At 36.0% G+C, this 121,896-nt stretch overlaps 9 protein-coding genes, 2 long non-coding RNA genes, 1 other non-coding gene and 7 pseudogenes across 35 annotated transcripts; 7 read left to right on the top strand and 12 right to left on the bottom strand.

The window, feature by feature from the left end:
- The first annotated feature begins 844 nt into the window (after positions 1-844).
- Positions 845-4,798, top strand: LOC104766596 (uncharacterized). Of its 2 annotated transcripts, XR_015590748.1 has the most exons (6): positions 845-1,110; positions 1,227-1,316; positions 1,412-1,484; positions 1,644-1,717; positions 4,027-4,094; positions 4,502-4,798. It is a non-coding gene; the product is annotated as an uncharacterized LOC104766596 (long non-coding RNA). The 2 variants fall into 2 exon arrangements; XR_015590749.1 differs by lacking the exon at positions 1,227-1,316.
- Positions 4,799-10,265: 5,467 nt separating this feature from the next.
- Positions 10,266-11,700, top strand: LOC147920656 (RNA polymerase II C-terminal domain phosphatase-like 5 pseudogene; annotated as a pseudogene). Its single transcript, XR_015591654.1, has 2 exons — positions 10,266-10,354; positions 10,792-11,700. The product of XR_015591654.1 is annotated as an RNA polymerase II C-terminal domain phosphatase-like 5 pseudogene (transcript).
- A 2,143-nt stretch (positions 11,701-13,843) lies between these two features.
- Positions 13,844-15,455, bottom strand: LOC147920655 (F-box protein At2g14500 pseudogene; annotated as a pseudogene). Its single transcript, XR_015591792.1, has one exon. The product of XR_015591792.1 is annotated as an F-box protein At2g14500 pseudogene (transcript).
- A 1,523-nt stretch (positions 15,456-16,978) lies between these two features.
- Positions 16,979-18,413, top strand: LOC147920654 (RNA polymerase II C-terminal domain phosphatase-like 5 pseudogene; annotated as a pseudogene).
- A 2,143-nt stretch (positions 18,414-20,556) lies between these two features.
- LOC104767920 (F-box protein At2g14500 pseudogene) lies at positions 20,557-22,161 on the bottom strand (annotated as a pseudogene). Its single transcript, XR_015590581.1, has one exon. The product of XR_015590581.1 is annotated as an F-box protein At2g14500 pseudogene (transcript).
- A 1,530-nt stretch (positions 22,162-23,691) lies between these two features.
- Positions 23,692-25,126, top strand: LOC104766595 (RNA polymerase II C-terminal domain phosphatase-like 5 pseudogene; annotated as a pseudogene).
- A 2,371-nt stretch (positions 25,127-27,497) lies between these two features.
- Positions 27,498-29,109, bottom strand: LOC147920653 (F-box protein At2g14500 pseudogene; annotated as a pseudogene). The gene has a single exon (XR_015591778.1). The product of XR_015591778.1 is annotated as an F-box protein At2g14500 pseudogene (transcript).
- Positions 29,110-29,707: 598 nt separating this feature from the next.
- On the bottom strand, positions 29,708-30,373 carry LOC147920652 (secreted RxLR effector protein 161 pseudogene; annotated as a pseudogene).
- Positions 30,374-35,912: 5,539 nt separating this feature from the next.
- LOC104766594 (uroporphyrinogen-III synthase, chloroplastic-like) lies at positions 35,913-38,994 on the bottom strand. 15 transcript variants are annotated; one of them, XR_015591241.1, is made up of 9 exons: positions 38,674-38,993; positions 38,468-38,590; positions 38,249-38,315; positions 37,815-37,928; positions 37,314-37,409; positions 36,744-36,839; positions 36,537-36,622; positions 36,290-36,424; positions 35,913-36,189 (listed from the first exon to the last, which is right to left on the bottom strand). XR_015591241.1 is itself a non-coding variant. In XM_087502334.1 (9 exons), the coding sequence occupies exons 1-9, from the start codon at positions 38,893-38,895 to the stop codon at positions 36,129-36,131; spliced, it is 921 nt and encodes a 306-aa protein (XP_087358460.1). In that variant the 5' UTR covers positions 38,896-38,993; the 3' UTR covers positions 35,913-36,128. The 15 variants fall into 15 exon arrangements, 13 of the variants coding, with proteins under 13 accessions (XP_087358460.1, XP_087358459.1, XP_010488806.1 ...); XR_015591242.1 differs by having other exon boundaries at positions 37,815-37,933; positions 38,503-38,590; positions 38,674-38,992; XM_087502334.1 differs by having other exon boundaries at positions 36,537-36,583; positions 36,784-36,839.
- A 3,713-nt stretch (positions 38,995-42,707) lies between these two features.
- Positions 42,708-45,631, bottom strand: LOC104767918 (uncharacterized). The gene is made up of 5 exons (XM_010491881.2): positions 44,369-45,631; positions 44,072-44,260; positions 43,620-43,890; positions 42,773-43,508; positions 42,708-42,711 (listed from the first exon to the last, which is right to left on the bottom strand). Exons 1-5 carry the CDS (start codon positions 45,629-45,631, stop codon positions 42,708-42,710), a joined length of 2,463 nt encoding a protein of 820 aa, XP_010490183.2.
- Positions 45,632-47,166: 1,535 nt separating this feature from the next.
- Positions 47,167-49,825, bottom strand: LOC104766593 (pollen receptor-like kinase 2). Its single transcript, XM_010490502.2, has 3 exons — positions 48,951-49,825; positions 48,207-48,848; positions 47,167-48,124 (listed from the first exon to the last, which is right to left on the bottom strand). Exons 1-3 carry the CDS (start codon positions 49,579-49,581, stop codon positions 47,454-47,456), a joined length of 1,944 nt encoding a protein of 647 aa, XP_010488804.2. The 5' UTR covers positions 49,582-49,825; the 3' UTR covers positions 47,167-47,453.
- Positions 49,826-51,356: 1,531 nt separating this feature from the next.
- Positions 51,357-54,457, top strand: LOC104767917 (U-box domain-containing protein 35-like). Its single transcript, XM_010491880.2, has 7 exons — positions 51,357-51,525; positions 51,873-51,949; positions 52,147-52,265; positions 52,366-52,617; positions 52,700-52,976; positions 53,061-53,162; positions 53,255-54,457. The coding sequence occupies exons 1-7, from the start codon at positions 51,357-51,359 to the stop codon at positions 54,449-54,451; spliced, it is 2,193 nt and encodes a 730-aa protein (XP_010490182.1). The 3' UTR covers positions 54,452-54,457.
- Positions 54,458-55,465: 1,008 nt separating this feature from the next.
- LOC104766591 (DExH-box ATP-dependent RNA helicase DExH10) lies at positions 55,466-62,155 on the bottom strand. 3 transcript variants are annotated; one of them, XM_087500568.1, is made up of 17 exons: positions 61,877-62,155; positions 60,769-61,771; positions 60,208-60,522; positions 59,998-60,102; positions 59,836-59,904; positions 59,432-59,599; positions 59,273-59,344; positions 59,082-59,198; positions 58,377-58,586; positions 58,124-58,282; positions 57,808-57,897; positions 57,579-57,671; positions 57,085-57,238; positions 56,817-56,965; positions 56,621-56,716; positions 55,845-55,937; positions 55,466-55,748 (listed from the first exon to the last, which is right to left on the bottom strand). In XM_087500568.1, the coding sequence occupies exons 2-17, from the start codon at positions 61,750-61,752 to the stop codon at positions 55,638-55,640; spliced, it is 2,985 nt and encodes a 994-aa protein (XP_087356694.1). In that variant the 5' UTR covers positions 61,753-61,771; positions 61,877-62,155; the 3' UTR covers positions 55,466-55,637. The 3 variants fall into 3 exon arrangements, with proteins under 3 accessions (XP_087356694.1, XP_087356695.1, XP_087356693.1); XM_087500569.1 differs by having other exon boundaries at positions 61,881-62,123; XM_087500567.1 differs by lacking the exon at positions 61,877-62,155 and having other exon boundaries at positions 60,769-61,870.
- A 132-nt stretch (positions 62,156-62,287) lies between these two features.
- Positions 62,288-63,714, top strand: LOC104766589 (uncharacterized). Of its 3 annotated transcripts, none has more exons than XR_015590532.1 (4): positions 62,288-62,480; positions 63,115-63,176; positions 63,274-63,307; positions 63,397-63,714. It is a non-coding gene; the product is annotated as an uncharacterized LOC104766589 (long non-coding RNA). The 3 variants fall into 3 exon arrangements; XR_764072.2 differs by having other exon boundaries at positions 62,309-62,480; positions 63,069-63,176; XR_015590533.1 differs by having other exon boundaries at positions 62,309-62,492.
- Positions 63,715-65,190: 1,476 nt separating this feature from the next.
- On the bottom strand, positions 65,191-66,903 carry LOC104766588 (uncharacterized). The gene is made up of 3 exons (XM_010490500.3): positions 66,334-66,903; positions 66,058-66,211; positions 65,191-65,667 (listed from the first exon to the last, which is right to left on the bottom strand). Exons 1-3 carry the CDS (start codon positions 66,445-66,447, stop codon positions 65,360-65,362), a joined length of 576 nt encoding a protein of 191 aa, XP_010488802.1. The 5' UTR covers positions 66,448-66,903; the 3' UTR covers positions 65,191-65,359.
- Positions 66,904-80,255: 13,352 nt separating this feature from the next.
- Positions 80,256-80,362, bottom strand: LOC147920651 (small nucleolar RNA R71). The gene has a single exon (XR_015591812.1). It is a non-coding gene; the product is annotated as a small nucleolar RNA R71 (small nucleolar RNA).
- A 17,280-nt stretch (positions 80,363-97,642) lies between these two features.
- Positions 97,643-98,020, top strand: SCRL16 (SCR-like 16). The gene is made up of 2 exons (XM_019241277.1): positions 97,643-97,709; positions 97,824-98,020. Exons 1-2 carry the CDS (start codon positions 97,643-97,645, stop codon positions 98,018-98,020), a joined length of 264 nt encoding a protein of 87 aa, XP_019096822.1.
- A 1,400-nt stretch (positions 98,021-99,420) lies between these two features.
- On the bottom strand, positions 99,421-100,635 carry LOC104766587 (phospholipase A2-alpha-like). The gene is made up of 4 exons (XM_010490499.3): positions 100,267-100,635; positions 100,096-100,138; positions 99,882-100,007; positions 99,421-99,770 (listed from the first exon to the last, which is right to left on the bottom strand). The coding sequence occupies exons 1-4, from the start codon at positions 100,534-100,536 to the stop codon at positions 99,595-99,597; spliced, it is 615 nt and encodes a 204-aa protein (XP_010488801.2). The 5' UTR covers positions 100,537-100,635; the 3' UTR covers positions 99,421-99,594.
- A 3,531-nt stretch (positions 100,636-104,166) lies between these two features.
- Positions 104,167-106,170, bottom strand: LOC104766586 (xyloglucan endotransglucosylase/hydrolase protein 4-like). The gene is made up of 4 exons (XM_010490498.3): positions 105,831-106,170; positions 105,442-105,542; positions 105,162-105,355; positions 104,167-104,740 (listed from the first exon to the last, which is right to left on the bottom strand). The coding sequence occupies exons 1-4, from the start codon at positions 106,024-106,026 to the stop codon at positions 104,341-104,343; spliced, it is 891 nt and encodes a 296-aa protein (XP_010488800.1). The 5' UTR covers positions 106,027-106,170; the 3' UTR covers positions 104,167-104,340.
- Positions 106,171-121,896: the final 15,726 nt, after the last annotated feature.

Genomic DNA, 121,896 nt, shown 5'->3' with positions numbered 1-121,896 from the left:
TCTATTTTGTGGCCAAAGAGAAGTGACGAAAATTGGAGTTCAACTCACCTCGGGAAGGCAAACTTGAAGAGTTGAATCTTCATTCAACTATCTATCTTTATTGTTCTTTTAAGTTTTAAGAATAATACTTGGCTTTATTACCAAGTTTTCTTAACCTATATAAACTCACTAGGACCCGATCTGCGCTATAGCACGGGAGAATATTTTAATGTTATTAAAACGAAATTCAATTTAGAAGATGTTATAGTATCTGTATATTATATTGTCTATGTTTTTCGTATTTGCCACTATTTTTTTAAGAAATAATAAATTTAAACAAAACTTTCTTTGTGAGCCTTTCAGATTTTGTATACCATTTGTTTAAAAGGATGGTATACAATTAAAAGGAACAAAGATGGTAATAAACAGAAACATGGGATAAGATATAAATAGAATGAAATTACATTTTACTTAACACGTGGTTGTGGAAATACGATTATTGAAATATTATTTCTCATGTTTGTCTTTATGTAAACGAAGTTGTACATAATAGTAATATGTATTTATTTTTTACGCATCGTATACATATGAAATGTATTCGCCAATGTTCTCACCATAGTTTGTACAATTACTTTTACGTTATGTCTTTTAAATGTGGTTCTGTAGAATGTATTCAAATTTCTGAGTAATTGAATTGGGCTGTATTTTAAATTGGTCCACCTACAATATTGGGTATGTGTTTAACTTTTTTAAAATTTCTGATTTGGGTTTCGATGGCCTTCTATTAAAGTTTTCTCTTACAGCTGTCTTATTATTTCGAAAGTTAAAGGTTTGTTAAACTTTTATTGTACCCAATTTCTCATATTCCATCGTTTCATCTCCATTTTCGATTCGATCCCTCTTTTCATTTCCATCTTGTCATGATGTTTACAGAGAACAGGGTAAATCCAAATTCAGTACTTCTTCAATTCACCAAATCTTGAAGAGGAAACTATAAAATCGAAAAAGGAGAGAAGCTCCGATTAGTCGAATCAATTGGGTTTTATCTATGGAGATGAGAGTGATATCAATCGGATGATCCTGTTTTGACCCATGATTTTAGCTAGCCGATTCATCAACTCAATTGAATTGGTATGTTGCTAATTGATTCTTTATATTTTCTAGATTTTACATGTCTATACTCTTTCTGTACGGTCCTATATCTCCAAATCAGTTTTCGTAAGCATAATTGCTAATTTTTAAAATAGGATATATCATTACCAACCGAAGAAGTACATGTGAAAGCCTATACATACAAATCGAAGCATATATATATATATGAAGACATCATAATATCCGTAAGATAAGTAGTTTAAACATCACAAACATGTTAGATTGTTGTATTGGGGAAAATATATCCTTACTGCTTAATTTCTTTTGCCATTAACTACAGGAGAAGAAATGAGATGTACTTTCCTGTAGCCCAGGTTATTACAATAGAGTAGAAGGACATGAAGCCATTAACAGTAAGCTTTATTTCTAAAGTTTTTATTCTTTGGTTTTAGATTCCGAACTTTCTGAACTGTGAACTCTTCATTACTATAGAAGTTTATAGTTAATGTGCAAACTGGGAAAAAATTGCAATATACTGACCAGTTATATTTTTCTTTTTGATTCAATATGAGGACATGGTTTAACGTTTTTTGGCGGACGAGTTATTGATAAGAGAGGATAAGGTTTAGCAGAGGAAAAATTGAAGGTATGTCCTAATCTGTCTGTTTATTAATAATTCTTTTCATATACTTGTTGTTCCTTTAATTGCTTGAAAATGATAGATTAGTATGTGTGTTTTTAAAATTATAACTAAATCAATAAGAACTTATTCTTTGTCATTTTTTTGAAACTTGAAAATGATCACAAAACATAGGAATAGGGAAAGTAATTGAAACGAACAAAAAATTAAAAGCAACATAAAAAAACAAATACTTCATTCTTCTAGTAATCATGCTTCCTTGTATGATGGATATACAACTCCATCATAAGTCCTCAGATCTTCGTCACTTATTGGTCCTTTAAGAAAACGGAACAGAAGTTTTAGGGATAAATTACCAGTAAACTTACTTGAAATATAAGTTGTTCTTCGACTGTTGAATGATCTCTTTCTTCGTTCGAAGCATTTTCCTTTAGGGTTCCAAGTAAAAAACTGAGGTATCTCCTCAAAAGTCAGTTGTCTTGCAACTTCACAATTAAGGTTAAGATCGAACCAAGCCTTAAGTACTGGATCTCTAATATTTTTTTCCGTTCCCATCTTTGTGATGTTTTTAATGGAAAAGGTTTTTTTGCTATAGGCGACGTTTTTGCTCTTTGTGGCTAAGTATGAAGTAGGCAACTTATATAGGAGGTGAATTTTAGGGTTTTTTGGTTGTAAATATATCTTAATTGATCTCATTTACGCTCAGTTCTACATCTTCGTACAGAATATTCTATAATATCACGCTCTGGCATTTCTTTAACAAAATCACCCGGTATGAGAGCAGCTATTTCTGAAACTGTTGGGTTAGCGTAATTCCTACCATCTAAACCAACACGATCACTAACTATCCTCATATGAAATGTGTCCTCTGTATTATTAGCAAACCTATCTCTAGCTGCCCTGAAATGTGCTACATAAGGATTAACTTCGTCCAACGTTTTAATTAGTGGCTCTATTATATCCTTTCTCAAGTTTTTCTTCCCTACTGTTGTATCTCTGTTCTATGATCTGCTGCAAAACCAGAATGGTGAAAAGTAACCGCATTATTTTAAAGTGATGAACATAACTTTCTCTTTTAGTTTTGTTTTAGTCCATACCTGAGAATTGTTTCTCTATTTGATACTTCGTTTTCTGTATCTACGATGTATAGCTGTGAGAAATTTGCATAATCATTCTCTTTCGGCTTCATACTTCCAATAAGATGGTAATTAGCTCCTTGTAGCTGGAACATATTTGGTCCCTTTCCTTGATGTATAGCTCTATCTACTTTTCCTCCTAGAGACATCATTGAGAAACCATTTCATAACCTCTACTATTGTTTTGAAAATGTCTGCTCATACTGTCTGTACCAGTAAACAACTTTTTAATAAAATGCGGAGGTTCTTTGAAAAGTGGTAGTTTTACGGTTCCTTGTAGACAACATAGAGAGAATTTAGGATTATTGGTGTTTCTCCTCTTGTTAAGCCTCTCATCATACCACAACAATGCACCACAGTACTGACACGTATGATCTAGGTCACCATGATCTAAATACTCTGAAAGTTTAAAATATATGAATAGATAAGCTTAAGAAATAAAAATCATAGTCATTTAGTCACATAATTTCGATAGTACCTATTGTGTTGGATTATTTTTGTAGTAGTTCTGCCTTTTCTTGTATCAAGTGTGGTTTCCGTAATTATTTCATGTCCATCAGTTACGTTAAATCCTTCATCATCAGATAAATTTAGCTCCACTGGGATATCTTCATCGCTGCTAGTAAAATAATATGACTGCTCCTCTTCATAAATAGTCTCTTCTGTGATTTCAAATATAGATGATCATTAATTAGACAACATATAATGAGGGACATTCTTGTTAATCAAGTTAAAAGTATACCGTCTGATGAGGGACATGATTTAATGATGTATGAGCTGATATTGTAGGAGACCGATTATATATATGTCGAGAATAATCATCTTTATCTGTAGAAGTTGCAACCACTCAAATAAAGAACATTTGAAAATACATTTAATTTAGGTAGATGATTTAAACTGGAAGACTCACAATTGACTTTCCAAACTGTGGTTTCTTAACAGTTGCATGAATCAGGGTACCCTATTTAACAAAGTGAAAGATATTTAACTTCAAAACACTAACCATAGATAACAGTACATTTGAATTGTAAATTATAATAAAGAGTTAGGTAAGCTTACTGAAATATCCGATAGAACCATTTTAATGGTCTCTCCGGAGTAGACAGTGTTATGCTTCCAAGAATGAATGATTTTCACTTGAATTCTCTATCCTGTTCTGAATGGCTTAATGGACTGCAGATCTGTGATAGACACGGGAGCGGCAGCCATTGGAGAAGGTTTGATAGCTTACTCTGAAAGTAAAGAAGGTATGGTGATTTTCGATTCGATAAGTATCATCGTATTTATAGGAATCTCCATTAGGTATCATTTGATAGTATATTCGTGGAATGTGGGATAAAAAATCTTAGTAGTTAATTAGGTAATATATTTTTAACAATGATGATAAATTTTCTTGGTGCACTTAAGGATTCAAAATTAATAGGTAATATAGATTAGGAATGAAAAAGGTAACTCAAAATACGGTTTGGTAAGATTTTGGAATAGTCCTAGAAGATTGATATCTGTCTAATTAATTTTATTTGAATATCGTAATCAATGTATTAGAAGATTGATATCAATCAATTGAATACCAAAGTTTCTCTCTTTAATGATATCTTAGATAATCTTAGATAATCTAATGTGAACTTATCGAAAATCATTCTCTATTTTGCAGGCTTTTTTCCGGAGGCCCAAAATAGCCCATCGGTACGTGAGGGAAGGTTTAAATAGAAGTTCCTCAATAATTCCTATCCGGATATCCAATTCTGAATTTTTGGGTAATTTTTAATTTTAAACCCGATCCAATATGTTTAAAAGTCACCTTTAACTTTAATGATATGTCTTAAGACAAAATTGGACAGGGGTATTTTCGGGCTATGAGAAAGTTGTACTTCTCTTTTACTAATATAGGGATGTAAGAGTAAAGAAATAATAAAATCTAACTTTTTATAAAACTTTTTATTTTCTTTGAGAGTGATTCTCTTCTGTTCTTTGTGAACAAAACCGATTGCTTGGTGTGATTCCAACAATCAAAACCGACTATTTGGTGTGATTCCAATAGTCAAAACCCGATCTCCTTGGTGCGAGGCTGAGAGATCCGATCTTTTTGGTGCGAGATTGAAATATCAAACCGGTATATCAAGAGTCTTTCCGCAACTCTTTTGCGACTATTCATTCCACCATCCTTATTCTTGAGGCTTCATTGTCTTTAGAGTCAAGGTGTCTCTATCAACCAGCTCAAAGGTGTTGAATCCTTGGGAGAATCATATCAAGAACTATGAGAGTGTTTACTTAAAGTGTCGAATCATATCAAGAATCATATCAAGAACTGTCGAATCCTTATGCAGTTGTAATACTTAAAGTGTCAGTCCAGTTTGGATGTTGCTAACAATTGAGATGCAATCAAGAAATCACAAGTCAATCCAATCCAAAGAGAGTGTTTTTATCTAACAATCCTAGGATGATCAGAATGCAAAACGAAAATGAGCTACAGGACTAGAAACGAGAATGTAAGACAAGTAGCAAAAATGAATGAAAACAGAAAACGGGTTTAAGCATAGCAAGAAGCGAAACTGTCTCAGGAATGTAATAAAAATTAGAAAGATAGAAGTCCTAAAGATGGGGTAATCGATGTCGGTGGAGTATCCTAGTCTACAGAGTGTTTAACATGCCACAAGCAAACTATCCCTAGACAATGAACATCACGACTTAGCTAATCCAATCTCTTTACAGAAGCTACTCATACTCAAACACTTCCAAAACCTAGCTCTCGCTAGAGAAACATTGTTAAGAAGGCATGATGAACCAGTTCATTCACATCAACAAACATCTTAGACAACTAATCTCTTAGGCCAGGAACGTAAGTCTCTGGCACTAGTTGGTCAGACATTTCATCGAACACCTTTTGGGTGTGGAAATGTCTAAGCCCTAGTTCCAATTGATCAGAGAGAAATACAAATCAAAGCTTAAACACCCTACATCCTAAGATCCTCCACCTAGTCTATCTCATCCCCAAGAACTCTAACACTACTCAGATCCAAAAATCATCATCAAGGTTACAAACTTGGAGAAGATTGAATCAAGCATCATGAGATAGATAAAAATGAGGTGAACAACTTTGTAGAAGAAATCAAATGCAAAAACTCAATAAAATCAAAGCTATCTCGATTACAAGATCCTAGAACGTTTTAGATGGCTAGGTAAACCTTAGAAAAAAAACGAGATAAAAGAGGTCTTCAGCCAAGACTTAACAAAATGTATTTATAGTAAAATCATGTAAATCCCTAAAACTTAAAACGACAATGTGAAGAGTCGGTTTGAGAATCTCCTGAAGCGTGTAAGACGGAATGTCTTCCTGAAAAGTGCGAACGAGTCGGTGTGCGTCCAGTGGCTCGACTCAGATGGCTCGAGTGAGGTCGAGTGATGCATGGTGAAGCTTGGCTTGAGCGAGGTCGACTGGGTGAAGTGGAGGGGTGTTGGCTCGAACCAGAGTGGTGTTGGCTCTATCCAGAGTGGTTTTGGCTCGAGCTGGGTGTATACGCATCCACTAAAACAATGATAACTCTTGAACCACACCTCGGATTGGCTTGAAATAAATGGCGTTGGAAAGATGACTCAATTCCCTACAACTTTGATGAAGACAGTGGAACGGCTCGAACGGGGTGGCTCGAGAGAGGGGCTCGATCGGGGTTGTGAGATTGGCTCGAGAGACGGTTCCGGGAGTGTTGTGCAGCGGATGGGTCGAGTGATGCCTTCCCGACGTCTCCTAAATACCTGAAATACTCTGAAATGCACAATATATGCAAGGATGATGCAAAAACTACCTAGACATGCAAAGTATATAGAAAGGACTAGAAAATGATGCAAGACAGTAAGTTATCCTAGCTAAATGCATGATAAATATATGCTGGTGAGAAATAAAATATATATATATCAGTAATAAACCCAGTTTCTACAGATTTGATCGTCGAGAGGACGCAAAGCTTTCATATGAGGATTTCATTACAGTCAAAACAGAGTCACATTAAGAGTGGAAACAACATATTCATAGTAACATCACGACGACATTTTCATAGAGATGAGAAACTCTTGAGTATCATTTTAATAAGTAACTATTTTTTTTGTGATCTTCCATTCTTCCCTCAAATCTATATAATAATAACAATCTGAATAAATGCCAACAACAGTTGCGATTTTTCGTCGTACCTTTTCGTAAAATATGTATATATATTTTTTTGACTGAAAATTTCAACGGTTGCATCTCTCTAAAAAGTTGCGTCTGTTAAATGTAGAGTTGTGTCTCTTACAAACAGTTGTGTCTATTCAAATGTTCACATCTTTATAAATTTATATATATATGACTTCTCATCATTGTATTCAATTTTTCTTTATTTTATATTTTTGACAGAAATTTTTTACTATTGTGTCTCTCTAAAAAGTTGCATCTATTGAATATAGAGTTGTGTCTTTTACAAACATTTGTGTCTATTCAAATGTTCATATATTTAGAAATCTATATATAAATAACTTTTCATCATTGTATTCAAATTTTCTTTATATTTGTATTAGTTAAAAGAGAATTTTATATTTTTGACAGAAATTTTTTACAGTTGCGTCTCTCTCAAAAGTTGTGTCAGTTGAATATAGAATTGTGTCTTTTACAAAAAGTTGTATCTATTCAAATGTTCACATTTTTAAAAATTTATATATAAATAACTTCTCATCATTGTATTCAAATATTTTTTATATTTGTATTAGTTAAAAAAGAATTTGTTAGAAATGATGTTTCATCACTGTGAAAAATTTATTGCAGTTTGATATATTTCGTTAATCTTTGTAATATTTAATTATATTCAGTCTCTAGGTATACATCATCATAAATTATTAATTTTAATATATTAAAAATATATACTTTAGTCGTTTAATTGAACCATTACAATATTGGTATAATTAATATTTAAGATCACATTACTTGGATAAACTAATCATAAATTATTATTTATTAGTTTTAAATAACTAAAATATATTTAAATGAATTGTTGCAACTTTTTAATTACACCACGACAAATTTTGTTTATTTAATGAACCATTAAAACTTTTGATTTATCTTATGAAACGTTGCAATTTGTCTCTTTAACCATATATTCATCAAGGGTTATCATACTACTGGTATGAATCCAAACCGTATTGTGATGCTGCATCATACACCTAAATATTATTGTTATAAATTTTAACTAGTATTGTTCCCCTCTAATATTTATTATATTATTTATTTATGTGTGACTCGGGATAATTAACCAGCATCTTAGGAGGAGAAAAATAAGTAGTAAGTACAGTCAATATTAGATTAACTATATATACATATATATATATAATATATTATAATTGCCAAAATGTTTAATGACTATAGGTTATTTTATATAGAAATATGTTTCATCTATAAAATGATAGTTGTTTGTATTATATATTCATTTACAATACTGCTTTTATGAAAATAGATATATATTTTTTTATATGAATATATAACTGAGTTTTGATTCAAGTAAATAAAATATGTGATAATTTTCTGTTTAGTTATATTAAAATTTGAGAGGGTGGGTAATTTTCTTACTGATTGACTGAATAGTAATATTAATATTCATTTTTTATGAAGTAAAAATTGATTTTGGAAATAAAAATATGTTTGAGTAATGCTAAAAAAGATAAAAATAATAATTAATTTAATTGAATTTAAAAAAAGCATTATGTAATATTAAGAATGGTCCTCAATTAATATTTTTAATATTTGTAATTTATTATATGATTATTTAAGAAATTTATAGTGTCTTATACAATATATTCATAATTTTATCATTTAAAACAAAACAAAAAGAAAGAAATTTAAAATATAATAATTTACACATCATATTTGACAACAAGAGAACAAGTTGTAATAGTTTATAAAATATACAAAAATATGACTGTAAGGTTAAGAAGAGAAGACACGACTGTAGATTGTATTTATTCATTTTTTCAGAAATTTAAAAATATTTACGAAGTTACAACGAAAAGAGATAGATAAAATGTTACATTGAAAAATGCGAACGAAAGGTTACAAATAAAAGCGAATGAAATAACACGACTGCAATGTAATCTCATGGCAGTTAATCGTAAAAATTTGTTTAATTTGATGTGTGTACTATGTAGCATTGATAATTATTTATTTAATCATATGTGAAGATAAGATTATTTTTTTAAGTATATTTTTCAAAGAAAAATACGTAGGTTAACTCCTAGGGTGAACCTTCTTGTTCACTTCTTCCTTTTCAACTAATCAGAATCTTCTATACATTATTTTACTTAAAAAAACAAATCAAAATTAAATTAAAAAGCAAAACAAATTAAGGAAACAAATTCTGTATAATTTTTTTTAAGAAAAGTTAGATATTGGTTTGGTTTATATTTTACAATTAGAATGAAATGATGTATCGGTTTGGGTTTACAAATAAGGTGATTAGGGTTTAGATTTTACAATTAAAATGAAATTATATATCGGTTTGGGTTTACAAATGAAGTGGTTAGAGTTTAGATTTTACAATTAAAACGAAATTATATGTCAGTTTGGGGTTACAAATGAAGTGGTTAGGGTTTAGATTTTATAATTAAAACGAAATTATATGTCGGTTTGGGTTTACAAATGAGATGAATAGGGTTTAGATTTTACAATTAGAACGAAATTCTATGTCGGTTTGAGTTTACAAATGAGATGGTTAGGGTTTAAAATTTACAATTAGAATGAAATTATATGTCGGTTTGGGTTTACAAATGAGATGATTAGGGTTTAGAGTTTACAATTAGAATGAAATTATATATCGGTTTGGGCTTATAAATAAGCGGTTTAAGTTTTTAATTTTATAATAATATATACAAATTTTGTTTGTTTATTTTATAAGAAGGTGAATGAATAGGTTCTTAAATGTATTATGACATGTCAGATTATCATTGACTAAAATAAGGAGAAGTGAATAAAGGAGTTTACCTGAAGAGTAAACCCAAGAATTGTTATTTTTCAAATAAAATTTAAAAAAAATTATGTTTCTGAAATTTTTATTAAATAGTTTAAGAATGTCAATAGCTTAATAAATAAATTTAACTAAAGAATTTTTGTAATAAATATTTTACTAAAATGAGTTCTTCTGGCGGGAGCTCCATACCTAGTTATAATAATTTAATGACTTTATTTGTTAGAGATCAACATTTTGAGTAAAAAAACCTGTAACTATATCTATATCAAATTATAGTAAACGGATTAAAAACTCCATAATATTAAATTATTTAACAATATTATTATTATTATTTATTTATTTGTGTTATTTAACATTATTGATTTAAAATTATTTTAAGAATATTATTGTTTTTCTTTTAAAAGAATAATTATTAAAATAAACAAATTATACATGTGCTATGCACGGGGGCTAAATACTAGTATACATTATAAAACAGCTTCTCTCTTTAGAGCTTAACTTTCTCTTCTCCCTCGCAGTGGCAGGTAATAATTTCTCGAAACCCTAACCCTTTGATTTTTATTTCGCCTCTTTTTTTTCGGGAATTTGGTTGGCAAAGCAATTTTGAAAGCATGATTTTTGTGTTGAGCCTTGTAATCTGGGCTCTAGTTTTTGGTTTGATCGACTCTCAGGACCTTTAAAAACTCGAATCAGGATCTCTACTCTCTGAGCCATGTTTGATCGACCTTTTGAAACACGCAGCGATTTTTGAGTGTTTGCTTGATCGTCGTTTGGTTTTTGGATGCTAGGTGAAACTGTCAGCTTTGATCGTATATGTTGAATTATGGCACTTTAGGGATGTACCGAGTTCACATTATAGAGCTTCATCCTCTATTTTGGCCTTACCTTACATCTTCTTGTTTTATCTGCCAAAATTCAATAACTGCTACAATGCTAATAGTGTTTGTTTATTATGTTCTAGATGCCCAGAAAGCAAAAGACGTCCTCCTCTTGCTTGGATAAATCTGTCAAGGGATTACCAAATCTGAGCCTGGCCCTCGATGATGAGAAGAAGAAGGGGAATAAGAAGAAGAAGAAGGAGGAGATCAAAAAGCTTCACCTAGTCCTTGATTTGGACCACACCCTTATCCACTCAACTCTTGTCTCACAACTTTCTAAAAAGGAGAAGTATCTACTCGAACCAGCTGATTCAAGGCTTGATCTTTGGAGATTCAACAAAGGCCATTCCAATGAATACATCATTAAACTTCGACCTTTTGTTCCTGGCTTTCTTTTGGAGGCAAACAAGCTTTTCACAATGCATGTTTACACTATGGGTTTATCCACTTACGCCCCAGACCGTGTTGAACTTGATTGATCCGGATAAAGTTTACTTTGGAGATCGAGTCATTACCAGTAAAAAAAGTCCTAAAGAGAAGACACTCGATCTTGTTGTGGCTGATAAGCAAAGAGTCGTAATTGTGGATGATACAATTGATGTTTGGCCTCATGGCAAGAGCAGCTTGTTGCAGATCACCAAGTACGTATATTTCAGAGACGGTGATGATAATACAAAGTCCAAGTCTTACGCAGAAAAGAAGATAGACGAGAGCTCAGACAACGGATCATTGGCGAATGTTCTGAAGTTTCTCCAAGATGTTCACAAAAGATTCGAAAATGAGTTAGATTCACAAGACTTGAGGCCGTTGTTACATGATCCTTGCAGACAAGACTGCTTCTGACTTAATCTATGTATACAGTCCACAACTTTACATTCTTAGAGGTATTTGTGATTTGTGAAGAATGATTCCTTTAGTTTATTGATTCTCATAATTTAGATGATTAAGGCTTCAGCAAAGGAAGATATGAAAGTTTTATTTTTTTGGATCAACTCCATGGTCATTATATTCTCCCTAATATATTATGTAAAGATGATAATCACTAGCAGAGATGGTGTTTGATTTAATACTGAGTTATTCATAGTTTTTTTATTTTAAAAAAAAAAGTTTAATGCCCATAACTGCATCTCTGTGATGGTGTTTCATCTACTGCAATGATGATTCTGACACGCTTGAACCAAAGATTATTTTGTATGGTCCAAATTTTGTTATAGATATGCTTGTGATTTTGATTGCTAATATGTTAAAATGGAAAATGCGTCTGCCATGTTAAATGTTCAATGAAAATTGAAAAAGAATTCTGAAGTGTTAGTCATTTTTTCGTAGTCTTTTGGATTTGGTTGCTATTACAGTAAGATTAAAAGATGTCTTATCATTAAGATTGGGACTGAGTCAGTGCCAATGAAAATCTTTATCACCTAAATTATTGTATTGACACTTAATCCTTTGATATATGCCACTTGTTAGCTAAAAATGACACTGGAAGAAAACGTTTTCGTACATTCTTGTATGGAAGTAAATATGGCAAAGTTAAATAGTGGAAGATATGTTAAAGAGGTTCTGCCGGTAAGGGTTGCGGCATCAAGTCGAATATAGTGATGATGTTACAGAGAAGATGGTGTTAGACATGTTAAAGAGGGGTCTAGATTTCTATCTAACAACACAGGTGCACGACGGCCACTGGCCAAGAGATTATTGTGGCCTATGTTTCTTCTCCCAGGACTGGTTAGTTCTTTAGTTTCGTTCACTAAGCTTTCTTTTGCAAAATTTGCTGAAAACTTGACGAAAACGAACTCTGATTATAGATTGCACGCTCCATAACTTGGCTCATCTTTTTACTTGGATCTGCTAATTCTGTGTCTGTAAAGAAAGGTACTTGGAGTTTTTAAATGGTCTGGACATAACCCATTTCCTCCTGAGATATGGCTTCTTCCGTATTTCCTGCCAATCCATCCAGGTGCTCATAAATATATGCTGAATTACAATTTCATCTGCTCTCAACTTTCTCAGATACTGTTTAAGGTCATTATTTTCTCAGTCTTCCTTTGTTGGTCGACTGACTACTTATACAAAGGAAGTGCCTCTCATAATCAATTCTTGGTTCAATGACTATTCAATAATATGCAGAATGACAACCCAAAGGTGTTGCCACCATGTATGTATCTGTTTTGTATTCTTTATGCTTGTATAGGTTCCACTATATTATTGGGCTTCAGATTTAGTTATATTGGTAAGGAGCTTCATAAGGCAATATCTCAGACTTTATGAAATGGAATACCATCAATGATGGACAACTCAAGTAAAGTAAATCTCAGAATTTTTTTTGTAATTGTAATCTAGTTTGTAAACTTCTCTACTTTCACGCTTGTTCAAAACACACTTATTAAATGTTTTAACTGCGTGTGCATTTAAAATGATGGATATGGTTTTCTTTGTAGTTTATAATGAGATCCTGTTTAGCTGAACTAACTTTACTCAGTATGATTCCTTACACATATTGGTTAGATGCTAGGGGCTAACTACTTTTAGGCTGACAGTTACATTTTTATCGAAGGAGGCTCATACTACCCACACCCACTTGTGCATCACTTCATAAGATTGTTGTGTCTGTTCTAATGCGATGGCCTGGTGCAAATTTGAGAGAAAAGGCTTTAAAAACCACAAAAGAACATATTCCTTATGAAGATGAGAATACTAGCTTGATACGTCTGTATTGGACCTATGAATAAGATATGCAAAACAAACTTCCACAACATTATCTGTACCATTTTCTCTTGACCATTATTCTCTTTCAAAAAGTTAAGTTTGGGTATATGTTCGACTTCGCATTTTCGTTCTGTTTTTGAATCTTCTACTTTAGTAATATTTGTTTGTTCTGTATTAACAGTTATTAAATATGCTATGCTTTCAAGTTGCACCTACCAAGTATTAGTACCCATGAATTTGGCTGGTAAGATGAAGATGTGGGTACTGCATATTTGTATATATGATTATGTTAGGTAGATTAGGGACCAAGATGGCTGCCGAACCAGTACGAATAATATGTTTTACTACATTAACTTATAGGAGGTTGGGAGTTACCCTAGCATGTATTTGATAGAATATAATTTGAATCATAAGAAGGAAACAAAGAACTTTGATGAAGCTGTCTAACCTAACATCTTGAGAGCATCTGCATTGCTATGTACTCTGCCATGTTTTGTTCTCTCTAGGCAGAATTCAGAGCAAGAAACAATATCTAATACTAAGACTTGAAGGAAAATTCTATGTATTAATTGGCAAGATAACCAAAAAGCTGGGCCTGAAAATTCTACTTATAAATTGGTTAAAAAAGCATGTTCTTAACTTACTTTATGATGAGAAGGAGAACGCATTCCTCTTTTTAAACGTTCTTTTAGATAGAGAAAATCCATCGAGCATCCTTGAGACTCATGTTGGAGGGACCAGGGAAGGGCTCGAGGGTCTTGGTTGAAAGATTGAACACACAGATGTCCACCTCATTAGGGGGAAGGACATGGGCGACTTTCTTCCAGTTGTTCTTGGAAAGGATAAGGTTATGATGAGTGAAATAGATGGAGTTTTGTTTGATACCAAGGGTATTGTTAGCAGGCATAGTGATACCCAAGTCGAGAAGCAGGGCCTCATCACCAAGAGAATCTACGCCAAGAAGATCGGGCATGTGGTCGTCTGGGTCAGCATTAGGATCCATCTTGTAGATGCGGAAGGCCCTTTCGCTACTTTCAGAGATTGTGCTTGTGACCAACAAAACCTCTCCTGTTGTAGTAACAGCGATGCTAAAATAACAATTATATCCAAGACGAGCAAACGTTGGGGATGGGTAAGTGTCACTCCTTGTGAGTTCTTCGAAACCTTGCTGCCTAGAAAAATCTATGACTCGAACGAAACGATGCATCGTTAAAATGTATAGACGGTAACCGCGAAGAAGCAGACGTAGTAGGCCAGTTAACATCTTGGGGATACCATAGGTAATCCGAATGAGATCGTAATGAGCATTCCCTTTCTTGTAAAATCCTAAAAAACAAGCAGGGGCGTCAAAGAACCACACTAAAGCCAACTCTTGCGTCTTCTCGTCTACCCACATACGTCCCCTAATTTCATCATCATATAATGAGTATAATGAGTAAACAGAGCCACTAGTTAATTCCCATTCAAACTCCCTATCTCTATCTTCCTTACGCTTCGAAGCAGAGTCGTTTGATAGGAGCGACTCTAATGGAGGAAGATCAATCCTATTCCCAGTACTAAACACATCTATAATATATAATCTGGATCGAGAATCTAGCATCAGGAACCATTTACCGCAGCTTGCCAGTAATTGACTCCCTAAAGTACAGTTTCTCCCAGCTGCTCTCCTGTAAACCATAACTTCTTCGTATGGGTTGTGCAACACGCAATCAGTACCGTCGTCAGGAAAAAACATTAGCCATGGAGATCCGCTTTCCCGGGGAACTGTTTGTTTCGAAACATAATACCAGTTGGAACAAACCATCTTCGCTCGATGGAAATCCACAAAACTCAAAAGTTCAAACAGAGATATGATGATATCGAGGGGGAGATTCGACCAGGATACGAGTTAGAACAGCTCTTCATGGTGTTGATAAGAGAGATTGGTTCCAGGTTTTTCAGGAAGAACTCTCTCTAAAACTCTTGTTGATGCTCTTCTTCAGACAAGACTCATGAGTTTTCTGGCTGCTTGGATCCACCAGAAAACGTAGCTTTTGGGATATCAGACGAGTTAGAACAGCTCTTCTTATTATACCTTAATGATGTGGTCCTTAGTGACAGAGAAGATGTTTTACCCCTTACTAAATTATTTATGAAAAGGTCCATAAAAATAATTTTAAAGACAAAACCTCTCAACTAAATTATTAATAAAAAAATGCCCCTCAAAATCCGTTAATAAGAAAAAAACACTCCTAGTGTTGTAAATTAGAGAAATCGAAGGAGGTTTTTTCTTGTCTTATTATTAATGATTCAATGGAACATTACATATATATAGTGAAGGGCAAAGCCCAAGTACATTAGGATGTCTAAACCGACCTAGACTAAAAGAGGTGGCCGATGGGCCTTAATGTCTTGGACGTACATGGGCCGAGTACGGGCCGTGTATAGGCCGTGTATGGGCCGGTTATGGAATATCCACTCCAATGTTTTTACAACACTCCCCCTTGGATGACATAACCGTGTCTGATGCTAGGAAGGATCTCTGTAATGCACTTGGGGGTGCTGCCTCATTAAAACCTTACCAGAAAAACCCATTGGGACAAAACCATGGTGAAGGAAAAAGAGTACAAATAAGGTGATTAGGGTTTAGATTTTACAATTAAAATGAAATTATATATCGGTTTGGGTTTACAAATGAAGTGGTTAGAGTTTAGATTTTACAATTAAAACGAAATTATATGTCAGTTTGGGGTTACAAATGAAGTGGTTAGGGTTTAGATTTTATAATTAAAACGAAATTATATGTCGGTTTGGGTTTACAAATGAGATGAATAGGGTTTAGATTTTACAATTAGAACGAAATTCTATGTCGGTTTGAGTTTACAAATGAGATGGTTAGGGTTTAAAATTTACAATTAGAATGAAATTATATGTCGGTTTGGGTTTACAAATGAGATGATTAGGGTTTAGAGTTTACAATTAGAATGAAATTATATATCGGTTTGGGCTTATAAATAAGCGGTTTAAGTTTTTAATTTTATAATAATATATACAAATTTTGTTTGTTTATTTTATAAGAAGGTGAATGAATAGGTTCTTAAATGTATTATGACATGTCAGATTATCATTGACTAAAATAAGGAGAAGTGAATAAAGGAGTTTACCTGAAGAGTAAACCCAAGAATTGTTATTTTTCAAATAAAATTTAAAAAAAATTATGTTTCTGAAATTTTTATTAAATAGTTTAAGAATGTCAATAGCTTAATAAATAAATTTAACTAAAGAATTTTTGTAATAAATATTTTACTAAAATGAGTTCTTCTGGCGGGAGCTCCATACCTAGTTATAATAATTTAATGACTTTATTTGTTAGAGATCAACATTTTGAGTAAAAAAACCTGTAACTATATCTATATCAAATTATAGTAAACGGATTAAAAACTCCATAATATTAAATTATTTAATAATATTATTATTATTATTTATTTATTTGTGTTATTTAACATTATTGATTTAAAATTATTTTAAGAATATTATTGTTTTTCTTTTAAAAGAATAATTATTAAAATAAACAAATTATACATGTGCTATGCACGGGGGCTAAATACTAGTATACATTATAAAACAGCTTCTCTCTTTAGAGCTTAACTTTCTCTTCTCCCTCGCAGTGGCAGGTAATAATTTCTCGAAACCCTAACCCTTTGATTTTTATTTCGCCTCTTTTTTTTCGGGAATTTGGTTGGCAAAGCAATTTTGAAAGCATGATTTTTGTGTTGAGCCTTGTAATCTGGGCTCTAGTTTTTGGTTTGATCGACTCTCAGGACCTTTAAAAACTCGAATCAGGATCTCTACTCTCTGAGCCATGTTTGATCGACCTTTTGAAACACGCAGCGATTTTTGAGTGTTTGCTTGATCGTCGTTTGGTTTTTGGATGCTAGGTGAAACTGTCAGCTTTGATCGTATATGTTGAATTATGGCACTTTAGGGATGTACCGAGTTCACATTATAGAGCTTCATCCTCTATTTTGGCCTTACCTTACATCTTCTTGTTTTATCTGCCAAAATTCAATAACTGCTACAATGCTAATAGTGTTTGTTTATTATGTTCTAGATGCCCAGAAAGCAAAAGACGTCCTCCTCTTGCTTGGATAAATCTGTCAAGGGATTACCAAATCTGAGCCTGGCCCTCGATGATGAGAAGAAGAAGGGGAATAAGAAGAAGAAGAAGGAGGAGATCAAAAAGCTTCACCTAGTCCTTGATTTGGACCACACCCTTATCCACTCAACTCTTGTCTCACAACTTTCTAAAAAGGAGAAGTATCTACTCGAACCAGCTGATTCAAGGCTTGATCTTTGGAGATTCAACAAAGGCCATTCCAATGAATACATCATTAAACTTCGACCTTTTGTTCCTGGCTTTCTTTTGGAGGCAAACAAGCTTTTCACAATGCATGTTTACACTATGGGTTTATCCACTTACGCCCCAGACCGTGTTGAACTTGATTGATCCGGATAAAGTTTACTTTGGAGATCGAGTCATTACCAGTAAAAAAAGTCCTAAAGAGAAGACACTCGATCTTGTTGTGGCTGATAAGCAAAGAGTCGTAATTGTGGATGATACAATTGATGTTTGGCCTCATGGCAAGAGCAGCTTGTTGCAGATCACCAAGTACGTATATTTCAGAGACGGTGATGATAATACAAAGTCCAAGTCTTACGCAGAAAAGAAGATAGACGAGAGCTCAGACAACGGATCATTGGCGAATGTTCTGAAGTTTCTCCAAGATGTTCACAAAAGATTCGAAAATGAGTTAGATTCACAAGACTTGAGGCCGTTGTTACATGATCCTTGCAGACAAGACTGCTTCTGACTTAATCTATGTATACAGTCCACAACTTTACATTCTTAGAGGTATTTGTGATTTGTGAAGAATGATTCCTTTAGTTTATTGATTCTCATAATTTAGATGATTAAGGCTTCAGCAAAGGAAGATATGAAAGTTTTATTTTTTTGGATCAACTCCATGGTCATTATATTCTCCCTAATATATTATGTAAAGATGATAATCACTAGCAGAGATGGTGTTTGATTTAATACTGAGTTATTCATAGTTTTTTTATTTTAAAAAAAAAAGTTTAATGCCCATAACTGCATCTCTGTGATGGTGTTTCATCTACTGCAATGATGATTCTGACACGCTTGAACCAAAGATTATTTTGTATGGTCCAAATTTTGTTATAGATATGCTTGTGATTTTGATTGCTAATATGTTAAAATGGAAAATGCGTCTGCCATGTTAAATGTTCAATGAAAATTGAAAAAGAATTCTGAAGTGTTAGTCATTTTTTCGTAGTCTTTTGGATTTGGTTGCTATTACAGTAAGATTAAAAGATGTCTTATCATTAAGATTGGGACTGAGTCAGTGCCAATGAAAATCTTTATCACCTAAATTATTGTATTGACACTTAATCCTTTGATATATGCCACTTGTTAGCTAAAAATGACACTGGAAGAAAACGTTTTCGTACATTCTTGTATGGAAGTAAATATGGCAAAGTTAAATAGTGGAAGATATGTTAAAGAGGTTCTGCCGGTAAGGGTTGCGGCATCAAGTCGAATATAGTGATGATGTTACAGAGAAGATGGTGTTAGACATGTTAAAGAGGGGTCTAGATTTCTATCTAACAACACAGGTGCACGACGGCCACTGGCCAAGAGATTATTGTGGCCTATGTTTCTTCTCCCAGGACTGGTTAGTTCTTTAGTTTCGTTCACTAAGCTTTCTTTTGCAAAATTTGCTGAAAACTTGACGAAAACGAACTCTGATTATAGATTGCACGCTCCATAACTTGGCTCATCTTTTTACTTGGATCTGCTAATTCTGTGTCTGTAAAGAAAGGTACTTGGAGTTTTTAAATGGTCTGGACATAACCCATTTCCTCCTGAGATATGGCTTCTTCCGTATTTCCTGCCAATCCATCCAGGTGCTCATAAATATATGCTGAATTACAATTTCATCTGCTCTCAACTTTCTCAGATACTGTTTAAGGTCATTATTTTCTCAGTCTTCCTTTGTTGGTCGACTGACTACTTATACAAAGGAAGTGCCTCTCATAATCAATTCTTGGTTCAATGACTATTCAATAATATGCAGAATGACAACCCAAAGGTGTTGCCACCATGTATGTATCTGTTTTGTATTCTTTATGCTTGTATAGGTTCCACTATATTATTGGGCTTCAGATTTAGTTATATTGGTAAGGAGCTTCATAAGGCAATATCTCAGACTTTATGAAATGGAATACCATCAATGATGGACAACTCAAGTAAAGTAAATCTCAGAATTTTTTTTGTAATTGTAATCTAGTTTGTAAACTTCTCTACTTTCACGCTTGTTCAAAACACACTTATTAAATGTTTTAACTGCGTGTGCATTTAAAATGATGGATATGGTTTTCTTTGTAGTTTATAATGAGATCCTGTTTAGCTGAACTAACTTTACTCAGTATGATTCCTTACACATATTGGTTAGATGCTAGGGGCTAACTACTTTTAGGCTGACAGTTACATTTTTATCGAAGGAGGCTCATACTACCCACACCCACTTGTGCATCACTTCATAAGATTGTTGTGTCTGTTCTAATGCGATGGCCTGGTGCAAATTTGAGAGAAAAGGCTTTAAAAACCACAAAAGAACATATTCCTTATGAAGATGAGAATACTAGCTTGATACGTCTGTATTGGACCTATGAATAAGATATGCAAAACAAACTTCCACAACATTATCTGTACCATTTTCTCTTGACCATTATTCTCTTTCAAAAAGTTAAGTTTGGGTATATGTTCGACTTCGCATTTTCGTTCTGTTTTTGAATCTTCTACTTTAGTAATATTTGTTTGTTCTGTATTAACAGTTATTAAATATGCTATGCTTTCAAGTTGCACCTACCAAGTATTAGTACCCATGAATTTGGCTGGTAAGATGAAGATGTGGGTACTGCATATTTGTATATATGATTATGTTAGGTAGATTAGGGACCAAGATGGCTGCCGAACCAGTACGAATAATATGTTTTACTACATTAACTTATAGGAGGTTGGGAGTTACCCTAGCATGTATTTGATAGAATATAATTTGAATCATAAGAAGGAAACAAAGAACTTTGATGAAGCTGTCTAACCTAACATCTTGAGAGCATCTGCATTGCTATGTACTCTGCCATGTTTTGTTCTCTCTAGGCAGAATTCAGAGCAAGAAACAATATCTAATACTAAGACTTGAAGGAAAATTCTATGTATTAATTGGCAAGATAACCAAAAAGCTGGGCCTGAAAATTCTACTTATAAATTGGTTAAAAAAGCATGTTCTTAACTTACTTTATGATGAGAAGGAGAACGCATTCCTCTTTTTAAACGTTCTTTTAGATAGAGAAAATCCATCGAGCATCCTTGAGACTCATGTTGGAGGGACCAGGGAAGGGCTCGAGGGTCTTGGTTGAAAGATTGAACACACAGATGTCCACCTCATTAGGGGGAAGGACATGGGCGACTTTCTTCCAGTTGTTCTTGGAAAGGATAAGGTTATGATGAGTGAAATAGATGGAGTTTTGTTTGATACCAAGGGTATTGTTAGCAGGCATAGTGATACCCAAGTCGAGAAGCAGGGCCTCATCACCAAGAGAATCTACGCCAAGAAGATCGGGCATGTGGTCGTCTGGGTCAGCATTAGGATCCATCTTGTAGATGCGGAAGGCCCTTTCGCTACTTTCAGAGATTGTGCTTGTGACCAACAAAACCTCTCCTGTTGTAGTAACAGCGATGCTAAAATAACAATTATATCCAAGACGAGCAAACGTTGGGGATGGGTAAGTGTCACTCCTTGTGAGTTCTTCGAAACCTTGCTGCCTAGAAAAATCTATGACTCGAACGAAACGATGCATCGTTAAAATGTATAGACGGTAACCGCGAAGAAGCAGACGTAGTAGGCCAGTTAACATCTTGGGGATACCATAGGTAATCCGAATGAGATCGTAATGAGCATTCCCTTTCTTGTAAAATCCTAAAAAACAAGCAGGGGCGTCAAAGAACCACACTAAAGCCAACTCTTGCGTCTTCTCGTCTACCCACATACGTCCCCTAATTTCATCATCATATAATGAGTATAATGAGTAAACAGAGCCACTAGTTAATTCCCATTCAAACTCCCTATCTCTATCTTCCTTACGCTTCGAAGCAGAGTCGTTTGATAGGAGCGACTCTAATGGAGGAAGATCAATCCTATTCCCAGTACTAAACACATCTATAATATATAATCTGGATCGAGAATCTAGCATCAGGAACCATTTACCGCAGCTTGCCAGTAATTGACTCCCTAAAGTACAGTTTCTCCCAGCTGCTCTCCTGTAAACCATAACTTCTTCGTATGGGTTGTGCAACACGCAATCAGTACCGTCGTCAGGAAAAAACATTAGCCATGGAGATCCGCTTTCCCGGGGAACTGTTTGTTTCGAAACATAATACCAGTTGGAACAAACCATCTTCGCTCGATGGAAATCCACAAAACTCAAAAGTTCAAACAGAGATATGATGATATCGAGGGGGAGATTCGACCAGGATACGAGTTAGAACAGCTCTTCATGGTGTTGATAAGAGAGATTGGTTCCAGGTTTTTCAGGAAGAACTCTCTCTAAAACTCTTGTTGATGCTCTTCTTCAGACAAGACTCATGAGTTTTCTGGCTGCTTGGATCCACCAGAAAACGTAGCTTTTGGGATATCAGACGAGTTAGAACAGCTCTTCTTATTATACCTTAATGATGTGGTCCTTAGTGACAGAGAAGATGTTTTACCCCTTACTAAATTATTTATGAAAAGGTCCATAAAAATAATTTTAAAGACAAAACCTCTCAACTAAATTATTAATAAAAAAATGCCCCTCAAAATCCGTTAATAAGAAAAAAACACTCCTAGTGTTGTAAATTAGAGAAATCGAAGGAGGTTTTTTCTTGTCTTATTATTAATGATTCAATGGAACATTACATATATATAGTGAAGGGCAAAGCCCAAGTACATTAGGATGTCTAAACCGACCTAGACTAAAAGAGGTGGCCGATGGGCCTTAATGTCTTGGACGTACATGGGCCGAGTACGGGCCGTGTATAGGCCGTGTATGGGCCGGTTATGGAATATCCACTCCAATGTTTTTACAACACTCCCCCTTGGATGACATAACCGTGTCTGATGCTAGGAAGGATCTCTGTAATGCACTTGGGGGTGCTGCCTCATTAAAACCTTACCAGAAAAACCCATTGGGACAAAACCATGGTGAAGGAAAAAGAGTACAAATAAGGTGATTAGGGTTTAGATTTTACAATTAAAATGAAATTATATATCGGTTTGGGTTTACAAATGAAGTGGTTAGAGTTTAGATTTTACAATTAAAACGAAATTATATGTCAGTTTGGGGTTACAAATGAAGTGGTTAGGGTTTAGATTTTATAATTAAAACGAAATTATATGTCGGTTTGGGTTTACAAATGAGATGAATAGGGTTTAGATTTTACAATTAGAACGAAATTCTATGTCGGTTTGAGTTTACAAATGAGATGGTTAGGGTTTAAAATTTACAATTAGAATGAAATTATATGTCGGTTTGGGTTTACAAATGAGATGATTAGGGTTTAGAGTTTACAATTAGAATGAAATTATATATCGGTTTGGGCTTATAAATAAGCGGTTTAAGTTTTTAATTTTATAATAATATATACAAATTTTGTTTGTTTATTTTATAAGAAGGTGAATGAATAGGTTCTTAAATGTATTATGACATGTCAGATTATCATTGACTAAAATAAGGAGAAGTGAATAAAGGAGTTTACCTGAAGAGTAAACCCAAGAATTGTTATTTTTCAAATAAAATTTAAAAAAAATTATGTTTCTGAAATTTTTATTAAATAGTTTAAGAATGTCAATAGCTTAATAAATAAATTTAACTAAAGAATTTTTGTAATAAATATTTTACTAAAATGAGTTCTTCTGGCGGGAGCTCCATACCTAGTTATAATAATTTAATGACTTTATTTGTTAGAGATCAACATTTTGAGTAAAAAAACCTGTAACTATATCTATATCAAATTATAGTAAACGGATTAAAAACTCCATAATATTAAATTATTTAATAATATTATTATTATTATTTATTTATTTGTGTTATTTAACATTATTGATTTAAAATTATTTTAAGAATATTATTGTTTTTCTTTTAAAAGAATAATTATTAAAATAAACAAATTATACATGTGCTATGCACGGGGGCTAAATACTAGTATACATTATAAAACAGCTTCTCTCTTTAGAGCTTAACTTTCTCTTCTCCCTCGCAGTGGCAGGTAATAATTTCTCGAAACCCTAACCCTTTGATTTTTATTTCGCCTCTTTTTTTTCGGGAATTTGGTTGGCAAAGCAATTTTGAAAGCATGATTTTTGTGTTGAGCCTTGTAATCTGGGCTCTAGTTTTTGGTTTGATCGACTCTCAGGACCTTTAAAAACTCGAATCAGGATCTCTACTCTCTGAGCCATGTTTGATCGACCTTTTGAAACACGCAGCGATTTTTGAGTGTTTGCTTGATCGTCGTTTGGTTTTTGGATGCTAGGTGAAACTGTCAGCTTTGATCGTATATGTTGAATTATGGCACTTTAGGGATGTACCGAGTTCACATTATAGAGCTTCATCCTCTATTTTGGCCTTACCTTACATCTTCTTGTTTTATCTGCCAAAATTCAATAACTGCTACAATGCTAATAGTGTTTGTTTATTATGTTCTAGATGCCCAGAAAGCAAAAGACGTCCTCCTCTTGCTTGGATAAATCTGTCAAGGGATTACCAAATCTGAGCCTGGCCCTCGATGATGAGAAGAAGAAGGGGAATAAGAAGAAGAAGAAGGAGGAGATCAAAAAGCTTCACCTAGTCCTTGATTTGGACCACACCCTTATCCACTCAACTCTTGTCTCACAACTTTCTAAAAAGGAGAAGTATCTACTCGAACCAGCTGATTCAAGGCTTGATCTTTGGAGATTCAACAAAGGCCATTCCAATGAATACATCATTAAACTTCGACCTTTTGTTCCTGGCTTTCTTTTGGAGGCAAACAAGCTTTTCACAATGCATGTTTACACTATGGGTTTATCCACTTACGCCCCAGACCGTGTTGAACTTGATTGATCCGGATAAAGTTTACTTTGGAGATCGAGTCATTACCAGTAAAAAAAGTCCTAAAGAGAAGACACTCGATCTTGTTGTGGCTGATAAGCAAAGAGTCGTAATTGTGGATGATACAATTGATGTTTGGCCTCATGGCAAGAGCAGCTTGTTGCAGATCACCAAGTACGTATATTTCAGAGACGGTGATGATAATACAAAGTCCAAGTCTTACGCAGAAAAGAAGATAGACGAGAGCTCAGACAACGGATCATTGGCGAATGTTCTGAAGTTTCTCCAAGATGTTCACAAAAGATTCGAAAATGAGTTAGATTCACAAGACTTGAGGCCGTTGTTACATGATCCTTGCAGACAAGACTGCTTCTGACTTAATCTATGTATACAGTCCACAACTTTACATTCTTAGAGGTATTTGTGATTTGTGAAGAATGATTCCTTTAGTTTATTGATTCTCATAATTTAGATGATTAAGGCTTCAGCAAAGGAAGATATGAAAGTTTTATTTTTTTGGATCAACTCCATGGTCATTATATTCTCCCTAATATATTATGTAAAGATGATAATCACTAGCAGAGATGGTGTTTGATTTAATACTGAGTTATTCATAGTTTTTTTATTTTAAAAAAAAAAGTTTAATGCCCATAACTGCATCTCTGTGATGGTGTTTCATCTACTGCAATGATGATTCTGACACGCTTGAACCAAAGATTATTTTGTATGGTCCAAATTTTGTTATAGATATGCTTGTGATTTTGATTGCTAATATGTTAAAATGGAAAATGCGTCTGCCATGTTAAATGTTCAATGAAAATTGAAAAAGAATTCTGAAGTGTTAGTCATTTTTTCGTAGTCTTTTGGATTTGGTTGCTATTACAGTAAGATTAAAAGATGTCTTATCATTAAGATTGGGACTGAGTCAGTGCCAATGAAAATCTTTATCACCTAAATTATTGTATTGACACTTAATCCTTTGATATATGCCACTTGTTAGCTAAAAATGACACTGGAAGAAAACGTTTTCGTACATTCTTGTATGGAAGTAAATATGGCAAAGTTAAATAGTGGAAGATATGTTAAAGAGGTTCTGCCGGTAAGGGTTGCGGCATCAAGTCGAATATAGTGATGATGTTACAGAGAAGATGGTGTTAGACATGTTAAAGAGGGGTCTAGATTTCTATCTAACAACACAGGTGCACGACGGCCACTGGCCAAGAGATTATTGTGGCCTATGTTTCTTCTCCCAGGACTGGTTAGTTCTTTAGTTTCGTTCACTAAGCTTTCTTTTGCAAAATTTGCTGAAAACTTGACGAAAACGAACTCTGATTATAGATTGCACGCTCCATAACTTGGCTCATCTTTTTACTTGGATCTGCTAATTCTGTGTCTGTAAAGAAAGGTACTTGGAGTTTTTAAATGGTCTGGACATAACCCATTTCCTCCTGAGATATGGCTTCTTCCGTATTTCCTGCCAATCCATCCAGGTGCTCATAAATATATGCTGAATTACAATTTCATCTGCTCTCAACTTTCTCAGATACTGTTTAAGGTCATTATTTTCTCAGTCTTCCTTTGTTGGTCGACTGACTACTTATACAAAGGAAGTGCCTCTCATAATCAATTCTTGGTTCAATGACTATTCAATAATATGCAGAATGACAACCCAAAGGTGTTGCCACCATGTATGTATCTGTTTTGTATTCTTTATGCTTGTATAGGTTCCACTATATTATTGGGCTTCAGATTTAGTTATATTGGTAAGGAGCTTCATAAGGCAATATCTCAGACTTTATGAAATGGAATACCATCAATGATGGACAACTCAAGTAAAGTAAATCTCAGAATTTTTTTTGTAATTGTAATCTAGTTTGTAAACTTCTCTACTTTCACGCTTGTTCAAAACACACTTATTAAATGTTTTAACTGCGTGTGCATTTAAAATGATGGATATGGTTTTCTTTTGCTACAGCTTGTTTTGTAGATTTAGTGCACAGTGAAACATCAGAATAAGATATTTTTTCATGCTCTAGGAAGGATGTGGTCTCATTTTCGGATGTTCTACTTGCCAATGTTTCCATAACTTCTCCTGTTTTATCGCTGAGAAAGGAGCTTTTCACTGTACCATATCATGAAATCAACTGGAATCCTTTAAACGAAGTTACTTGCTTTCTGTGAAGACCTGAGCATTTGTAGTTTATAATGAGATCCTGTTTAGCTGAACTAACTTTACTCAGTATGATTCCTTACACATATTGGTGAGATGCTAGGGGCTAACTACTTTTAGGCTGACAGCTACATTTTTATTGAAGGAGGCTCATACTACCCACACCCACTTGTGCATCACTTCATAAGATTGTTGTGTCTGTTCTAATGCGATGGCCTGGTGCAAATTTGAGAGAAAAGGCTTTAAAAACCACAAAAGAACATATTCCTTATGAAGATGAGAATACTAGCTTGATACGTCTGTATTGGACCTATGAATAAGATATGCAAAACAAACTTCCACAACATTATCTGTACCATTTTCTCTTGACCATTATTCTCTTTCAAAAAGTTAAGTTTGGGTATATGTTCGACTTCGCATTTTCGTTCTGTTTTTGAATCTTCTACTTTAGTAATATTTGTTTGTTCTGTATTAACAGTTATTAAATATGCTATGCTTTCAAGTTGCACCTACCAAGTATTAGTACCCATGAATTTGGCTGGTAAGATGAAGATGTGGGTACTGCATATTTGTATATATGATTATGTTAGGTAGATTAGGGACCAAGATGGCTGCCGAACCAGTACGAATAATATGTTTTACTACATTAACTTATAGGAGGTTGGGAGTTACCCTAGCATGTATTTGATAGAATATAATTTGAATCATAAGAAGGAAACAAAGAACTTTGATGAAGCTGTCTAACCTAACATCTTGAGAGCATCTGCATTGCTATGTACTCTGCCATGTTTTGTTCTCTCTAGGCAGAATTCAGAGCAAGAAACAATATCTAATACTAAGACTTGAAGGAAAATTCTATGTATTAATTGGCAAGATAACCAAAAAGCTGGGCCTGAAAATTCTACTTATAAATTGGTTAAAAAAGCATGTTCTTAACTTACTTTATGATGAGAAGGAGAACGCATTCCTCTTTTTAAACGTTCTTTTAGATAGAGAAAATCCATCGAGCATCCTTGAGACTCATGTTGGAGGGACCAGGGAAGGGCTCGAGGGTCTTGGTTGAAAGATTGAACACACAGATGTCCACCTCATTAGGGGGAAGGACATGGGCGACTTTCTTCCAGTTGTTCTTGGAAAGGATAAGGTTATGATGAGTGAAATAGATGGAGTTTTGTTTGATACCAAGGGTATTGTTAGCAGGCATAGTGATACCCAAGTCGAGAAGCAGGGCCTCATCACCAAGAGAATCTACGCCAAGAAGATCGGGCATGTGGTCGTCTGGGTCAGCATTAGGATCCATCTTGTAGATGCGGAAGGCCCTTTCGCTACTTTCAGAGATTGTGCTTGTGACCAACAAAACCTCTCCTGTTGTAGTAACAGCGATGCTAAAATAACAATTATATCCAAGACGAGCAAACGTTGGGGATGGGTAAGTGTCACTCCTTGTGAGTTCTTCGAAACCTTGCTGCCTAGAAAAATCTATGACTCGAACGAAACGATGCATCGTTAAAATGTATAGACGGTAACCGCGAAGAAGCAGACGTAGTAGGCCAGTTAACATCTTGGGGATACCATAGGTAATCCGAATGAGATCGTAATGAGCATTCCCTTTCTTGTAAAATCCTAAAAAACAAGCAGGGGCGTCAAAGAACCACACTAAAGCCAACTCTTGCGTCTTCTCGTCTACCCACATACGTCCCCTAATTTCATCATCATATAATGAGTATAATGAGTAAACAGAGCCACTAGTTAATTCCCATTCAAACTCCCTATCTCTATCTTCCTTACGCTTCGAAGCAGAGTCGTTTGATAGGAGCGACTCTAATGGAGGAAGATCAATCCTATTCCCAGTACTAAACACATCTATAATATATAATCTGGATCGAGAATCTAGCATCAGGAACCATTTACCGCAGCTTGCCAGTAATTGACTCCCTAAAGTACAGTTTCTCCCAGCTGCTCTCCTGTAAACCATAACTTCTTCGTATGGGTTGTGCAACACGCAATCAGTACCGTCGTCAGGAAAAAACATTAGCCATGGAGATCCGCTTTCCCGGGGAACTGTTTGTTTCGAAACATAATACCAGTTGGAACAAACCATCTTCGCTCGATGGAAATCCACAAAACTCAAAAGTTCAAACAGAGATATGATGATATCGAGGGGGAGATTCGACCAGGATACGAGTTAGAACAGCTCTTCATGGTGTTGATAAGAGAGATTGGTTCCAGGTTTTTCAGGAAGAACTCTCTCTAAAACTCTTGTTGATGCTCTTCTTCAGACAAGACTCATGAGTTTTCTGGCTGCTTGGATCCACCAGAAAACGTAGCTTTTGGGATATCAGACGAGTTAGAACAGCTCTTCTTATTATACCTTAATGATGTGGTCCTTAGTGACAGAGAAGATGTTTTACCCCTTACTAAATTATTTATGAAAAGGTCCATAAAAATAATTTTAAAGACAAAACCTCTCAACTAAATTATTAATAAAAAAATGCCCCTCAAAATCCGTTAATAAGAAAAAAACACTCCTAGTGTTGTAAATTAGAGAAATCGAAGGAGGTTTTTTCTTGTCTTATTATTAATGATTCAATGGAACATTACATATATATAGTGAAGGGCAAAGCCCAAGTACATTAGGATGTCTAAACCGACCTAGACTAAAAGAGGTGGCCGATGGGCCTTAATGTCTTGGACGTACATGGGCCGAGTACGGGCCGTGTATAGGCCGTGTATGGGCCGGTTATGGAATATCCACTCCAATGTTTTTACAACACTCCCCCTTGGATGACATAACCGTGTCTGATGCTAGGAAGGATCTCTGTAATGCACTTGGGGGTGCTGCCTCATTAAAACCTTACCAGAAAAACCCATTGGGACAAAACCATGGTGAAGGAAAAAGAGTACAGCATGCATTACTCCCCCTGTTCCAAGCATCCCTAGAAGTCCTTAAGTGTCCGCATTCCAATCTGGTGCGTGAGCTTCCTGAATGTTGATGTCGGTAGAGATTTGGTGAAGAGATCGGCTGAATTGTCGCTAGACTGAACTTGTACCACTTGAACTTCTCCGGCCTTTTGTAGTTCATGTGTGAAGAAGAACTTGGGTAGAATATGCTTTGTCCGATCTCCCTTGATGTATCCTTCCTTAATTTGTGCGATGCAGGCCGTATTGTCGTCGTAGATAACCGTAGCTTCCTTATCGTCGGGCATGCCACAATCTGTCCTGATATGTTGAGTCATTGACCTCAACCATACACACTCATGGCTGGCTTCATGCATTGCTAATATTTCAGCATGATTAGATGATGTGGCTGCAATGGTTTGCTTCATAGAACGCCACAAAATAGCTGTACCACCGTGTGTGAACACATAGCCGGTTTGAGACCTAGCATTGTGCGGATCCGATAGGTAACCTGCATCAGCAAAACCAACTAAACCTTCTTTGTTATAGTTAGTATAATATAAAACCAAATCAAGCGTTCCTTGTAGGTAACGCAACACATGTTTGATACCATTCCAGTGCCTTTGGGTTGGACAAGAGCTAAATCTTGCTAGGAGGTTCACGGCAAAACATATGTCTGGTCTAGTGTGGCTAGCCAAGAACATTAACGCTCCTATTTCACTGAGGTATGACACTTATGGACCGAGAATTTCTTCATCGGCCTTCTTTGGACCGAATGGATCTTTATCCACATCAATGCTCCTCACAACCATCGGGCTAGTCAATGGGTGAGCTTGGTCCATATTAAATCTCTTGAGTACCTTTTCAGTATATGCCATTTGATGCACAAGGATTCCATCATTTATGTACTCAAGTTGTAATCCCAAACAGAACTTAGTTTTACTTAGGTCTTTCATTTCAAACTCTTTCTTGAGATATTCAATTGTTTGGGTGATTTCCCCAGAGGTTCCTAGGATATTCAAATCATCCACATATACTGCTATGATTACAAACCCTTTGTTTGCAAACTTCTTTATAAAAATACATGAACTGATGGGATCATTCTTATAGCCCTCTTTGGCTAGATACTCACTCAGTCTATTGTACCACATTTGCCCACTTTGTTTCAGTCCATAAAGGGATTTGTCTAGCCTTATGCAGTATTGTTCTCGAGAACCACTCTTATCTTTGAGCTCAATACCCTCTGGTAATCTCATATAAATTTCATTATCCAGTGGACCATATATATATGCGGTTACAACATCCATTAACCGCAAATCCAGTTTTCTCTTATAGGCAGACTTATTAAAAATCTAAAAGTCGTTGCATCCATCATAGGGGAGTATGTATCCTCATAATCTACTCCTGGTTTTTGAGAGAATTCTTGTGCTACAAGCCGTGCCTTATATCTCACGATTTCATTACTCTCATTTCTCTTTCTTACAAAGACCCATTTATGTCCAACTGGCTTTATATCGAATGGTGTCCTTAAGATCGGACCAAACACATTCCTTTTCTTTAATGGACTTAACTCCACGTCAATGGCTTCTTTCCATTTTAACCAATCTGGTCTTTGAGTGCATTCTAAAATGCACGGGGGTTCATGATCCTCATTTATTTCAAGTGCTACCTTATATGCAAATATTTCATCAATGTCGACATCTTTTATGTTCCATTGTATTCCAGACATGATATAATTGTTAGAGATCTCATTATTATCAATACCTTCAGGTCCTTGAGGTTCAGCGTCCCAAACCTCATTTGGTACCTTAGGATTTGCTGCGGCCATGTCTATAATTTCCTTAACCTCGGTTTGTTTTGCACCTTTCTTAGATTTCCGAGGGTTCTTATCTTTGGAACCTAATGGTCTACCACGTTTCAAACGGGCCTTAGGCTCTGTAGCAACTTTATTGTGTCCCTCTTGAACATCAATACGTAATGGTGCATTACAAGCTGGTATGTACGATTTTATAACTCTCTTTGGGTCAGCAAAGGAATCTGGTAATTGATTAGCTAGCTTTTGCAAATGTATAATCTTTAGGACCTATGCATCACAGGCTAGAGTCCGAGGATCTTGCCAATTCAAGGATGTTTGATTCCATGTAATTTTTTTGACCAGCTTGTTATTCTCTCCACCCAACATAGGAAATTCGGATTCAGCAAACTGACAATCCGCGTATCTGGCCTTAAATAAATCACCCGTAGTTGGCTTAAGATACTTAATAATGGTGGGAGAAATCATATCCAACATATATTCCCATCCTCCTTTGAGGTCCCATCTTAGTTCTCTGTGGTGGAGCAATCGGTACATAAATGGCACACCCGAATGTTTTTAGATGGGATATGTCTGGCTCATGACCCGTTAATAACTGGGATGGTGAATATTTATGTTCACTGGATGGCCTGATGCGTATAAGCTCAGCTGCATGTAATATTGTGTGTCCCCAAGCCAACACAGGAAGCTTCGACCTCATAAGTAATGGCCGAGCAATCAATTGAATACGTTTAATAAAAAATTCGGCTAATCCATTTTGTGTATGAACATGTGCCACAGGATGTTCCACACTCACCCCCATGTACATACAGTATTCATTAAACGTTTGGGATGTAAATTCACCAGCATTGTCTAGACGTATAGACTTAAGTGGAAAATCTGGAAAGTGGGCTCGCAGACGTATGATCTGGGCCAGCAATCTAGCAAACGCAAGGTTTCTAGTTGACAATAAACAAACATGCGACCATCTGTTCGATGCGTCGAGTAGAACCATAAAGCATCTAAACGTCCCACATGGTGGGTGTATTGGTCCACAGATATCTCCTTGTATTCTTTCAGAAAATTTAAAGTCTCTTTAGTGACTTTCACTGGTGATGGCCTCATAATGAGTTTTCCTTGTGCACATGCTACACACGTGAGATTCTTAGGAATAAATCTTCTCTCTTTTAGAGTGTGCCCTTTAGAGTTTATTATTAGCTTACGCATCATGTTAGAACCCGGATGGCCAAGCCGGTCATGCCATAAAGTGAATTGTTCTTTGAACATTTTATTCATTGCCAAATTGGCCTCTATCATATTAATCTTAGCATGGTATAAACCAGTGGCTAGTGCGGGTATAGTCTCTAGGATTTTCTTAGATCCTTGGGTGATTTCAGTAATTTGTAGGAACTCTTGGTTTCCTTCACCCTTAGTTTCAACATGTAGACCATTCAAACGAATGTCTTTAATAAGCTTGAGCTAGGTGAATATAAGGCATCACTTAGTTCAAGATGTGTGCCATTTGGTAATAAAATATGAGTCTGGCTGTAGCCTTCAATTAAACTCGCTATACCCGCTATTGTGCTAATATTGGCATTTTTCATTATGAGATTAATAAAATATCTCTTATCCTTCAAAATTGTGTGGCTGGATCCACTATCCACCACAAGTATGTCCTCGGCCATAACCATCATATTGGTTCCTTTGGTACTGGCCATGACCACTACGTCCTCTACCACGGCCACGGCCATGATACTTGTCTCTATGGACGTAGTTGATCTCCTTAGTTTCCTTGGGCTCTTTATGCTCTTTCTTAGCAATGTAAACCTTGTGAGCTTCTGGTAAGGGGGTAGATCCAGGAGGCCTCACAGCACTGTTCATCAACAATAGTTCATTGTTTTGCTCAGCAAGTAGCAAACAAGAGATGAGGCTTGCATAAGTCTTAAAACCCTTTTCACGATACTTTTGCTGAAGCAGTATGTTATTAGTGTGAAAGGTTGAGAATGTCTTCTCTAGCAAGTCCTCCTCAGTAACCTCCTTACCACATAATTTCAATATCGAGACTATCTTAAATAGCTCTGATTTATACTCATCCACGGATTTGAAGTCCTGGATCCTTAAGTTTTTCCAATCAAATTGAGCTTTTGGTAGGAGCACCGTCTTTTGGTGTCCATATCTGTTTTTCAACTCTGTCCAAAGGTCAAGAGGATCTTCTATGGTAAGGTATTGGTTCTTGAGACTCTCAGCAAGGTGATGGCGTATATGTAATATCGCTTTATATTTATTCTTTTCAATGCAATCATTCTCATCCTCAATGCATTCACATAGGTCTTTTGATTTCAGGTTGATCTTAGTGTCCAATGCCCATTGTAAGTAATTGTCTCCAGAGACATTCACATTGTGCTGATAACGTGTTGTAAACTAGAGAAATCGAAGGAGGTTTTCTCTTGTCTTATTATTAATGATTCAATGGAACATTACATATATATAGTGAAGGGCAAAGCCCAAGTACATTAGAATGTCTAAACCGACCTAGACTAAAAGAGGTGGCCGATGGGCTTTAGTGTCTTGGACGTACATGGGCCGAGTATGGGCCGTGTATGGGCCGTGTATGGGCCGGTTATGGAAGATCCACTCCAAGTGTTTTACAACACCTACTATGTCGTTGAATGTTTTAAAAAACCTTCCTACTCTGGTTTTTTGTATGTTTTAAAAAGTCACATAGATATTTCCTTTAGACATAAACGACGCAGTAATTGTTCACAAACAGCACAAAATTTTATTAGTTATTTTTTAAACAAGCATTCATCTATCACAGTAAGTTTCAATAGTTTCTAATATCGATATACAAAATTTTAAACTCGTGTAAAGTGTAAGCCATCATTTGATCTCGTGCTTCTCTTTCATATACGTTAAAGTTTTAAAATTCTATAGCAAAATTGTAAATCGTAATCATTTTGAGGGGGGTATTGAACTTGTATTTGGTAGGATTTGGTATGATTTTAATATTTTAGAGTTTTGAAAGATTTGATTGAGTTTTTAGGAGATTTGATTATTTTTTAAAGTTTTTATATTTAAAAAACAAAAAATGAATGTGATTCTATGAGATTTTGTTATTAAACTTTGGGTGATTTTAGAATATTTCACAACACAAACAAATTTTTTTTTGTAAATTATTCACCTTCTTTCTCTTTGTTCATTCGTATCTCTCTTACCTCCATTCTAGAGTTCTTGATCCGTTTCTCTTTAGGTTTTGTTATCTTTCCAGTAAAACTTTTTTAGCTTCAATTCGTTTGTTTTCGTGTCTCCTCTGTCTCTTATATTTCGTCAATTTGGTCCTTATAGGGTTTTAAGATTTTCTCCTTCTTCCTTGCCCCTTTTTGTTTCGTTGGGTTAAAGCTAACCCTACATTTACTTTTTGTTACTGATTTTTTTTCTTTTCGGTGTTTAGGGGTTGGTCAGTTTAGTCCGGCGTTTTGGGAGAAATTGGCAAACTTGTGGTGAGATTCTGAAGCAAAAGCATGAGTATTGATTTCCCCGGGAAAGCAGAGAATTAGTGGGAAGTGTTTTGGTGGGAAGTGTGAAGGAGAGAAGAAGAGGAAACCTATAGGCATTCCAATTGCCTTGTAATAACTGAAAATTCTTTAAAAAACTATCCAAGAAGGTGTGATTTTATTAGACTTATTTTTCAACTAAAAAACAAAAACAGTCTCATAAAATCATGTAAAGTATCAGTTTTTTAAAAAGTTGTGAAATTTTGAATAACAGTAGATTTTAAGTAAGTTTTATAAATCATTGATTGAATAACAAGAGATTATATAGTAGTTTAAATAAGTTTACATAAATTCAAGTTGAATAACATAAGATTTTAAAAGATTTTTTAAAATCATCAATTGAATAACATAGGATTTTAAAAATACTCTAAAATCTTTTAAAATACCAAGTTCAATATCCCCTGTTTGTTTAACTCTATTAGCTTTGGTGCTTATGTTGAAAGGAGAGACGGTAAACTTGCTTCTTACTTGTGTTTCTATGTTAAAAAAAAAAAAATTTGCCATAGAAACGTTGTATATACGTCTATAATCTTTGATTGTGAACTTATACCGTTTCCAATTTCAATGTAATATTTACCTTCGCAAATAAAATAAAAAGTTATACCAATCCGTTTTACTGAAATTTTACTTCAGCAAAATCAAAGAAAATATACCAAACTGTTTTATTAGCATGCGACAAAATGATAGTATGTATACACGATAAACGGATTATGCAAACTGATATCAATTCCGCAATAAAAATTACTAAAGCACTAGTAGTATTCTAACAATAATTCAATTAACTTTCAACTGGATATATAAAAATATTCTAAAAAAAAACATGAAATTTATTGTTTGAATAATTTCAATTCTAAAACCAACATTAAATTTGTTATCACTAGTTGCAGCAATGAGAAATTGAAATTAATTGCATGTTTTTAGATGGCTTTTGATGTTAGTATTCAAACAGTAATTACATACTTTGTCGGTTTGTCCTACAAAAGCTACCTATAATGGCTTGAGGATATTATTATAACACCACCTTTTATACCCTGTCTTCTAAATTACAAACATTGTCCTAATTCAAAGTCCTACACTATGATAGGGTGGAACAAGTGTGATTCGCAGCAAAAGTTACTTGAATCTGTGTAATTCTTCGTGAGCAACTAGAGCTTCCATGATGCTCTCGACCCACCTGCCACACACACTCAAACCCATTCGTCGGTTATGTGAAAAGAGGACTCAGTTCAGAGCCTAGTTGACATATTTCACCATATCAAAAGATCAATATTTACCCTTCAAGTCCTGGTTTCTCTGGGTAGTACACGTTTTTCAATCCTCGTCGTCTTGCAGTTGATGCAGTTGTCTCTCCAATGCAGGCAACGCAATTGCTCCATTGCTCCTCGTTTTGAATCAGATTCAGCCAGGCCCTGTCGAAACCCATATTAGAAGATATATTTATATGAAAGACTGGTAACAGCATTCCCCTAAAATTTGCTGCACCAACAGATGATATAAAAACGGACAGATGATGGCGCCTACCCAACTGCCGAAGGTGAAGCTACAGAAAGAACTGGAGCAGACAGTGCCTGTTGCAGGAGCACCGTATCAACACTCTGCACAGGAACCTAGCAAAGTAGCAATAGTAAACAACGAAACTGACCATTACAGTATCTTCAACTACGCACATACCAAGGACCAAAACGTGAGAGCCCATACAAAAATAAAGAAAAAGTTACAATAAATTACATTTTCTAGGACTTGTCTAGTAAGTGTAAAGACGGCTTACTGTCGTGTATGTATTCAGCCTGGCAACTTCAAACCCACGTTTGGACAACCCATTCTCTAAGATTCACATGTAGAAAACCAAGCAGAGTTAGCTGGTCAGTCATGGACTTCAAAACCTCAAAAATCATAAACATAAGCTAATTTTACATAGATTTAGTCAGTTGTCCATGTGCCAAGGATTAATCCACACATCCATAGGGAAAAGGACAGTGCAAATGTTACAATGCTTTTCAACTTTTGGAAAACTATCACTTACGGCATGTAAGCCAAAGTCAAGAATTGTAATTTCCAAATCTATTCTCTCCTGCTCTAACAGTTTTACTGCATCTCCAACAAAGATTTTATAATTTGGTGAATATCTCTTCTTTAATGTAATAACTTACATGGTGTTATCCAACTGCGTAAAAATTTGTACAGGATATGAAATTATGAATTATCTAATCTATTTTTAATATTCAGTCCTAATAAATTTTCTTTTATGTGTTCAACATAATAAGCTCAACTGAATTGAGAAAACCTAAAAACACACACCAATATCAGTGCCAGCTTTTAGAGAAGCCGGGTATAAGACAGAAGACCTTTTGCCAACTTTCTCTGGAAGCTCCGAAGCCAAGACTTTACCAGTTGCTGAAATAATGAAAACAAAGAGAATGAACCAGCCAAGACTGTAACATTGTATGTACGACCACTCATCCATTCCATATATTTATATTCGCTTGATGAATGCAAACAAATTAAAAAAAAATACATAAACAAACATTGATGAGAGAATGTCACGGAGAACAAATGCAGCTTGAATCATTAGTAATTCATCATCTCATAAACCTAAATATTGATCTTTGATGCTCTCTGATTCATGGAAACAAACTATGACAAGGGTTATAGGTCACATCATCCACGGTCACACACAAGCACAAACACCAATGATAATGTAAATTCCTACACTATTAAATGCTTGAAGATGCACCAATTGTAGATACAAAGACTTAATGGATTGTATAGAAACTGAGTCTAAAAAGAAAGTTATGGAACCTATTGATGGTGTAAAGGCAACATGAAGCAATCCTTCTGCCGATTGCATTGCCTCTTCAAATACCCTGGCTGTTCCAGCTCCTACTACACCTATTTGCACTTTTGGGGAGCTAGCTGCCCTAAGGAATTGAGACCAATGAGGTTTAGCTCGAGGGAAGGATGGTAATGAGGAAAGGTGTTCAAACTTATAAAGATAAAACAAAATGTTCATAAATTCTTATGTACACCTCGTTATTCACAGAGTTGTGACAAGAATATGTATGAAGGCTACACATATATGATATATTTGAATACATAAATAAAACCTAGACTAATATTGCCTATCAATAACAACCAAAATGACAACTCAAGGAGAGGAGCAACAAATTCGATATATTCAGACAGTTCGAAATTTGACAAAAAGAGAGGGAATAAGGTAAAAAACAAGAGCTTACTTCCACGCCTCGAGAAAAACAGAACCTGCTTCTGGAGATGTAATGATGATCCAGTCAAAGCTCTTATCTAGCAACAAAAATAAGACTTTGAGGACTACATATCAGAATACCATAATCTGCTCTGCTATAAAATAATACAATTCCGGAGCCTTTTCCTAATAGTTATAACAATCCTACTAGTTCTAAACAAACAGCCAATTTTTAGAGCAAAGAAGTCACCAAGTCAAAGTGCCTATATATCAGAAAAAATTCACCAGTCAATACAGAGGCAAGCCGATGGAAATCAGGTCCTGGCGCATGTTGAATCAAGGGAAGCTCTAAAGATGATATCCCATGTTTCTCCTGCAAATTAGCTAAAAGTTAATACTATAGAGAGATCCAATCCACAATCACCATTGTAAGCATGCGTTATTAAAATTGCATACCAAAGCTTTGATGATTTGATTATTCTTGCCTCGTTCTCGGGTTACGACCACCTGAGGAATCGAATTGGATTTACCAACGGAGGAAGTAGAGAGAGACGGGGAAATTGAATTCCGAATTAGGGAAGGATAAGCGACAACTCCTTTTTCCATATGCGAAGAAGACGACGATAATGGTGGTTGAAGAGATAAGAGAGAGGACTGAGAAAGGAGCAACGACGCCATTACAAAGTAGTTCTTCTGTGAGGGAGAGAGAGTGAGAGTCAGAGAGAATCAATCATACGATTCCAATTGAAGAAGACGATTAATTTTCTCCACCTGCGCTTTAGTTTTCTTTCATTTTTATTTTTCCCTCTTGGGCCCAGTTATGTTTGATCAGCGAGGCCCAATTGTTTTTTCTTTACAGTACAGTATATTTTATCGAATACAAAATATAAATTTTAAATTTTAATATTATATAAGACATCTGTTTTGTTTTTCTATTGTAAAATGTGATGCTAATTTTGTATGTAGTAATTTAAATACTTATTCTTTTGTATATCTTTGTTTGTGAAAAAAAAAAAAAGGTTATAAATTATTCTTGTTTTATTATTCATAGTCATACAATACATATCTTGAATGATAATCTCAACATGTGCTGTTGCTCGAGGATAATAATAATTGTTTTTTTTAGTTTATAATATTACAATTTTTCTATGTTTTGATAAAGCAATAAAATGTATCTATGGTAGACAGAATGATGATGCCAGTTAACCGAGATAGCAGATAAAGTGGCGGAGATAAGTCGTCAGCGACGAACACGACAGAGAAGAGAGAGATCGTGGGTTTTTTTAAGGTCTCAGTTTCTTCTTGAAGGATTTTTTTACTTCAATATAAAATTTAGAAACGACACCGTTTCAGTATTAAAGAAAGTGTTAGACCATGTACCATGAGGGTGATGAACAAAAATTTCTGTAACGAGGCTGTTGAATTTTTTAGAAACACACATGTGAATTAAACTGAGTTGAAAAGATTCAACAAAAAAATGTGACATCCATTGCCATATGACGAGTTATAAGACGAAAAGATGGTGAGATCTGAGTAGGAGTTGTGTTTTCTGTGTACGAGAAGACTTGCTTTATTCTGATTGGTTGATGATAGTTTTGTTAATTTTTATTTTATCCTAATTATTTTTTTTGGTAGGTGAGAGAGGACAACGTCCCCTCCAAATTTATTATAAAAGCTATAAAAAATTACACACGAGTTCTTCTAGGGAACGCAATTCCTCTAACATCCTCATCCAAAATAGAAACAACAGAAACAGGACAAGAATCAAACAAAACAATCCTGAGGGGCTGAGAGAAGGCATAGTTAGCCAATTTATCCGCCAGACGATTAGCCTCTCTATAACCATGAGAAATTCGGACAATCCAGTCCTTAGAGATAAAGCCATAGCACATGCGTACTAGGGTAGACAAGGGATGGGTCTCACTTATCCCTGTCTTTAGATATCCGACCACCAACTCCGAGTCTACTACAAGATCCAGCTGCGGTATCCTGTGATCCCAGGCTAAACACAGTCCGTAGTATACTCCCCAAAGCTCTGCCAGTGGCGCCGAGCACACACCGATATTTAATGCAAACCCGCCTAACCATTTCCCTTCCACGTCTCTCAACACCCCATCAGCTGCCGCCACTCCTGGGTTCCCTCTCGAAGCCCCATCAGTATTCAAACGGACCCATCCTACATCCGGAGCCTGCCATGAGATCAGTCTTATTTCTCGACCCACCGCGCGAGAAACACCTTTGGTAACCAAGTGTGCATTGTGAACTGCCTGAGAGATCTCCTTTACGAACCGCACTCGATCCCTAAACATGCCAACTTCCATGAAGATGTTGCCACATCTCCACTTCCAGCCCCACCATACGATCATACCAAACAGCGTAGACCATGGCACTCCAAACAGCTCCTGATTGTTAGACAAATTAGTGGACACCCATTCTAATAAACTTTGATTAAAAAACAGGGATTGGTGACGAGGTGGTATAATCCGCATCCAGACCCCTGAGATCGCAGGACAATCTCGAAGGACATGTATGTTCGTTTCCTCTCCTGCTTTGCACACTATGCAGACCCCAGAATCGCTTAAGTGTCGTCTATGCCTTTCCACATTCGTCATAATAACTTGCGTAACCACCATCCAAAGAAACACCCTTACTCTTTCCGGCACCACACTACGCCAAACCATACCGTATAAGGTGCCCATATTTTGTCTCGGAACTGTGTTTCCAGTCAAAGCTTCATAGGCCGATTTCACTGAGAATCGCCCATCCAAGCTGGCTTTCCACGAGATCCTATCTTTAGACCCCGTATCAGTATCAACAGTAACAGACCTGAGGTTCAAGCACACGAAATCTGGGAGATACGGTTCAATACGCGGGAAGTCCCAACCAACACCATTATGCCATAAGTCCCGAACCCGAAGCTGTTGGAGTTCAACTGGAAGATCTCCTATCCGCCTATCATACAAGGAGAAATCCCCCATCCATTTATCCTTCCAGAATTTGATCATAGTTCCATCCCCTATGACCCAACCAAGACCCAGGATCACCACTTCTCTTAAGCCTACCCCAACACTTCTCCAGGTTGATGACCAACTGCTTTTTGCTATAAACCAAGACGCATCACCGATCTTGTATTTACTTCTCACAACCCGGGCCCAGAGACTCGATACGTCAAAGAGAACCCTCCATCCAATTTTCGCAACCAGCGCCTTATTCATGGGTTCCGCAGCCCGAATACCTAGCCCTCCTTCCCCTTTTGGTAAACATAACCGTTTCCAGGATACTAGATGCTGTTTTCCCTTTTCTGCCGTGCTTTTCCAAATAAAATTTCTTGAGATTTTGTCCAGGGCGCTCAAAGTAGACTTGGGAAGCCAGATGGTACTCATTGTATGGACCGGGAGGGACGAGAGAACAGCTTTAGTTAGAGTAATTCGGCCAGCCAAGCTCATGATGCGGCCTTTCCAGCCAGCTAACCTAGAATTTGCTCTTTCCAAGACTTCACCAAATGTATTCTTATTAATTCTCTTGTGAAGAATCGGCATCCCTAAATACTTCCCCAGGTCACATGTCAACTGTATTCCACTCTCTGAATTGATCTGCTGTCGATGCTCCCGACTCACATTCTCAGAGAAAAAGATCTTTGATTTCTCGAGACTAACCTTTTGACCCGAAGCCGCACAAAATCTTTCAAGTACACCTCGTATCACTCTGATTTGGCTCACTGAGGCTTCCGCGAACAAGATTAAGTCATCCGCAAATAATACATGTGATAGGAGCGGTCCACCTCTGGAAATACACACCGGTTTCCATTCTTTAATCCCCACTGATCTGTCGATTAAATGACACAACCTCTCCATACATAGAACAAACAAATATGGAGACAAGGGATCCCCCTGTCGGATCCCTCTGTCTGGTTTGAAAGCTTCCATTTGTTCCCCATTCCAAAGTAGATTCATCGAAGGACTTGTAACGCACTGCATGATCCAACCAACCCACTTCTCTGGAAGACATGCTGCTCTCAGTGTATCCTCCAAACAATCCCATCTGATTCTATCATAAGCTTTCAAGGTCTAGCTTAAGTAGCATCCATCCCTTCCTTCCTTTCTTACGCCTCATTGAGTGCACCGCTTCTTGTACAATCACTATATTATCTGTACTTAGTCTTCCCGGGATAAAGCTTGATTGAGCTGGCCCAATCAAGAGAGATATGACTCGTTTTAACCGCATCACCATCGCCTTTGTGATGCATTTAAACAGCACATTACATAGACTTATAGGCCTGAACTGTGTTACCCTTTCTGGCTTGGCAACCTTCCCAACAAGTACCAATAGTGCATCATTCAGGCCCGCCGATAGTTCCCCTGATTCGAAAAACCTGAGCACAAATTGGGAAACTGAACTTCCCACAACATCCCAACACTCCTGATAAAAAACAGGTTGAAAGCCATCAGGTCCAGGTGCCTTGAACTTTCCCATGCTCCGGATTGACTCCTCTATCTCCAAAGCCGTGAATGGTTTGTTTAGTATGCTGAAGTCCAACTCAGATAGCTCCGCATACCCTCCTTGTGGTAGCTTTCCCACAAGCAGATCAACATCCTCCATCGAGTACAGTCTTTTATAATATGCAATGGCTAGCTCCTCCAAGGCCTTAGCATCAGATATCCAAACTCCATCATCCCCTTTTAGCATTTCAATCCGGTTTCGTCGACGGCGTACAACAGTGGAGGTATGGAAATACTTTGTGTTTCGGTCTCCAAGGGCGATAAATTTCTCTCTTGATTTTTGGAACCAAATCATCTCCTCCTGTTCCAAAACCACTTCAAACTCTTTAATCAACCCTGCTTCTTTCGTTAGCAAAGCATTTGTTTGTAGAATGTCCAACTGAGCCTGAACATCCGTAATTTCTGCCATTAACTTCTCCTTTTTCCTCTGCACATCCCCAAACACTTCTCTATTCCACTTCCTTAGCTTCTCCCTCATAGTCTGCAAGGCTCGTGGTGTGGAAACCGTATTATCCCATGAAGACACTAGCAAATCCTTGAAGCTTTCATGTTGCAGCCATGCCGCTTCAAAACAAAATGGACGTCTCCTAGGATCCCCTTGCACCTCCGGTGAGAGTTGGACATATAAGGGCGCGTGATCAGAAGAAAAGAAAGGAAGGTGAGTGACCGTCGCTTCCTGCCATCGTAGCCTTGCCTCCGCACAACATAACACTCGGTCCAGTCTTTCGGCAACAAAAGTTCTCTGCTCTCTGCCTCTCTTCCATGTGAATTGTCCTCCCCGAAACCCCATGTCTATCAGAGAGAGATCATGTATCCATTGACCAAAGAATACAGAATCCTGTGAAAGACCACCACTGCCACCCGACCTTTCATCCAGGCGAACAATGGTGTTAAAATCCCCACCAATCAACACCGGTCCGCTAATTTCACTCACCTCCTCCTTTAGCTCTGCCCAGAGACCACTTCTCCTACTAACAGTGGGTGCAGCGTAGACAGCAATTAAGTGTATGGTTTCCCCATCCTTCTTTATTTTAGCATGAATAAACTGAGAAGCAGACTTCACAATTTCAACCTCCCCTGCGTCAGATCTCCAAAGTAGCCAAATACCCCCGCTTTGACCACTTGCATCAACACGATATGAATTGTCCAAGCCGAGACTCCGACAGATTTTCCGCTTGAGCGCCACTCGCATGCATTTCAAATAAGGCCAATACCTCAGACCTAAATTTCTTTAACATGTACCGAATGGCTCGTCGAAAATTTGGTTTATTTTCCCCCCGACAATTCCAAAATAAACAATTTATCATTAGATCAATTATAGGCCTAAAAATTACCGGGGCGCCCCGTTAAGCCACCTCCGAGGCCGTCTCTATCGCCGTGGCCGAGAGCCCACTCTCAGACTGATCCTGTGCAGTCGTCTCCTTCTCCATCGAGCTAATTGCCCTCGACTCATGATTCAGCTCCTGCTGTCGACCCTCCTGAATTAGTTGTCTTTCCGGTATAAAGACACCACCAGGCCTACCAGAGACATCGAGTTCTCCCCTCTAACGCTTGCCAGAAGTCGATAACTCCATATCACCTTTTGTTGGGCCGAAAATCAACCCATAGGCCGGCCTGATCTGTTTAACTTGTTTGGGCCTTTGCCCCTTTACATCGACATCTTTACTACCTCCGGCCCTTCGCTCCTTATGAAAAACCTTCTGGGCCCGATTATTACTGGCCCCAAACCTGAAAGCCCCTTGACCATTACCTTGTACCGCACTCCTCCCTTTATTCTGTTGACTTGAGAGGTCAACATTTTCCTTATTTGCCTCCGATGATATCGCATTACGCTTCGGATCCTCAGATCCCGTATCTTCCTCCAACAAGGCAAATTGATTCGTAATCACCACATTTTCCTTATTTTTAACACCAGAGATATCCCGAAGATTTCGACCAAGATTTGGTTCCACTCCTTTACGTGCCGAGGACACAACCGTCGGCGCTGGTGACGGCGCAGCCTTCCTACTCCTCCGGACTTCAACAAATTCATTCTCCTCCGGGAGTGTGACTCGTACAGCTGCCGGACCAGTCGGAGCAATGATCTCCAGTTGTTGCATTACCTCCCTCGTTGGACAATGGTGCACCAGATGACCATAGATTCCACAACTCAAACAGATGTTGGTTAGACCCTCATAAGACACATAGTAACGCTCCCCGTTTACCTGGACTGTCCCTTTCAGTGGTTGAGACAAATCCACTGCCACACATACACACGCAAACCGAGCTCTTTCAAAATTCATCGTGTTAAGATCAACCCGAATAGGATCCCCTATCCCTCGTGCAATTCCCATCAGTATTGCACGGTGATAGTAGTGCACCGGGAGGTTGGACAACCGGATCCACACCGGCGTCGTCACAATATCATCACATAACGGGTCAAAATCCGGGGACCATGCCTGCACCAACAAGTAACTGCCAAACACTCTCCATGGACCACCCGTCAGAGCCGCCAAATACTCCTCCTCACGTTCGAACCGGACCATAAAGAACCCCCTCGGCAGATCTGTCACATACATGCTCCCCTTCGGATTCCACAACTCTTTCAGTTTCCGATTTAGGACCGAGATCCCCACATTCCTACCCAGCACCTTCACAATCATACACTGCTTCCATAATTCCTTCATCACGTCCAAGACTTCCTTCCCAATAGTAGCAACCGGTTCTCCTCCAGGCCCATTCGGGAACTCAAGTTGCAACCTCGATTCCACAAACTCATCGTCCAGCACCATATGTGGACACAACCGACCCCCACCAGCTGTGCCAGTCACCTTCTCAACCCAAACCCTCGGAGCATCCGGTGGATCCCCCGGTGGCCTGCCCCTGTCTCCAATGTCCACCATCATCGCATCTTGTGCAGCAGCCTCCGGAACCATAACTTCTCTCTTACTCTCTATTAATTTTTTTTCTTTTCTTTTTTAACTTCTTATCCTAATTATTTAATCTCAATTGTATATTAATCTATTTTTATAAAACAAAAAATATATAAAATTCATCATCTTTAGAAATCTATAAATAGAGACTAGTCTCGTTTCATTTGGACATAGAAAAAAACATCATTTTTTACTATAATTTTATATTATTCTTGAATCAATTCTTTTGTCTGTGTTTAAACTTCTTCTTTTTACTTGCAAAAAGAAAATTAATTTCATAATTTCAATTATAAATACTATAGAAAATATAATTATATAAACAAGTAATTTAATTCTAAATTACTTTTAATTTAGTTTTTATTGACTGTTATTTAATATGTAACCATAAATCATGAAATAAAATAAAGAATATCAAAATATGGTGGGATAAGATGTTGAATTTTATCAAACAAAACTATTGTACATGCTAAAAATTGAACAAGTGTTGAATGATCATGTGAAATAGAGAAAAATGATCTCAAGTGTTACAACTTAAAAGGGTCTGATTGGTGACCACGTTTAAACGAGGCAGATAGAAAATTACAAGTGGTTGTAAAGATAGCGGTTAAAGATAACAGATCGAAAAGATAGTGTGGTAAAAGAGAGCGGTTTAGTATTTAGCTTGATTGGTAGCATTATAGCGGTTGATTAGTGAAATGATATTAAATTATAAATAATTAAAAACTAATTTGATTAAAAAATAAAAATATGGAAGAAGACATTATATTTTATAACATAAAAATTAATAATCCAATAAATTATAAAAAATCATAATTTTCAGTGGTTGTGATAACTATCTAAAATATTTAAACAAATAATTGTAATTTAGTCTCACAATTAGGCTAATTATAAGTTCTTACAAGTGAATCTGTCGTTAATAAAAATTGTGTTTTTTTTTTAAATGCAGAAAAAAAAATTAATCACTTCGTAAATTACCAAACGCTTATATTTCTTGGTGGTTGATTCTACATTTTCAACCGCTCAAAATGAGCTCCAGCCACCTATTCCTTTCACTGAATCCAACCATTCATTCCAAACACCTTCTCCAACGGTTTTAATAATTAGTAACCAAGCATTTCATTTCCAAAAGAGGCGTTTAAGTGTTTCTAGTCAAAACCAAAAGGTAAAAAAGAGAGTGTTAAAAAATTTAGCCATTGTACATGGTCTTAGACTAGACATCATTCTGTGTGGATAATCCCTACCTCTTTTTTCTCAAATCACTTTACTTGTCAAATAATCAATTCGACGTAACGATACCTAAATATGCATTTGATGGAAACAAGTGTAATCAAAACCGCTTGGTATATCAACACAAAATTTGGAACCTAACATTTTCTTAAACTTAAACTTGACTAAACTAAACTAAATAATAGTTAACATTATTTTTTTGTTTTGAAAAATTGATGTAGATGTAATCTTGTAAAGAATGATCTATTGTGTAATATCCATCTTTACATACTTTTTGAGAGAACCTTACATGCCAATTGACAGCACCTATGTAGGACAAGATAGTGTGTAATATATATTAATTTTTCAGGTTTTAAAGGTTTTCTCTTTGCTCTTTTGTAATAAAAAGAGAGATGTTTACTTCTACATTATTTTCTTGCAGATAACAATAACATCACAAGTCAACGCAAAACCAATTTTTTTTTTCTACTTTAAGGGGTTTCCGTAGGTTGAGTTGTATCGTCGACATCAATTAACTTGAAGAAAGTTGCAGTTTGAGACACAAATTTTGGTCTCACATTCAAAAAATTTATCATGAAATTTGTTGGCTTGTCTCGTTTCATGATAAGTTAATTGCCTCACTTGACACTCCCCTCGACGAACCCCCATCAGCTTCACTCGCATATGTTGAGTAGAAGTCATCATCTCCTTGTTCTCTCTCCTTGATCAAATCTTCCATCTTCTCAACAGCCTCTCTTATATCTAACCTTTTCTCCACATCTACTTCGCAACAACTCAGTCCAATTCTCAAGAGTTTTAGTATCTCAGCTTCACAATTATTGGTTTTCCCCATTTCTTGACCAAACAATTCTGGTGTCCACTCTCCTCGGAAACTCGACTTCACCCAACTAGCAAGGTCCTCCTCACTGTCTTTACTGTTTTGAGGGAAACTTTCAGGGATCTTTCCTGTAAGAATCTCCAAGATGAGTACTCCGAGCCCCCACACATCGGTTTTCTTAGTCACACGGCTTTGTTTCAAGTACTCTGGCGATTTGTAAGCCACCATGAGCTCTTGTGCGCTCTCTTCGTTGATCATTGGGATCAAGCCATAGTCCATAAGAAGAGGCTCGAAATTCTCATTGAGAAGAACATTAGACGATTTTAGATGACCGTGAGGAGCCATTAGGCTTGGTAGGTTTTTGTGGAGGTATAAAAGTCCTTGCCCTACACCTTTCACAATATTTAATCTTGTTGGCCAATCCAAGCTTGGTTGCCCTAACGATTTATGACCTAAAATTATCCAAGCAAACAGTGATTCAGAGAAAGTGTTTGTTGATGAATGAATGTAAGGAGAGGAAAACAAAAATAATACCATGGAGATGAGCAGCCAAGCTTCCCTTTCCAACAAAATCGCTAACAAAAAGTTTTTCCTCTTTTTTATAGTAATAAGCTACAATTGGGAGCAAATTCTCATGGTTTAACCTCCCCAACCTCTTCATGTGTTCTTGGAACTCCTCAGTTCCTGCGTTGTTCATATGTTTAAACCTCTTCACTACCATCAGTGATCCGTTCGAAAGCAATGTCTTATACGACGCTTCAAAACATCCACTCCCTAGAATCTCTGCCGATGCTTTCAATAAATCTTGCAGCTCAAATTTTCCCTTGTCATCTCTCAGAAATGACAATTTTGTGGTATGAATCATCCTCTTTGCAGCCCGGTTTTGTGAATGGTAGCTACTTTGTCCCTTTTCACTTTCTTGGATTCCAGCTCTCAGTTGTAGACTTGATGGTCCAGGCTCTGCTGTCAATAATGATTGTTTCTTCTTTCGTCTATGGTTAAGGAAGATGATCACTCCAATAATTATGAATATTACAGCCAGTGCTGCGACCACTGCAGCTACAATGTACAAAAACATAGATGATTTTTTCTTGGAGTTGTCCTTTGGCTCTGGGGACAAGCTGTAAGGAGAAGAACATTTTGTATCCAAAGGTTTTTCACATAAGCCGTTGTTGCCTGGAAAAAAGAAAAACATGGTTTTCTATTAATTAAAATGGTCATACAGTATATTCGGTTTGTCTAATGACAACGAAAGTGAATAAAACTACTCCATCTAACCTTCAAAGAATTTAGGATCCATTGTACTGAGAATCTTTGGGATTGGACCTGCTAATGCATTGTTTGAAAGGTTCAACATGTGTGGTTTGTGTGTGAACTCTGGTATTTGTCCAGTGAAACGGTTCCCGTCAAGTCTAAGCTCTAAAAGCTTGGGACTATTGGCCAAGGACGCTGGAATTTCACCACGAAACTTATTGTGCTCCAAATGGAGTTTCTTCAACCACCCCATCCCATCAAATGCATCTTTAGGTATCTTTACGTCGAATTGATTGTTTGACAAGTAAAGTGATTTGAGAGCAACAAGTTTCTTGAACTCTGGAAATGGACCTCCAAGTTTGTTATTCATGAAGCTAAGAGACCTCAGAGACTTCAAACCAGTCAACGCCTCAATGTCTAGATAGCCAGAGAGCTCAAAGTTCTCTAGCTGTAATCCCCAAACAAAGCCTCTATCACACAAGACACCAATCCATTTGCATGTGGGGTTCCTTCTATGCCAGCTCTTCAAACCATTTTCTCTCCCAATAACAAGAGAGTTCTTGAATTTCAAGAGAGATTCGGTCTCTGATGCGCCATGAACAACGACTAAGACAAGATATACAATGGAAAGGAAGACGAGAGATGTGGATTCCATTACCAGTTAAGGAACGCGCACGGGATGCGCGCCCCTCTAAGGAAAAACGGAAGGAGAGTTTGGAGATGAACAAAGACGAAGATAATCTCTAAGATAGATGAAATGGCAAAGGAAAGAGAACGTAAGAGAAAGAAAGAGAGAGATAGAGAGAGAGAGAGAGAGTGATGAAGAAGAGAGGTTTGTATCAAAGCGTACCAAGAATAGACAAACACTAGAAATATTTGTGGTCTATCAAAAGAAAGTTGTTTTTCTTTTCTAGCTTTGACGAAGTCTTTGTTTTAGAGAAAGTTACTTGGAGATTTGTGGTGGAACTTCACACAGTTCCGGTTTCTTTGGTGTTTATTTTTATTTTAAATTGTAGTTTACTTTTCTAACTTGTATTTTCTTCCACCTATCTAACATGGTGGGAAAAATGAATTATATTTTCTTCAACTGTTCTTATAATACAGTAAAACCTCTATAAATTAATAATGTTAGGACCAAGATATTTTATTAATTTATAGTGATATTAATTTATCTATAAATTATTAATTGTTTAATTTTTTAAAATTATGAATTGAGACAATCTTTGCAAAATAAGATTATGAAATTACAAATATTATAGAAAATTTTAAAAAATAAATTACAAATATTATAAATTAAAGAATATTGTAAATTTATGGTATTGGAATTGAATTTCAAATAATTAAAAATTATTATAGAAAAGAAATTACAAATATTATAGACAAATTCACTTGTACACATGACATAAATATTCATATTTATGAATAAAATTATCAATTATTGTATTTTAATAGTCTATCAAACTATCAAAATGTAAATGATGCATATGTAGAAATTGAAAACTTTAAAATGTTTTAGCTGTTTTATGAAATGTTATAGAATATTTTATATCAGTATAGTTTGAAGATACAATATAACTATTATTTTATAGATATGAGGTTTAAGAGAAACATATTTTACTATATCAACATATATATATATATGTAAATTTACATGATTATTAATTTATGATATTATTAGGACCATATTTTATATGGGGATTTCAAAAAAATTATTATCTTATTATCTTATCAAATTTTGTTATTTTTTACACTGTCCCGACTTGGGACTATTAAAATTTATTAATTTATAGTGTTTATTAATTTATAGAGTATTAATTTATAGAGGTTTTACTGTTTGTACTTTTTTATTTGACGTTAGGTTTGTAGACTAACCCATTAATATATATATATATATATATATTTATTTAACTCGTGGTGTATTATGGAATAATTATTATTATTATATATATATATATATAATGATGGTATACCACGAAAAATGGTGTGATACGATAATATAAGTGGTTGTGGAGAAGAGGAGAGAAGATATGCGTGGGAAGAATAATATGTTTAATTTAGAGTACATATTTTGGTATTGATGAAAGGACGTTAACAATACGAATATAGACATTTTATAATTATATGTTTGTTTAAAACCTAGATAAAAATAGTTATAGTTGTGCGTGATTTTACTTCAGTTATAAGTTACGACCAACAAAAAAAGTTATATGCAAAAATATTACTTTAGGGGTTATAGTATAATAACAGCTTTCTCTAAAAAAAAAACTAAAAAAGACACCATGAAAGACAACGGAACATAACAGAAAAGAGAGTCCAAAACTTGTCTTTTGTCTATTTGCTAATATTGGCATAAAATTCGCAACGGCTTTGAAACCCAATCTGTTGCATTTATAAACAAACTGTAAGGTTTGTTAGCAAGAGTTTTAGGAAATGGTAAAGATGGCAGAAGGCGAGCGAAGAGACGAAAACGTCGCAGTTGCGATCGATCGAGACAAAGGAAGTCAGGCTGCATTGAAATGGGCTGTTGATAATCTCCTGACACCAGGAGAGACGCTTACTCTTATTCATGTTAGAGTCAACCAAACCCATGCTCATAATGGTATCACCCTAATGCTAGTCATCTAATCTACTACTTACTCCCTTTTTGTAGATTGATTTTTTAAAGTTTTTTCCCTGTTTTTTAATTACAGCTACATATATTCGTAAAAAGCATATCTAATCGGTGTATTATAAAAGGAGTCTTTATAATATGGAGAAGAATTAATAAAAGTTTTTGAAATGTGTTGTAATTTGTGGAGTATTTCACTAGAAAAGGTTGATATTAATTGTTTTTAACATACTGTATGTGAAGAAATTTTAAAAAAAAAACAATCTACGTAAAATGGAAGGAGTATGATTTAAATATATATATTTTGAGTCAACAAAAACATCATCATGTTGATGCAGGAACCCACCCAAATAAGTGTGGAGATGACGTTAAAGAATTGTTTCTTCCATTCCGATGTTTCTGCACTAGAAAAGATGTGAGTTTTGCACCTCTGTTAAATATATTAGTTTAATGTATTTTCGTAATCGTTAATCGATACTATCACTTGAACACAAATTTACATTAATATCAATATTAGATTAATTTATCTTTGATGGTTTTAATAGTTAAGTGAGAGAGGGAGCTAGGTGCTTTTGTCAAAAAAATTTAAAGATTGAGAGTATTGTTTGACAGATAAAATGTGAAGATGTTGTACTGGAGGACGTTGATGCTGCTAAAGGAATCATAGAGTATGTGCGAGAGAATGCAATTGATATTCTAGTACTCGGCGCATCTAAGATGACTCTTTTAAAGTAAGACGATTTCTTTTTCTTACTCCTCTCCTCTTGTTAGTATACAAATATAAAAGTCATATATTAAGTAAATGTGGGTGTTTTGTGTTTCCATGCATAGACGGTTTAAAGCGGTAGATGTTACGAGCTCAGTGATGAAAGGAGCACCCAATTTCTGTACAGTTTATTCAATCTCTAGAGGCAAAATATCGTCCGTTAGGTCAGCAACGTCTTCACCTCCCCCACTTTGCACAATACGCCCACAATTACCAGGTCGGTCGAGCAACGCCAGCAGCAGCAAAAACTCCATTCCCAAAGCTGAGAGAAGGCGGCATCAATTGATTCAAAGTACACAGGACGAGATCGAAATCAAGTATGTTCCCCTAAAATTTTTTTGATCATCGCATTCATAATCTGTTTGTAGACAATTAATTAAATGGTAATAAAACGAATAGGTATCCATATTTGAGAAAAGGATATGAAGGAACGTATCAAGCCTCAGTGACAGACTCCGATTTATCGATTGTGAGTAGTGATAGGCCAAGCATGGATTGGATGTTACCAACACCTCGTCTCTCGGTTAGTTCGGAGTTTGAAGACAACCGATGCAGCTTTGCTACATCCTCATGCTCAACAGAAAAGCAGTCCATAGACTTGGGTTCTACCTATTCTGCATTCTCCTCAAGCTCACAAGAAAGTGGGAGACTCTCCTCATTGTCAATATATAGCCAGGTAAATTCAGAAAAGTAATTAATTAATTGATCAATTTTTCAGGCCTAAATTAGTATTTATTGTTTACTTGGTAAAATCTTAAAGGAAGACGTAGAAGGTGAGATGAGAAGGCTGAAACTAGAGCTCAAGTATACAATGGACATGTACAAGACTGCATGTAAAGAAGCAATTGCAGCCAAGAAAGTGGTATACATACATATATATATATATATACACTTGAAATAATCATTAAGTTTTATGATATTAAGACAAAAATAAAATAATCTATGTCTTTTCAGACTACTGAGTTACACAAATGGAATCTAGAAAGGGAACAGAAACTAGAAGAAGCAAGACTTGCCAAGGAATCAGCAATGGCAATGGCAGAGAATGAGAAAGCAAAGAGTAGAGCAGCTATGGAAGCATTAGCGACGGCTAACAAAATGGCAGAAATTGAAGCTCAAAAGAGAAAGCAAATCGAAACGGCAATTCTTAGAGAAGTAGAGAATAACAATAAAGCATTGCACTCTCTAAATGAAAGTGATAGAATGTATAGAAAATACACAATTGAGGAGATTGAAGAGGCAACAGAAAATTTCTCAAGCAGTCGCAAGATTGGAGAAGGTGGTTATGGACCTGTGTTTAAAGGTACTTTAGATTACACACATGTGGCGATAAAAGTTGTGAGACCGGATGCAAAACAAGGAAGATCGCAATTCCAACAAGAAGTGGACGTTCTGACTAGCATAAGACATCCAAATATGGTTCTGTTACTTGGAGCTTGTGCAGAATATGGTTGTTTAGTCTATGAATACATGGCCAATGGTAGCTTAGAAGATCGTCTCCTTAGACGAGGCAACTCTCCAGTGCTTTCATGGCAGCTGAGGTTCCGTATTGCAGCTGAAATCGCCACCAGTCTTACTTTCCTCCACCAGTTAAAACCAGAGCCATTGGTACACCGTGACTTGAAACCGGCCAACATATTGCTTGACCAGCACATGGTCAGCAAGATCTCTGACGTTGGATTGGCTAGGCTTGTCCCTCCTTCGGTTAATGACGTTGCAACACAATACAGAATCACGTCAGCTGCTGGAACTTTGTGTTACATTGATCCAGAATACCAACAAACGGGTATGCTTGGAACCAAATCGGACATATACTCATTCGGGATAATGCTTTTGCAAATACTTACGGCCAAGCCACCAATGAGCTTAACAAGTCAGGTCGAGAGAGCAATTGAGGAAAGAACTTTTGCTGAGATACTAGACCCTGCTGTTCCTGACTGGCCTCTTCCAGAGACCTTAATATTAGCAAAAATTGGTCTGAAATGCGCATCGTTAAGCCGTAAAGACAGACCTAATCTAGCAAAGGATGTGTTGCCCAAGATTAAAAGGCTTATGGACTTAGCAGAAGAAAGCATGCATCCTTCACCCAAAAGCAGTCATAATAACAGTCATGTCGACAATCTATCATCAATCCAAGTAAATGCGTCATAGAAAGTACTTTAGATTGTAAGCATGTCTTGATTACTAAACTATATATCTCCCTTTTTGTTTTCTTTCGGCTTTCAGGAGATAATAAGCAATCCATCTCTCAACAGACCTGGATATGATGAGAGATGCAATAAAAACTAGCACAACATCTTGAGGAGGAATAATTAAAATGGAGTCAAGAGAACAAGACAAGAGGAAGATGGAGAACCCATATAGTATAAGAAAATTTTTATAGTGAAAAAAATGATGAATCCTAGTTGAGAGAAAGATTTTGTCGGGTTCTTTTCATCGAAGCATTTCCTCTTCTAATAGCTCCTCTTGCTTGTTTAATTTGGTAACAAGTGTAACCGAGCCTAAAGACTATGTTGGAGCTCATATTAAGCTCTCATACGTCGCAGCATTCAAACATAATAGACTTTCCATACAAAATTATCAAGGGCATACACTCACAATTTCTACTATTTTGATCTTACCACACCACTATTTATGAAAACGTCCTTTCCAACTCTTTTCAACCTTAACGGAAAACTTCGTAGAATTACTTGTGAATATGGGTCAAATACAAAATAAAACTATAAATCAGACGTTCTATTTTTACTGGATTTATTTTAAATTCGTGGGAAGAGCGAAAAAAGTATAATGCAAAAAGTTGTTGGGCTATTTATGTTTGACAATTTGACAAAAACTTCATGTGCATAAGTCCGACTTTATTTCTAACAAGGTAGCTAAATGCATGAGATTGTGATTTTTAGCAACTACTAAGTTGGGTAATTGATGAGCAACTCAAGTCCTCTCTCGTAAGACACCAAAGCAGAGATTCTAGAGGAAGTATGAATATGCTGATCTTGAAACTTGATGAAGATTGAAGACATACAAGCAAAACATTTTACGTTTCTACAGTAACATACTCAATTTATCTTCTGGAATTAAAAGCAAAACCACTATGCTGAAACTACCAAAACTATCCCAGCCTCAAGCTGGCTAACTTGGCATATAATAATTAGATACCTTACGAGCTCTGTAAATTTCATCATTATCCAACTTGTCGTCAAACTAAAGAGCTATCGTGATTCGAGATCAATGAGTACATAGGAAAGTACAAACAAGCATTTCTCTATGAAGTTATGTTTCAACATGTTGTGTTCCATGGCTGCCCCAACTCAGCAAGCTAAATTCTGCAAGAGCGTACTTACAAGTAAAGCGAATTTGCAAACATAATACCTCGTCGCAAGCTCTCGCTAGCAGCTGCAAACTTGCTCTCTAAACTGCTTTCTCCAACTGCATCCGCTGCAGCTCGAAGCTGAAGAGATCCCCAATCAAAGTGGCATCAGTTATTCTAGAGGTTCACAGAAATGTAATTGCAGATGATATGATACAGAGAATTTGGTGTCGTTACCTGGTTCAAAAACTCATCGAGCCTTCTAGCGCTCCTAATGATACTACCCTCAAATATGTCAGTCATTTGTATAATCTCTGCAAAGCTCGCGCCCTTTCAAAGAGAAACAATCAAAAATATCAATTTTCTGTTGAGCTCAATATCCAGGAATGAAAAGTAGCTCGCAGAACAAAATAACATTCACTGTGCATAACACATAAGTTTTATGTATGAAGTATAAAGTTTACTACTCAGGTTTATACTTTTCTAAGCTTATAAGACATAAAGAGAGCTCAGAGGTTTATATCCCATGTCAGCCTCACACATAGCTAGTACTTGAGTAAGCTAGAGTGAATGATTAGAATAAAGAGTGGGTCGACAGACTTGTGAGGTAATATAATTGGCAACAGAAGGTCTGGGGAGTTGGAGATTCTCTCGGGTAGTCCCTTTGTTCTCTATTGGTAATTTGGTTCTGATTAGGTGGCCGTGTTAGCTCAGGAGCAGTCCCGGCCTGTTAAGATTCAGCTTGAGGACTAGTTGAAACTCTAGGAGACGGAACTAATACGTCCACAAGACATTACAGACCCCCTGGATGCATATTTCTACATCAGCCTAATTAGTCACAGATTAGAATAATTTCGGACTGGTGAGTAAAGGTGGTTTAGGTGACTTGGGTATTCTATCGTATATGGTTCTTGACAAATCTAGATGCAGAAATTATTTTTTGTCTATTTTAAGTACTCTCATCGTAATATGAGACTATTAATTATCAGCATGTCTGATAATTTAATACCGACCTTTGACCAAGAGTAGATAACATCCATAAGGAAAGGCCTGATGGTGGATTCCACATACTCTTCAACGTCAATTTCCAGCTTGCATTCATGTTGTATCTGGTATCACAAAAACAATAAGAATTACAGGGGAAAACAAAAAACAATAAACTGTTCATGCGGATAAATAAACAAGCTTTCAGCTAGGAAATTAAATTACCTCTGCAATTTTTCGTGCACTATCTTGGAGCTGCTGCAATGGTTTAGTAAGTTCATTTCTTAAATTTACCTGTTCATTTGATTTATCCACAGGAATAAAACAGCTTGCAAGGGCTGCTACTTGGTGATGATCCAGATCATTAAAAGTACCTGATTGGGATTTTAATGCAAACACAACGCAATTATATATAGTGTGATACAACTAATAAACATGCCTCAATCACCTAAACGCCTAAACTTATAAGTGGTTAACTAAAGCAGTTTTTTACCATTAAACATCAGTTCAGTGACAAGCAATTCATCCCCTGTGTCTATCAAGCACGCAGCTCGTCCTTTTAACTGGACGACACCATCCGCATCAATGTGTCCAAGTTTCTTTAATACCCGAGAACGATTCTTAAGCTCATCTCGAAACTTTTGGAGCTGCAGAGATAAAAAATTTATGCTGTAAGACATTAGAGAGATGAAAATAGATATTAAACTATAGCAGAGAGTCTAGTAATCAGTGAACATTCTACAATTTATTCAAAAGACAGTATGAAGGGATGAAACGTAACAATCCATCACCCTGTTCCACTTTTCTAGTCTATACGGAGATAAAGAAAGACAAACAAGAAAATACACAAATTAGATCAAGAAGAATTTATCATACAATGTAAAAACCCTACTGAAAAGTAGATATTCCTTGCAGAAGAACACTCATATATAGCCATATAGGATTCCATGCATGATTTGTTCATGGATGAGTAAGTACGTAATATACCTGGGAATCACGCATTTTCGATTTCAGCCGCTGAATCTCATAATTCACCTCTGCTTTCCTCTGGAAACTCTTGATTTGTTGATCATCTTGAGACTGCAAACACAGGAAAAATGAGAATAGATATATTGATAAGTGGCTGAACTTCTTAATATGCTTTCACAAAATTTTGTCCTCATGTCTTTATATTCAGATGTAAGATAAGTTAAAGGAATACTGCATGCAGCAAGACCTTGTGCATCGGATGAGCAAGTAACTTCTGCTCAACTTCTTCGACTTGGCTGACAAGATCCACGATCTCTGTATCTTGAATATTCATTTCCTGTATAATATTTTAGATCCAATGAGACCTGAATGCTATCTTATGCTAATTTTTAGTGCAAAAATGGAAGCCTAGCAAGAAACACAGTATGCAATATGAGATCGATGAGTCACTTGAGAAAATAAGAATACAGTAAGCATATGATTTATGCATTTCGGCAGCAATTAAGAAATTGGGTAAAGCTTTTCATCGAAGATAGCACTACTTGAACAGCTTAAAACGAAACCTTGACTGGATGGAGTTTTGGGAACCCTAGAGGGAAGCGATTTGTCAACTCCTCTAATGCAAGTAGTATGCTCTGTCTTGCTTCTACTGGCCGAAGATCAGAAGGAACTGATATCCTTAGTCTGCTCAAAGCAGAAATCAAGGGTAGCTGAACAGGAACCTAAAAAAGACAAAAGAAAAATTTGTCAAAAAACTCCACTTACTCATGCAAATAGAATATCATGCAAGTTCTTTGGCAATGAAAATGTGCTCACCACATGCATCTCACCCTTTTCCCCAGGACGGGGAGGGCATGGCTTTGGCTTTGCACCATTTTCGCTAAAACCAGTAGTGCAATGAAGTAGTGTATCCACTATATATCCGCCACCATTTGAAGAAGCCGAACCCGTTCCAACTGAAGATTTTTTAACAACATTAACTACAACTCCCCAACCCCAGTCTGTTCCACCTTCTCGAATCTTAACCTGTACATAACACCTTCAGTAAGTTACTATGAAGCTCATGTTATATCAAAAACTTACTGTCATGAACTGCATTCATATACGATACACATCCCCCTGAATATAGCTGTAAGATATTTGTCCAACCCATGAACGAAACTTTTGTCATAACAGAAGGGAACAGAATGAGGGCATTCATATTTTTAGTTAAACAATATGAAGATGATTACCTGTAACGATCTAAGTACAACCTATGAAGCATAGCTAGTGAGAAAAAGTGTATGGTACAACTTGGTTACTAACTATCCTTGTCTGCTAATGGATGAGAACTTATATGAGATTATAATCAGTAAATCATCAATAATGAAGCAAAAACCAGCTTTACAATGTAACGTTTCTCTTTCTAATATGAGGAGGACTAACAAAGCAACCAATCTACCATTTGCAGGCTGCAGACTGGAATCAACGGCTCAATATCTCTAGGATTTAATCAAGTGTCTGAAATTTATGAAACCTTACCAGCCGACCAGTTTCAAGAAAACAAAGCACCCTTTCAGGCCTTATTATTTCTGACATAAGTTTCTTTTCATGTTGAGCTATGTCAAGTTGTAGCTTATGATATTCAGCAACCTCCGCCTGCAGAAAAATTAACAGTTGAGAACAGACCCAAATAATTTTACAGACGTGAGACTAGAAAGTCCTGAGAGCACCTCTCCAGAAGCATTAAGGATGGCAGCTTCCTCTTCAAGTTTGGACACCTTGTTCCCAATATCTGGTAAAGCCTGAGGTTGGAACACTAGCGTAAATTAGCATAACACAATTGTAGATATAATTTAGAGAGAACGAAAGAAATAGCATCCAACAGCTACCTTTTCATGCTGGAATTGATGGAACGAGTGCCTTATAACATGCTCAGCAGTAAATTGTCCTTCGGCACGACTCAATAAATTCAAAATTGAGTAGTAACTCAACCTAAAAGTACTAAGCAACGGGGCTGGTTTGCCCAACATCATGTCCCTGAGTGTATTCATCTCCATCTGTTGAATAACACCACAAACAAAATCTAAGAGATTGGAGAAAACAAAAGATAATTATCTTGAATCAATCCTCTTACAAGACAGTATAAAGGCTACAATTTTTTGGTGCATATAGTATGCTGTGCACATAACTATAATACGCAGAGAGAGATAAATCGAGGTATTCCGGATGGGAAGAACTGGTTACGCTGGTAATCAATGTAATTGTAAGCCACCAAAATTACTGATAAAACTACCTGTTCATCAATCATAATAATGCAGATGCCACGTTCGTCCTTTCCACGACGTCCAGCCCTGCCGCTCATCTACAGGCATTCAATATGATTAGAAAATTACTACAAAATCATTTTGTGCCACTTCATTGAATTAACTACTAGTGTCATTTAATTACAACCCACCTGAATATATTCACCAGAGCCAATGTAACGATGGCTGTCACCATCCCACTTCTTCACAGCAGTAAACACTACAGTTTTTGCGGGCATGTTCAAACCCATAGCAAACTGATACAACGGTTGCGTTTAAGAAAGAGCCATAAATTAGTATAACAGAGAGTTTAAAATTAGTTAAACAAACTGAAAAGACAAATTAGTCCCAAAACATCTTACAGTTTCTGTGGCAAAAAGTGCTTTCACAAGTCCTTCCTGAAAAAGCAGCTCCACTAATTCCTTGATGACAGGAAGAAGACCAGAATGATGGACAGCAATACCACGTTGCAGCAGTGGCAACATCAGTTCAATGGCAGGTAAAGATCTATCCTCCTCATTCAAGCACTGAATAGCATTAGTGAACACCTGTTCCACAATCTCTTTCTCTTCATCTGTATTAAAATCGAGTTTTGACATTGACAATGCATGCTGTTCACACTCTCTTCTACTGAAGCTGAAGATGATGACTGGTTCAAATTTTCTCTCCATGATCATCTGCAACAACAGACAAGATTTAATATATAACTGGAGCCCTGAATCTCAAAAGAAGTAAAGTAGAACTTCACAGGCATAAGCAAAGTTTGGAGACACTTGAACTAAAAACTTATAGAGCGTTTTGATGCAACAAAAATTCCAAAAACCACATTCATAAAATGCCAACCTTACAACATGAAAAAGTGGATATAATAGAACTCAGCACCACAAGCAGCAATGAATGATATCCATAAACAATATACATACCTTTACAATTTTGTAAACATCAGAATCACCAGGTCCACCTCCACCTTTAGCACCCCTACCACCTGATTTACCATTTGCACTCTTTTTCCCGTCAACAGATTTCGGTTTGGGGAAAGTATCCTGCATCTTACTAAAATTGTCCTCCCTAAATTGCTCATTGTCATCAACCACAAGGTACAGTCCACTCCCACCGACAGGAAAAGCATAATGCTGCAAAGGTGTTGGCCTGAAATCTGTGTACACAACATGACATGGCTGCTTGTGCAGATAACATATCCATTCTGCAAATTCAGTAGCATTCGACATTGTGGCTGAAAGAAAAACCATCTTAATAGCAGGTGGCAAGAAAATAATACTCTCTTCCCAAACAACTCCTCTTTCCCTATCCTTCATGTAATGAATCTCATCAAAGATAACCCAAGCAACCTCCTTCAAGACTTCAGACCCTCTATAAAGCATGGCTCTCAAGATCTCTGTTGTCATAACCAAACAACTAGCATTAGGTGAGAGAGTAACATCACCAGTCATCAAACCAACATCTTGAAACTCATGCTGCAATTCTCTATACTTCTGATTACTCAAAGCTTTCAAGGGTGAAGTATAAATAACCCTCTGCTTATCTCTAAACGCCATTGCAATAGCATACTCAGCGACTGCAGTTTTACCAGCTGAAGTATGGGCAGAAACCAAAATCGACTCTTTCCTCTCTAAGCAAGCTACAGATTCGCTCTGAAAAGGGTCGAGCTGAAAAGGATAGGTCTTGGCCATGTCTCCATTGAAGACAGGATTATCAAGCGTCCCATGAATCGTCTCCTCTTTCGTTGGTGCATAATCGTTGGGAACAGCGACTTCATGTACACAGGCACGTTTAAGGCTTCTACGCTTCGGCGTCGGTTCAGGCGTTGGAGACTCATCAGCAAGTTTTGAGCTTTCAGCTACTTTTCTTTTGCCGAGCGCCTCTGGTTCTTCCATTTGGGTGTTCATGAATTCGCAAACTCTTTCGCTACAGAATAGACAAAATCGGAATCAAGTGAGAAAGACACAAACTTGAGAATGAAATAGGTCTAAAATTTAAAAAGCCAGAAACTTAGGGTTTCAAGCTCAAAACCTACGGTGGTCGCGAATACGGCGGCGGCGGGAGCTTTTGTTGCTTTGAAGTAAAAAACGAAGACGTCAAAAATCGAATCAGACAGAAACGGGGTTTTGTCGTTTTGGGCTTCTTTTATGAATGACTGGATTTAGAGTTTAATTAATCGGGCTTACATATAAAGCCCATTAAGAAAAAGTCCAATTATTTTTTCTTCGCAAGAAAAACCATTACGCCGTGACAGGGAGCTTACAGCAAACCCATTGCAAAACTCCTTGGGATGTCTTTAATTTTTTTAGTAATATAAGCAAAAAAAAGAAAAGTTTTAATCCTCATTTTTGAGAGACACAGCTCTCTACGGCCATTCGTTTAGATAGACAGAGACTCGACACGTGTCCGATTTTTATTGGTTTAGTTTTGTTTTATTATTAACTTTTTTTTTTAATCTTTTCTTCTCTTCCTCGACAAAATCGACACCAGAGAAACACAAAATCAAAACAATACCTTCTCTCTTCGTCTTCTTCGGCGAATCTCTCCGCATCTTCAGCGATTTTCCGGGCGACGTTTACCTCCGTTCCTCCGACACCGCCGTTTTACTCCGTCGTGCCAGCTTAAGCAATTTCAGGTACCGATTTAGGTATTAACGCTTTGATTCTGCTTTTGAGCTTTTGAAAAATTTCCTGAGAATATGCTTTAGGTTTCCCTTGTTTTGGAGAATGATTCGGTTAAGGGTTGAAATTTGTGGTTGTATCATGTGTTAGCTGTATTCATTATAGATAGTGACATGCAAGATTCATTTCCGTGGTTCATGATTTTTTTCACGACTTCTTAATCATTTTATCTGTCTGTGTTTGGGGTTTTTGGTTCTTGTGTTCGTACAATAACGATTGGTTCATGTGTTCGTATAAGGAGATATAGATACTAGACTTTGGTTAAAATTGAGACTGTTTTATGTGTGTTCAATATTGTTGTATCTGGGTTTTGGTTCATTGATGATTGCTATACAGTCAATGATTCTGCGTATGTTTCTTGTCATATGAGAATTGTACCAATCTCAATGTTGCTTGCGGAAGTGCATTGCCTTCCCTACGAGGCTCACCACATTTAGCAATTAGCAGATGTTGTGTTTGATTTCTAAGTGTAGTTTTGTCAATCCCGTTGGTTGAGTCTCTCTTACTAGAACTGGTTTTGCTTTTCATTGTTACTTCCAAAGGTATCTGAAGTTAATCTCAATCACCATGTTACTTCTGCTTGATCAGTTTATTTATAAATTTGGAGAGAGCAACTGAAGCTGAGATTTTGGATAAATTCGGAAACAGAGGTGTGTAAATTCCCACTTTGATGTTAATACTCGCTTGTTGTATTATCACTAAGAACCTGTTGTTTTGTATGCTTTCTTCCTATGTGTTCGGAAACAGAGGTGTTTTGTATCACTGTCCTCCAGAAACAGAGGTGTTTTGTTTTTACATTGTACAAAGCTTAGTTAAAACAGTCTTGATTTGCCTCTTCTCCTTTACCAGTGTCCAGTTTTGCTTCTGCAGCTCAGGTGAAGTCAACACCCTTTGATGTCACGGCAATGCTATGACCAGGACCTGCAAGTGCTTGTGATTTCTCCCGCCTGCAACCAAACTCACCAGCTAGCAAGAAGTTTAAAACCAGCTTCCACGAGCCTCCACATCTCCTTTTGATATCTTGGCGTTCTTCATCTCCCATACATTTAAAGATTACTCTCTTTTGGCAAATGTGGAGAGCTGCATCTCCTGTGATTATTGTTGTGTGTCCTCTTTACATTTTCTTAACTATTAAGTGTGGATGTTAGACTTTAAATACATTTTTAATAAAAAAAAATTAGACACCAACACCACATCCGGACCTGCAGATATGTGCACGAACCTGATCTGCAAAGTCTTATCAATACAAGCCAATGCCATAAGTAGTCACCATAACAAGTCCTTGAACACATATGCATTTATGATCAATTTTCGAATGTTGTTTCTTTATTAAACTCATTACTTAGTATTTGCACTTGTCTGTTTTATGGATCTGTGACAACTAATAACAATATTAACGAACCATATATAAGCAAAAAACTAAACGAGAAAGTTAATCAAGTAACCATTTTGGATGGTAGAGGAAAAAAATGCTGAACGTTATTTTTAGGAAACCAAGATAAAAAAAAAAAAAAAAAAAAAAAAAAAAAAAAAAAAAAAAAACTGTGATGCAAATGTTAAGAGTGATAATGTTCATGGGGAGAGTATTGGTGATTCGATATTATTCCTCTCTCAAACATAATTTAGTTTTTAATAATCAATTAGAGTTACTAAATTTTCATTTGTACAGTCTAAATAAATTGGAAGCAGTTAATTATATCCAAGTACTTTTAGGTTTATGTCTCTCGTAGCTAAGCTAGATTTATTCATCTACGAAGTTCATTTAACAATTTTTGGTGATTAAGATAAGCCTAACTACCTCAATGAAAATAGAATCTCATCCAATTTTCACAAACTAGGCAAGTGAAACTTGGAGCTTAATGTAGATCAAAAACTAATTGAAAAAAAAAAAACATATAGCTTTCTATCATTTCAGATATAGGACGGACCCGGTAAACCGGATCAGTAAGAACGTTTGGATTCTTTATCCACTGGCCATGAGTGATTGGTCGCAAATTGTGACATGCGTCACCGATCTAGTCTATCCGGTCTCTTTTTCTCGGATCCTATGGAATATTGAACTGGGCCACATTGGTGCCACGATGTCCCAATATGGTCGACCAGTCATTTACCTCGTTTATTTTTTTCTTTAATTTTTTTCTGGAAACTCAAAAGTTGGTCACATATTCTTTGTGCGTGATCCACATGACACAAACACTGGCTGAATGTCTCCGCTTCATTTCGTTGACCCGATCCAAAGTGTGAACTGTTTCTCTTTTCCGCATGAGCGACCTGGAACACAATAAGATTTTCCATACGCACTCCATGCCCTTTTTAAAGGTGAATAAAATCCATGAGAAGTTAAGCATTTACAGTCTAAACTTTTAAAATCGGTTAGCTATATAGATTCAGCGTCGCACCTCTACCACGCTGTCATCAAACTATTTCTGCCCATTCCCCCTTATCAAAAACTTGAGTAACGTAGCACAGTGACTAGAACTACATAGTTAAACAACAAAAAAGGCCACGAGAATTTACAAGTCTTAGGTCTATATATGAGACAGTTATTTTTACTTCAAAATTATGTTGAGTTGGTGGCTGGTAGTTAAAGAGTTCGTCTTTCGTTTAAGGACTCGGGAGAAAGCAAGCAAACCCTTGCTTCATATTTTTTTTTATCGTAAACAATGAACAAAAAGGTTCTTTCTTAAAGGAAATCTTGAACCAGACACATCACTTTGTACTCTTACATTCAATCCAACAAAGAACTGACATTGATAGCCTAGCGAGAGAAAAAAGAAGATATACAGTGACAGAACTACCAATGAAAAAGACTAGTTCTACATTTACTATTAAGTCATCGGTACCAAGAGATAGGAGTAGAGTTGGTTTGGGGAAGTTGTGGTACCATACAATGAAGTTGTTGCTGCTGCGGCCACTGATGCAACCCTCCCACGAGCTGCGGCTGCTGCTGTGGCAGCGATGCTTCTTCCACATCCATCATCTCATCCTCACCATCTAACTCAGTAATCTCTGGCGCAGGCGGTTCGTCAAAGGACTGGAACTGGGATGAGTCCCAGCGAACAACCGCCTGCTGCTTGTGTTTTTCGTCATCATCATCATCACACAGATCATCAGTTACCACTGCATCACGCAAAAATCTATCTGCAAAAAAGAGAAATCACACCACCCATCAGAATAGTCAGAGATCAAAATCGAGAACAAACATGATCCCCTAATGCAAAGACGAAAGCTAACAACTAATGTTTCAACTCCCCCCATACACTCGAATCAAGTTCTCATATAATCTGAAACTAACATTCGTAAGTTTTGGTCTATTGAAAATAGCAATCTCTAATGGCTAACAACAATGTAAACCACTCATGACATCATTAGTAGCAAAATATTAATAGTTACTAAGACTCTCACAAACTCATATCTTCTCATATGCTTAGACTCACCAAGTCGAATTACCTCATAAAACAATAGCATTTTGTACATTATGGGATCACAAAACTAAAAATAGATTGATCAAAAAAAGTAAAGCAAACTTACTCTTAAGCCCTGAAACCAAGTCAGTATCAAAAAAAAGGTGAGGAGGTTGATGATGATATTGCTGGAGAGGCTTGTAAAGAACAATAGCTCTCTCTTCGTTAACCGTAACCGATTTGATTTCATCTTCCTCCATAATCGGTGGCAAATCCAAATCCTGAATACAAGGAAATCAACATCAACATGATCCCAGTAATCAATCAATTAATCAAAAAAAAAAACTAGGGTTTCAAAAATCTCGAAATTAATTTAGAACGGAGAAAGAACATGTAATATTACCAAACGGCGAATCTTTCTGGCAGGAGAAGAGAGTGAGAAATCGGAGAAATCGTGGTTAACTCTGTCAATATCTTTCCTCTTCATCTTCATCGGTAAGCAATCGTATCCCGCCATGTTTTCCAATTGGCTACGAAAAGCTCTCTCGCCGGCCGAATTACTCAAAATCCACTAAACTCCGAGAATGAATAAGGTTAGGGTTAATGTGCGAGTTGAGAATTCGAGAACAAAAAGAAAAATAGACGAAGAGAGTAGTGACAAGAGAAGCTTGTGAGAAGAATGTTTTAAATTTGATTGCCGAGGTAGAAGAAGAAGGAAGAGCTTTAGGATACAGAAAGGGACTTTCTCAGATATTCTCGATGGATCTAGAAAACTGTCGACTAGATGATTTTTTTTTTTTTTCACTAGACATTTTTATTATATTATACCAAAATAAAATATAAAGATAAAATGCATTTTTTAAATCGTAAAACCGGCATAAAACAAAAATATTCCCGGAATCTTAAATCCGATATACGGAAAACATAAAGTAAAAAACTAAAACTAAAAGTGGAGCTCTCAAAATCATCGAAAGAAATCGGAAAAAAACATTAGTCGCGGGACTAAGTTCTCAAGAGTCAATGTCGAAAGGACCTTCAAACGCAAATGGAAGAGATTCCAAAGATAGAGGCCACCGCGAAGATTTAATCCAATTAAAAACGAATACCTCGAACACAATAAGCAAAGAACACGAATCTAATTCCTAACCACCTAATCTTACCCCCAAGAATCAACATCTAGGACTTTGCGTCCCCACAAGTGGTCATTTGCCATAAGAGGTTAGCCTTACAAGAAGAGACAAAAAACAGACCACAGGAAAAGACTTATTTATTTTTCTAGACTAATGGCGGTGGAAGGAGACTTGTTTGAAGACTCAACGATCAAATAAGAGGTAAACGAAAGCTATCCTAAACCATACATAAGACCCAGCCGTACCTTCCTCAAGATCGAAAGCTAGACTATTTGACCTAACAAACCAGTAGTATAAGCTAGAAACAAACATCTAAGGCCAACATCAAACAACCTGGGGATATACCAAACTAGCTTAATTTGATGAGATTGAGCTCGATTACCGGACATAAGAATCGACCGCATGATTTTTTTTTCTTCTTCCTGATTTTTAAAAGTAATAAATAAATCCTTGTTATATTTTTTATAGGGCAATTGACAAAAATAGCACCAATTTTAGTTTTTCTTCCAAAACTAGCACACACATTCAATTGTTCCAAATATAGCACAAATTTATATAATATTAAAAATAAAATATTAAGAACATTAAAATAAAGATATAGAAATCGTGATTAGTGCTATTTTGGAAGACGGTGTTCTCTCTCAGCCCTCTCTCTCCGTCATTCCAAAACCAATCGCAGACGGTGTTCCACCAGCGAACCAAATCGGATCTTAATCATAGGTGAGTCATCAAATCAAGGTCAATGAAAGCAGCAGTTGTGTTCGCGACATCGAAGAGATCCCTAAGCATGAATCTAAAGCCTAGAGATATCTCAGAGATCTGGTCTCCAGCCAAGCATATATTGGCCATGACGAAGAAAAGAGAAGACGACATTTACATGGACGTTTCCCAATCTAAGGTAGTAAAATTTGTACTTTTCTCAAGATTACCTTTTTATTTTATTTTTCTTTGATTTTTTTGGTTAGCAGCCATGGAAACTACGGTGACAAGAGATTCAAATAGATTCAAATTGGTCTGAAGTTTCTAATTGATTTGGGTCTCTTAATCATGAACTCTAGTCCCATCCTTGTTTTTGTTTATTCGTTTTCTGTATTTTATAAAATTGTGTTGGTGAATTGAACTTTAGATGATGATGACCTTTAAGTCTACGAACAACTTAACCATTTGGTCCTTGGAGATTTCTTATTCTTCAAATTTTGTTAGGATTATCTCAGATTAGATTTGTCATTTGTTCATTGCTCATGACAATAAATGGTAAATAGAGGAATTTAAGAGATCTAGTTTTAGATGATACATGTTTGTTGTTTGCTTTGAGTTCCATAATTAAACAAATTGTTCTTGAAAGCAAATTGTAGAGCTTGTGATGGAACTTAGCTCTCTTGTGAAGATCTTTGAGCTCTCTTGTGAAGATCTCTGTAGATGTTGATTATATTTTTTAAATCTAAAACTTGATATATGATGTTTGTATGATTCATTGGAACTGTTTTTTTTACGGACATTTTTTTTGAATGCGCAAACATAACTCATGTCAAGACATGAAGTTGTGAAGAAAACAGTCCACCTCTAACAATCACATTGGGGAACTCATATCATTCAGTCCTCAAATCCGGCTTCTGAATTTGTCATATGCAACTTGTGATGATTTTTAACAAAGTTAAAGCCTTTATGTGATACCATTTTTGAGTTCCACCTTGCCAAAATACAACCTTTTTTTATAAGAGAACTCAGTTGTCATATTACTTATACATGTTGTCAGATTTATTGATAGTTGCTTATGTATTGTTTATTGTTTGTTGCACATGTATTGATATGTTTCTTAGCCACATTTGAAAATTCATGAAGCATTGTTGAGAATTCGGAAGACTTTCCTGAAACATATTCCCTGATTTCAATTTTTATTGCAGGTAATAGGGATTAAAGACTTTTTCAATCTACATGATGTATGTAAAACTTTTAGATTGTTTTGGTACTTGTATGATGTTTCTGCATCATAACAATGTCATAAGTTTCTGTTAGCATTTTGTTTTAACTGTGATTAAACTTCAAGAACGAACATATATAATTCAGGAAGAATTGTATGAAATTCGGGAAGTGTTTTATAACATTCAAGAAGCATTCTATGTAATTCAGGAAGGATTCTTTGAATTTCAGGATAACCTTCATAACAAAGTTTAGAGTTTCTAACAAGAGAATATGCATAAAAAATGAAATCAATACCTCTAATTAATAGAGTAATCTACTGATATTTGACATATTGAAACAAAACACACAAAATTAGAGATTTAGAAACACATTTATTTAAATCTAGGAAAGATTCAATAATATTCAGGAACGACTTCTTGAAATTCAGGATGGTCTTCATAAACATAATGGTTTAAAAGGTTCTTGCATAAATTCCATAATGGTTGAAAAGAATTCAAAGCATAAAATTTATCATATTAGACTAATTTGTGATACATTAAGGTACCACATAAATAAAATATTAAAAACTCATTTATTTTAATTCAAAAAAAAAATTATAAAGTTTAGGAAGACATCATTGAAATTTAGGAATGTCTTCCTGAATGTTCAGAAAATCTAAAATTGGTGACGACCAGAATCAGAAAATCCTCCACGACTGTACTCTCATCTGTGAGTTAACGAAGAAACCTGTAATAGTTTCTAAAATTCATCTGAATTAACCATACCACATGTTTTCTACAATAACAAAAACATGAGGTAGACAAAACTCTGAACATAGATATATTATTTAGCGTTTCCCTTCTCAGTTTCTCACGACGAGCTCTACTTCCTGGCTTGTTACATAATCCAGTTCATCTAAGGTGCATACAAAATCATATTAAACAAAAGAAGCTGGTGGTAAACTAATCCATGTAAATAACCAAATTCACACTACTACAAAACTAAAAAAAAAACTGAATTCAAACTCCAAAAATTGGTAGAGACCAAGAGAAATCATTAGCTGCAAACAGTTCTACAAATAGCAAACACACTACAAAACTCTCACCATTCTCTGTATAATCCGCCATTGTTGATAATCTTTCTTTCCAAACACAACAACATCATGTTAAACAATACTAAAGAGCTTGGTAGCAATAGTAGCAATACCTCTCTAAAGAACACATGCCTACTCTTCCCACTGAAACCTTTCTCCACTCTCTCATTCCTAATCCAAATCTCATGCCCTAACCTACTTTCCTCCACACAACTCACGACCCTCCCACCACCATCATCGTCATTTATCTTCTTCCTCTCATCACCGCTGTAGTCATAGAGGTTTCTCTCGTTAAAGACGGTGACTTTACAACAAGAGAAAGTTGTCAGCTACGTGAGAGCACCCAGGATCAGAATCGTTTCTCTCGTTAAAGACGGTGACTTTACAACAAGAGAGAGTTGTCAGCTACGTGAGATCACCCAGGATCAGAATCACAATCATAATATACTAAATCCATGATGGATTTGGCTTCCATCAACTTACACAAGCCAACCAGTGTTGCTAAAGCATTTACAGATTCTTTTTACCACACTAACATCATACCATTTTTTATTTCTCTATGGCGAGATTCTGAACTAAAAATTAGTACCTGAGAGTGTCGATCTTGGTAACCAAATGATGACGGAAATCACCAATTGCTCTCGATGTCACCGGAGGAGGAAGCAAACTAAGAAGCAGATCCAATTTGCGTTTCATCGATGCGACTCTTTTTGCCGTCGCGTTCAGCTTCGCTGGAAACAAAGCTGCTTATAACTCTTGCGAAGCTTCTGCAATCGGAGGAAGGAGATGAACGATGTTGTAGATAGACAATGGAGCACCGGAGATGATGGAGCACTAGAGAAATGGAACACCGGAGACGATGGAGCACCGGGGATGATGGAGCACCGAGAGACGATGGAGTATGATGAGAGATCGAGTACTAATTTTGTTATTTCTCTAATATAATTATAATAAATAATAATTTTACATTTACAAAATGCTAGTTTTGGAACATTTGAGAATGTGTGCTAACATTAGAAGAAAAACTTAAATTGGTGCTATTGAAGGGTATTTCTCTTTTTTATATCATGTTTTAAAATTAATACTAATTAAAAATAAATTTAACTACAATAAATATACTGTTTTTAATTTATGTTTAACATATATACTGTTTTCATTTAATAAATATTGAAAATTTTTAAAAATATTATGTTGTTTGAATTTTTAAACTGAGTATTCTTTCTAAAACGAGTGTTCTTTCTAAATGTATGTCTCATTCAAAAAATATTGATAGTAAAAATAATTAAGCTTGAGAGTTATTATTCGAAATCCGATCTGGTCCATTTCAAAATATCTAAGGTAGATCGAATTTAGATAATGAATCAAGATAATAGAAAACAATACATCGATAAAAAAAAACAATACAATTGGATATTCATATCCAAAATATACATATCACATATTTCATTTAATTAAATGCTTCAATTTATCGATATTTTTTTGAAAAGACCGTATCTTCGTTTAATTAATGTAAAGAGATGGCAATAGAGATATTGGAAAATTCTTTCGACTGTGGGGTTCAGAATAGAGTATGTTGATGGTTTTCATATATCAATACATAATGTAAGTTCTTGAGATCAAAACAGTGAAGAGTACAAAGTAAAGCTTTTCTAAAAGAGAAAGTTTCTGATTTTTAAACTGATTTTCGGATTTAGATTTATTTGTTTTTGCTTGAGGCCAATTTAATTATTCAAAAAATATTGATAATAACAATCAGCCAATAAAAATCTATGTCTCATTAGGGTTTTTGAGGCCAATTTATGGATCTTTTTTTTTCAACCTAACAATAATTAAAATAAAACTCCTAGATTGGTTGCCCAAACTCGAGGAAACATTTCAGTTCAAGAGTTTTTTATTGACTAACACACTAACATTGCATAAATCAAATGAAAACATTGATAAGTGGATCAAATCCAAAACTCAAACGTACTGATACATGAAGTCAAACTTGAAACAGAACTGAACTCAAACTAAAAAACCAGCAACAACTCACTAAAGTTCTAAAAAACCTGCAACAAAACTCAGTCTCTCACAGTCTCAAAAACCTTCAACAACACTCCGACACAAACTCTAAAAAACTTGAGACACAGCTCAGACTCAAGCTCTCAAAAACCTGCAACACAGCTCAGACTCAACCTCTCAAAAACCTGCAACAACACTCCAACACAAACTCTCAAAAACCTGCAACAACACTCCAACTCAATCTCTCAAAAACCTACAACACAGCTCAGACTCAAGCTCTCAAAAACCTGCAACAATTCAAACTTGTTCTCCATCAACATCTTCATCATCTACAAAAACTTTTGTCTCATCTTCACCATTATATACTTCATCTTCTTCTACATTTATTACAAAATAACAATGTTAATACACAATTTAAGCTTTTACAACTTAAAAATAATAATGTACATACCTCCTTCATAAGATTCAAAATCCTTTAACGAATTGCGACAACATATAAGTGCTTGAACATTTTTCGGCAGAAGGCGGCTTCTATATTTGTTAAGAACTCTAGTACCAATACTGAAAGAAGATTCTGAAGCTACAGTGGAGATAGGAATACTAAGAAGATCACGTGCCATGGAAGCCAGTTCTCCAAACCGTGAAGAGTTATCTTTCCAATATTTCAGAACATCCAAACTCTCAAGACCATTCATTTCCAGTGCAGGTTCATCTAAGTACATATCTAAAGATGACTTCCCATTGATAACAACATTTGCTTTGCGAAAGGCAAAGAAATCCTATCAGTAGAACAAAACATAACTTTCAGAAAAAAAACGAAACATAAGATATACATATGTATCAAAACAGAACCTAAGTACTTACAATGTAATTAGAAAGTTTCCTCTTGGTTCTTCATCATTCTGTGGAACATTTCCACTTGCCCTTGTTGGAGGTTGTGTTGTCTTTGACTGTTTCTCATATACTTCAAAAAGCTTATGTAGTTGATCTCGCAAATGGTCTATCTTTTTCTGACAGGAGCTCATATCAAGTTTTCCAAAACAGAATTCTGCAAGTGTGAGTTTCAACCTTGGATCAAACACTATAGCCATTGCAAAAGTGTCACTAACTTCTGCCCAATACTTGTCAAACCTCTCTTTCATTGGGATAATCATTTCTCTGATTACTTCATCTTGGTTATGCTCATTCATTGTCAACCAATTTTGGATCTTCCAAACTTGCATAAAATACAAGTTTGAAGTTGGATATGTCGATCCAGAAATAAGATTCGTGATATGATCAAAAGGCTCTAAAAAATCAATCAGCTGCTTTAGTAGGTGCCATTCCTCTTCTGAAGGGTAAAATTTGTAGTTTTTGGGATCCATGACTTTGAGATTACCAAATGCAGCTCGATACTTCAGAGCCCTGTCAAATATTTTGTATGTTGAGTTCCATCTTGTCTTCTCATCCAGTAGTAAACCAGCCTTCAGATTTAAACCAACATTTTGAACACACTTTGCAAATAAAACCTCATGATGTCCAGATCCTTGAACAAATTTGATACTTTCCCTAATCTTATCCAATGAATCACCAACTGCTTCCAACCCCTTTTGAACAATGATATTAAGTACATGTGTTGCGCATCTGACATGGAAAAACTCTCCTCCACACAACAAATTATCTCGGATCAGAAGCTGAGATTTGACGATGTCTTGCATTGTATCATTGTTGCTAGCATTGTCTACTGTGATGGAGAAAAGTTTTTATCAATTCCCCAATCCTTCCATTTCTTTAGAATCTCCATTGCTAAGTGAGTACATGTATGTGGAGGAGGTAAAGCACTAAACACTAAGATCTTGTTTTTCAGCTTCCAATTTATGTCGATGTAATGTGTTGCTAAACACATATAGCCCTCATGAGTGATTGCAGTCCACAAGTCAGTAGTGAAGCTAATCCTTCCAGGAACATTAGCCAATTCTCTCTTTAAGTTATCCATCTCACTCTCATAAAACTTGTAAACATCCGCTGCAGCTGTATTCTGACAGAAAAACATCACATCCGCATTTAAATACTTCCAAACAGCCCTAACTCTTTCTTCACTAATACCCAAGTTGTTAATCTTCTTAATCACTGAGAAATGACCCCATACTTCTGAGGACTGCTTTCTTTTTTTTGGTTCTGATGACCCTCCCTTGTCAGCATCATCATCAACATTAATAAATCCCTCATCATCATCATCAACATCATCATTTTCAGCAACTTCAAAGAATTTTCTTTTCTGGATTTTAGGTGCTTTTGGTTCATAACTCACTTTCTATGTCTGTTTCTGCTTCTTAGGTGCTTCTGGTGCAACACTCACTCTTTTTCTTTGCTTTGCAGATATTTTTGATCCGTCAAACATTCTACTCTCATGTTCAGCATTTGCAGCATTGATAAATCTCTGAGATTCCAGGTCTACTGATCTCTGTTCATAAGAATCTTGCGACTCTTGTGACTCTTATCAAAACAAAAGTAAAAAACTCGATTACTAAAATATAATTTTGAAACATGAACAGATCACTTATCAATCATACATGAACAAATCACATATTCACATATCAATCATATATGAAAAGATCACATGAACCTGCAACTTAGAACACTAAACTGAAAAGATCAGATGCAGAAATTCCATTAACACTTTAACAGCGAGACAATCATACATAAACCTGCAACTTAGAACACTAAACTGAAAAATCAAAAGTTCAAAACAGAATACAATCAAAGGTCAAGGATAAGTATGAAACATAACCATTACAGATGTGTATGACTTCATCTTCCGATCCTCCAATGATACTCACAAACGGGTCAACCCGGAAACCCGCAATCTGCAACGGGTTAATCCGCTCTAACCTATGACCCGTGATGGATTAATCCGCTAGGCCCGCTATTTCATGGACACAAAAAACAATGTCCAAGCCCGCCCCGCCATGATACTAAATGGGCTAGGCCCGTGGGTAGGAGGCCCGCTTGACACCTCTACTCTGAATACATTTTTTTACCAAACATAATAGAGGATTTATCTAATTTACCTCCTGATCGGACGCTTACCATAATTGCCTATGATATCATGACCGTTGAACATTGTTCTTCGTCTGCTTTACCAAAAAATAGACTATCTTCCGCAAAGAGCAAATGAGAAATAGGGGGAGAATCTCGGGCAATCTTAATACCTGGAATTATTTTTCTCCCTCTCCGCCTTCTTAATATTAGCAATCATAACCTCAGTGCAAAGAATAAGCAAATAAAGTGACAAAGGATCCCCCTGTCTCAAGCCCTGTTTTGGAGAAATGGAGCCACGAGGTTGACCATTGAGAAAAACTTGATAGGAAACCGAACTCACACACCACATTATCCAAGAAATCTATCTAGGATCAAAACCTAACCTAGTCAAGACCGCCTTCAAAAAATCACATTCGACACGGTTATAGGCCTTGCTCATATCTGTTCTGAACACCAAAAAATCCGAATTACACAACCTATTGGTTTGTAAACCATGAAACATCTCTTGGGCCACCAGGATATTGTCTATGATTAACTGACCAGAAACAAAAGCCGATTGAGTTTCAGAAATAATTGAAGGCAGAATCTTCTTTAACCGGAAGCAAAGAATTTTTGAAATGATCTTATAACTCACATTACACAAACTAATAGGCATAAAATCAACCATTCTTTTTGGCAATTTGACCTTTGGAATCAGACAAATATTAGTTTCATTGATTATGGGATCAAAATTTCCAGTCTGAAAGAAATCCCTAATCATAACAACCAAACCCCCCTTAAGGTGAGGCCAAAACCTCTGAAAGAATCTTTATGAACTAGGTTGTCTTCAAAAAAATCTCATTCGACACGGTCATAGGCCTTGCTCATATCTGCTTTGATCTTTTAGAATATATTTATGTATAGATTGTCGTGTGTTCTCCATCTTTGATTATTCTTAATGTTAAGAGGAATTAGGTTTTGACAAAAGAAATAAAAATGAACTAGGTTGATATTTGGGTGTTTGTGAACTTAATGGATTTGTTTCTTAATGCTTGATTGAATTACTATAGATATCACTACACATCATAGGGTAGTTTCTAAATGTCTTTCATAGATAATTTTCACTACACACCTTTTTTTTTGTCAAACATAAACACAAACAAATGGGAGGGAATTTAAAGCCTATTTGGCTACTCCATCCGCCTTACAACTTCTCTCTCTCTCTCTCTCTCTCTCTCTCTCTTCAGAAAACTGAAGCTATAATCAGCAAAACTACAAGATAAAATAAGGATATTGTGATGAATCCCATAGAGTTCTTTCGATAGAGGTTCTGAATTTATTGCTTTGATAAGCTATTTCGAATCTAAAGCAAAAGTAATTTTTTGAAAGCCCAACCCTAGGGCATGACAGATCGCAAAGAGAAGAGTCATCGCCTCTACCTTAGAGGGGAACTCACGTTTCTAGCGGTGGATCTGCCTTGCTTTTCATATCCCAATATCTAGTCCTGAAAGGTCCACCTGAATTCCACTTCTTTTGATCCCTCTCGCCAAGCGGCATCAGAGAAAAAACAGATCAAACCTGCTTCTACCACCGGTGAACTTGTACTTCAAGGTAAGTTTTGTTCTTTCTTCGATTGAATTTGTGCCGAATTTCATTCCAACGCATGGATGATGGCATGGGATAGAGTTTCTGCACTAGAAAACTGTTTATGATGGCATGGATGATGGCATGGGAAAGTGTTTCTCCCGACTTTGAAGCTAGCCAAACATTTTTGTTAGGTGCTCCCAATATTCTTGGTCATAGTTCCAAGATCTCCTTCTCATACTAGTGAATAGTAATGCAGATTTTCTCTCTATCCTAGTCTTTGGTTAAAGGGCATATAAGATCTTTTGCCGTCATGTCGTGGATTTTCTCTTATGCCAAAGAGATCCACAGGTGAGTTAACACCAAAGTAAACACCCTTTTTCCAATGGCTCTTCCTAATTCGGTTTTGATGAGGTCAGCCTGATACAAATTCTCCACCAGCCATGGGAAGTTGAAGTAAACAAAGGGCACTCTAGGATGAAGGAGGAAGTGCAATACTTCCCCAGCAGAACTCTTGCTAGGAGACATGTTGGCTTAGTAATTATCCTCCAGTTAACCTTTGCAAATAATGCATCAATGAAACGATTGATATCTCTAAAGCCTAAACCTCCATTACTTTTTGATTTAGTCATTTATTCCAGCCTATGAAAGACATCTTCTTTTTTCCATCAGAAGAATCCCACCAGAAGCGAGTAAGACAGATTAAATCCTTTTGCAGAGAGATTGTGGGAGTTTGAAACAAGACATTTTATATGTTGGCATTGCGGCAAGCACTGATTTTAGCAGTATCATCATTCCATCCATAGAAAGAGATCTTGAAGACCAACTCTTTGCTTTTTGTTGTATTCTATGAATGATTTGGTTGAAGAGGTCTTTCTTCTTTCTTCCAAACATTTCAAGTAAGTCCAAATACTTTCCCCGTCCTCCTAGTTTTTGGATGTCGAGTATCTATTGAGCCATGGTTTCTGTAGTTCCATTAGTTTTGGAGAAGAATGTTATGGCTGATTTTGCTTTGTTAATCATTTGGCCAGATGCCAACTCGTATTGCTTGAGTAGTGTATATAAGGTAGGCCTGCGATTCTGACCCGAACTGAACCGACCGAACCGACCGAACCGAACTGAAATTCAGGCTAATCGGTTCGGTTCAGCTGATTAGGGTTAACCGATCGGAATAGAAATAATTATAGATCGGTTTTACCTTCGGTTCGGTTTGGAGGGAGATAACCGACGGTTAACCGAATATTATCCCTAAGTATATAAGCTAAATACAGACTCATTAGTTGTTTAACAACTAAACCTAATATCTTCGTTCTCTCTCAAGCGGAAGATGTGATTTCTCTGTTCAATGTTCAAACTTCAAAGCATCAACTCACCTTTATTTTCTGTTTCGAATCTTCTCTTCTCTGCTATAGTGCTTGATAACTCTCTAATTTACATGTTTTTAGCATCTTTTTTTGTCCATATTTTGCATTGTTCATAACCTTAACTTAGCATTTTTAGCTCATTAACTGTAGGCATTCACTTTTAGACCATTTAGGGCGTTGCATTTTTGCATTTGCATGTTTTGGATGAAAACAGGTGCTAAAGAACCTAAAATGGGGAAAAACAAGGACAAACTCGAACATATACCCGAAGGAGCCATCGAGCTGGAAGAACAAGTTTGAACCCCAACACGATCAAGGAGGATCAAAGAGCATGAAGAACAACCCGAAGATCCACCCGAGGAGTAACCCGACTTCATCCTCGTGTTCCCCATCGAGTAGACCATCGGGCAGGTTTGGGAAGCTAGGTTAAAAGGGTTTCCATATATAAACCCCCTCCTCTCCTAGCTCGAAAACGAGCACGCCGCAGACCCTCAAACCAGAGAGCGAGAGCTTCTGTGAGAGAACTGAGCAACTCAAACACTTTTCCTTTTGTTTTTACATTTTCTTTCATAGTTTTTATCGTTTTTCGTAGATTTCTATCTTGTACTCTTTCTACTTTACTCTACCGTTTAATATAATGCAATTTTCATTCTTATTCGTTGTTATGTTTCTTGTTATTATGTCCGAGTAGTGTAGTAAAGTTTCTAGGGATGGGATAGATGATTTTGTGTTCTTGATCGGTTAGGATGTCTTAGTTTGATTGTAAATGTTTGATAGATTTCCTTCTAGGTTGGTGTTCTTAATGTTGTCAACAGACCGAGAGGTTGAGATTAGATCTAGGGTGTTTTACCACCGAGAGGTGTAGATGAGATGCTTGAATCAACCAATGCTAGAGGTTCACTTGCTCTGAGTAAGAGATTAGAGGAGTTAGGGTTTACTGACAATAATAAATCGATCTTAATGCCTGCTTGGTCATGTTTCTCCAACGAGAGTTGGGTAGGGAAGTGATCAAGGTTGATTGTTGCTAGTGCGAGAGTGTGGTGACAAAGTTTTAGAGATTCATTGTCTAGGAAATAATTGCTTTAGGCATGTAAGGCATCTGTACTGGTCACGAATACTTAGGATTCAATTACCCCATCCTTAGAAGCTTTCGTAATTTAATTGTTTGCATTTTCTTTCATTACTCGACCACTTACCCGATCAGGTACACGATAACCTGTATCGAGTAATACCTCGAGCTGTTCATATCCTAATTGCTTACTCGATCACCCCACACGATCCTGTACTCGATTGCTTACATCTCGTGCTTAGGTTGTGTGGTTTCTTTGTTTATACTCTTGACTTTCATTTATTCTAGGACTGTTAGATCAAAACCCTATCTGCTTGGCTTGACTTGTAACGTTCTGATCATGTCCTTGCTGCTAGCAATAGACAACCATTTGGATTGATAACCTTTTGTACTACAACTGCATAGGGAATTGATACCCAGGGTGAAAACTTGTATATCAATTTGGCGTCGTTGCCATTTGGTTGATTTCATTTTGCTATGTTTAGGATTTCAGCACTTGCTAGATCAAGTTCTTTTTGTTTATATTGGTTTGGAATCTAAATTGTTTGCTTTCGCTCTTCTTTGTTTTGAATCCCAGGTAGAACCCGAGCACCCACCCGACCCGTCACTCGATCACTTGGATCAAGTTGACCCTCGTGTACACACTCAGACACTTACCTGTGCATGCAAACACGATCCAGAGGTAGCCAGAACCTGAGTCCATTCATCGACAACATCGACAGACCACGGCTACTCAGACAACAACAAGTTCAACCGGAACCAGCAATCATTGAGGAGACGATGAATAATCAGAACGGTCCACCAGCTCCTCAAGCAAGGACCAATATAGGAGCAGGAGATGCTCCATCTACTCATACTCAAAGGAATGGCATTCTCCCACCAACTGTGCAGAACAACAATTTTGAGATCAAGAGTAGTCTCATCTAGATGAGACAGAGTAATAAGTTTCATGGTTTACCAATGGAGGACCCATTGGATCATCTGGATGAATTTGATAGGCTTTGTAGCCTCACTAAGATCAATGGAGTTAGTGAAGATGGATTCAAACTCAGGCTTTTCCCATTCTCTTTGGGAGATAAAGCACACATCTGGAAGAAATCACTCCCCAAGGAGTCCATCACTACTTGGGAAGCGTGCAAGAAGGCATTCCTGGCCAAATTCTTCTCCAACTCCAGAACAGCAAAGCTGAGAAATGACATTTCCGGCTTTGTTCAGAAGAACAATGAAACATTCAATGAAGCTTGGGAACATTTCAAGGGATACACTACCCGATGTCCACATCATGGCTTCAGCAATGCTTCATTGCTGAGCACACTTTATAGAGAAGTGGTCCCCAAGATTCGGATGTTGCTGGACACCGCAAGCCATGGTAACTTCCTCAACACGGATGTTGATGAAGGTTGGGACCTAGTGGAGAACTTGGCTCAATCTGATGGCAATTACAAAGAGAAATATGATCGCTCTGTGCAATCTACAGGAGAGGAAGATGCCAAGTACAATAGGGACATGAAAGCCCTCAATGACAAGCTCGATAAACTCCTCAACCAGCAGAAGCATGTTCATGCACTATCAGAGGAAGAGCAGTTTCTACAACAAGATGGGGAGACTATACAGATAGAGGATGTTAACTACATCAACAACCAAGAAGGTTACAACAGAGGGTATAACAACTACAAGCCGAATCCGAATCTGTCTTATCGGAACCCGAATGTTGCAAATCCTCAGGACCAAAATTACCCATCTGCAGTTCAAGGGAACCAGGTACAACAGAAGCCTTTTGTCCAGTACAACCAAGGATATGCACCTAAGCAGCAGTACTCTGGAACCTACAACCAACAACCTGGATTCCAACAACCTCAAGGCCAGCAGAACCAATCACAAGAAGCTGAGTTACGCGGCCTAATTCAGCAAATGATTCAGAATCAGGCTTCAGCATCTATGGACATCGCAAAACGATTTGCAGAGATGAGCAACAAAATCGACTCAGGATACAATGATCTGAACGCCAAGTACGAATCGCTCAACACTAAAGTTAGATACCTAGAGGGCCACCACAACAACCAACCAGCTCCAAAGATTAACCAACTCCCAGGAAAGACTGTTCAAAACCCTAAGGATTATGCCACTGCTCAAGCCATCTTCCTTGATGATGACTATGAGGACTACCTCACTGGGGACAATGATGATCATGATGGAGAGGATATGGATCACCCAATGAAAAATGAGGCCAAGTACTATATATCCGAGTATGAACCCGAGCCTTCACCAGAGGAGACTAATCGAGTTGATGATCGAGCACTAGTTCGAGAATCACAAATTGAAGAACAACCCGGGGTGGAACCCGATCACCTACCCGATGATGGTGATCGGATGATGCATCGAGTAGATGTTGAGAAGAGATATCAGCCTCAACCACCTGCAACAGCAGAAGGGGAGCTAGAGGAAAGGTTCAATGTTGCACTTGATATCCAGCTAGATGCTCTTGTAGAGCGAATGGCTAAGCGTAAGGCTCCACCACCTAAACTTTTGCCACCACACGAGATTCAGGAGGAAGCTGCCAAGGAAGAAGCTCGAATGGAGAATGAGGTTAAGGAAGCTGGAAATTGGGTTTGAGATTCTCAGAAGTGGAGTGTGCTTGGATCCTGAGCTGAGAATTGAGGAAAAACTGGAAGATCCTGGCTCTTTCACATTGCCATGCTCGATAGGACTTCGGATCTTCAAGAATTGTTTGTGCGACCTTGGAGCTTCAGTTAGCATTATGCCGCTGTTAGTAGCCAACAAGATGGGATTCACCAGTTTTAAACCAAGTAATCTGTATTTGGTTCTGGCTGATAGAATGATCAGACATCCGATTGGGATCCTAGAAAATCTGCCTCTCAGGATTGGAGGAGTGGAAGTACCTACTGACTTCATGATCCTTGATATGGACAAGGAACCAGACGATCCACTGATTCTAGGAAGACCATTTTTGGCAACAGTTGGTGCTGTGATTGAGGTAAAGCAAGGTAAGATCAGAATAGAGCATGGTGAGCACTTCAAGATGGAGTTTGATGTGAAGAAGGGAATTAAGAGGCCAACCATTGATGGTCAAGCCTTTTCCACTAAGACCAAGCAGAGGAAAGTCAAACATCTTGAGGAGGTCAACACCACATTTGCCTTAGAACCTGGACAAAACCTGGAGAATCTGTTGAACCAGCCTACTACAGTGGAGGGGATTCCAGAATCTCTCCCTGAAAGATCCCATGCTTAGGAAGCATAAAAAGTCAAGCTTAGTGACTTTACACAAGCTCACTTTGGAGGAAGTCCCAAAGGTATCTTTTAATTCTAGTTTATTAGTTTTATTTTTTTTTTCTTTTTGCAAATTAATTTCTATATATATAAAAAAGAAAAAAAAAATTATAATACGAAAAAGTTGAAAAGAGGAAATTGGGAAACCCGAGGGTGAACCCGACACCGTACTCGACGCGCCTGATCGTGTCCCTGTTTGGGTGGCGAGTGGAGTCCGAATTCCACAAGCAAGCCCACTCTCGGCGAAGCCCACCAACCAAGCCCTACTCTATTTAAGGGTTTCGACTCCCTCTCCCCAAGCATCACCGATAAGTTTCTCTCAACCCTAGAGTTTTTATATTCCAAAGTTTCTATTCTCTCTCAACCTCAAGTCTTATTCGATTTTCTTTGGGAACTAACCCTATTAACCTTGAAGCTTAGCTTTTTCTTCTCAAGGAATCGAACATGGAGTCACACGCGAAAACCTACCAAAGGAAGCAAAGAAGATCAACCTCCACTGCTGCTACAACCGGAATTGATACCGCCAAACCTCGAGAGTCCCAAGGGAGAGGAAACGTTCCGCATTCCCAACCGCTGGCTGGACATTTCGCTTCCCCAACCTGATGCTCAACCCGATCCGTCACCCGATCCGGTGCTCGAGCAACTGATCGAGTAGACCACCGAGTTTGCTCACCGAGCCTAATGGCGAGTGTTGTTTGCCAATCTCCTCGACGTAAGGACCTGTCTACGTCTGAAAGAACCGTTATCGACCCCATGGAGGTCGATTCTGATGCTGGAGGAGAAGAGCAAGGGGAGATCCAAACCTCTCGATCAAGGAGCAGAGCTGCAATTGCAAGAGGGAAGAGACCGGCTTCAGAGAAAGCTGAGAGGGTATCTGAGAGAGAAGTTGAGGAAGAGGATCAACGAGCAGAGGAGGAGAACCAAGAGAGAGAGGAGGAGCAGAGATAGAGAACACGCCAAACCTCGCGGAGGCTAAAGCAAAAGGAGGTGGAGACTCTGGCAAGACTCTTCAAGGGCTTCCGGAAGATGAGCTTTGTCAGTACCCGAGACCCTCACCGTGAGACCATGAAGCAGTTGGGCATCGCTAGAGATGTTGAGTTCTTGTTCGACATGTGTCACCTGGGCCAAATGATGCGATCCCACCTTGAAGCCTATGAGGATGAGACGGTCCATTTTCTCTTGACCTTGAAGCTGCACTACTTTGAGGACCACCTTACCCTACTACCCGATGGGGGGATCGGGTTCATCACCTTCTCCGTGAGGAACAAGGAGTACTGGCTCAGTTTCAAAGAGATGGAGACGTTGTATGGCTTCAAAGCTGGCAGTGGAGAAGGAATGGAGGTTAGCAAGAAAGAGATGAGGTCCCTATGGATGAAAATAGGAGACAAGCTCCCCTACAAGTCCACAAGCTCCAAATCCGCTCAAATAAGGAGCCCCGTTTTGAGGTATTTTCAAAAGTCCCTCGCATGCACTCTTTTTGCTAGAAAAGAGACTAGGAATTTGAACGATCACGAGCTTCAATTGCTGGATATTGCATTGTGTGGAGTTTTGGACAATGCTAGGGATGGTACACCACAAGTTGGAGATGTTGCGGATACTAGTATGTTGTTTGTGTTACTCGATCAATTCCTCTACCTCAAGTCATGGGCGATTGAGAGAAGAGAATGAGGCAGAGAGATCTCCATTGGAGGACTGATTACACCGATCTTGGTGGCATGCGATGTGCCCTTGAAGAAAATTGTGCACGAACCGAGATGGCTGGATGCGGATTACCTCGTGCTGGCGAGATTTTTGGCCCATGAGAGGCCTAATGATATGATGCTTTTCAAGTTCATCCATCCAACCGCCGGAGCCACCCAGATGATCCTACCTAACTTCATATGCACCAAGGTTCGGCTGGGAGACATCATCGATTTTGCACCACCTTTGGAGGAGCTGTACAATACAAAGGAGGAGTCCGAAGCTGAGAAGAGAGAGGAGACCTGGCAGAGACATGGAGATAGCTCAAAAGATTTCGATTTTGAGGAGTATGTATGCTCTCAAAAGCAACCGGTTGGAGTGAGGGAAGCTCACAAGAGGATCGGATGGTTGAAGAGGATGAACAAGTTTTTGGTGAAGAAGGTGAAAGATCTCACCGGTTCGGTGAAGACTATGGGAGGTCAGATCAAGGAGCTGCAAGACAAGGCATGTTGTGCCTCAACTCCTACCTCGGCACAAGCACCAACTTGGATGGGGAGAAGCGGACCGCTAAGAGGAACTCGAGGACTGCCACCTCCAGAACCTTATAGAGCATCATCATACGAGCCCCAAGCCGAGGAGAACATCACCCGACCTGAAGCATCGCGGAGAAGCCATTCAGATGCTTATCCGATGCCTAACCCGATGGAATACACGATGAACTACCCGATGCACCCATCGAGCACCCAATCGGGTGATTACTCAGGTATTTTCCCTCCGCCTTACCAGATGCCATTCACGATGTCGTACACGATGCACCCTGCGAGTAGATACACGGTTGATCATTCTGGACCGCTTTCGCCGTACCGTCGTACTACCCGATACCCTACCCCATGAGCTACGCGATCCCACCCTCGATCAACACCTCGGATGCTGGTCCGAGTAAGTCGTCCGTGCGTATTTCCGAGCTCTCTGACGAGCAAACACCAGCACCTGCTGAAGCCGAAGACGACCCTGGCTACACGTTAGCGAGTATGGAGGCTGCTGCAACCTCCTTCTTCACCAACCCATAAGGTACCACTTTCATCCGACCCCTGTATATAACATTGCATTTAGTTTAATTCATTTTGTGTGATTCTTGGACTCTTTTTCCAACTTTTATTTACACAGAGACTGTGTAATTTAAGTTTGGGGGAAGGTCCTAGAATGTATTTAAAAAAAAGAGAGAGAGAGCTGGAAGTTTAAAGTTTAAACCTTAGGGAGTAAAAACAAGAGAGTTAAAATCAAGGATGTGGGTAGTTTAATTCTAGGGGGTTTGATGAAAAAAAAAAAAAAAGTGAATGAGAAAAGGGTAGAACATCAAGAGTTAAGCTTTGTATGCCCAAATTGTTCTCAATTTTAGATAGTTTTCACAACTGTCTAGCATTCCTTCTTTTGAGAGAAAACCACCTAAAGAATTTGTTTGAAACCACCTTACTAAAAAGCCTTACCCTTGAAACAGATTGAGCTTGATTCACCTTCCATTTGCAAGAATTCGCCGAACACTTAATTGAATGTGAAAGAGATGTTCTCTATCTTTAGTTGGAGGTTAAACTAGATCGATGCATGGTAATAAGCATAGAAAAAAATTTGTAAGTATGTTGATTGATCTTAGCACTATTAAACTATCTTTAAGGACTATAGCTTGAATCCTTCGCTTAACATATAAAGGTTATGAGTCCCCACTTTCAAACCGCACCCTCTTATTTCCTTGCTAGAGGACTAGCAAGATTTAAGTTTGGGGGTCTGATAACTCTCTAATTTACATGTTTTTAGCATCCTTTTTTGTCCATATTTTGCATTGTTCATAACCTTAACTTAGCATTTTTAGATCTTTAACTGTAGGAATTCACTTTTAGACCATTTAGGGTGTTGCATTTTTGCATTTGCATGTTTTGGATGAAAACATGTGCTAAAGAGCCTAAAATGGGGAAAAACAAGGACAAACTCGAACATGTACCCGAAGGAGCCATCGAGCTGGAAGAACAAGTCCGAACCCCAACACGATCAAGGAGGATCCAAGAGCATGAAGAATAACCCGAAGATCCACCCAAGGAGTAACCCGACTTCATCCTCGTGTACCCCATCGAGTAGACCATCAGATAGTTCTGGGAAGCTAGGTCAAAATGGTTTCCATATATAAACCCCCTCCTCTCCTAGCTCGAAAACGAGCACGCCGCAGACCCTCAAACCAGAGAGCGAGAGCTTCTGTGAGAGAACTGAGCAACTCAAACACTTTTCCTTTTGTTTTTACATTTTCTTTCATAGTTTTTATCGTTTTTCGTAGATTTCTATCTTGTACTCTTTCTACTTTACTCTACCGTTTAATATAATGCAATTTTCATTCTTATTTGTTGTTATGTTTCTTGTTATTATGTCCGAGTAGTGTAGTAAAGTTTCTAGGGATGGGATAGATGATTTTGTGTTCTTGATCGGTTAGGATGCCTTAGTTTGATTGTAAATGTTTCATAGATTTCCTTCTAGGTTGGTGTTCTTAATGCTGTCAACAGACCGAGAGGTTGAGATTAGATCTAGGGTGTTTTACCACCAAGAGGTGTAGATGAGATGCTTGAATCAGCCAATGCTAGAGGTTCACTTGCTCTGAGTAAGAGATTAGAGGAGTTAGGGTTTACTGACAATAATGAATCGATCTTAATGCTTGCTTGGTCATGTTTCTCCAACGAGAGTTGGGTAGGGAAGTGATCAAGGTTGATTGTTGCTAGTGCGAGAGTGTGGTGACAAAGTTTTAGAGATTCATTGTCTAGAAAATAATTGCTTTAGGCATGTAAGACATCTGTACTGGTCAAGAATACTTAGGATTCAATTACCCCATCCTTAGAAGCTTTCGTAATTTAATTGTTTGCATTTTCTTTCATTACTCGACCATTTACCCGATCAGGTACACGATAACCTGTATCGAGTAATACCTCAAGCTGTTCATATCCTAATTGCTTACTCGATCACCCCACACAATCTTGTACTCGATTGCGCATCGAGTGCTTAGGTCGTGTGGTTTCTTTGTTTATATTCTTGTCTTTCATTTATTCTAGGACTGTTAGATCAAAACCCTATCTGCTTGGCTTGACTTGTAACGTTCTGATCATATCCTTCCTGCTAGCAGTAGACAACCATTTGGATTGATAACCCTGTGTACTACAACTGCATAGGGAATTGATACCTTGGGTGAAAACTTGTCTATCAGTGCTAGACTGCTAGTCTTCATCACCGGTCTTCACTGTAAGTTCTTTTGTCTCTGCAAATGGATGTTTATTCTAGTTTCAGGAACAGTAAAGTATCATTCTCTTTTGTATAAGAGTAATAGATTCGCATGTCGTCCTTGAAACATAGATTTCAGGTTTCTTAAAACAATGTTTGTCATTTGTTTATTATGTGTTTTTGTTGATGTTTTGTATGAAAATATGTGTTTTTGTTGCTGATGGTTACTGAACTTTTAGATTAGTGTCTAATTCAAGTTGTATTGTCTAATATTGCCAATCGTAGATGGATTCAGATTCTTCTCAAGACAACAATGATTATTTGGGTGAAGAGATTGAAGGAGCCGATGGTCCACCAGTCTCGTCAATTGGAGGGAAACAAACAAGATCTCAAAAATCAAGTTCTACTTTGCCAGCCAAAGCAAGAAAATAGCCAGCTCACAGGTCATTCGTGTGGCAACATTTTGTTCAGAGGGATCAGGATGTTCCACTCAGCAATTTTCTGTACTGTGGCCAAGAGATAGGGTGTGATAGTGCAAAAAATGGAACAAGTGACATGAAGGGTCACCTTAGTAGGTGCAAGTTGTTTAAGAAGCATGAGGAGAGTGGTAGTCAGAAAGTGTTGACTAGTGATAGCAGTGGAGTTATGACAATAGTCAAGTATGATAAAGGTTTGTTTAGGAGATCTTTGAATGAGATGATAGTGCTTAATGAGCTACCTTTTGCATTTGTGGAATCAGAAGGGTTTAGAAGATTGTGCAGCAACAATCTCCCCATGTACACAGTTCATTGCAAGAAGAAAGCCACTTCTAATATTTATTGGATGTTTTTGAGTGAGAAAGCTGCTTTGAAAGAATTGTTTGGTCAGCAAAAGCAGAGAGTGTCTATGACAACCGATATATGGGTATCTCAAACCACTTCTTGTAGTTACATGGTGGTCACAGCTCACTAGATTGATAGAGATTGGAACTTTCAGAAGAAGATCATTAGCTTCAAGCCTGACACAGATCACAAAGGAGATACCATTTCATCACACTTGATTGGTTGTCTCGAAGAATGGGGAATTGAGAAAGTCTTCACGGTGACAGTTGATAATGAAAAAGCGAATGATAAAGCTCTAGGGTTGTTCACAGATGCTTTGATGATGAAAGGACCTGATGCATTAGTTAGAAATGGTGATTATCTTCACATGAGGTGTTGTGCTCACACTTTAAATTTGATTGTCAAAGATGGTTTAGCTAAAGCGAATTAGAGTATAATGGCAATCCGGAATGCAATCAAGTATGTGAGGTGATCAGGTGATAGATTCAAATCTTTATTGTTGAGAGTTGAGACTGGAAATGTTAGTAGAGGAAGCGTGTGTCTTGATTTTGCCACTAGGTGGAATTCCACCTATCTTATGCTCACAGCCGCAATCAAGTTCAGAGTTGCGTTTGAGAAGATGTTGGTTGAGGATAAGCTGTACAATGAGTATTTCATGGAGAAAGAAGATAGTGGAGAGGTGGAGATGAAGGAGAGAAACGTCTTGGTCCTCCAACTTTTGCTAATTGGGATGAAGTGTAAAGGTTAGTTAAATTTCTGAGAATCTTTTTCAATTGCACATTAGCCTTTTCTGCAACAAGATCAGTGACATCTTCTGTTGCCTACAATGAGATCGTCGTTATCGAGAGAAATCTGATCAATCTAAGCTGCAATAGTGATTCACTCTTAAAGACAGAAGCAATGGTGATGCTGTCCAAGTTTGAGAAGTATTGGGATGGTCTTATCAACATGAATCCACTTGTGATCATTGCAAGTGTGTTTGATCCGAGGAACAAAATGCAATTTGTTAGTATTTGCTTCGACAAGCTTTATGGAAAATATAGTGTCAAAGCTACTCATCTCAGATCATCAATTAAGAGTGTGATGAAGAAGCTATATGAGGAGTATGCGTTGAAGCTTAGCCCCACCCCTTCTCAAGGTGAGAGTAGTAGTGCTGCCAGAAGTGATAATGGAGAATCAGTAGATGCAAGTGCTGCCATGTTTGATTTGTCAGATGATAATGCACTACAAGAAATTTGTGTATTCTTAGCACACGAAAAACGTTATTATCTCGTTTAGATAGCGATTTCGTAAACGATGTCTTTGCTGGTGCTATCTTAGAGGGAGCGCATACAATAGCGTTTTTTCCTATGCTATTATTTGTCATTTTATAATAGCGTCTTGTTATCGTTATATTAAAATTATTAGTAGCGCCTTTTATTTGTTATATTATAATTAATAGTAGCAAAATATTTGTACTATGGTTTTGTCAACCCTAGCTATATATTGTTGCTATAATATATTTTGCATTTTATATTTTATATATTTATATATATATATATATATATATTAAACTTGGTCAAACAATATAAATTTAAATATAAACTTTCCATAGAAACTCCATAAAAACATATCAAGTCTTACAAATATTAATCCAAACCAAATCTTGTACAAAAACATCAACTACGCTACTCTACTCTAATCTATATCTAAATGCTCCTCTTCTTGCTTAATAGGTCACCAGCTGATCTCTACTTCTTCTTCCCGCACAATCCCACAACCACTTTGCTTTCCAACAGTACACAACCATTCTGGTTCTTTCTCCCTGTGAAACTCCACATGGTGCTTCACTACTGAAGACTTGTTCTTGCTGCAAATTAAGAAAGTATGACCCGAAATTTGGGAAGATTCTACTAGATCAAGCTGCAAATTTACACCAACTCAGTTGATAGGAATCAAAAAGAGAACGAAAACCAAAAACTGTAGATGAGTTCTCAAACCGAAGAGCTAACTTTGTATGGCAAATCTAGAAGTCTTTGGTAAAGACTCAAGCTTGGTGCTATTCCTTGCTCTCCTCACTTATCGAACTCTAGTGATTAAATAGCTAAATTCATGTTGAATCGTCCTTAACAGAAATAAACAACAGTCCTTGACAAATAAAGATTCAACCTTTTATAGTACCAAAACATTAAAACCCAAGTGAATATACCTTGTAAGCACCAACATAAGCATAAAACTCATTTCCGAGCATGTCCTGCAAGTGTTCATTCGTATAGAGACAATTAATTGTAGAATTAGAGTTGGAACAATCAAAGATAAATATAAGCAATGAAAAAGGCTTATACTTATTCCCTGGAATTTCACATGGAGAAAGAAACAAGACTAAAAAACATTTCAGATTTAAAACTTTCAAGATTCCATCTCAAACAAGCGTTCTCATGTTCAGATTTTACCTTCTCCCACCAAGGTTTGAGTTTAATGGTAGTATGTATATGTAGATATCATAAGTACGTTAGTTGTAATTTGAAAGAGAGTAACAAATAATATATCCCATCAGAAATCTCACCTGTATTTTGAAAAAGCATACTTGCTGCTTCTTTAGGTAGCAAGCTAGTTTAACGCAAACAGTTGTAGCAAAGTCTTGAAGTCCTCCAGTTTTAGTAGACCCATTCTTACTCAAGACCTGTCTTCTTATGGTCCTCACTCCTACATTTTCCCAACAAAGAGTCTTAACAAGTCAAAGATTAGAAGATACATAAACAAAGCATGTCCTAAAGCTCATCACGTAATCAGCTTCAACCTGCAACTAAACAACACAAATTAGGATAAGGCTTTGACTGGTGATACGGATCTCATTCTCGTTAATCATAGACTCAAGCTTCGGTTTATTGACTCTCTTGTATCTATCCATTTTACTTCAAAGTCAAAAGATACATCTTTTGGTAAGCTAGAGAATGACCCCCTACTCGACCAAGCACACGACCGAGCATGGGAAAGCACTCAACCAAGTGGCCAGCAATACTCCAGGAGGCGCTTGACCAAGCACTCGACCGAGCACTTGGTGGATCATGTGTAGCCATCCTTCTATTTTGTCTGCTAGCTAAAAGTAGGGCTTCCTTGTTTTCATATAAATAGACCTTGTACCTACAGCCGCACAGTCAGTCTCTTGTAGTCCTTTAGAGTCCTAGTGAGTCAGCTTTTAATCTATTTTTATTCTTATTGCATCATCTTACCTTTTAAACATTTTGTAATCCAGATATCTTCAGATCTATTGAGTATTTGCTTTCACTTTTTTGTATTAAGTTGTTCATCTCATCATTATCTATCTATCCATGTCTGTTTCATCATTTTCTGGATTTATGTTCTTGATCATGTTTGTTAGAGTTTGGTTTGTTTAGATTGTTTAAGCTTTGATTGTTATAGATCCCTTCTGGATTAGGTGTTTTCTATGTTATCTTTGTTCTGAGAAGTCAAGGATAGATCTGAGGTGTTTTATCATTCAAAAGATGTTTAAGATGTTTGATCAAACTAATACTGGAGGTTTTTGTGCCTAGCCTAAGAGATTAGTTGTCTAGGTTGGTTTGTGACAAAGAATGAATCTGGATTTTAATGCCTGTTTATCCATGTCTTAGCTAGTGAGAACTAAGTCTAGGAGTGTTTAAACCTGATTGCTATTGCCATGAGAGTGAATTAGTAAGTTTATGAGATCATTGTCTAAAGATAGCTTCTATGAGTTTTGTTAGACAATCTAGATAGGCCAGGCTTGATATCAACTCATTATTCCTATCTCTAAGATCTATTTTCTCCTTGTTTGTTCTCTGTTTAATCGCTTTGAATCGTTTTCTTTATTGTTTAGGTTGTTAGAATTGCATATGTTCTTCGTTTCATTCCACTTGACCACAATTCATATTGTGCTCGATCGAGTGCTAGCTCGAGTACAGTATGCTCTGCTTTGTTTATGTTCTGTTTCATTCCAGTTTGATTGCATTCACTTCTGCTTAGTAGTTTGCATTGTTCATGATTTGTTTATGCTTCTGTTTAGTAGTTTGCATTGTCAATGCTTTGTTTATGCTTTTGCTTAGTATAGTTATTGTATTTACTTAGTTTACTGCTCTGTTTTATAGCTTTGTCTTGCATTAGTTCATGTTTTAAGTTCTTACCATTCTACATTTCATATATGTTCATTAGGATTGTTAAAAAAATCCTCATCTTACAATTGGCTTAACTTGAATACATGTTCACATCATGACTGCTTGCATTTTCACTCTTTATGGTTTGACATCCTTTATGATGCAACTACATAAGGGTATTGAAACACCTTGCATAGCTCATCATTCATCATCTGCTCATTCATACTCATGTTTATTTGTCTGATTGCATCATTCATTCATTCATAAGTTACATAGCAGAAAAAGCATGTTTCAGTATGATGCGGAGTGATCGGAATCTACGGATGTTAGGTACTTGCATAGCTGAAGTACGTTCATATGAATTTGATTTGTTGATGCTTAGTTGGACCTGGCTTATATTTGTAGAAATTTTTGTAAGGAGTGAATTCTACGCCGGTTTTTTCGTCAGAATTATGGAATTTCGATGAGATCGTTTTCCGTGTGTCATGTGCGAGGGTTAGAAATCCCAGTGCAGTCGTTTCAGTTTGGCATTAGAGCATATATGGTTCTAGGATAGGTTGTTGGATGGAAATAGACATTGTCTAGGTCGTTTAGACGCGATAAGTTCTACGGAAAAACACAGAAGTGTTGAGATATTTGATCGAGAAGTGATCAGGTTGGAAAAAATTGCTTGGATGTTGTGATCCGAGAATGGTATTCTGAGAAGCTAAGTTGGGGACTTACTTCTTTGGGGTGGTTTTGAGTGTCACGAGATAACAAATCAGGAATTTGCAAGTGTGTCAGGAGGGGGTCTGAGGGTTTGGCCGGTGTGGGAGCCGGTATTGAAGTTATAGGTGGGACAACAGGTTTTTCTCAGGCCCAAAATGAACGTATTGCATAATTATTGACAAGGCTGTTGGTGAGGAATGTGGTCTAGTGTGTCATGAGAATATGTAGTTCTGAAAATCAAAAGTTCTATGAATAGTTAGAACTTGTCTATTTTCATAGGAGACATTGGTAAACACCCATAGTGGTTGGGATGTTTAGAGGTTGAAATAAAGAGTGGTCATGGTTGTGTTAATATTCCAATGAGGGAATATGGTGGTTAGTAGGACATTGGAATATTTTACGTGAACTACAGGACGCACAGGACGTAGTTCTGGTTAGGAGATGCTTATAAACGTTAAGACTTGTTTACTCTTAGGATGGTTGATGTACATATATTTTACCTTATCTTAGCATAGTTTATCCTTCTCTTTTGCATAGTTTAATAGCTAGTTTTGTCATTTTTGTGTAATTTAACCTCTGTTTGTGCATTAGAGTATAATATAAATTGCATACATAAGCAGGTGAATTGGACCTTATGGAGCATGGAAGTGAGCTGAGAAAGAAGAGAGGGCAACCAATGGAGCATATCAAGGTTGGAATAGAAGAAAGCCAAAATCTCGAGGCCACTCGACCATCACACTTGACCAGACACTTGACCAGACACTCGATTGTGTGGGAAGAGGGACTCGACTAAGTGAAGATCAGAAGAAGAAGCCACTCAACCATGCACTCGACCGTGCACATGGTCGAGCACTTCCAACCGCCTTAGTGTTTTGTCTGCTAGCTAAATCAGGGCTTCCTTCCCTCACTATATATACCCCTTGTACCTGTGGCCGCCCAACAAGTCAGAAAATATCTTTTTAGGAGTGAGAGAGAGTCAGCAAACCTAGTTTTCCCCCTTTTGAGATTTATTTATTACATCATTATCGACTTTTTCTTATCATTTCCCAGATTTTCAGAGTCTTTTAAACCTTATAACTTTTAATCTGCTGGGAATCTGAGTTTGCTTCTTTGTATTAAGTTGTAGATCTTTTCATTATCTTTCTAATCATGCATGTTTCATCATTTTCTGGGTTTGAGTTCTCCATCATGATTTGTAGATCTGAGTAGTGAACTAGGATCTTAGAGATAAGTTAGGCTGGTTGAGAGTTATGATTATCTAGACTGTTCAAGCTTGTTTGTTTATAAATCTCTTCGAGATCAGGAGTTCTCTATGCTATATTTGTTATGAGAAGTTTAAGATAATCTGAGGTGTTTTAGCATTCAACTAATGTTTAAGACGCTGGATAGACTAATACTAGAGATTAATGTGCATAGCCTAAGAGATTAGTTGTCTACGATGGTTTTTGACAAAGGATGATTTGGATCGTTAATGCATGTTTATTTATGTCTTAGATAGTGAGAACTAGGTCTAAGAGTGTTTAAACATGATTACTATTGTCATAAGAGTGGATTAGTAAGTATAAGAGATCATTGTCTAGAGATATCTCATATTGATTGAGTTTTGTTGAACAGTCTAGGTAGTTATAGCTTGATACCAGCCCATGAATCCCATCTCTAGGACCTTTTTTGTTTAGTGGTTGTCTGTTTCATTGGTTTTATCTGTTTTTGGTTCTGTTTAGTTTCATTATGGGTTGTTAAGTAGTCTTTGTTCTTCGTTTTAGCATCACTCGACCACACTCTTATTGAGCTCGGTCGAGTGCTTGGTTGAGCACCATCTGGCTTGCTTGCTTTACATTCTGTTTCATTCCTGATCCATTGCATTCATTTCTGTTTTGTTCAGTAGTTGTTATTGCATATTGAGTTGTTAGTTATCTTGTATCTAGTCTGTTCTTAGTAGTTCATCATTCTGCATTTCATTATTGTCATTAGGTTGTTAGTAACAAAATCATAATCATATCTGGCTTGAATTGAATGCATGTCCACATCCTGATTGTTTTCATTTCTCACTTTTTATGGTTTGACATCCTTTATGTTGCAACTACATAAGGGTATTGAAACACCTTTCACCTCATCAGACCATCAAAGCCTATGTCTGTATGTTTGTCATCATTCATTCATTCATAGGTTAAACATAGAAAAATACATGATTCAATGGTGGATCATGAACAACTCTTGAGGAGATGATTAGTTCTCCTGAGGGGATGGTGATTCCCCTAGATACTGATAGCTCGAGAGTTTGTGGCACTGAGAGTGGCAGAGGAGATGGTGGTTCTCCTATGGAGATGATTAATTCTCCTAAGGGGATGAATAGTTCCTCTGATACCGAGATTTCAAGGATTATAATCTGAGAGTGAGACAATATGACTTGATGACGGTGGTCTGAGAGTGAGAGTGGTATAGCTCGAAGGTGTTAACCTGAGACTAGATGAGTTGGGACCAAATATTGTCTAGGATGTGAGTATAAGCATAATGACTGGATGTTGACCTTAGAGGTTGATGGTGGTTCATTCTCGAGATTGTGTGGACCCGATAGTCAGGGTTATTGACTGAACCATTACGATGGTGGTGGGATGCGTCTTATGGATCAATGATGTTTCAGTTCGAGGACGAATAGATTGTTGAATGGGTAAAATTGTAACGCTCGTGAACCGAATTCCAGTTTTCAGTTCGAAACTGTCGAGTTTAAAGGTTGCATGGTTGGTTCGTCTTTGGTTTTAAGGGCAGTTTAGTGTGGTTTTGGAGGAAACCCTTGTGACACCCCGGTTCAGGGACATGCAGAGAGGTTTAAAGAATTGATTTGGCCACCTATGTCACCAAAGTGCATGTATCTTTTTGGTCAAGGGTTGAGAGAACTCCAGAGTTAAGCGTGCTTGAGCTGGAGTTGTCTCAGGATGGGTGACCTTTCGGGAAGTGTTTGTTGGAACTGTGCGAGTGAGAACAAAACAAAAGGAAAGGTCATGTGGTGATTTGTAGGGATAGTAACAAGTCTTTAAAGCCTCCTAGACGTAGCAAACTGGCCGTCAGATATGGGTGGGATCACAGGCCTAGTGAGAGGACGTGAGCCCCATTAAGGAAGGTGAGCCCATGGACTGGGAGTGGACATGGGTCCACTAAGAGGTGGCGGTTGGGGCGTTACAATTGGTATCAGAGCCGAACCTAGATGAGTGTGGAGTCGAGTAGGCTCACACCATTGGGGGTGACGGTCTTGGTGCACAACAAAGACATTGTGATCTGTTAGTGGGGGTGAATTGTGACCGGTTTCAGGGACATGCAGAGAGGTTTAAAAGAATTGACCCATTAAAAAAGATGGGCCCATGGACTAGGAGTGGACATAGGGTCCACTAAGAGGTGGCGGTCGGGGTGTTACAACCCTAAACCTTCCCTATATTAGGAGAACTCCTCTTTGGTTTAAAGGTTTCTTCGAGAGCTGCCTCGTGCCCTAGAAGGAGAGAAGAGAGTTGTGGGTTCTCTCTTTGAAGGGATGAAAAAGGAGATGGTTTGGGGATTGACGGGAAAAGGAAGAAGGTCTTGGCGCGAGGGAGAAGAGGAGATCGAGCAGTGGGCTTGAGGAGGAGCTTCTCTTGTTGTTTGTCAAGGATGTTGGAGGAAGATATCTTGTGCTTTAGGCATTAGAGGAGGAGAAAAGGAGATTCATCTTCTTCATATGTGTTGGGAAGGATGGGAATACTTGTGGTGTATTGAGAGTGACAAGGAGGCTCTCTCATTTCTCTTATCTTGGTAAGTTGTGTTCTTTTGGTGTTAGATCAATTAGAGAATCGAAGGTTGTAACGGATTAGGGTTTTGTGGCGAAAAGAAGTTTGAAGGGAGGTTTTGATCATGGTTTCTAGGTTGGTGTTTTTCGACAACTACACTTATAGATGGACAGTGCGGACTAGTCTGGAATGGTTACTTCGAGACAACGTTTGGAGGATGAAATAAAGTATGATTTGGCTGAATTTGGTGGAGAGCTTCCTGGTGCTACAAGCTCCATATCCATAGGTGGGTTTGTGAACTGAATAGTTAGTTTGTTAATTAACCGGATGTTAATACGGAGGTTTTACACATACGTTTTGTTGCAAGATTTGGGCGTCGAGCGACACCATGGTGGTGTCGTTTGACACCAGCATTTTATTGTGTGTTTGGTCGTAGGATAACGGTTGGAGTTAGCGTTTTGTCAAGGGAGAATCGATAAAAGTGATGCCGAGGGCGTTTGTGTCTACCGACACTGGGAGGATATATTTATAAAGCTTAGTATTTGTTATGAAGTATGCATATTAGGAAGAAAAAAACATAAAACACACACATTTTAAAAAAAGTTAAAAATAGCAAATCCACAAAATTTAAGTGAAAATGACACATTCAAAAGGTTTAAGTGATAAAATGGCAAAATAAATAAAATCTCATTATCTTTTCTTCAATTATTTTTCCACAAGGAAGAAAATATTTTCTAAAAATAAAGCAAAATGAAGCACACCGATCTTTTGACTTGGCCCGGCCACATTTGCTTTTAATTTTTTTATCTTGTTTAGTAAAAATCTATTTTTAGTGTGTGTTGAGTATATTTATTGTGAGTGTATAGAAAGGACAAAATATATATATAACAATAACAAGATTAAGAGTAAAAACATAATGCAAGTAAAATAAACGTTTTTTGTTAGTTTTTCGAATCATGAAATCTATTACTTCATTTATAGTCTTATGTGTTTTTATGTTCATTGTTGTAAACCATGTTAAAGGTATTATACTATCGTTCATTTGATTTTAATTTGGTATTGATTATTTCTACTAAAAATGTTGAAGAAAATACAATTTTAAATTTAAACTTTATTTGTGTGGTTTACTAAAAATAGGACAAGGGAAACCAACAGGATGTCAAGTTGGACAAAGGTACCGTGGAAAATGTGGCGCTGACGGAACCAAGACGTGCCTAAACGATATGAAACTACTTAAACTGTTCAAAGCTAAGCGTTGCGATTGTAGCGAAATGCTTGGGAAATTTCAAGGCTGGCATTTCTGCACATGTTATAGTGGTCGTCCTGGTTGCTAAGTTTTACTAATAGATTTGAAACAATAATTATTGACTAATGACTAAGAAAGGAGTTACAAAAAAAAATTCTTTTAAAGTGTTTTTGGTGTTTATATAGTAAGCGATATATATATATATAGTTTTTCTTTAAATTTTAGTTATAAATTTATTCTATTAAAAGTAGATGGATTCATCATTCATAAAATAGTATGAGTGTCTCAATTAATTATTTTTCACTCCATTTTTTGGTTAACTTGAGGTATAATATTGGACAATTATAATTGAGTTGAAGTATTTTATCATCTCTTATGACTCTTTCTTCCATTTATCTAACTAACTGCTTGGAAAATTTTATTACTAAAAATACACACCCAATTGTTAAGTAAAAACTTACTGATGTTAGTGAAAACAATCGTTCACTTTGCTTTTTAGATACTTGTATTTTAAAAACATTAACAAATATAGAAATTACTCATGTTTAAAATGGATCCAATCAACCTTTAGGAGCTTTGGCTTTCCTTAATTTTTCCACAGCCAAAATATTTCCTTATTTCATTTTTTTAGCTGTAGAAAGCATTTTTTTTAAATCCCACAATTTTAAGATTTTCAAAATTTTAATTTTTACAACCAAATTATTTACCGCTACCGCCCCAAGGTCTACGGCTTAAAATCTAGAGTCAAGAATTTAAAGCTACAATTGTAACCAATCAGGCCCAAAGTCTATTAGTTGAGCCCAAGAGCCATAAGATTTATGAAATTCTTTGATCTTCTCTTCGCTGAGATGGAATCGATTATCACATATCTCTGAAGATAGCTAGCGGCAGATTTGTGATATGGTTATGGAAAAGGTTATTCCTCTGCCGCTAGATACTGTAGACCAGAGCGTGAACTATTAGTGAACTAAGAAGAAATTTATCTATATATATAATATATGATTTCATATAAATAACTTGAGTTAATAAAGTGATCAAATAAGAACTGACATATATAATTTAGTACATGAGAAAAATATATATAACCAGATGAAAAAATATACATTTACCCAATCAACCAAAGAAACTTTAGCAACAAGTTAAACAATAAGAAATGAACGCAAGTTTTGGAAGAACTTGGAAGTCATTAGCTGATCATCAGGTCTAACGTATCTTATTGCCTCATTTTCCTCTTATCATATTTACGGATAGATTTCATGAATCCGTCATTACAGTTGTCCTATAAACTATATTGCAATGGTTCGTATATAACCATTTGCAATTGCGTAGATATATAGCTTCAATTTAACAATCCCACCATGCAAGTAATGTAAGTAAATCTGTTTGGAGACCCAAAAAAAACCATTTGTTCACCTTGCCCGCTTATTCCTCCCGACCCTACTTCTGATCACGGACAGCTACACTATTCTTCTAACAAAGCCTTAGGCGTTTTACAAAAAAACTATAGTATATTTTATCAGACACAAGAAAGAAAGAAAAAGTACTACAGTATAGTATTATACTTAAGATTAGTTTTTTTTTCTTCGTAAAATGGATAAACTAGGAAAATATCTTGAGGGAAAGAAAACAAGAGAAACAATTAAGTAGAAAAATATTATATAGTTAGGGTTTTTTGAAGACTCTGCCGGCGATAAGAGCAGCTTCCATGACAATGGAGATGACATCAATCACTTCATCAGCATCGCATTTGTTACCTTTGAACGTCGGTTGCTTCTTCTGGCTGAAATTGTTCATGCAGTTAATGAACTTCTGACTACACTCCTGGCTTAGATAGTCATCTACACATTAATAATAACATATATTATATAAGTTAAAAAAATGTAACACTTTATATATAGGTATAAGTGGGAGTAGAATTAGAAATAGAGAGAGTCGTTGGGGTTCGTTACTATTCTTGGATTGGACACAAGCATCATGGTTCATGCAACAAGAATCAAGACCATCACAAGGTCTTTCACCAGGACATCCACTGTAAAGTGGTCCACAATACTTGCCATACCTCAGAAATGGAGGCACTGTCCAATTTTACAGATTATAATCATGTCTCATGCATACATAAGCAAATTTTTCTTACAAAGAGAAGCAGCTTTGAGATTATGTTACCTGAACAGAACTCTGATTCACATTTCCGGCTACATTCTTTACTCTGCCAATACAAATCAAGATCATTATAAACCGGATCTAAACCAAAGGACATAGCAAGTACCAAAATTCCCGGTTTATACTAGAATATGAAAGCATCATACTGTATATGATCGGTTAAGTGTGACTGACCAAGGAAATGGAGGGATGTGTGAGCTGAACACCGACGTTAAGCGCAGAGACGGAGACAGAGAAGAAGAAAAGGAAAGAGAAAAGTATGATCGGAGCCGCCATAGTTGAACTGGAAAGCTCGGAAAGTGAGAAGAATATAACTTTGGTTTTGGTGAAAATGAAATGAGTAAGGAAGAAGGTAGAAGACGAAGAGCCTGTGACTCTCTCTTTGGCTTCTTCTATCTCGTGACTCATATGTTTGGTAATGGCACAATAATGAAGAGTTTTCATGTCAAAAGTCCCCAATTTTTTTTAGAAATCTCAAAACTGCCTTCCCCAAAAACAATTTCTTTTAGAATTATTTTTAATTTAAAAAGTATGCCTATTATCTTACTATCCTAACAAACATATAAATATTACATATATTATATGGGCTTTATCCACCCATCCAATATCTATGGGATCTAATCCACAAACATATAATTACTTATAATTTTTTTTAAAAAAAATTTAAAATCAAATAACTGCTACATTTTTTTTTCATCGTTCTCATCCATTATTTCTCAAACTATTATCTCAAAATCGATTTCGTGAAATTTGAAAAACTAGGTATTTTGTTATTGTGTTTGATTGGTAAGGAAGATGTGTCAAATTAACAAGCTTTGGAATTATAATTTGTGAATTCTAAGTTTATGTTCATATTTAAATTTCTGTGTAGTAATACTAGTATAACTAGGTAAAACTAGTGTGATTTTGAAATATTAATAAAACTTGGTAATACTTCGTTTTATGTTTATTGCAAGATTTCAACGATAACTACTCTCTAGCTACTCCAAAATGGCTAAAACAAGGTGGGAAAAAAGAGGACGAAGATTGCTCAAAGTTCATAGGTAGAAGATTCGCAAGCCCAAACAAACGAAGAGGTATTTTGTTATTGTGTTCGATTGATAAGGAAGATGAGTCCAAAAAACAAGCTTTGGGATTATAATTTGTGAATTATGGGTTTATGTTCATATTTGATTTTTCTGGGTAGTAATACTAGTATAACTAGGTAAAACTAGTGTGATTTTGAAATATTAATAGAACTTGATAATACTTTTTTTTATGTTTATTGCAAGATTTCAACGATAACTACTCGAAAATGGCTAAAACAAGGTGGGGAAAAAGAGGACGAAGATTGCTCAAAGTTCATAGGTAGAAGATTTGCAAGCCCAAACAAACAAAGAGGTAGAAGGAAGAGGTATTTTGCAAACGTCACGATGAAGAGAGATCGGTGGCACATACATCTAGAATCTCGCTCGGAGTGACTATGCAAACGAAGGGCTCATCGTTTCTTATTGCAGGAAGAAATAGGGAAACAAGTCCATAAATTCTGGGTTTATGCTCTTATTTGAATTTATGGATAGTAAAATAGTATAACTAGATAAAACTAGTGTATTGTCAGTTAAAATTGGGTAGTAAACCAGTTTTACAAGTTTTTTATTTATTTATACGATTAATCTACAATATTCAACTTCGTTTGGGAAAAAAAAAACAAATTTTGCAGAATGAAAATCTCTAGTAAAACTAGATAAAACTCATTCGTTTTGGTTAAGGAAAGATTCATGATTTGTTTGTTTTGGATCTCATTCAAATTGAATTTATGGGTTTTAGTAATACTGGTATATATAGGTATAACTATTATGTTTTTGTAATACTGATAAAACTAGATAAAAGTAGTCCGAATTTGTTGCAGAGAAAGAAAAAAAAACCACACGTGCAGCTGACAAAAAAACAAATAAAAAAAATATCTGAATTGTATTACCACGTGTGCAATATGTGTGTTAACACTTAGTGTTCACACATAGTTATACCAAGTATAATAGTTGTACCACAATTGCAAATAGTTCTACTTTTGAGGTTTTTCCATTTAATTAGTTTTACCCACTCTTAAAATTATATTTTTTAGTTTTATTGTTGATTAAAGTCTATCAACCTATAATTATGAGTTTGTTATGCATTCATATGTTTAAAATCTACAATTTTATAACTTTGTCATCCTAACTTGGTTATTATTTACAAAGTGACCTTAAAAGTATAAGGAAACACTTGTTTAGGTTCTTTCATCACAATTCAAAATTCATATATTTTTAAAATTTTCATTCTTAGTAAACATTTAAACATTACTTTTGACGTTTACTAGTACACACATTCTTATATTTTCTTTAAAATTATTTATGGATGTTCAACTTTCACTACGATTCAACAGTTAGATTCATTTCTTATCAACTAAATAGCGCAATCGACCCATAACCCATGGTAAAACACCCAATTTGCTAAGTATTTCAAGCAAAATCCAATTTAAATTTCCAAAATTAAAAACCTAACCCTATTTAATCAAGAATGTATTCTTATGTTGAAGAACACACCTGCATTTTGAAGGAGAACGTGAACTAAAAAAAAAGTGAAAAACAGCAGGGATGGAGAGCTCCGGTGAAGAAATAGTGACGATGGAGACTGGAGAGCTCCAGTGAAAAAGGACGGACGATAACTGATGAAGAAAAGAAATCGTAATTGATTATTTTTTTAGAAAATAAAAAACAAAAAGATAAAAAAAGGAAGGGTAAAATAGTCTGCACATATTTCATTAAAAGAAAGAGTGATACAAAGAATAGAGAGGGAGATAGGAGATTTGCTAAAAAAAAATTAGGGATTTCTGAGATGATCCTCCAATAATGAATGTGATTCTACATATTTGCCCCTATCTAATCTAGTGACCCTTTCGTCGTCACATTTATTTAGTTTTCCTCACACGTAAATTAGTAAATCTTGACTCTCGAGCTACCAAAAACAATACAGCTCAAGCTCACCATTAAATATGATTATTGGTGGTTTCATTTCATTATACAGAATCGCTTAACCGGAGTAAAACCGGTTGGTGGAAGCTAATCATTATTGGTGGTTTACTTCTATTCCAACTTTCTTTATTTCTTTCTATATTATTTTTTGTCTTATTTTTTCCTATTGGAAAATGAGATACGTATAGTATCCAGATTTTCTATACATCCACATGGACGAATATCTATTTTACCTAACATCCTTGTATAATCATGCCATAAATAAATAAACATCTATAATCTCGGTGTTTCAAGTAAGTTTTTTATATGCCACAAAAAAAGCAATAGAACCAAAAAATGTAATAGTCTAGCGTAGTTGTTTTCGTTTCTTTTTGCAGGTTTATCCTGATTATATGATTTTCTTGTGTGTATTTTCAATGAAACGATACCTTCTTTATCGTCTCATTGTGGTCTTTATAAAGAAGACTTGGACAGAAAAAAAGGAGAAGAAGAACTATATAATATCAGAAGAGAGATCTCAAACAAAACAAAGAGACTTTATCTCCTCTTATATATGTTGTTGATTGATGTGATGATATTATGTTCAAGTATGTTATATGTTGTTAAGTTAAAAAATGGAAGAATGTAAAATCATAGACGATATATCAAAACATTTGCAAACTGATGATTTATTTGATAATTTTAAAGAAACAAACCGAGGATTAATGGGTTGTTCCAACACATCATTATAGTTAAATCATGTGTCGTCATTGAATTATTTTTTATCGTTTTCACGTAATAGAATATTCATAAAAACTAAATATTATAATTATGATTTATAGTTTAAAAATATGCGTAAATTTCAAATAAATTAAAGTAATTTGAAGTTTAGAAAACCACCCACATGTAAAGAAGGTAGGGACAAGATTCTGTTTATGCTTTAACAAAAGTTTCTATTTATGTATTTAGAGAATAAGGTGGCATGTCACGTTGTAATGGCTAATAAAAAACAGGATCATGTTATACCAAATGCACTTTTACCACGTTAAAGAATAAGACTTTCGAAGTCTGATAGATCATATCTAATCATAACTCATAAGAAACGTAGCTAAACAATAGATATATATGGATAATAATAAGTAATAACATAATAATTTAAGCCCAAACATAGCATAAACATCACAGGCCAACAAACAAGACATCAATTTCACTTGAACAGAAGCATAATTTAAATAATGATGATAGTAATGCCCCGATCCATTGAAGCCCTCAAGAATACTTATGCGTCTCTGTCCCTTTTACATTCCACTGGCATGGCCGGGAACCTAGTCCGGTCGGTACAATAGTTGTAGATGGTCCACTTCGAGCGGACCCATTTGAGACGACGCCATTGGTAAGCGTCAAGGTCACGAAACTCCTTTTGGTCCCACCACATGCGGCCTTGGGTGGCACAGTACTTAGCCTCCACAGAAGCTTGGCAACCATCAATGTGGAATCCTTTGTAGGATGCAATGAAAGGTGCATTGGCCCAATTGGTTTTTTCTAAACCGCCTCTCGTGGCCCAATCATCGGCGTTCCAAAGGCTCGAGTAAAGCTTCATCGGTTGGTTGAATGGGAAACGCACTCCTAGATCCTTGGAGTTCTTGAACGTTCGGATTGGTATGTTGTCAACAAAGAATCTGATAAAGAAAATCAAATGAATCGGTTTTAGTAAACCACACCGGTGTTGAAAACATGGCTCTCATAGTCTATTAATTTGAAAACCCCACAACAGAGACTAGTGAGGGACATAGGCTAGGCTCATTTAAACATTAGAAAAAAAAAAATGAAAAGCTGAAATGTGTTGAACTTTTTGACTCAAAAGTCTCTCTGTCTAAGATAATCTTACAAGACCCTACTACTTTTGATAAGATCAAGATTGGGCCACGCCCAAGGTTAAGAAAAAAAATACCAATAATTTGAAAATGCACCGAACAATGAAAAAAACAATAATAAACAGTAGTAGGACCATGTTAAATACTGACAACTTTTCACCATATAATAATATATACGAATAAAATGTGTAATGTAAGTAATGAGAGGATAGAGGTCAATTCATACACGATCTGGTACATGTTCCAGAGGATGGAGTAAGTGTGGTAAGCCTTAGATGGATCGAACCAGAGATAGATGCGTTGTTCTCTGTTTCCTTTTCCTCCTGTGAACACATTCGTCTGCAATATTGCTGGTTGTCCTGTCCTGTTCCCAAGAAACTCGAAGTCTATCTCGTCATGCTCGTTGTTGGTCGATGACAGCTTCACACATTCATACAAATTAATAATTAATTATTTTGAAGGTTGAGATCTGTGTATTAATTAGATTAGTAGTGAAAGAGACTCACATAGAAAGCTGTGACGACTCCAGCTGTGTCACCAGCCGGAAGCTTTATGTGCATACTGAAATGTCCAAACAAATATGACCCTTTTGATTGAAACCCTGTCCCTGTTATTTTTAAATACACAAGTAACAAAGTTAGTGAGTGAGTGTACCAAAGATCTTGGGGCCTAAGGTGAATGACAAAAACAAAATAGATGTTTTATACATTCTGCATAATAAATTTTAAATATTGTTTTGTAGGAATATTTACATAATCTAATGAAATGAAAATGTATTTTTGAAAGCAAGAAAAGTAGCACTTAAATATAAAGCTTTTGTGTATGTACCAAATAATTTTTTTAAAAGAACATCAAAGCATATTTTGTTCACTAGATTTTTGGTAATAGTAAGTACCAGTGTATTTGTCGAGGATGAGCTGAAGTTCGGAACCACCTCTGAACTGTTTCTGGTGGTCAAAAGCCCAAGTTGGGACGTAGTTACGGCCAAAGGGTACGTCAACAGCCTTGCGTGGAGGAATAGCCATCACCATTGTTGAAGTAGCCATCAGAAACAAAGCCATTAGAGCCCATGGAGATGAAGAAACTGCCATGGGTGTGTTTAGAAAGAGATAGAGAGAAAGATGATGATGATGGTGAGAGAAGCTAAAGGGGGTGTGGGTGGCTTTATATAAGGACGACTTGTTTCTTAGGAGGCTCTCTTATTTTTTACGATAATTATCATTTTTTTAATTATAATTTTCTTATTCAAGTTTCTCGGACCTTTCTATTTCATTTTTTTTTTAATTAAATTTTTTAACAATGGCTTCCAACTGTTATAGACATCATACGTACAGCTATACAGCTTTCACAATCAATTACTTATTTGAACTGTGAAATACATCTTTATGCATTGTTGGGTGAATAATGAATGTTGATGATTCAATTTTGTGGTGAGATTTTTCATTTTTGTTGCACAAAACTAAACAACTCTTCAATTTTATTTATGATGATAACTAAACAACTCTTTATAAATTGTCCCACTCTTTATATAAACATTTTACTTAATGGTATTTGGTACATAAATCAGACGAATGTTAGGGCATGGGCAATGGTGGACACTTGGTTTTGGTCCCCCAAGTTTGATAATATTATTATGAGAGTTTCTTATTTTTAATATGAGCATTGGTGTCTATTTGTATTTGATCCCCCGAATAAATTAATTATATTTTCAAAATTTAGAAATTTTATTCAACTTAAAAACAAAAACAAAAACATAAAACATAAAACATAAAAAGAAAAACAAACATTTTATTGAACTCATAGAAATTTTAAAATTAATCTTCATTATCTTGAAGATGTCCAAATTTAGTCCAAATATGCTCAATCAAATCATGTTTTAGTTGGTCATGGGCTTGTTTATCCCGAAGTCTTGTTTGGCGAGTAATCGTAGTGCCGATATTTGAACCCACACCGGCGGCACCAACGGTATATGTTTGATCCACATGTTCTCCTTGTTGAAATTCAGAAACAATGTTTCGGTAACTGTATGCATGGCGTTCATCTTCGACAATCATATTATGGAGTATTATGCATGATCTTATAATATTTGCCATTTTGTATTTATCCCATAAACGAGATGGATTTTTAATAACGGCGAATCTAGCTTGCAAGACTCCAAATGCACGCTCAACATCTTTCCGCACAGCTTCTTGTTTTTTAGAAAAAAAGAGAATTTTTCATACCTTGTGGAAGTTGGATAGATTGAATAAAAGTGGCCCAATTTGGATAAATCCCATCAGTGAGATAGTACGCCAAATTGTACTCCCTTCCGTTGACAACGTAGTTGACTTCCGGAGCTTGACCGGTTATTATGTCATCAAAAACATTAGATCGATCAAGAATATTAAGATCGTTCATAGTACCTGGAGCTCCAAAAAAGGCATGCCATATCCAGAGGTCATATGAAGCTACCGCTTCCAACACGATTGTAGGTTTTCCGGTTGACCGTGAATACATGCCTTTCCAAGCAGTGGGACAATTCTTCCACCCCCAATGCATACAGTCAATGCTCCCAATCATCCCGGGAAATCCACGCTGTTCATTTTGATAGAGTAGTCTTTCTAGATCCTCCGGTGTAGGACGTCTTAGATGATGCCGGCGGTAAACTCGTGCAAACATTTCCGAGCTGTCGAAGCACCAATTGGTACATACTCGTCAACACTATCAGACGAACTACCATATGCCAATTGACGAATTGCTGCAGTACATTTTTGTATAGGTGAAAGACCAGCCCGTCCGGTTGCATCCAGGGTTTGGCGGAAATATTCGATTTCGGTAGAGAGACGTTGTAAAATTCGCATGAACAATGGCTTGTGCATGCAAAACCGTCGCCGGAATAAATATTCTGGAAATGTTGGAGTGTCACTAAAATAATCATTCCAAAGATTATTGTGGCCTTCTTCCCGGTTTCGCTCGATAAAAATCCTTTTGTTTGGCTAGTTTGGTTCCGAAATAATATGCGAAGCATCATAAATATTTTCTAAATAAGCATCAAAATTATCACCATCATCTCCTTGGTAGTGATAATGAGCATCATCTGCTTGGTAGTGATAATGGTTTGAAGATGATCCCATTTATTAGAAAGAGTAAACTTGTGTTTAAGAGATCAAGAGAGAGCTTGTATTGAGGATAAAGGAAGAAATGACTTGTATTGAGAAAAGTAAACTTGATCTTGTGATAGTGTGAATGAATTTTGCCAAATTGATCTGGACGCATATATATAATGAAAGCCAAATTGATCTTGTGACTGATTCGTGGGTGTAACCCGTGATATTAAACCCCGTGAAATGTGGAACCCGTGAGTTACCACTTTTACAAGTATATACTGCCAATAATCTGTGATATTAAACCCGTGAGTCTCAACATCTAAGTTATTACACAACACACATCCGAGGTATTACATGAACAATATAACAAGAAGACATAACACAATAGCCATTACACCAACAACCAGGACATCATTTACATTTCTAAACCTATTCTCTTTACGTAGCTCAGAAAAAGCATTTTCTAACATAACCAGCTTCTGTTCTGTGGCATAACTCTGGTCCCTAACATGGTTGATAGCTGATTCATAGTCATTGAATAAGGTTAAATAATCTACCTTCTGTGACAGCACTTCATATCGTCTATCCGCATCTCTCATCTCCTCCATTACAGCGACATCCCACCACTTGTGAATATGCATCTCTCCATCATCAACATTTGGGCATGTGAAGAACCTACAATAGATAACACAGTTATCATATATAGTTAAGCTTAAACTTCAGATACATTAAAAACAGAACATTATCGACAATCACACACCTTCTGTTGTAGCAGTTGGACAGAATAGGATGAGCTCCACAATAGCAAACCTTGGGGAATCCATGCTCAACCTCGGGTTGAGGTGGGTATTGACTCGACTCAGCTGTTAACCTCAACGTACTCTCTGCTTCATCCATAAGAATCAAAGCCTCCGAGTACCTATCATTCTCATAAGATGAGCTCCACAGTAGAAGCATATATGATTAATACTTTCATTAATATTTAAGATGGACTAACAATCTGATTAAGTTGGTTAATACAATAGCCGAGTTACTAGAAATTAAAATACACTTATATTGATTTAGTTTGAAACAGGAAATACAAATCAAACAAACAGGAAATACAAATCAAACAAATAGGAAATACAAATCACATACATAAGCCGAGTTACTAGAAATTTAAGCAAGAAAAACAAACAACAAACACATGCTCTAATATCAGAAATACTGGGACACTATCTTGTTCATGATAACTTCTTCACTCGCATTCAAGGGTTCTTTTTTGGCTAAGAGAGTGTCTAGGATGGCCAGCTTCTGTAGTTTCTCCTTTTCAGCCAATTCCTCTTTCTTGACATCCCACATGCTCTTATACTCATCAAGAGTCTTCATGTTTGTGGACTGAGCATTGTTCCTCTTCGCCTTCGCAGCCTTGATCCCTTCTGGCCTTTTCTCATACTCCTCAACATTGCAGCTTGATGATTGTGAACCTTCAGTAGCTTGTTTCCTCTTCGTTGCAGGCTGAGATGGGGGCGTGTTAATAGTGTTAAGGGTTAGAAATTTCTGCTCAAACCTTAACCAAAACCAACAATGTTCAAGGTTAAATCTCTTCTTATGGTCAGCGAAGTAGATATCATGTGCATTCTTTAAGATATCATTTTCAGAATGACCAGAGCTGTTCAGTCTCTCTGCAGCTGCGAATGCCGCACAGAACTTGTTAGTTTGGTCATTTATCTTGTGCCAACGCTGCTTGCAATGTGTCACCAGCATCTGTTCACCACCATTTCTAGCATGAGGAGTGTCATCATAGTATTTTTGAATCCTTTGCCAGTAGCTTCCTCCCTTTTGTTGATTTGCAACGATGGCATCTTTTGAAATGTTGAGCCATGCGGAGATCAAGACTTCATCATCAACAGGTGTCCATGTCTTTCTCTCCTTGCGCACCAATGGTGTTTCTTGAGAAAGAGTTGGCGCCTCAGAAGGTTGGGAGCTGTGAGGAGAAGGTTGGGAGCTGTGAGGAGAAGGTTGTGAGCTGCTCTGTCCAGAAGTTGTATAACTTTCCCAACGAAAGTTTTCATTTAAACCACCTTCTTCTTGACTGCTAAGCAGGTTTAAGTAAGAAGAAGACTGAAAGAAAGGATTCGTAGAATCCATATGAAGAAGCGAGTAGAGAAGAGAAGGAATGAGAATAGAAGCGAGTATAGAAGAGAAGTGATAAGCGAGTAAAAGTGAGAAGGGGTTACTAAATGAAAGAGATTTATGATGGAAATAGGAAGAAGATGGTTGGGGTTTAATAGGTTAAAAGGTAACTTGCAATAAGTAACAAAACATAAAGACCAAACAACCAATGTCTAATCACAATTTATGACAAGTACACATTACAACTACCAAATTAAACAAGAAACTATGAACAAACCACACTAAAATAAATACAATCAACTACACAACAATCACAATTTATTAGAAGTAGACATTACAACTACCAAATGAAAAACCTAATGTAAAAAATCAATGTAAAATCATTTTAGCAACCATACGAGTACTTATCACACCTAGTTCGTATACATGTCGAAGCAACCATATCAATTACACAACAATCACCAAATTTAAAACCTATAATAGAGTTTCTATATACCAATGATCCGTTAAAAATTAAGACAAAAAAACCAAAGTTTTACCAAAATCAATGTTAAAAACAATTTTAGCAACCATAAGATTTGGTAAACTATCAACAGCAAACGACACAGACACAAAGACGTTCATAAGATGAACTTCGACATACTTAACTTCGAAGTTCATCTTACCAACGTCTTTGACAATAGAACAAATGTTATACTCATGTTATACAGAAACAAATCGACTTTTAGACAGAGACAAATCGATTTTTACACAGAGACAAATTGATCTTTACACATGAAAAAACAGAACGAGACCGATAACCCTAATTCAATATCCCTAATTCAATAACCCTAATTCAATAACCGTAATTCGATAACCCTAATTCAATAACCCTAATTCAATAACCCTAATTCTCTAACCCTAATTCGATAACCCTAATTCTCTAACCCTAATTCTCTAACCCTTATTCGATAATCAGTGATAATGAGAGAAATCTCATATTGGGGGAAGAAGACAAACCTTAATTAGCACGATTGAACCGCCAGACAAGTTTCGGGAGACAGAGAAGATCGCTTTGGGAGAGAAGATCGGACCTCCGGACAAGATTCGAGACAGAAGATCAGACCGACTTCAGGAGAAACAGAAGATCGGCTTCGGTAATTCGTCAAGAAATTCCGGTGAGAAGAACGGAACGGCTGCGTGAAATCGTCGAGGATGTATATCGCGTTTGTCATCGCCATCGAGAGAAAAGAAAGAAGTCGAAGAAATTTGGTCTCAAATTTTTTTTTTCGTTTAACCCTAAAGAATTCGACACCCAATCAGAATGGAGCACGTGGCGAAGAAGACGGACGAAAAACGTCCCCAAATAAGAAGCGTTTTTTCAATTTGGGCCTTTCTGAATTAAATTTAAAAAAATAAAAAACCAAGGACGGCCCAAATCATCACCGTTGCACATGGTCTTAGATTTTCAATAAACTTGTCCTTCTATATAATTTTAATACTCTTGTTTTGAGAAGATATCTTGGTCAAATCAAATAATCATAGGTAAGTAATGAACTTTTTTTTTTATGGATTTTTTTACAAAATGGAATTTTTTTTAAATAATAATTGATAAGTAATGAACTTACATACAATGAAATTGATTTTATTAGTAACAAATGTATAAGATACTTATCGTGTCAGATAATCTATTATAATTAGCTAAATAGTTATAAAAAAAATGTTTTGGCTAACATCAAAGAAGAAAATTTTCCAACATCTTATGGTGTTCTAAACTGTTGTTACTTTAACTATGGCTTTGCATCATGTAGAACTGTTTCTATCCGGAACCAAAAGAGAACTAATTTAAAACAAGTTTGGCCTATATGGCTATATCAAGGTGTGGAATAAATTTTCAACATCTTATGGTATTCCAACACTACTATCAAAATATTAGAAGATTACAAAGCAATAATGTAAAACTTTCTCATACATATATAGAAGAAAAATAATGAATATTTGTGGAACATATCTAAGCATAATAATAGAATTGTTAAAAAGTACATTAAAAAAAGGATTATTAAAATGTAATTGTCGGACACCATAAGGGTGGCCCCATGTGTCCTCCCTACACTATGCGTTTACGGTTATACCTCCACTTCTCTCCTTTATCTCTCTCACTTCATTTATATATTTTTAGTTTAAGGTAATTTAATAATAATAATACATTATGATTTCATTAGTTAAACTTTAGTGTCGGAGTACATTGCCACTTTTTGTGTGTCCCCAAGTTCTCTCTCCGCCAATTTTGGTCCAAGACTTTTTGACAAGTATATTTTTATATTATTTATTACTAGTAAGATATGTGATAGAGCACGATTTAAAATTCTCTTTATTTATATTATAATTTTAAAATTAAATATAATTTTTATGATTATTTTTAAAAAAATTTTGGATAAAATATTATGCAATAAAATCATATGCTCAATATGATGGCTTGAAAAACCTATTTTGTAAATTTTATATTGTTAATTTTGTAATTTTATGTATGAGAAATGATTATGTTTGTTGTTTGTTTTTATTTTAATTTTTGAACATATTTGGTGAAAGTTTTTTAATATGACTCGTGCTTAGGTAAGATTTTATTTTCAACTGCACAATAAGATCTCGGAAATCACAATTAAGTTTGATAAATTGCCAAGATTTTATTCTTTTTTACGTCTAACAATATATATTTTGTAACAATACATGGAATACTAAAGATTTTATTTTGGAAATTGTATAAATCATTGGGATATTCTCTTTACAAGGATTCTTTGGGATATTCTTAAGTGTATTCATATAGTCCATGGATTAACCAATTAATCTATAATTTTTTTTTGTAACTAACTTATATTTAATCTATAACCTATTTTGTAACCAATTTATAAAAATTATATAGTTTTAAAAAAAAGTTGTGTACTTCCATTTTATTATATAGTAGATTTATAATATTTAAAGCCAAAACATATTTTAAGGGTCCGACACCCATGCAGGCTCTATCCTCACTAGTATAGTCTTTTCTTTTCTTTTTACATTAACGGAACTATTATTACTAAACCACATGAACAAATCCGTTGAACCGGATAAAGCAATAAACCAGAGAGATCACATAAACAAACTACTGTATTCCAACAAAAAAAAAAAAAAGAGGTTTGCCAAATTACTTTCCTCTCTCTACATTACCATAAATAGCTGGCTAGAGATCGTCAAAAAATGATTAACATCGAACAGAGCTTACCAAACTATCATCACTTTAGTTTAGTTGCTTGTTAAAGTTTGGCATCTTAGACATTGCAAGAGGAGACTTCAAATGTGGCTATTGAACCTGTTTAATTTGCCAGACTGTTATAGGTCGAAAATCTTGATTTTGGTTCGAGTAGATGAGACTTGAAAAGTCGCCCAAACAAAAATACCAAACTAGATTTCTTACTTTATATTTTATATTTAGTACTTTATCATAGAATGATTGGTTGTGATACACTGGTATAAATACTTGTAAGTTTTACTGATATCAAATGTTGGCTATATATAGTTTTGTTAGTTCTTATTGTAAAATTTTGAGCCGTTGGTACATTAAACAAACTTGTGAATTTTATAAAATTTCTAAGAAATAGTGAATCTATGTATAAAATAAATCAATAAACCACTAGTATTTCATTAATCTATGTATGATATAAATCAGTAAATCTATGAGTGAAATGTGGCATTAAGCATATGAAGATCCAGAGCCTCCCGTTTAAAACACATAATTTTGAATCTAGAATATTATTTTGTCAAAAAAAAAAAATATAGATATATATATATATATCTAGATTATTATAGACGGTCATTTACAACAAACAAAATACACACACACATATATATATATATATTGTTATATGAAATATTATGACTCAAAATTATTAAACTTCTAACATACTAAACATTAAAGATAGATTTAACCTTTATACTACACAAAATATTCAAAGAATACAAAATTAAATAGTATCATAAATTATAAATTATGATAATTAGAAAAAAGGAATATTTGCATTCTAACACACTTTTCTATAAAAAAAAATGCATTTTAACACACTTTTAGACCACCACACACTTTTTTTATAGTGTTTTACTTTCTTATCCTATAACTCTCTCTCTCCAAACACATTATTTCTCAACACACATCTTTCTTTTATTTTTTACTTTTTACTCTATTTTCTTTCATTTATCTTTCTTTCTCACCCTCTCTAACTCTCTCTCTATTTCCAAATAATTTTTATTTTATTTGTTTACCTTACTCCCTTTCTTTGATATATGTGTTTGAATAATCTTGAGTAGTGGATAACAATATATATATATTCCTTAGCCACATTTATATCTTTTTAAAATTTTGTATTTTGATATATTTATCATCTACAAAATCAAATCTAGATGCTTATATGTTTATGATTATTTAGTTTCATGTTCAATATATATAATATCATCCATCAAATCTTTTTCATATGTTATTGATCATCACTTTTATGTTTTCTAGTAAAAAATCTTCAGATTTGGCTACATTTATTACAATTACTATGAAATTAAATTTATGATTATGGTTTATGATCTAAAACTTAGGATTTAAGGTTTAGGGTTTAGAGTTTTAGGATTTAGGGCTTAGAGATTTAGGGTTTAGAGTTTAGTATAGGATATAATGAACGGTTTCATGCTTAGGTTTTTAGGGGATATGATGAGGTTAAAATTGTTTGGTAGTTAACAATGACTAATTCACCAAAACACAAGTAGTTTTTAGTTGACGTGTATAATTTAGCGTCCATATGGACTTGATTTTATGGACATGAAAGATTAAAATCGTTTGATAGTTTACCATGACTACTTTACTAAACCACAAGTTGTTTAACTAATTAGGTATTCATATGTTTTTTTTCTCTGGTCATCCAAAATAAGTATTCATCTATGCATGTTAACCATCCAAATAATTGTGAACAACATCAATGAATTTGGAAATTTATAAAGAATGTAATGCAAGAAGTCAAAAATTTTGCCTAATTTAAAGTTCAAGGTTTACAGGTTGGGGTAGTTCAATTTCATGTTTTATAGTAAATGATCTTCATATTTGACTACATTTGTTAAAGTTTCTATGAAATTAAATTTATGATTATGGTTTATGATCTAAGGTTAAGGTCTAAAGTTTATGATTTAGGTGTTAGGGTTTAAGCTTTAGGGTTTAGGGTTTGGAGTTTAGGGTTTAAGATTTAGGGTTTAGGGTTTAGGGTTTAGAGGTTTTGGGTTTTGGGTTTAGGATATGATATAATAAACGGTCTCATGCTTAGTTTTTTAGGAGATATGATGAGGTTAAAATTGTTTGATAGTTAACAACGATTGTTTCAACAAAACACAAGTAGTTTTTAGTGGACGTATATAACTCATCATCCATGTGAATTTGATTTTAGAATAAGTATCCACATAAGTATCTACAAATAAGACATTAGTATCCACATAATAAGATATTTTTAGCATCCACATAACAATTAACATATATTCAACTATAATTGGATAATTAGGTATTCATATATTTTTCTCTGATCATCCAAAAGTAAATATTCATCTAGATATGTTAATCATCCACATAATAGCGAACAATTATTCAAATATAATTAGATAATGTATAACTAATCAGTATCCATAGCACCTCATCCACATGATGACATCAAATTTTCATTATACAAACCTAGTTTTTTAGATACAAATACAATATGTTCAATACAAATTAATGGACACCAATTTTGTAAAGAATGTTATCCACATAAACAATACATAATGGACACCATTAGAGAAACATTCTTATTGGAAACAATGCATTAATAATGCATTATTATGTTAATTAGGCATTCTTATGTATCCACAAAAAAAAAATTCACAAAAACATATCCACAAATAAGTATCCATAAAAAATTATCCACAAATAAGTATCCACATAATAATTTACAAATATTCAACTATAAATGGATAATATGTTATACAATTATTCATTTTTAAATATAGTAAAATAGATCTTAGAGATAAACAAGAAAAGAAAAAGATAAAGAAAAAAATGAAGAATAGAAAAAAGTGGACAATTCTAGTTAACATTTGGTTAGAGAGTTTCAATCTTTCTGTTTTTCCAAGTGTTTCTAGCACAAAAACCAGTGATATAATTCTCAAATCTTTCTTTATCAATTAAGAACAACATCAATTAATTTGGAAATTTATAAAGAATCTAATACAAAGAGTCAAAAATTATTCAGTTTCATGTTTTCTAGTAAAATATCTTCAAATGTGGCTACATTTGTTAAAATTGCTATGAAATTAAATTTATGATTATGGTTTATGATCTAAAGTTTATGATATAGAAAATAATAAAAAAAACATGCAATGAAAAAGAGATAAGGAAAATAAGAGAAAGACAAAAAAATGAAGAGAGAGAAGAATGAGAAAGGAGACAAAAATATTTGTATTTTTTTGTTGCTTTTAAGTAAGTGTATAATAGTCATAAAATTAATGAATAATAGAAAATATGATGCAAAAAGTGCTCTAATAGCAAAAAGTGTGTCAAATGAAAGAAGTTTTAGATAAAATGTGCTATTGTGCAACTACATCAATTTCAAAAAAAAACTTTTTTTTTTTTGAACAAACAGATGCTTTCATTCATATCAAATCAAAACAAATACAAAGAGAAATACAAAGATCTCAAGATTTAAAAAGATACAAAGGTTACAAAGATGGGTATTCCCATAAGCCAAAAAAAGTAGATAGGATACATCCAGATACGATCCATGAGAGCAGTGAACCAGTCACTAGGTAGCGGCATGGGACATAAGACATCACAGTAGCTCGAAAGATCACCCTCGAGAAAATCGATGAGTGACAGGATAGTCACGGTCGAATGATCTTGTGACGTTAGATGTAGAGCCATAGCCAATAAAACCACCATATTGAGGGGCATTAACATGAGCAGAGCATTGGCAAAGATTCTGTTAGACCAAGGTTTGATGGTCAAGGGTAGGATGCTTTAACATCTAAAGTGGAGGGTCAGGATCAGATTGGTTGCACCATAAATAACTTCGATAACGATCATTACGGGTGATGTAGATGGTGCTGAAGAATGCTTGCTTGAAGTCGTAAGATGTAAGAGCTAAGTTCCAGGGCATAAGACCATTCTGCTTCAAGACTCTAACAACAGACCATACTAGTGAAACAAGAGATAAAAAGTGCCAAAGAATATAGCAAACACGTAACAATACAGGTGGGTTCTATCTCACTTGGTATCCTCGGCCAAAAAGATTAAGAACACCACACAAAGCATGTAAACGGTTTGACAAAGAGGGATCAGAAAAAGTATAGGCTTGGTCTACTTAGTTTCTAGTATCACATACAAGGTGAAGATGATGATATAAGGGTGACATCTGAAGGCGCTAGATGGGGTTGGATTTAGAACACAATGAAACTTCAAGGTGTTACCACACAACCAGACGAAGATCAGAAACCAGGGTTCTTACATAATACTCTCGACACCAAAGCAGTCTAGATAATTGAAGTCCCATATGGAGTCTTCGGCCAACAAGATCAATCAAAACAGATAGACAAAAACTATGGATTGACAGAGATAGATATTGGACCTGGACTTTTGGAAGTTTGGCTTGACCACTTGGCTGAAGAGTAGCAACGCCATTTATTTAAAACAATGTATATAAAGTCAGAACTTATCAGTTAATATTGAAAATGTACACCAAAACAACAAAAGTAAATGGTAATATTAATCAACAAATTTGTAAGGCCGCTTAGACTTGTTTAGAAATGATTCTGACCACATAAAATTAAGACTTTCGAATCCAACTCCATTTAATAACAAAAAAAAAATTAAGACAAACTCCAACACGTAAAAGATGATTTCAAGATTTTATAGCGTTTAGGCGATCTTGCTATAAAATTAGTATTACATTACATATAGATGTCTATCGTAATTTATTATCTCATGACGTAGAAGAAAATAAAATTTAAAAGCCATTGATCGACCTATAAAACCTCAAGGAGTGAAACCCATGATAATAAGGTTGTAAGGGGTTTAAAACTTTTCAAGGACTGGGGTACTTGATAGAACCCGCTACCAAAAAACCTCAAAAATATTATATCTCATTATTTAACCGGCTGTAGAATGGATTAAACCGCTTTATCCCTATCACAGCGTTCTTGCATGCGTAGACATACGCTGTAATAAGCAGGTTTCAATGTGTTAGTTTGCATAGATGAGATAAGACATGGTGTTTATGCGCACGCATAGATCTGATCTAATAAATAGGATTACTGTGTGTTGCAGATCAAAGACGCCAATATATATGCAAATATATTTCATTATGTTCTTCTAAGGAATCTACGGATCTACGGTTGCATATATGCACGTAAATGATATTGCGCCACTAAAAGCTCTATACGTAATGAGATACTTATTAATTGATTAAGATTTGTTGGGCAGTTTGAAAAAAAGATTGAACTTAAAATTTTCCTTTTGTGTGAAGAACTATAACCATTGTACATTTGTACTCTTTCTACATATCATTTTATCGAAACTTCAATCTACAATTCAGATCAGCCCCCTAATACTGTATTAGAATATTTTGGTGGTTTGCTAATTAATTAGGACTGGTTGCACGATGCACGATTTTATTACATGCTTTTGGGTAAATGCAACTTTGCAAACATTTTTCTATGTGGAGCATTAACAAATCATGTGCTAATTAGTTAGTCTCATGATCTACACAAACACTTAATACATGACTAAACGATACATGTCGGTGACAAAGATGAAGGCAAAAGCTCGTGAAGTTGCTGTTGCCACTAACGACATCTCGACGAAGACCTAACACCCAATGATAATGACACGATGAATCTCTCGCTATCCAAATTTGCTATTGTTGTCTCATCATACCCTCCACATGTAGAGTCTTCTGATGATTGACTCCAATTTTAATTATTCCCCCTGGGAAAAGACCATACACGATGAACTCATAAAACTCACGAGCCAAGTGGATTATTATTAAATATGGGATAATGCTTCCTTTTTTATTTATAAAATATATAGTTTGTATCTCCTCACACAAAATTAGTGTACTCAATGCGATGCATAAAACTTGATATTTTATATTCAACTAGGTTTTGATATTTTATATTCAACTAGGTTTATTTGATATATTTCGATAAAAATTATATATGATTGATTACGATAATAAAATATTATCTCATAAAAAAAAATTAGTACTAAGGAAAAAAATTAAATTTCAGATACACAATTTTTTAAAATATAAAAATCAATTGTGTTATAAAATTAAATCTGATTAAAAAAATCATAAATTTAAATTGACGTCCAGGCGAAGCAAATCAAACTGATGACCTCACATATCCTAAACCATTTTCTTTGACCACCAGAAAAATGAAACAATTTTATAATCATGAATTTAACTCGTTTTCATTTTTCGTGTTTTTTATTCAATGTTTTCTTATTCTTCATATTCTTTCTTGTCATTTCATTGTCAAATTTTGTGTTAATTGTCATCGTAACTTTTACCGTTTGGTTATTTGTTATACTCTTTTTTCTTCTTCTTCCTCGTCAACTTCTTCACATTCTTCCACTGAAAAACCTTTTTTTAGACTACACATAACTTGTTAACCCATCAAACTCCAAGAACAAAATCATTTCTTTTCTCATAAAATTTGTGAAATTCATGATTACCAGCATAGTCAACACATGCACCAAATTATTGACAATTTTATCCATATACTTATTTGGTTTTAGATCCACGCATTTAGAAACTTATCAAACCAAAATCCTTACTTGGTTTATAATATTTTAAAAACATAATAAATTATACTAAAAATTATTTATTTAATATGAATCATATGATATATAGAAATATGAGTACACTATAAGAACATATTAATTATAAATAAATAATATCAATAATATTATATCATCAAATAATATCAACAGTATCATATTATCAAATAACTGTAACTGTATATAACAGTAACCGCTTGAACCGTAACCGTATTTAAACATAACCGTTTAACCGTTTGTTAAACGGTTCTGGTTAAGGTTACAAAAATTTCTAACCATAACCGATGGTTAATAAACATTAACCGTGACAACCGTAACTCTGGTCATGCCTATGTATAGCTAATAAAACAAGTGTGTTTATTGTCCATCTTTCTTCTTTAAACCTCAAAATTTGACTCAAACATCAAATTAAGGTCTTGTGATGTCAATCCTTCTTCCTTAGACCCAAAAATAAAAAATGAATGAAAGAATATCAACTCAGCTATAAAATCATACACAAAAATATGTTTTACAGCTCATAAGAAATAAAAAGCACAAATGTAGATAAATAAGATAATTAATGTTTTGCATCAATATTTATAATAGACCCAAAAATAAAAAATGAATGAAAGAATATCAACTCATCTATAAAATCATACACAAAAATATGTTTTACAGCTCATAAGAAATAAAAAGCACAAATGTAGATAAATAAGATAATTAATGTTTTGCATCAATATTTATAATATTTTAAACTTTTAAAAGGTTTCGAAATATAAAATTTGAACCTTTTAAAAATTTTCAATATTTATAATATTTTAAATTTTTTAAATTTAAAACTTATAATATTTAATAACTTTTTAAAAACTAAGAACTTTTAAAATTTCAATATTTATAATATTTAAACTTTTAAACTTTTAAATATTATAATATTTTTTTGAAACAGTTTAAAGTTTTAATTTGATCAAATAAAAAACCAGATCAAACCAAATAAAACTTTTAAACTTGGACGCCTCATAAATCAAGCTTTCCTGCTCATTTGTTGTTGGAAGCATATTAATCTTATTTATACTGGTTCTGAACAATTGTCTAAAAAATTTATAGCCGATGTGAGATATTGTGCTTAATTCTTTGATTTTCATAAATTTAAAATTTTCCTTTTTCTAAAAAATTCTGTAAATTTAAAAAATGTTAATGAATGACATGTCAAATCATGATAGATTGCTTAAAATAATTCTTAATATAGAAAATTCTGAAAATTGTATAAAATGTTAATAAGTGATATGTCAAATTTCTATTGGTTGTTTAAAATCCTATGTGGACGATCTTAAGAACTTATAGCTCATACTTTTTATTAGTATAGATTTTTGTCTTTTAAGCTTTTTTTTTTTTTTTTTTTTTTTTGTTAAAGGTTATTCAATTATACAAGTAAATGTCTGATGGGCTATTTCCGGATTTAGGCCCATTACAATCCCCTTAGAGCCTAAACCGAATACAACAAACCAAACAAAACCACAAGATACAAAACCGACTCGGTTTCCTTAACCGGTACAGGAAACCCTAATCTCCCAAAAGAAAAACTCTATTGGAGCCGCCGTCCAAGAATTGTGGATACACACCGGAACAGGGCCTCCAGTGTGCCTGAACGCCGTGAGTCGAACGGAGATGGTGATCTAGGATCCGTTGTCATCCCGCCACCGTAGAACCGTAGTTGAGGAGGAAGAAGATAACCGAGCTTACCTTTGTCGAAGAGATTCAAGTTTAGTCGTGAGAGAGGAATAGCGGTAGAGAGTAGATCTGCAAACCTTCAACGATGGCTTAGCTCCGCCTTGCTGCAGACGACCTCCCCCATCGAACAACAGTGCAGCAAAACCTCCAGAATCTCTAGTCTGCAGATCTAACCACCATCTTCATTCGTTCCTCGCCGTGAA

This window comes from Camelina sativa, chromosome 19 (assembly GCF_030686135.1).
Source record: "Camelina sativa cultivar CO46 ecotype springtype chromosome 19, ASM3068613v1".
Classification (NCBI taxonomy): domain Eukaryota; kingdom Viridiplantae; phylum Streptophyta; class Magnoliopsida; order Brassicales; family Brassicaceae; genus Camelina; species Camelina sativa.
The sequence above is the reverse complement of the archived record's forward strand: the minus strand, read 5'-3'. Positions and strand labels throughout refer to the sequence as shown.

Excerpts from the sequence above, each read along its gene's own strand:
- LOC104766594 (XM_087502333.1), bottom strand. The coding sequence starts at position 38,895 with ATGGCGTCGTTGCTCCTTTCTCAGTCCTCTCTCTTATCTCTTCAACCA. Across the intron at positions 37,410-37,814 it reads TGCCTTTACACCATCAATAG|CAACTGGTAAAGTCTTGGCT; the intron begins GTTCCATAACTT and ends TCATTATTTCAG. Across the intron at positions 36,425-36,536 it reads GCTTCACCTTCGGCAGTTGG|GGCCTGGCTGAATCTGATTC; the intron begins GTAGGCGCCATC and ends GGGTTTCGACAG.
- LOC104767918 (XM_010491881.2), bottom strand. The coding sequence starts at position 45,631 with ATGGTTCCGGAGGCTGCTGCACAAGATGCGATGATGGTGGACATTGGA. Across the intron at positions 44,261-44,368 it reads GAGGTAGTAAAGATGTCGAT|AGGGGAGAACTCGATGTCTC; the intron begins GTAAAGGGGCAA and ends GGCAAGCGTTAG. Across the intron at positions 43,509-43,619 it reads TAGCGGACCGGTGTTGATTG|ACATGGGGTTTCGGGGAGGA; the intron begins GTGGGGATTTTA and ends TCTCTCTGATAG.
- LOC104766593 (XM_010490502.2), bottom strand. The coding sequence starts at position 49,581 with ATGGAATCCACATCTCTCGTCTTCCTTTCCATTGTATATCTTGTCTTA. Across the intron at positions 48,849-48,950 it reads GGATCCTAAATTCTTTGAAG|GCAACAACGGCTTATGTGAA; the intron begins GTTAGATGGAGT and ends TCTTTTTTCCAG. Across the intron at positions 48,125-48,206 it reads CTTGGCTGCTCATCTCCATG|GTCATAAATCGTTAGGGCAA; the intron begins GTATTATTTTTG and ends GGATAATTTTAG.
- LOC104767917 (XM_010491880.2), top strand. The coding sequence starts at position 51,357 with ATGGTAAAGATGGCAGAAGGCGAGCGAAGAGACGAAAACGTCGCAGTT. Across the intron at positions 52,977-53,060 it reads CATTGTCAATATATAGCCAG|GAAGACGTAGAAGGTGAGAT; the intron begins GTAAATTCAGAA and ends AAAATCTTAAAG. Across the intron at positions 53,163-53,254 it reads CAATTGCAGCCAAGAAAGTG|ACTACTGAGTTACACAAATG; the intron begins GTATACATACAT and ends ATGTCTTTTCAG.
- LOC104766591 (XM_087500568.1), bottom strand. The coding sequence starts at position 61,752 with ATGAACACCCAAATGGAAGAACCAGAGGCGCTCGGCAAAAGAAAAGTA. Across the intron at positions 57,898-58,123 it reads CAAAACTCCATCCAGTCAAG|GAAATGAATATTCAAGATAC; the intron begins GTTTCGTTTTAA and ends AATATTATACAG. Across the intron at positions 57,672-57,807 it reads TTGCTCATCCGATGCACAAG|TCTCAAGATGATCAACAAAT; the intron begins GTCTTGCTGCAT and ends CTGTGTTTGCAG.
- LOC104766588 (XM_010490500.3), bottom strand. The coding sequence starts at position 66,447 with ATGGCGGGATACGATTGCTTACCGATGAAGATGAAGAGGAAAGATATT. Across the intron at positions 66,212-66,333 it reads CCAGAAAGATTCGCCGTTTG|GATTTGGATTTGCCACCGAT; the intron begins GTAATATTACAT and ends CCTTGTATTCAG. Across the intron at positions 65,668-66,057 it reads CTTGGTTTCAGGGCTTAAGA|ATAGATTTTTGCGTGATGCA; the intron begins GTAAGTTTGCTT and ends TCTTTTTTGCAG.
- SCRL16 (XM_019241277.1), top strand. The coding sequence starts at position 97,643 with ATGAAATCTATTACTTCATTTATAGTCTTATGTGTTTTTATGTTCATT. Across the intron at positions 97,710-97,823 it reads TGTTGTAAACCATGTTAAAG|GACAAGGGAAACCAACAGGA; the intron begins GTATTATACTAT and ends TACTAAAAATAG.
- LOC104766587 (XM_010490499.3), bottom strand. The coding sequence starts at position 100,536 with ATGAAAACTCTTCATTATTGTGCCATTACCAAACATATGAGTCACGAG. Across the intron at positions 100,139-100,266 it reads CACATCCCTCCATTTCCTTG|AGTAAAGAATGTAGCCGGAA; the intron begins GTCAGTCACACT and ends TTGTATTGGCAG. Across the intron at positions 99,771-99,881 it reads TTGTGTCCAATCCAAGAATA|ATGACTATCTAAGCCAGGAG; the intron begins GTAACGAACCCC and ends ATTAATGTGTAG.
- LOC104766586 (XM_010490498.3), bottom strand. The coding sequence starts at position 106,026 with ATGGCAGTTTCTTCATCTCCATGGGCTCTAATGGCTTTGTTTCTGATG. Across the intron at positions 105,356-105,441 it reads GAGTCGTCACAGCTTTCTAT|CTGTCATCGACCAACAACGA; the intron begins GTGAGTCTCTTT and ends GAATGTGTGAAG. Across the intron at positions 104,741-105,161 it reads TGGAACATGTACCAGATCGT|ATTCTTTGTTGACAACATAC; the intron begins GTATGAATTGAC and ends TTTCTTTATCAG.